Source organism: Vicugna pacos, chromosome 27 (genome assembly GCF_048564905.1).
Source record: "Vicugna pacos chromosome 27, VicPac4, whole genome shotgun sequence".
Taxonomy (NCBI): domain Eukaryota; kingdom Metazoa; phylum Chordata; class Mammalia; order Artiodactyla; family Camelidae; genus Vicugna; species Vicugna pacos.
Window position 1 is genome coordinate 13822710 of NC_133013.1, and position 142506 is coordinate 13965215.

Here is a 142506-nt window from a genome sequence, read left to right on the forward strand (position 1 = left end):
TTCGAGATCCCAGTGCAGCTCCTGTGTACAAGTCAAACAACAACATCTGGATGGGATGGGAAGCTATTTAAAGCCCAGATTATTGAAGGTTTGTTTTTTTAACCCCTCCACTAGAAGTGAGGCAGTTCTAACCCTTTGAACAAAGGCAGGAAACGGTAACCCAAACTGCTGTAAAGAGGAGAAAATGCCTTTCGACCCAACTAGGACTCCCTGGCTCGATGTGCAGGAAGAAAATGCCCTGAGAAAGGCGTTTCTGCCGTCCCTGTTGGCAGATGGCAGAAAACGCAGGAACAAAAGAAAACAGGCCGGGAATGGGACACAGGCCTGACGCTTCACAGGAACGCCCTGCGGTGGCCCTGGGTGTGGGGGGAGGTGGGTGGCAGCGCCCCGGCCTGCACCCCCCGCCCAAGTCTGGCTGGGCGGCCTCCAACGCTGGACAAAAGGGGCTGCGCAACACTCAGCCCGGACTCCCTGCCCCGCGAACGCCGCCCTTTAAGGGACCAGAGGCCCCAGGGGCTTGCAGTGGACCCCGCCCTCCACGGCCACCGCCATCTTGTTGTTTGCTCCAGGCCCTCCTGGCAGGCCACGTGGCCCATCGCTGCGGAAGCCAAGGCGCCGCCCCAACTTCCGGCCAGACCGGTTCCAGCCGGCCGCGGCCCGCAGACGCGCGGCTGCCCCCTGGCGGCCAGGCCCGGAGCTCCGGCCGCGCCCCGCCCGGCCCGGCCCTCCGCCATTCCCTGCTCCGGCCGCCGCACGTCCGCGCCCCGCCGCCCGTCCCCGGACCCCAGGGCAGGGGCGGGGCGCCCGGTGCACCCTGCCCTGGGCGCGGACATTTCCAGTGGGGTTCAACGAGGGTCACGGGCATCTTTATCCGTATGTTAAACAGCCAGCCCCGTACAGCTGCATCGAGGGGCCCTTGGCATGCGTTGCTGGGTGTTTCAGGACTGTAAGACAGGAGCCCCCGGCCTCGCTTTTCAGATGTGGTTTCTGCCTTCCGCCCGCAAACCGAATCCTGGCCACGAGCACGTGCACGGCCCGGCCGGTTTCCCGTGGGGGTTGGGGAACAACGTACAAGCTAGGGTCGCGGCCCAGGGTGCCCATTCCCTTTTGCAGTGTGGCCCCCGCCTTCCCAGCTGCCCCGAGGCCCTGTCACGCATCAGTTCTTGCGCTTTGGCCATGACAAGGCCCGTGCATGTTCTGTATCAGATTTAACCTGCGCAGCTTTGACATCAGAGTTGTTCCGTTTATTAAAATAAAAACAAGCCCAGAGAGGGTGATTTGCTCCAGGGGCAGAACTTGCACTGGAATCTGAGGCATTTAAGTTCCCACTAGGCCTCGAGGTTGTCAGATGACCCTCTGTGACCAGCAGCAGCGTCTGCAACAACAGGGAACTCCTTGGAAATGCAGATACTGCGGCCTACAGCAGACCGGCTAGGTTGAAGACTGAATGGGAGAGGGACAATCTGTGATTAACAAGCACTTGAGAGACTGTGAGGCTCCCTAAAGGTAAACACCCCTGACCTCACAGCCTTTTTAAGGGTAAGGAAAGAGAAACTGTCCTTTTGAGTTCAAACTCCAAGCCAGGCCCTAGGGTTAGGCGTTTTCCTAGTTCTGTGATGTAATCCTCCCCACTCCCTTTTACAAGGAAAGGAAACTGTACCTCAAACTTTCCGTGAGTATAAAATGTTAACATTTGTATAAAATGGTCCAAGCTTATACGTGCTATTTGCTTAGACCTTATATGCAGAAAATTTCCGTAGAAGGAGAGCAAGAAGTTGTTAATGTTGTTTTACCTCCAAGGAAAGGTGGCAGTTGTTAGGACTGAGTTGGGACGATTTTTCTTTAAGTCTTTGTAACTTGAATTTCAACCACATTGTCGATGAAAAATTAATACACGATCTGAGAAAGAAGTGGAAAATTTTATTCATGCCAACCTGAGGATTATAACCTGGGAGACACTTTAAAGAAGTTTGAGGACTGTTCCGTCTGGTACAGGTCGAAGCACAGTTATATTAGTTTCTGAGACAAAAGGGCCATTCATCAAATGACATTTTATTGACAGTTTGCAGAATTCAGATCTACCCGTACAGAGTGGGTCATGGGTCATGGGTCATGGGTCTTCATGGAGCTTTGGAAGATTAGGAAGGATAGTTATCTCCTAAGGAGTTGTGATCCTTCATGAGATTAAGAAGGAATGCTCTCTCCTAAGGAGGTCTGATTAATGCAGATGGACAACACAGACTAAAGGGGAAGGAGGCCCACATGGGCAGAGAAAAAAAAATCTGCTTAAATATTCCAGTCTTGCCATAAGATGAATTTTATTTCATCAATATGAATCTGTACCTTATTCCAAATAAAATTAAACAGGTAAAAATTGCACTTGGAACAGTATTAGAGCTAAAACTAGAATTTGAATTGAGGTCTGACTGGCTGCAGATTCCATGTGTTCTGTTGACTACACATGACAGACTTATAAACATAAAATGCTCTATAAATTTGAAGTACTGCTGTGTTATTAATAATGAAATACTTATTAGTTAGAAATTTGTTTCTGTTTTAAACCTTTGAACAATGACCAGGTCTAATTCGGGCCTTTGCATGACACATTGTGTGGTGCATGAAATTATTATTTTCATCACTAATAACAGCTATAAAATAGCCATAAAACAGACTGTAAATGTAATGCCTAGCCTCTGAGGAATATTGATATGTCATTGATTGGTAATTGCAAAGAGATCTGAGCTCTTTCAGTGGAGATGAAAAGTGCTGTCATTCCTAAGACACTGAGGAATTTTATTGTTGTATTTACATTTTAGTTTCAATTGACAATTACAATTGTAACTATAATTACATTTACATACAGTTACAGTTTAATTTTTTAAATTTTTATGTAAATCTAGATCAAAAATATATGAAAGCGTCACAGGTTGGGAGACTGATCATTTATCCCGCCCCTCTTTACGGGATATTGCAAAAAACTCAGGGCTGTGTGGCTTTGGGCATGTTACTTAAGCTTTCAGTGCTTTACTTTGCTGATTGGTTCCGAGATCTGAAAGTTACTTGTGTTATAGGCTTGTTGTGAGTATAAATTGAGTCAAACTATGTATTACACTAGGAACAGTGCTTTGCACAGAGTCAGTGTTCGATAAATCATAACTTGGAAAAAAAACAAACAAAAGAGATGTAGAAATAAAGTTTGATGATAGTTCTGTGGAGAAAGATCTCAATATTTGTTCTGTGCCTGGAACTTCAGTGTTGGAAGGGATTGTAAAGACGTGTGACTATTTAGACACTTGCTCCTAGCAGTAATATTTGGTGCCTGAAATTAAGAAATCGAGTGGTCCTGTAGTGGTCCTCTACAAGTTATGTTGTCAGCCCCCGGGCCTGCGCATTTTCCCTAAGAGGAGGCTGAAGTTTCCCCTGGACCTTGGCTGGGAGCTGCATTGACACGCTAGAGTTGGCAGGTGGGAATGATGGCACAGCTCCTCTCAGCTGCACTTCCAGTGACGTCTTGTTGGCAGCTTGAAATTGGTCACAGTGGGATTATTTATACCCCAGGGTTAGGGAAACACACACATTCAGGCCTTTTACCCTGGAGGACTGGTTGTCAAGTGTGTATCAGCACACCACAGCCTGTCACCCCACAGCAGAAGCCCCCTGCTGGGAGAAGCCCAGAGAAGGCTCCTAGCTCCTCTCGGGTCATCCAGCGTTAAGTGTGCTTGGACCCAGGAGTCCCTTAGCCTTGCAACCAGTGTGTCAACAGCCTTAGTCTCTCAATCAAACCAAACCATAAATAAAGGGTAGATCATGAGTTTTTCCTGGATGAATCAGTCCGATGTTGCATACGTATTTCTGGGGACAAGGGGGAAACTGGGCAGCCTGGGCAGCCATCTAACCCTCCTGAAGAAACTTGTTTCACAAACAAAAGGGAGCAGAATGGGGGAGGGGCACACTTGTGACTGATGGGAGGTTACAAGTGTGGCCCGTTGTATTTCTGGAGTCAGGAACTCCAAAAACTGTGTGTGTGTAGACCTCTTTAGGAATGGTGTATTACAGGGGGCTCTCTGTCTGGAAGGCTTCATCTAAAGTCAGTCAGTGAAGGAGGTAGCTGGGGGGACGGGGAGATTTTCTACAGTAGAGGAAGCCATTTGTTCATTCATTCATTCAACCGACCTATAATAAGTGCCCGTCTCAGTGGTTTTCATAGCTACTCTAGAATCACATGGGAAGCTTACAAATCTGCCTCAGTTTAATCTGATGCTGTTCAGGTGTTCGGTGGGCTGAGTGATGGCCCTCCGCAAAGACATCCTAGTTTCTGGGACCTGTGACAAAAAAAAGAAAAGGACTGTGCAGTGTGATTAAGGATCTTGAGATGGGAAGGTGATTTTGGATGATTCGGGTGAGCCCTAATTGTCGTCACATGTGTCTTCATAAGAGGGAGACAGAGGACATTCTGACCGCACAGAAGAGGAGTGTGTGATGACAGAGGCAGAGATTAGAGTGATTTGTCTCCAAGCTAGGGAACACCAAGGAGTGCTTGCAATCCCAGACACAAAAAGAAAGGCTTGGAACAGGTTTTCCTTTAGAGCCTTCAGAAGGAACATGGCCCTGCCAGCACCTTGATTTTGGACATCTAGCCTCTAGAACTACAAGAGAACACATTTCTGTTGCTTTAAGCCGCTTAGTTTGTGGTCAGGTGTCACTGCAGCTCTAGGAAACTGACACAGAGGAGGATAAGATTTGTTTCAAAGCAGCATTTTACATCTGATTCAGCCAAGATCCGTATTAGAGATGAATGTAGCTACTGATAAAGGTCACAGAGGGCAATTCCTTGACTCAGTCACTGCTGCCGTGTAAAAATCAGGACCCCATCCCCCGTAGGTCTGGGGCCCAGGAATCTATGTTTTGTGGGGTTTTTTAAAAATTTATTTTTAATTTTTTATTGAAGTGTAGTTGATTTACAATGTTCGTTTCAGGTGTACTGCAAAGCGATGCAGTTATACATACATATATATATATTTCAGATTATTTCCCAATATAGCTTATCACAAGATATTGAATATAATTCCCTGTGCTATACAGTAGGTCCTTGTTTATTTTATATATAGTAGTGCATATTTGTTAATCCCAGATTCCTAATTTATGTCTCTCCTCCCTTCCCCTTTGATAACCATAGTTTGTTTTCTATGTCCATGAGTCTATTTCTGGTTTTAAATAAAATTTGTATGTTTTTTTAGATTCCACATGTAAGTGATACCATATGATACTTGTCTTTGCCCGACTTACATCACTTAGTATGATAATCTCTAGGTCCGGCCATGTTGCTGCAAATGGCATTATTTCATTCTTTTTTATGGATGAGTAATATTCCATTGTATAAATATACCGCAACTTCCTTATCCATTCATCTGTTGATGGACATTTAGGTTGCTTCCATATCTTAGGAATCTGTATTTTGAAACAAAAAGGAAACAAACCTTCATGTGATTCTGATACATGGCTATTTGCAAGTCCATCCATCTGCTATGTCCAGGTATTGTGATAGACATTAGAGATGCAAAGAAGAACAGACACATTTCTGGTCCTCAGGCCTACGTTCTAGCAGGGAAAAGATGCAGGAATAAGATAATTTCAGTAGAGTCTGGTAAATACTAAATAATAATAAGTATTTGTCAAGCTGTTTCTTCGTGTTAAGTGCCATCTCTATATGTCATCTCTCCTGATCCACCAAACAGTTTTAGGAGAAATGTTTAATATCCTCATAGAAAAGAGAGTCTTAGAAAGCTAAGCACCTTGTTCATTTTCACCCAGCTGGTGAGTAGAGAAGAAGGATTGCTAGGGAAAATGCTGGGAGGGGCACTCCAGATGTGAGCGCCTGTGTGACCAAGGGCAAAAGCACGCCTGTGGGAGAGAGCCAGGTCCAGGTGGGAACTGCCTGTAGTTTACTGTGGCTGAACCACAGGGTGATGGAGGAGTGGGGCGAGAAATGAGGCAGGAAAGAGAAGTGGAGGCCTGCACATCCAAACCAGGGCAGGGATCCTTCTCAACTGACATGCCAGGGCCCCCCTGAGCAGCCTGGAAGGAGCCTGGGAACCTCAGAGCTTGGCCAGAGCAGTTTGGGTAAATGTGCAATTAAGTGGGACCTCTGTCTCCCTACACAGATCTCCCTGGCATTCTTGTGGCTTTCTGTGGCTTAGGGTTGGTATGCCTGCAGGAAGAGAAGTCCTTTCAGCTGTCACGCCCTTACATCCAAGAATTGTGCAAAGCTTCCAATTAGGCACCAGCAATTTTCAGCTGTTTCAAGAGGAAAAAAAAACCACAACAAATTATGTCTTGTAGCATATCTGAGAAGAAAACCCCGCCCTGTAGGGCAACCTTCCCCCCCCCCCCATGGCAGATGGGCAAAGAAAGTAAGTGTGACAGGATTAAGGACAAGACTCCACTAAACAAACAGAACTATGTACAGGTGCTTTGCATATCTTTTATTCCACAGGGCAACCCTGTTTTTTAAAAAAAAGAAATGGAAAAAATTTAAATACACAGAAATAGAAAATAATGGAATGAACCCCCATGCATCCATCATCAACTGTAATAATTCTCAACTAATGGCCAGTCTCTACTCACACCCACTCTCCCCACCAGATATTTTTATACCGCCCCAGCACTTTCTGATTTAGAAAATTTCAAGCCGACTGAAAAATCCTAAGAGTAGTATGATCAATGTCCCTATCACCTAGACTCACCAATTGTTTTTTTCCAGCTTTATTGACATATAACTGACACCTAACAGTGTATAAGTTCATAGTGTCCAAGGTGTTGATTTGATGGTCAAGGTGATTATGCTTTAACTGTCTGAAATGGGACTGGACAAGGGAAATGTCTCTCGGATGTTAAGAACCCTCCTTAGCCCCTGGCCTCCTTCCAGGTCAGATGCCTCTCCTCCCACAGCATCTGAACTGCAGGTTGTCTGTGTGGTAAGGTGTCTGGCTGTAGCACTCGGGTTTCTGGCCCCAGCTATGTCACCAGCCCCTATAGCCACTGGGGACCCTGGAAAGGAGCCATCCCCCATCTCTCAGAGTGAGTTTGGGAGAAGTGAGAGCTTCTGGGAAGGGAAGGGAACTGAGTCACAGGCTTCTTATATTATCTCCCAGTCTTTGTTCTTTTTCATGCTTTGATTCTCTTGAAACCTTCCCTTCTCTACCCCAGTCTCTGTCCAGATGAGATTCTAATGCCATCTTTAGCATATCTTTCTTCCCATGGTCAATTGCTGAATTCCAAGGCCCGAGCTGCTGGCCTTCATCCAGGTGGTTTGCTGCTTTTCCAGTCTTGATACCCTGGTGGTCTCATCCCTGCCCAGCTGACTCACATGATTCTATCTTTGAACTCTAGACTCAAAGGATCCTTTGCCTTCTGGAATTTCTACTTGGATATCTCAAAAACTTCAAAGTCAGCATGTCTAAAGGTGAACTCATGACTTTCTTTCTCTGTTACCCAACCACCATTTGAGACTCCTTCCCCCTTCAGTTTCCCTTCCATCCGCTGGCCTGTCTGAGCCAGACACTGGGGAGCCGTCTCTGGCACCCCCCCTTTCCTACACACCCCCTGTCACTGAGTTCTGGTGCTTCCCCATCTCTCAGTGTTTCCCTTCGTCTCCACACCCTACCTCGATCCAAGACAAGTCCTTCCTCTCTGTCCTCCACCGATGGTACTCTAACTGGTCTCCCAGCAACCACTCGCCCTCTCCTCCAGCCGAATCCCCAGGCTGACTCCTTACCCTGTCAAAATGCAAATCTGGCCTTGTCAAATGCAAATCCAACCCAGGCACCCAGCTTGCTCCACTCTGCGGCTTTAAAACTCTTCCATGGGCTCCTGCTGCTCTTTGGATCTAGACACAAATCCCCCTAAAGAGAGAGGCTTACGAGGCCCCGCGTGGCCTGCCTCCTGCTCGTGCCTCCGGGGTGGGCAGCTCCCATCCTGCTCCCCTACTCTCTGGACTCCAGCCACACGGCCTTGCTGTCATCCCGGTCACCAGGAGCCCCTGACAGGCCCTTCCCTCTGCCTGAGCACTGCCTTCCCACACCTCACCTGCCAACCCTGTTCTACCTGGGATCTCGGCTCTTCCATCTTTTCCTCATCCCTTTCTCAGAGACCCTTTCCCCTTCCCCAGCAGGCCTTGTGCATGGTCACAGCTCTTACTAAGGTGCGCTATTTTATTGGTATGATTCTCTGTTCATTTCCTCACCTAGACCATAAGGCCCAAAGACAGGGACTGGGTCTCCCTTCGCTGATCCTTGTATCCAACTGTGGTGCCAGCTACACAGCAGGCATTGAATAAATATTTGTTGAAGGAATGAGCGAGTAAATACTGAGTAACAGAAACAGGGCAGAGTTCTAAGGACCCACTTTAATAACCAATCACTTAGCACTGTTACTGCCGTCTAGTGGTGACTGATGTTATTACGCCGCTGGGCCCGTTCTCCAACGACTGCCCTTTACAGAGATCTGCTGCTGTTCTGGCCCAGAAGGGAATCAATACATAAATAATAGATTCTTGTTGAGTGTTTGCCTTGTTTCAGGTATTTGGAGTACGCACGCACAACACTGCCTACGTGATACCTGAGCAGAGGGCATGTAAGCTGCCTTCCCAAGGTCAAGAGCTAAGGAGGAGACTTGTAATTCAACACCAGCAGACAGCCTGTGTTTCTCCCCTGTGCCTTGCTGCTTCTGTGCGTCTGCCATTTATTATATGGCATGTATCATAGGAAAACCGGAATTGTAGTGGTTCCAGATGGCCTGGACAAAACTATCTTTATGGCAGAAAATATATTCTGTAGCTAGAGAGGCTAGTATGGGACTCCTGGAATTTCAATAACACATCCGAATTCACCGCCGGATGCTCCTTGGGGATGCTACCCTGGAGGACTGGTGAATGCTATCATTTTAAGGCCCCAGGACAATTTGATATGCGGTATTTCTGGATGGTTCACAGGTCTTTCTTGGCGTTCCTCTCCTAGGCTTTTTGACTTTGTGGCCTAGGAAGCCCTGGCCTTCAAGTCTCTATAAAGTTTCAGATCATTTATGGAGGAAATTTTTTTGCAGTCTTCATAAAGTGCATTTGAGACCTATGGTAAACATTAATTACATTCCTGACCAGCCACCTTGAATGTTTTTTGAAACAAGGTACAACATATTCTACAAAATAGTTGTTCTTCACTCTATGTTCATGACAAGTTTATGCATGTAATTTTTTTAATTTGGATTCTTTTTTATTGAAGTATAGTCAGTTTACAATGTTGGGTCAATTTCTGGTGTACAGCATAATGTTTCAGTCATACATGAACATACATATATTCCTTTTCATATTCTTTTTCATTATAGGTTACTACAAGATATTGGATATAGTTCCCTGTGCTATACAGTATAAACTTGTGGTTTATCTATTTTATATATAGTAGTTGGTATCTGCAAATCTTGAACTCCCAATTTATCCCTTCCCACCCCTTTAACCCCTGATAACCATAAATTTGTTCTCTATGTCTGTGAGTCTGTTTCTGTTTTGTAAATAAGTTCATTCCACATATAAGCAATATCATATAGTATTTTTCTTTCTCTTGCTGGCTTACTTCACTCAGAATGATGATCTCTAGGTCCATCCATGTTGCTGCAAATGGCGTTATTTCATTCTTTTTTATAAGTGACTGAGTAATATTATCACATCTTCTTTATCTAATCATCTGTTGATGGACATTTAGGTTGTTTCCATGTCTTGGCTATTGTAAATATATGCACGTAAATTTTGGGGGGGAGGTAAATTTGATACCATCTTTGATCTACTGAGTTAACTGTCTACCTACTGAGTAAATGAAAAGGAGCCAGAGTGTTAACTATAATCAGCAAGTTGGGTAGAGGAGTGAGAAGCAGGCTGTTTAAAAGACACGTGTGGTGAATTATGTTGTAGGAAAATGGTTTTAAACTTGACCTTGCATCAGAATCACCCGTGCTTGTGTCAGAATCACCCGTGCCTGTGAAAGCATAGCTGGCTGGGGCCCCACCCCCACTGTGGCGGATACAGGAGGGCCTAAGAACCTGCGTTTCTAACCAGCTCCCAGGCGAAGCTGATGTGGCCGGTCCAGAGACCACACTTTGCAAACTGCTAGAGCAGTGGATTGTACCCTAGTTTACTACAGTCCTTTTCGCTGCTTTCTGCCCTTTTCTGGGCAGGTCAAGATTCCCCAAGCTTCGCTGCTACTCTCCCTGCTTTGGAGGAGAGCAGGACAGAGGGATTCCTTTTCAGCTTCTGTCTTGATGGCTCATGTCTTGTTCAGCTGGTCTGGCAGTGGTCAGTGAACCCCGGCTCCGCAGACGCTCTGGAGGACTTCGTTAATAGATGTCTGCTGTGGCCAGGGGAGGGGTTTCGGGCTGGTGGCCACTGTAGGTCTTACAGGGTTGGCTCACGTGGCCTTTTTGGAAATGTCTGTGCCTCGCCTGTGTCGATGTGTGCATTTGAGACCCTTGGTGGAGGCTGTGGTCATTTCTTGCGAGGGTTGTGTGCCCAGCTCCTCCTGGTCAGGCCTCCTGCCTGCCTCCCAACCCCACTCCAGCCTCCACACAGAAACCAGAGCCCCCCTAACACACAGGTTGATGTGCTGCATGAAGCTTTCAGAATATTTATTTATTCTTACAGAATAAAACCTCCTCTTTCGCAAGGTACCTGATTTCTCTATGTCTGCCCCCTGCTTACCTCTTCATTGTGTTCTCTCGATGCGGCTTTTTGATGTTTCACATCCTGGACTTTCTGCCTACAATGTCCTCGTGTCATTTCTTTGCCTGTTTAATTCCTCTTTGTCTTTCTTAGCCCAAGGATAAGTCCTTAACATGACTCCCTGTGTGATTCTGGCACACGCAGGTTTATGGAATGGACAATGCATGCATGAATATATGAATAAATAAGTATGCAGAAAATGGCTTTTTTAAAATTGCAGTAAGATACACACAAAATTTATCATCTTAACTATTTTTTAGTGTACAGTTCAGTGACATTAAGTACATTCACATTGTTGTACAACCATTGCCACCATCCATCTCCAGGACGTTTTTCATCTTGCAAAACAAACCTATTAAAACACTAACTCCCCGTTCCCCGCACCCAGCCCCTCGCAGCCACCGTTCTACTTTGTCTCTAGAATTTGACTACTCTAGCTGCTTCACAGGAGTGGAATCACACAGTGTGTGTCCTTCTGTGACAGGCTCGTTTCACTTAGCGTAATGTCCTCCAAGTTCATCCCTGCTGTTGTGTGTGTCAGAATTTCCTTCCTTTTTCAGGTTGAATAATAGTCCATTGTATGTACGTAACCACATTCTATTTATCCTTTCATGTGGAGAATGGATTTTTGTACAAGGATGTAATTGGAAACTTTGTTTGAAATAGCCAAAAGAATGTCACCTGTCATATCAGTAAGCAAAGGATGTTGTGGGCATTAAGCCATCAGCAACTGCAGCCAACCCGGTAGTATACCCCGAGGGGACTCGGGATGGAGAAGGACAGGACGCTGGCCCTAGATAGTTAAGGTGCAGATCAAGGAGTCATTTCATCAAGCCCAGACTCTTGCCTCTTCCCATACGGAGAACAGCACTAAACTCATTGAGTCCTTCTTTAGTTAGCAGGAGTCTTTGATGTTTGACTACCTGTTTTTTTTGGAGGTTTTTGTTTTGTTTTGTTTTTGTTTTTAGAAAAACCCCTGTATATCTTGGCTCCTCTCTTACCTCTTTGGAACAGTCCCTCAGAGCTACTTGAGAAGCTGTACCCCACGCTTCAGTCTTCAGTAAGTCCACTGAATAAAACGTAATTCTCAGCTTGTAGGTTGTGCAACATTTTTTTGGGTAGCTAGCATAATGTAATCATTCAAATCAGGGGTCAAGGGTCTGTATGAGTCTCTGGGAGCTTGCCACTGACAAGCTGATCTTTGGCTGCCAGGACCATGCCGCTCCCACTCCCTTTGGCTGATAGACGCATAAACACTTGTTCTTTTCACTAAGACACGTGAACTTCATGAAACTAGTGTCACTTTCCAAACACAAAGAACATTTTCACCCCTGGCCCCTGGGCTGAGGGAGCGAAAGTGGAAGGAGCTTTGAGATGTGGTTATGAGTCCTGGGGGAGGCACTTTCTAGGGGAGACACTCTGGGCAGCAGAAACTTGAGATTTCTCCGGAGTAGAGTGGGGCTAAGTATCCAGGGCCGTGGGTCTCACAAAGTTCTGAAAAGTCGGAAATTTTGTTCTCGATCCTGGGTCTGCTCCCACTCCCTGCAGCGGGTGTGGAGGGGCAGAGGGTGGAGAAGGGACTGCCCATCTTGGGTTGGTGCGTGGTAGGTCTCTGGTCATCCAGCAGCTTTTGATGGCGGCAGTGCAAGTGACACCTCATCCCTGGATTCAAAAGATTTGCCGGCCTTGAGGGAAGGGTGTGTAAGCCTGACTCAATTCTCAGCCTCTCTTAACAGTTCAGTTGAAATTGCAGCTGATTTAAGCTCATTCATAGTCGTCACTGATGTAAATAACGGCAAATGTGGAGGAGCCCAGCACAAGGCCTGATGATTACCTCACAGTGAAAACCCAACCGCAGGAACATCACTGTTGCCATGACAACCCCAAGAGGAGCCTGGTTGCCCACGGTTACCTCTGTTACCAGATGTCAGTGGCGCCCAGTCTGAGCTTTGAATGAGCCTCAGGAGCACGAAGGGGGAAAGGCAATGGGAGCTGTGTGAGCGGTTTCAAGTGAAAGAGCCTCCTTGTGCCCACGGGTGTCTTTAACATCCCTTTTGTTTTTTTCACCCTGATGGGTTCATGAAGAGTCTGTCTCATTACAGGACCCTTGAGTTGTCATCTTGGATGGAGCCAGAGACTCCGAAAACGACCCCTTCGTTGAAAGGCCTTTCTTTTTTCTTTGAAAAATTCTTCGTTAAATTTTAAAAGTAAGTAATACAAATGCGTGGTTCAGGCCTCACAAAATGCAAAGAATATGCCACGAAGCTCTCCTTCCTATCCTTGCCCTCCGGTTACCCTCTTCCTAGCTTGCCCCAAAGGAATTTTTTATGTCTCTGTAAGTCACTACAAGAAATACACCTTTCCTTTTCTTTTTACAAAAAAGAACAGATAACACACACACAGGAATAACAGATCACACGGTGTTCTGCACCTTGCTTTCTTCCTTCACGTCTCTTGAAGTTATCTCATAATCAGTCTGTAAAGTGCTTTCTCAGTCTCTTTAAAGTGCAAAGGATTCCATTATCTGGATGTGCCAAATGTATTCAGCCAGCTTCTCATGACGGGCATTAAGGTTGTTCGCTGTCACAAAGAAGGTCACGAGATGAGCCTTGCATTCATGCCATTTAGCATGTGTGCCTTACGTGTAGAGTGATTTCTGGATGCGGAATTGCTAAGTACGTGCGCTTGTCATTTTAAAGTGCCATCCACAGGCACTGATCGGCGTCCCCGTCCCCCTCCCCCCCCCCCCCCCCCCCCCCGCCGCGCAGCGATTTGCGTGAGGCCATTTTCACAGCCTCACGGTGTGCTGTGTCAAATTTTGGGGTTTTTGCCAGTCTGGTCAGTGAGAAGTGGTATCTCCGTAGGGTTAAATTCTGCCTTTTTCCTGTAGGTATTTAATTTTAGTGAGCTAGCTATTCATTTGCTTTCCTTATTTTTTCTCTTGGGTCGTTGGCCTTTTTCTTAAGGGGACCTCAGAATATATTAGAGAGATTAGCCCTTTGTGATACGAGTTTCAAATTTTTTCCCCCAACTTGTCATTTGCCTTTGACCTTGACAGTTCAGGATGATGGATCAGAGAACAGGCTCGGGAGCCAGACTGTTGAGGTTCACGGTTCAGCTCTGACGGAACTCTGGCCACGGGACTTTGGAAATTTGCTTCTCTGGGCTTCACTTCCCTCATCTATAAAATGGGGATTATAGTACCCACCTCCTATGGCTTTTTTTGAGGATTAAATACTTAATATATTTGAAGTGTTCCTAACAGTGCCCTCTACAGAGCAGAGTAAATTCTATGTTTGGGACCTATTATTATTTTGCATGGTTCCTGGGTTTTGTGTCATAGTTAGAAAGGCTTTGAGAATCCTTCCCTCTGGTCTGCTTTGCACCTTCCACTGTGCTTTTCACATACTTTTATCCGGGAAGCAGCCTAGCCGTGTGGTTATGAGAGCTGGTGTTTTCAGTCAGACAAACTCGAGTTTCAGTGGCAGCTCTAGTGCTTACTAGCTAAGTGACCTTGACCAAGTCACATGACCTTCCTAAAGGAGGATTACAGTGACACCTAGTGATGAGAAGGAGGGCAGCGATCCTCAGAGCCACACAGAAGGGGCTCAGTGAATACTAGCTGAGCAAGAAACAGAGAAACCAGCTCAAAGCCCTTCAGAGATTGGTTAGTTTAGATCAGCCCTGGCCGTTTACAGAGGAGAAGATGGAGGCAGAGTGATTTGCCCAAGGGCAGAGTCAGAATGGAATCTGGAGCTTTTTTTATTTTTTAAAAAAAGCCCCCAAATTTCTCCATCCTTTTTGTAGACTGATGCTTTTTGAGGAGTGGGATTGCTAGATCATGTGTCAACTCTAATTTCAGTTTTTTAAGGAATCTTTATACTGTTTTCCATAGCAGCTGTGCTGGAGTACATTTCCACCAACAGTGTGGGAAGGGAACCGACAGCTTTTGACTTCAATCCAAAAGGCAGCACCTGGGTGGAGGAGGGAACCCTGCCACCCTCGATGCCATGTTGGCCCCAGGCTAGGAAGGGCAGTGTTCAGTGTCCTTCACAGCAGCCGTCTCTAGCAGTCACTGCACATCAAAGTCTTCTACTCCAGCTTCTGAAGTGTCATTTATTATTCTTGTTCCTAGTGGACCCATTGAAAAAGGGGGGAAAAACCCCAACACAATTGTGTGGATTAAATTGAATCAAATTGAATTTCTTTGGGCCTTGGTTCTTCCATCTCTAACATGGGAGTGATCATTCATTTGCTCACTTGTTCATTGAACAAATGTTTATAGAACTTCTGCAGGCAGACATGGAGGCAGAGACTGGGGTCATGCAGCCCCGATCAAGAAATGCCAGGGGTTGCTGTGTCCTCTCTTACAGCCTCCATAGGGAACCCACCCTGCCAACACCTTGATTTCAGATTCTAGCCTCCAGAAGTGTGAAACCATACATTCCTTTTGTTTGAAGCCACCTGGTTTGTGGCAATTTATAACTGGCGGCCCCAGGAAAATAATGCAACCCCATGTCTCTCCCTTTACCTCCAGGTACACACGATGACTTCTTTTAACCTTTTTTCATCAAACTTTCCAGTGATGAGCATGCATGACACTTACAGTGAGAGAAAACAAACTTTATTAGGAACATTGGTGAGGATGCGAAGAGCAAGACGGCTGGGGTCTGGCCAGGGTAGGGGCACGTGACCCTGTGTGGAGGACTGAGACACATGTGGCTAGCTCTCAGGGCTGAAGGCTGAAACCAGCTGTGTCAACACGATGACTGTGTATTCCAGAAAGTTCTTGCCCAGGAAGATAAAACTGTAAACCATTAAATATTTCATTGTTTGCTTTGGAAATTCCTGAAAACCAGTTTATTCAAACAAGGGATTGTACATTTGGGCACACAGCCCCATTCTCAGAACAACTGACTGCTCACCTGGGCAAAAAGTCCAGTAGCCAAAACTGTTCCTTATTAGTAAAGACTCATTCTAGGGCTCTTGCCTTGCTGTGGTCACCAGTCCTAAACTGTAACCTCGTGAACTCTGCTGTCTTAAACCAGATGGGCTCAGACACCAAAATCCACTAGGTATCTGCCCTGTTGTCTCCCTTCTGAGGCCCTCACAGGCTTGCTCCGGGTGGAGCTGCTGTCTCTGACTGCAGTTAGGTAAAAAGCCTGGTTCTGCATAATACACAGGCTATTGCAGTGCTTTTCAGGAAGTTGGCAGTCAACAGCAGGGGAAAAAAAGAAGTATAGAGCTCAGCCTCCCCTCCTTAATCCTGGAGGTGATGCTATGGTTATCCCCGTTTTACAGAGGGGGGCACTGAAGATGAGGGGAAGAATGAGGGAGAGGAAGGATGGAAAGAAAGGAATTGTGGGTATGGGCAGAGGGGAATCAGGTAAGACAACCGAGAGGAAGCAGCAGAGAGGAGGGATGGTGTGGAGAAGCCAGTGGCTCCTGCCCTCAGTCTGGGCTTCCTTTGCAGGATCTCCATCTCGGAGAGGGATGCTGACTTGGGATCTGGGCTGGCTCCTGGCTTGCAGGGTGTTTCTTGCCTCCTTCCTTCAGAATCCTCAACCACTGGACACCCAGGTTAATCTAGCTCTCAATACCCCATTAGAATTTCTAGGGAAAACCTGGGTTTGGGGTGAAGACTTACTATGATTTTTTTTTTTTTGGAGGGGCACGGTGGGTAGCAGGGGAAGAGAGGCTAGTTCTAATCTATTAAATTGATTAGTTCAACATATTTGCCTCCTTGGGTTTCAGTAAGCCTGGAGAATTCCACCCCTTAATGAGGAATTTCACCAGCTATGAATTGATATGCAAATCTATGCAAATAACATGCAACTCCTCCTGGGCCTCTGGAGATAGTTTTTTGTTTTCAATAGGATTACTCTGCTGGGCCAATTCAATTGGGTAGAAAAAGCCCTTTGCAAATGGGATTTCCATATTAATAAAAGCTGCCGTGGCTTGAGTATCTGGCACTTGATGTTTCTATTTATAAGCCTCCAGCACAGAACTGGGCAACCTCCAGACAGCACCTGGGAGTTGGAACCCGGCTCTGCCTACCAGGCCAAGGGATATGCAAGCCCTGATCTGAACAACGCTCTGCCCCTACCATTAGGCTGAGACGTTTCACCTGAAAAGCCAAGTTCAAATGTTAAAATATCAGTGCCGGTTTCTTAATTTCAACTGTAGGAAACTTGGAGTAGATGATAAGAGTTTAAAAAAAAATTTTCTTTTTCTGATGGCAAAATAATAACTATTGACAGGCAGATAAAAATGGAAGTCAAGTGTGCACATTCTGGGGTTGGGGGCCTGGGTTTGAGCTCAGGTCCACCATTTCCCAACAATGAGAAAGGGGCCAAGTGACTTATAACCTCTTCCTGTGTCTCAGTTTCCCCGTCTGTAGTCAGGAGATAGCTCGCAGGGTTGACATGAGGACGAATTGAGTCCATTCACGTAAAGACCTCGATGCCTGGTGCTTTGATATTCACGCTGTCCCGCCGATAGCCAGTGAGGATCCTTTTAAATTGTTTTTCATGTCTCTTCAAAATGACCCCATTGTTCTTAGATAGCTTCCCTGTGTTCTGCACAGCAATCCTAGACATTTCCTTCCTCAGACCTGAAGCCAGGTTTTGTTGCATGGTCTCTGGTCACCTCTGGGGCAGAGCTTGGTGGAGGCCACAGTCTGATTGGTACAGGGCTCTGTATTACTGTTCAGACTCTTTCATTGTTTCCAGAGCTTTTCAGTGGCAAAATGAAAAATAAATAACACATCTCTACTGATACTTACTCAGATTTGTCATTCCAAGGCTTTTGCATAACTTCTTAGACTTTATCCTTGAATCTGTTTTCCCTTATAATGAAAATTTTGGTTTCTGATCTCATTAATATAATTATAAAATGTATAAGCCTATAGCTACGCTGATCAAGGAAAAAAGAGATAGGGCTCAGATTACTAGAATCAGGAATGAAAGAGGACACATTACCACTGATCTTACAGAAATAAAAAGTGAATCTATAAGGGAGACCTATGAGCAATTGCATGCCAACAAGTTAGATAACTTAGATGAAATGGGCAAATTCCTAGAAAGACACACACTACTAAAATTGACTCTAGAAGAAAGAGAAGGAGGGTGGGAAGGGACTGGGATTTCGAAATGTAGAACAGATAAACAAGATTGTACTGTGTAGCACAGGGAAATATATATAGGATCTTGTGGTGGCTCACAGCGAAAGAGAATGTGACAATGAATGTATGTATGTTCATGTATAACTGAAAAATTGTGCTCTACACTGGAATTTGACACATTATAAAATGACAGTAACTCAATAAAAAAAGTTAAAAAAAAAAGAAGAAAGAGAAAATCTGAGTAGATCTGTAACAAGTGAAGGGATTGACTTAATAATCAGGAAACTTCCCACAAAGAGAAGCCTAGGTCTAGACAGCTTCACTGGTGAACTCTACCAGGTGTTTAAGGAAGAATAAACACCAATCATTGAGAGACTCTTCCAAAAAACAGAAGAGGGAAAAACATTCTCATTCTTTTCATGATTCTAAAACCGGACAAAGATATCAGAAGACAAAACTATAGACCAATATTCCTTAAGAACATAGATTCAGGGAGAAGGTACAGCCCAGTGGCAGGGTGCCTGCCTGCCTAGCATGTGCAAGGTCCTGGTTCAATCCCCAGCACCTCCAATTAAATAAATAAATAAACCTAATGAAAAGAAATAGATGCAAAAATCCTCAACACAATACTAGCAGCCTGAACCTAGCAACATATGAAAAGGATTATGCACCACAACCAAGAGGGTTTTATCCCAAGGGTGCAAGTGTGGGTCTGTACACGAATGTCAATCCGTGCAGTACTGTATGTTAGGAGGAGAAAAGGTGAGAGGCATCTGATCATCTCAACACGTGAAGAATGACAGACCAGGCAGCAGAATGAGAGCTTCTGTACGTGAATGGGGCTCATCACTGGGCCGACATGCACAACCAAGTGCCTTATTCTTTCCTGGCGTTTTGTTCCATCTCCTTAGAGCAGCGCTCCCTGGTATTTTGCCTGGGGGTGAGTTTACAGCCACTTGTCTGCAATGAGAAGGTGTCGGGGTGGAAAAAACTGGTGTCTCCAAGGTCCGCCTCTCTGGTTTTACTGTCTGGCTCTTCTTTCTCTTCTTTGAAGACACCTCTGGAAATGCTAAAGATGATGGCTTCTCCCATTTTACTTTTTGACAACTTTTTGTCTACTTTAGGTCTTCCAGACCCTTGCTGAAATCACTCATTAGCCGGTGGTCTCCAGTTTATTCTCTTTCCTGTTTTGTGTTTACATCTGTAATGAGAGAGAAATTAAATAGCCTTTGAGAACCAAAATTCCATGAGAGAAATTTGTTCTCTAAGATAATAAATGGGACTCCAGGGGTTATAGAGTTTTGGTTCTGGTAAGAAATTTTGTCAGTTTTACCCTGGAGAAGTAAAGCAGTTTGTCAGGAATCCAAATGTAACAGCTGTGTTAATCCAGGACAGGGGCCACTGTAACGACTGGCCGAGAATGAGTCCTTAGTGCTAAATCTGACTTTCCCTGAATTTTATAGACAAGGAAACTGCAGCTCAGAGAGAAGTTTCAAGGTCACACAGTGAGTTAGTCACAGACCTGGAGGGAACATCCCTGATTCCCAGTCTTTGCTGCTTCTGGTTTACTGTATAGTTAGGACTGGGAACCCTCCCTCACACGCACTGGTGTGCTGCGTGTGATCCGTCAGAGCAGGTAGGGCGCAGTAGACATTAGGATCATGGGCTCTGTGGTAGAGCAGATCCGGCTTGATCTCCAGCTGTGAAACCCTGGCCAATTTTAGGAGAATTTCTCTATTGTAATGTCTTCATGTGAAAATGAGGCAAGCTCCAGATCCCATCAGAATGGACATAATCTAATGGGATTGGTGAGTCTGGTGCCCAGCAGAGGCAGGGAAGATCCATTAGTCCAGTGCCTAGCTAACAAGGACCCTTTCTTCAAACTGTGTCTCTGGAGAGTCCAAGTATGTCTCCCCATAGGAGCAGGTTATGGGTGGGAGGCATAGCATAATCTCTCTTAGTGTTGTTTAAGTATTAAAAAAAAAAAGAATAGCTAATTCTAATGTGCATGCCCTCCCTTGCATAAGTTGAATCATTACACAAAGTCTTTTATACCACAAATTCCCTGTTTTTGAGTTCTTAATTTTGATTTTTTTCTCAGTTGGCTTTAGTATGTCTTCAAATAATTTTTTCTAAAGCAATGTGCAGGGTATGTTTTCTAATCCTCAGACATCTGAGAATAACTTTCTGTTGCCTTTACACATGAAAAACCTTTTTACTAGATTGAAAAACTTTGCTTACAACATTTCTGTGCAAAATTGAGTAGATATGACTTCATTGTCTTCTGGGACTTAACTGCTGCACGAACTTTGGGCAAGTGTGAATTTTATTCCTTTGCTAGTGACCTAGGATTTATGCTGAAGTGGTTTATTCCCCCCCCCTTGTCTTTTATATCATTTACTGGGATATATTTAGGTGTGTGTTCTAGATTTTTCTCGTTTGCCCCTCTAGATCCATTCTGCACATTCTCCACCCTGCTTTGGGCCATGAGGTTTTTACAGATTGAATAAACTGGCTCCCATGCCCCTGAGGTTCTGCTTGGTTGGGCCAATGGGAGGCACGAGGAAAAGATCAAGGGCAGGAGGTCAGGCCTTCTACAGCTCTCTCTGGTTCTGACACCTCACCCTCCTCTTTCGTCTTTAGGCTTAGGAGTGGTAATGGCGATTAATTCTTGACTGAGTCTCCATGAACCCCCTATGACTGATTATTCTGGAACTTGGTGACTACCATCAACCTTTGATTCATGTGATTTCCATTGACTAATTTCCAAGGTCATGACTATTCCTTCTGTTATGTCCAATCTGCTTTTAAGCTATTCAGTGGTTTCTGTGTGATTTTGGTTCTTCAGTTTCAGATACTGTATGTTTCAGTTCTGGAATTTCCATTTGGTTGTTTTTTAGATTTTCCAGTTCTTTGCTGATAGTTTAATTTGTTCATTTATCATGACCATATTGTCCTTTAAGTCTTTGAACATACTTATCGTATCTATTTTAAAGTTCTTGCCTACTAACTCCAACTTCTGAGTTATTTTGGAATTAGTTTCTATTGACCTATTTTTCTCTTATTTTTATTATTTATCTTATTATTATGTCTCATTTTCTTTTGTCTTCACCTACCTAATGATTTCATTGATCCTGGACCGTGTGGGAGATGCACTGTAGAGAATCTCGAATCTGTCTTCTACCTTTGAAGAATGTTGAGTTTTGTTTTAGAAGGTGGCTAAATTACTTTCCATCACCTTAATCTTGTGGAGGTTTGATTTTACGCGTTTCAGGCAGGTCTGTTTTGGTTTTACAGTTACTCCTAAAGTGAAGGTGATCTTTATTCCTAAGTGTGGCCTTGATGGAAAGCCCCTCTAACTTGGGAGGACTTGATCTACGAAACCTGTCTTCCCTGTAGTGGACACCTACTAAAATCTCAGCTCAGCCCTTCTGTATTTCCAGCCAGTTTTCCCTTGGGCTCTTTGTCGTCCTGCCCTACACATGTGCAGTTCTGGGGTCAGCCAAAGATTTGCGAGGGGTTTCTATGGAAATTGAGTTTACCTCCTCTGCGGCTTCCTCCATTTTGTAGAATTCTGAGTTCCTCCATTCAGTAACCAGTTGCTTTTGCAGCCATGAACTTCTCTTCTGACTCCACAGACCAAAAGAAACCTCCAGGCTCTGTGTGTCTCTATCTGCCTTGCCAGACAGACTAGGGAGTGAGCAAGGGCCAGATACATGGGGACCTCACCTGGTGTGACTCCCTTTTTTTCCAAATGTCAAATCCTCTTCTTTTTCTGTCTGCTTCTGGTCATTCTACAGTGCCTTCAAACAGCTGTGCTTCATAAAAGTCCAGAGTTTATAACTGTGACCATCAGGAGGCATGGTCTGTTACTATGCTGAGTTGCTATACTATTACCAAGCCACTATTATTTCCGACCTGCACTTGTGTAATATGTCTTCTTGCACCCTAGCCCCCTACGGCCTATTCTAACCCTAGGAGCCAGAGAAATCCTCTTACAATTAAGTCTGATGATACTATTTTTTCCCTTACAAGCCAACTGCTAGCAGCCCACTCCCTCGGAATGAAACCCCAGTCCCAGCAAGCGCTGAACTGCCCTCCAGTGCATCCCCCACCCTGTCTTTTCTCTCTGACTTGGTATCCCATTACTTTCCATTTTAACCAATCTGTTCTTGCCAAACTGACCCTCCTCCTACTCCTTGCACTTGCTCAGGGCCTTTTCCCTCTCTGTTCTCTCTTCCTGGACAAGGAGTCCCCCACCCTATTTCAAATTGCAAATCCCTACACCTCTGCCTACACTTACAGCCTTTTAACATCTTCCCCGTTAACTTTATCTCCATAGTGCTTACAAATGACTTTTAATTAACTGTCTCCCATAAAGGCAGGGACTTTTGTTTTTTTGGTCACATCTGTATTCCCAGGGTTTAGAACAGATGAATGCTGTGTGAATTAGAGTCTCTTTCTCCATAGAGACTCATACAGGGAAAGCTCCTTAGTACTGAAATGTGCTGTAAAAGAATTTGCCATATCATGAAACTGGCATATTGTACCTTGGGCTGTTTCTCTGCCCTCCTATCGAGGCTTCCCTTGCAGTGCTGACTTCCTGGGACGCAAACTGTAGCATTTGATAAAATGTCAGTGTGTGGAGGTGTCTGTGAACTTCGGATTATTTTTTATCAGAAATTTCCTCAGGGAAAACATGGTACCCTTTAAATTTGTTAGTATCACATAAAATATACCAGAGTTCTCCTGCTTTTGGAGTTGATAGGATAGAGATTAGAAGAAGGAGATACTGGTTTAATCATCATCTGCATAATGCATTTTATGAGCCGACGTAAATTATGCATTGTTGACCTTTAAATTAATTTAGGCTTAATGAGATGGTTTCATTATGTTTAAAGACTTAATGTAATTATTTTATTATGTTTTTTAAACATTATTTTCTGAGCTTGTTTATGCTTTGTCCCTCATCGAAGCCCAAGTGTATTGCCTTCTCTTCGAATTTTTTTTTTCCAGCTCTTTTCTGGTTTGAGGTTTGCAGAAGTCTGATCTTCTAAAGGACAGTTTTACTCAGTTACTTAATTTTCCCGGGCATTCTACAACAACTTGTGCTTTAATAGAGACATATATTTCCCAAAGAGTTAAACTTTAGGTTCAGAAAAATCGATCCTTTAAAAATGTAGTATGCAACAGGAATCTTTTATCATCCTGGGCACAAATTGAGTAATGAATCAAGAGCTCGGCTGAGGCTCAGCCGTGGGCCCTCTAGTGTCGGATCCTGAAAATGCAGATTAATTTATGAACATGACGTTGTGTCCCAGGGAGCGCCCAGGGCTCTAGCGGATGCCAGGAAATCTGAAGGCTGGCATGAGGAGGCTGAACAGGCTGGACGCTAGCCTCATCCACTGCAGCTACAGAAGCTCCACTTTTATATCATTTTCTTCATTTTTGGGACACTGCGTAGCTCTTACACGCTAAAATAGTTATTCTGGTGCTTCAAAAATAAAAATTTAAAAACAATAGTACTAGAGTGTAAGCGTATGAAATGCAAGAAGTGATGGTAATATACATGCTCATTTATATCATTGGATTTTAGGATTTGAGCAGTATTTCCTCATATAAAACATAAATGCTGGCACTAGCGCCAAGTAACTAGTTACCCCCTGGTGGAATTGAGCATGTATATATTTTCTTAAAAAAATATGCAATGGAAAACAACGTTTATACACTCCGGCTTCATACACTCAGAGTCAAACCGCCAAGCTTGGGAACTCATTTGCAAGATTGTATTTATTGTTGATAATTAGGGCGTCTTGTGGGGCCCTGGTGGAGGCATGCTGACAGCATCAAGGCTTCTGTGCTATGGCTGGTAGTGAAAGGCCCCCCTCGGTCTTCCACTGAAACAGTATTTATGCTGTTTCTCTCTTGTTTTCTGGGCAGGAGGATGGGGAGTGGATTTTATTGGGCACCGGGAGACTGACCTGGAAGGGGCCTGAGGTCCCCCTGGAGGGTAAGGGAAGATGAGGTTTATGGGAGCAAGCCTTTCTGACTTTCCTGGATAAGGATCCGGATGTCCCTGCTAGTCTTCTCTTGAGGTTCTGCTTGTCCCCTTTATTTCCAGGGACTCCAACCTAATTCTCACAGTTCAAAATTTGGGTTCTTGGTTGCTTCTTCCTTTAACTCTGTGGAATCCTGGTAACCTCTGCTGAGATCCCTGAGATCTTGTTTCCTGCCCCCGTACCCACTTTAACAGGAAAACAGAGACCTGGAGAGAGACAGCAAGAAGAAGGAAGGGGCATGGCAGTGGGGCGGTCTGCAGGGGAGTGGGGCTTCGCTGGGGCCCCTGTGGAGGATGGCTGGGTGTGTCCCTGCAGAGCTGGTGTCAGTTCTCTCGTCCTCGTGTAACGACCAGGAATAGGCGGGGTTCTCGGCTACTCAGGACTGGATGGGCAGGAGATTTTAGAAGGGTGGTAGGGCCCAGGAGGATAAAACATGCCCCCAGCCCCAGAAGGTGAAAGGAGAAAGCCTTGAAGGATCTGATGGCATTCTGTTCCGGATGTCCTCGGGGAGGTGGACAGAGAAACATGCCCCCGGTAAACAGCCTGCGAGAAGACTTCCTCCGCCTCTTAGTGTTCGCGTCTGTGTTTAACCCTTTGAGTGTGGGCTGGACCAGTGACTCCAATAAACAGCGTGTGGCAGAAAGGATGAGATGTCACTTCTGAGACAGGTGACAAAGGGGACTATGGCTTTCATTTTGCTCAAACTCCCCATCTCTCACTCTTTTTGCTCATTCGCTGTGAGGAAGTCAGCTGCCGTGCTGTGATCTGCTCCATGGAGACCCAAGGTCCTGAAGGTGCCTCTGGCTAACAGCCAGTGAGCGCGCTGGGAAGCAGATCTTCCCCAGTTGAGCCTTCAGATGAGACCGCCGCCCTGGCTGACACCTTGAATACAGACTTGTGAGAGACTTTGAGTCCGAGGATGCGGTTAAGCCATGCCCAGAAACCGAGAGAATAAATGTTTGTTGTTTCAAGCTGCTAAGTTCTGGGGGAACCTGCCTGGCAGCAGTGGATAACTAGCACTGGGCCCTTGGAGTAGGAGGGTGGGAAGTCCTTGTTTCATGTAGGTGAGTGTGATAAGGGCTGCTTTTACCTACCTTTTCTTGTGATTCTTGAGCCAGGAGTGGGTGGGGTTTGAGGGGTGCGAGGAAGAGATGAGCCAGGGCGAGGGTCCCCATGTCTTAGAATTGTGCACCACCCTCCCCCTCACAACAGAGAGCTCCCACAGCTTCCCCTAAGAGAGCCAGAATCAGCTTTGGAAGCCTATTCATGCAGAGATCAGCAAAGCCTGCTCAGGGTTGCTCAGAGAAGCCATGTCAACCAACACAAGAGCTGTGACCAAATCTAGTCGAGTAAGGAGACATCTGTCCTTTATCCCTTCTCCAAGTCCTCAACACCAAGAATCCAGATCCTAGGGAAGATGGGATGGGGAGGGTGTGAAGGAGCAGGGCTCCTGTGCACATCAAAAGGACAGGTTTTCTGTATGGAGGGACACAGCCTATCACCTGCTAAGAGTGACTTGGTGGGCAGCAGAGGAAAGGAGCTTTGTGACATCCAGTAGGGGAAAGAAAGGTGCTCGCAAGAGTCATAAGGTAGCGTTCTTTAAGGGGGCTACATGTAGATGGTGCTGATAACAAGCACTTGACTGCATCTCTGGTTTTGTGTAGTAAAGCATTAGGATCCATCATTTTCTTGAAAGTATAACTTTCCCTCTGGAACCACAGAAGGACTGTCTTACTGCAGAGGAGCTGATGTCTCCATGAGGGTGTCCAAGAGGTATGGAACAGTAGGATTCACAGAAGCCCCAGCTTTAGCGCCTCAGTGGGTGCATGAAGGGACCATTAACTGGAAGAGGGAAAATTTTCTTTACCAAATATTATACTGCTTTTTAGGAAAAATTTTCAAATCGTTCTCAGTCCCCTTAAAAAATCCACGTTCATTGTAGGGAAGCAAGGAGAAGAAAATAAAAAAAAAATCACAATCCCAATGCTTAGCAGTGTCATCAGTGAACATTTTGGTATACATTCTTCCAGTCCCTTTTCTAGGCTGTTTGTGTTATTGTTGTTGTTGTTTTTACATAAATTGAATCGTACTATAGAAACACTTTTGCCAGTATCTTTTAAAATTTGAGCATCTTTCCATGTTCCTAAGTATGCCACTGCAGCAATATTTTTGATGGTTGCGTAATATTCCCTTCAAAGATGCACCATCAGTTAGGGTATTTAATCTCCTCTTGCTGGGCATTTAAGAGGGTTCCAGTTTTTGAGACGCAGAGATGAGTATTACTTCTCTTTACTTGACGTAACCAAGTGAGCTCAACTTGAGAAAAGATGTAGGCTTGGTGGAATGAGACCAGGGAGAGACACGCAGAGCATCCAGGGGTCTGTTGAGAACTCCCTGAAGACATGTCCTGATGCACTTTCATCCCCCTCATCAGTGAGGGTCAGACCCGGGCAGGCCGTGGTTATCTCATCTGTGAGATGATAGGATTGCTCTCATGACTTCTTTGGTCATTTCCATGTTTGTGATTTTATGGCCAGATGATTGATTTTCAAGTTCTCATCCAGTGTGCCCTAATATCTCCATGTTGCTTCCTCCTCCATGAAAGGGGCACAGAAATACCTTCCTTAGGAGGTTTGGAGGATTAAATGAGACAATATACGTTGAGCATAGTCCCCAACGCTTAGTAAAGGCTCAACAAATCTCCTTTCGGGAACCCTCCTACACTGCTGGTGGGAATGCAGTTTGGTGCAGCCACTATGGAAAACAGTGTGGAGATCCCTCAAAAGACTAGGAATAGACTTACCATATGACCCAGGAATCCCACTCCTGGGCTTGTACCCAGAAGGAAATCTACTTCAGGACGACACCTGCACCCCAATGTTCATAGCAGCACTATTTACAATAGCCAAAACATGGAAACAACCTAAATGTCCATCAACAGGTGACTGGATAAAGAAGATGTGGTATATTTATACAATGGAATACTACTCAGCCATAAAAACCGACAACATAATGCCATTTGCAGCAACATGGATGCTCCTAGAGAATGTCATTCTAAGTGAAGTAAGCCAGAAAGAGAAAGAAAAATACCATATGAGATCGCTCATATGTGGAATCTAAAAAACAAAAACAAACAAACAAACAAAAACAAAGCATAAATACAGGACAGAAATAGACTCATGGACAGAGAATACAGACTTGTGGTTACCGGGGTGGGGGGCGGGGTAGAGGGTGGGAAGGGATAGACTGGGGTTTCAAAATTGTAGAATAGATAAACAAGATTACACTGTATAGCACAGGGAAATATACACAAAAGGTTACGATAAATCACAGAGAAAAAAATGTGACAATGAGTGTGTATATGTCCATGAATGACTGAAAAATTGTGCTGAACACTGGAATTTGACACAACACTGTAAAATGATTATGAATCAATAAAAAATGTAAAAAAAAAACTCAGATGAAAAAAAAAACCAAAAAACAAATCTCCTTTCTGTTATTAGGCTGAACCATATGAAAGTGCCATCTTTTGTAGGTCTCACATGATTGGATACTGGCAAATTCATGTGGTGCAAGCTAATAGTTTTTCTTCACTTGAAGTTTAAGTTTCGCAGGTTAACCTTCAGTGCCTGGGAAGGGTGCACAGAATTGGGGTAACAGCGTGAGCAAAGGTCCAGAGGGGGGCAGCATGTTGGCTGTGCTGGCAGTGTTTTCTCACACCATCTCCAGGGCCAATTTTACCCATAATCCCAGGCCCTACCTGGTGTTACTTCTGTGTGTGCCCCAGGGGCCGTGGAGGCTTGTAAGGGACCCAGGTCTCTGCTCATCCTCTCCTAGTTCAGAAGCTGGCTGTACTCCAAAGAGGACAGTAGGGGTGGCAGCCAGTGTCTCAGGCACTCAGACGTCAGTGGGTTTAGTGATCAGCAGAGGATGAGTCATTTAAAAATCTATTTTTCTCCCCTGATGGTAAAAGTTATCATGTTTTATTGTGGGGAATCTGGAAAATATCAAATAGCATAAGAAAGAAGATTAAAAAGGATGGGTTTTTCTCACTCTCTCCTCATCACCTGCTAGAGGATCCAGGGGTGGACTCGGCACAGGAGATGGTGGAGTCGCAATACGGGAGGAACCTGGGTCCCTGAATGACTGCTAGAGTGAGTCCTTTCCCCCGTGCCGTCTGCCACAGTGCCATGGAGGAGAGGTAGACCTTCACTGGGTTAAGCCACTGAAATTTTGGAGTTATTTGTGACAGCAGTTAGATGACCCTAATTCATTACCCAGCCTCTCTGAGCCTGCCTCCTTACCTGTATGGGGGCTATTAACTACGGATATGTTTGTACCCAAGAATTAAGAGAGAATTTAACACACAGTGCCGGGCATGTATCAGTGTTCAGTAGATATCAGCCATTGCTTTTAAGGGAATATGACTGCCAGTTAGAAAGGGAGGCAGGTTTGTGTCCGGGATGGTGGCAGTCCAGGAGGAGGGGGACAGTAGGATTGTCATCATCACCATCATCAAGACAGCACCACCATTTACTGGGCCCCTGCTCGGGCCAGGCTGTGACCCAGGGGGTGCTTCACTTGTGTTCATCTCAGTCCCCCGAGGCAGCTGTTGGTAACCTCAATGTTAAGATGAGGCCTCGGGGGCCCAGAGCTGCTGCTGAAGCCATCCAGTCACACAGACAGTAACACAGGCAGGCCTTACCCTCAGAGCTCTTCCGCTCTCAAAGCCTGACTTCTTCTACTGCAGGGATGACAAATATGACATGTATTTTCTTTTTTAAAGTGAGGCCTCTGTCTGCTTTCCTTCTCATTGGGGAAGTGTTGTGTTTCCCTTTGAGACTTTCTCTACTTCAAGCTGTAAGGATTTACTTTTGTCAATTAAACATAAATTGGCTTACCGCTTGGCTGCAGTAACATTTGCTGGGGTTCTGTGGCCTCTCCCTTCTATTTGAACCCTGCAGAGCTCAGAAGGGTTGGTCAGCAGAAAAAGGTCTGGATCTCCAGCACAAAGCCTGTGTCTGAGTCCTGCGGGTCTCCCTTCAACTGAAGGCCTCCTGTGAGTAGAGCGGATATTTTAAAGCCCTCTCAATGAACGCCGCTGAACGCCAAAGTGGTGCTTTTCTTTCCTCTGTGCAACTTGGCAGAAGCACCTTCTATTTCTTTATTTCTTTGTGAAACAAAGGAAGATTTGTTTGCAATTCCACAAGAATAAGAAGGGCTGAGGAAACTTCTGGGGTGCAGGTGCTTGCAATGCTGGATTACTAGATTAACCAGTGTTACTAGATGAGCCCATGATTGATTTCTCTGCACAATTTGCTTCCTCTTCCTTCCCTTTGAGGTTTCAACTTTGGCTTTAGCAACGTAACCCACCACCTAGACCTGCAGATCTACAGGTACAGATTCAGCCATAAGGGAGGGTCCCTGGACTGCATTTGCTTTTATAGGAACAAAACAATTTTACCAGCATCTGTTTAAATCGTGTCCATGTGTAAAGTGCAGAGTTGAGACACCAGGTAAAGAGGAGGGCTTACAATATCTTTTACTTACATCGCTTCTCTTCCGGCTCTGATGAACTTTAAACAGCTAGTTTCTCTGTCAAAGACAATGCTAAAGGCAAGATGAATAAAACCAACTTCTACACTTAAGATTATCCTTGAAATATTTATGATTTTGTTCCAGGGGGAAAAAAAGGCGTTGACCACTTGCTGCTAAACCAAGGGGGCAAAGCCGATATTCTTCTAGAATATTATCTGTATTATTACTATTATATTGTTAAAGGATGTTGTAGAAATTCTCCACTAAAACTTGGAAAATGATTTTCTTTAAAAATAGAAATTTTAAAAAAAATCTTTGCGACTGTTTAAAAATGAACACAAGATGGCGCCAGAGAGCCGACGTGGAGAGGGAATTGCTTCCAGGACCAGAAAGACCTGAGTGAAGAGGGGCGGCCTGGGATTGGGGGGCACTGAAACTGTTTCTGAGATGGCATCTCGGGGTGCCGTGAAGCAAGAGGAGCTAGCAGGCGCCTTAGATCACCCTCCTAGCCTCGTCTGTCTTCACGAAGTCTTTTCACAAGCTTCCCATAAACTTCAGCCCTGGTGCCCATTCTCAGAACCTGCGGGAGAGGCAGTTGGCCCGTGAGCAGGAGATGGAGGAGGAGGGAGGAGAAGGCAGGGGGCGTGGAGCTGCTTCCCAGGCTGCTCCCGAGTGAGCCTTTGCCCAGCAGCACCTCTCACGAATGCATGGCAAACGCATCTTTGCTTTCAGGTGGCCAGTAGGCTAAGAAAGAGGAAGGTTCAGGAACAGAGACAACCATACAGGTTAAAAAAAATTTTTTTTTAATTGGAGGTACTGGGGATTGAACCCAGGACCTCGTGCATGTGCTCTACCGCTGAGCTACACCCCCACCCCCAGGTCGTGTTTTTGTTTTTTGTTCTTTTAAAATAATAGCCATCCTAATGGGCTTGAAGTGGTCTCTCATCGTGGTTTAGATTTAACATTTCCTGGAGAAGCTAGTTTTTATTTGTTTTAAAGTCACAGAGTCTTTTAAAAAATTTTTTAAAATTGAAGTATAGTTGATTTACAATGTTGTGTTAGTTTCAGGTGTACAGCAAAGTGATTCAGTTATATATATATATATAAAATCTTTTTCAGATTCTTTCCATGATAGGTTATTATACGATATTTACTATCTTGTATATGTTCCCAGTGCTATGCAATAAGTCCTTGTTGTTTATCTATTTTATTTATAGTAGTGTGTATATGTTAATCCCGAAATCCTAATTTATCCCTCCACTCGCCCTTTCCCCTTTGGTAACCGTAAGTTTGTTTTCTGTGTCTGTGAGAGCATTTCTGTTTTGTTAAAAGCTCATTTGTATCTTTTTTTTAGATTCCACACAAATGCTATCTGTATGATACATGTCTTTCTCTGTCTGACTTCACTTAGTATGAGAATCTCTAGGTCCATCCATGTTGCTGCAAATGGCATTATTTCATTCATTTTTATGACTAATATTTCATTGTATAAATATGCCGTAACTTCTTTATCCAGTCATCTGTTGATGGACATTTAGGTTGCTTCCATGTCTTGACTATTGTATATAGTGCTGCTGTGAACACTGGGGTGCATGTATCTTTTCAGATTAGAGTTTTCTCCAGATATATGTCCAGGAGTGGGATTGCTGGATCATATGGTAAGCCTGTTTTTAGTTTTTAAAGGAACCTCCATACTATTCTCCATAATGGCTGCACCAAACTACATTCCCACCAACAGTAGGAGGGTTCCCTTTTCTCCACACCTTCTCCAGCATTTATTATTTGTAGATTTTTTAATGATGGCCGTTCTGAGTCGTGGGAGGTGACACCCACAGACTCTTTCTTCAGTCAAGAGCTTGTGAAGTGGAGCCTGCTGGTTGACCACGTGGGGTCCAGTGTATGACACTTGGGATCCTCAGTGCCCTCGTGTACCAGCTCCATGGTGTTGGTGAGTCACAGCTGAATAAGCTCAGTGTCTTCTCCTGACAGATGGGGCTCACAATAATTCCTTCCGCGTGGGTTGCTTGGAGGAACACACGAGATAAGGCATAAAGAGCTCTTGGCACGATTCCTGGCATGTAGTAAGTGTCCAGAGACAGCAGGGTGAATACAGAAGCCCAAAGCCTAAAGCAGTTAACCAGGGAGGCTCTTATGTTGATGTGGCCACAGAGAGACTTCCAACTCATTTCCTCAATACGTGCTTTCCCTGAAATCCTGTCCCGGTGTCAGGCATGTTTAGCCAAGAGGCGCCTGCTCTAAGCCCTGCAGTAAGTGGTTTCTAGGGTCCTTCTCAGTTCCGGAGTCCAGGACTGTCCCTGGAGGTCACTGAGCTGATTTCTCAGTCTCAGTCGGAACAGTGCCACCAGCATCTCCAGAGATCCCTGGGAACCCTTTGAGGCTCTTGGCCCACACTCAGTCTTCCAGATGATGGCACACGTGCCTGGGTTCCCACCCTGAAGGCTCAGTTAGAAACAGACCGATTAGGATGCCCGGGTGACACCTGGGGCTTCCGTCCGCCCACTCTGCTCCCTTTGCAAAAGACTCCTCCCTGGGGCAGGGAGGGTCCGCTGACTCCGGGATTATGAGCCTGTGGGCTTCATAAGGAGATAGAGTGTTATCATTACTAAAAGCATGGAGTGATGTGTGGGAGGAAATGGGCCGTCTGAAACTTCATTAAGTGTGTTTGCCTTTTGCAGTTTGAACAGAGGAAGAAGCATTTTGAAATAGAGTGCGGCAAGTTCACTGGAAGTCAGGAAGCTGGGGAGGAGAGAGGCTGGGGCGGGACACGGGACTTTTTTCTTCTAAGGAGCTGGTGATACATTTTCAGGATGATTGTTTTTGGGTCTCCTCCAGGAGGTTTCTGTTTACTGTGCAGGAACAGTCCTTACAGGAAGAGATAGTATCTGCACAGGGCAATTAGGGAGCAGCAGAAAGAGGCCAGCTCACCAAGGAGGCTCAAGCTGGGGAGGGCCAGGCCGATGCACGGGGAGCAGAGAGGCCAAGGGAAGGGCTGGCCCAGGGCACACGGACCTCCTGTGACTCCTCAGGGCCGGATCCCAGCTCCTTGAGGCGCTTAGGTTTGTGTTGGGAATGGTGGGCTTTGGGGTCAAGAACCAGTAGCAAGGAGAGTAAATGCTCACAAGAGCCCTCAAAGGGCATCCTGCGTGGTCTCCATAATGACCTCAACTTGAGACCCCATCAGGGCAGCTGGTCGCTCTGAGGTCACTCATCTCTCTTTCAGCACAAATGCCCAAAGGAAAGCCCCCAAACCCTGCATAGTGGAACTGAACCCATGTCATTTTGCGTGTAGCCATGTTGCAAAAAAAAAATGTGTTACTGCTCGGTGTTATAGCTCAGTGCTACAGCTCAGTTGTGACAGCAACCTGGATCTACACGTGAGACCAAACAGCACTCGGAAAGTTGGAGAACTCAAGTTTATTATGCCACAGGGCCCAGAAAAGTTAACAGTCCAAGCTCTGGACCTGGCTGTAGGTTTACACAGGTTTTATAGGCTGTCAGTTTACACTTTGCAACATCACATGCAAATGAGGTATAGTGAAAGTTGACTAATTAGGAACAAGCTCTGTAGAAATGAACCAATCAGGAGGAAGAGAAATAACCAATCAGGAATGAGGAAAATGGACCAATCAAGAGTGAGAGAAATAACCAATCAGGAGTGAGCTCCATGCAAATGAAGTACTACAAATGGACCAATCAGAATTTAGGGAAATGAACCAATCAGGAGTGAAGGGAATAACCAATCAGGAGTGAGCTCAGGGAACGAATAGAATTTTAGGGATAAGTAAGCCATTTCAGAGGCAAAAAGGGAGACAGAGCCTCTGGGCCAGGGAACCAGATGGTGCTGGCAGGAGAGTAGTGGCTGTACCTGGGGGTCCTGCCAGTCTTTTTATGGGGCTTCCTGCCTCAGCCAGGCATCTTGAGGAGCCTCCAGAGTGAGCTCCCCACTGGCACCTGGGGTTTGGTTTACCAGCCTAGGCAGGGTCACTGACTCTGGGGGACACAGTTACCACTTCTTGTTTCCACTCAGGAAGATAGTCAACCCCGCACTTCCCCCAGGGTTGGCTGCTCACCACTCAGCAGAGAACATTAAAAGCATCCATAAAAGCGACATCGCAGATTTTGCTGGCTGTAAACCTCAAAGATGAATTTTCCTACCACATTTTATGAGTATGGGTTTTAAAGCCTTCATAATGCAGGGCGGCCCCTTTCCAGGACCCATGAACTTCCTCCTGAGGCAATGATTTATGTTGTTAACTCATCCAGGAGGAGACCTCAGATGGTACATGATGACTTAACACGTGGAACTGACAGAGGCGATTATCTCTTTTTTTTTTCCCTGTGGGTGGCCAAGGGGAGATGTTGCCGCTTGGCCCCATAGATGGGACCCTCTGTGGGAACTAGGGTGAGGGTCCTGTGGAGGCAGGAGATGCTGTGGTCCCCAGCAGTATCCAAAGACCCCAAGGGTTAGCAAGAACAGATACCATTAAGATGTGGATTTTGAACAGGCCGCCAGGAGGGGAAGGCAGTGAGGTGAACAAAACCACTGTTGATTGTTGGAGCTGGACAAAGCCTTGGGGATTGTTTGTCCCAATTTGTTAAATTTACAGACGGGACACCAAAGCCCGATTACATTTCAGGTTTCACTCAAGGTTATCCAGTGGCCTCTTAACACTTAAAAATGATTCTTTAATTACCAAAGCAAAGTTTCTTTTGTTAAGTGGGGCAGTTAAATGAAACACAAGCCTTCATTTGTGGCCTAATAATAACCCAAAAGTTTTCTCCTGCCCTAAATTAAGAAACCTTATTAAGGAATGAAGCTTTTGTAGCAAGAAGCCACAAGGCATGGCCTGTTTTCCCCACTGCTTGGAAGGACGGCAGCGATCACGGCTCGCGGTCTAGGCAGTGAGCTGTGCTTCTCTGTGCCGGCGAGGCTCGTGAGCCAGCCCCCTAACCGAGCTAGAGTTCACCCTGCCTTTTCTGGAAGGGGTGCAGAGACCTCTTTTTCTTCCTTCCTCTAATCTGCGATGGTGAATTCAGGCCATCCTGGAACAAGGGGCAGATTTGTCAAAGCTGGGCAGGCTAAACCCCAACTCCTCTGGCAAAGTGAGTTCTCCAAGGAGCACGTACTCAGCCAGGGCGCCCAACCCCAGACAACGGGCTGCACTTGCTATGCTTCAGAAGCCTGGTTCTCCCTCCATGGACCTTGTTTTTATTCTGTCAGAGCTTCCATGACCCGAGAAAGATCTGCTCAGTCACATTCTGTTCACCTGACGTGGCCTCGAATTGGATGGCTCCCCCTGTGTCATCTCGGACGTTGGTTTTGAAACCAAGGCCTGACCTTTCCCTTGACGCACGGGCAGTGTTGTATGTTTTCCTTTCTTGATGGAAGCTGTACCAGGTCTGCACAATACACATAAAGCCTCTAGCTTGGTGCCCAGCACACAGCAGGTACCCAAGTGCTATAGTTTGGGATCCCCTGGAGGCAAAACCTGAGACACTCTGTAAGGAGTAAATGAGTCAAGCTGGGGGGGCCAGCCAGCCCACAAAGGGGTGTTATGAACCAGCTCCCACTCCTGGGCAGCTGGAGCTTGATCCTGTGGGAAATGTAGGAAGTTGTAGAGGATTATCCCATCAGAGGAGCCAGGGAGCTGGGGTATTTATACTCCAACCTGTCAGGGGTTGGTTGAGAGCTGGATGTTGATTCCTCCAATGCCTGCCAATCATCTGCAGCTTTGAGAGAGCCCCCAGCAAAGAGATAACACTGGCAGTGCCAGTCAGCCCATGGGGTATGGGCAGGTCAAGGACAGTAGCTATCTCATCATTATAATATTCTTTCCCTCTCGCTTCTCTCTTATCTTCTACCTTGGTGTTAAAGTTTGTCCTGCAAACTTCCTGCCCATTCCTAGCCACTGGCCTTCCATTGAGATTCTGCTCCAAGCCTTGTGTCTTCCTTTAATTTTCCTGGGGCACCAACACACCCTGATGACATTTGGTTTCCTTTATTTTTATTTTTTTTTGAGGGGGTAGGTAATTCGGTTTATTTACTTATTTTTAGAGGAGGTACCAGGGATTGAACCCAGGACCTAGTGCATTGTTAAGCATGCACTCTGCCACTTGAGCTATACCCTACCCCCTGGTTTCCTTTACATTTCTTGTGGAAGGGGCTGGAATGCAGAGGTGGGTTGCTGTGCATTTCCCCTGCCCACCTGGATGTAAGCCTCCCTCCTCACTGGCGCGTCTCTCCTCTGCTCGGCAGTAACGACTGTCAGGCGAGGCTTGGTCTGAAGCAGAGCCTGAGACAGGATCTGAGTGCAAATGGTTGATTTGGGGGGTTTCCCAGGAAGTGTCTGTGGAGAGTCAGAGGTGAGACAGGAAAGTGAGCCCTGAGGACAGGCTGAAGAGCCGTTATCACCTTGGCATCTGGGCGTGTCCCCCGAGCACCTCTGGGAGATGCTGCTGAGCACACACTGGTGCCCCTTCTGCCAGGGGTAGAAAGGCTAGGTTCTCTTTCCCCAGCTCCTTTCTGCATTGACTGGGGGCTGTCCCACCTTCAAGAGCAGAGTGGGCGCCTCACCAGGAGTGGAGAGCCACAAATAGTTGGGAGAGTGGCGCTCCTGTGTTCAGGCACATGGGTCCTGGGACCCTGGGTCTGTCTGCCCAGTGGCCGTGGCCCGAGGAGCCTCTACTATGGGCTCAATGCTCCCCATGCGCTGACTCTTGACGAGGGAGGGAAGAAGAGAGGAGGCCTTGCCCAGTGTCATGCAGCTTGTGCCCTGACCCATCTGGCTGCAGAGCTGGAGCTGTCTTGCTGGTGTCTGTTCCAAGGTGCCCTGCCTGACCCCTGGCTCAGTGCAGTTGGTTCTCTTGGCCTTGGCCTTGGGGACATCTCTTGTGAGCTGCTCTCCTGGGGAGCTCTGGTGCCTCTGACCTTGGCTTCAAGGGGCTGTGTGTTGGATGCCTTAGGAATACAGGGCAGGGGACACAACTAAGCTCACTTTTCCTATGAGATTGTTAAGGACAAGAGATTGAGAGGCCGGGTCAAAGGATGGAGTGGGCGGCCAGGTCACTTGATTCTCCAAGCAGTGTGCTTTCACTGGGTTGGGGTTTGGTGAAACAGGCACTCCTGTCTGCTGCTGCATGATTGTACACTGGGGGCATTGCCGTTACGGGCAACATGGTTAATACCTATCAAAACTACACATGCACATGGCTACAGACCCAGTAATTCCGCTTCTGGGAGGTGAACACACAGATCCAGTCACGTGCGTGTGAAACAGTCTGTATGTTCAGTGGTTCCCTGTTTGTGCTGGTAAAGACTGGAAATCTCAGTGACCATCAGTAGGGCACTGGCTAAAGCAGGCCATGAAATGCCACGAAGCCATGAGAAAATGAGGATGCGCATGTGTATTTGTTTGTTAAAAAAAACCCCCCAAGGGGCAGAACAGCGAGTGCCTTGTGCTATACTTTGTGTAAAGAAAGAAAATGCGTGTGTATTTGGTTACTTATGGGTGTTTCTGGTAGGAGACCCATCACTCATCCATCGCCCCTGGGAGGCTGGGGGTGGGTGGGAAGGACACTTTTTCTCTATACCCTTCATTATCTTTTGATTGTCAGATCATAGGATATAGTGGGATAAATAAATAAATAAAATATAAATATAAATAAAAAATAAATAAAATTTAAAAGTAAATGAAAAAACTGAAATTTGGTGTGTTCTTTTTGTTATATTGCATTTGACTCTGAAATCCCAGTTTCCTTATCTGTAAAATCAGGAAAATAATATTTGTTTCAAAGAGTGATGACCCTTATAGCCATTCTTTTTTCTTTTCTTTCTTTCTTTTTTTTTTTTTTTAGCACTTCTCACTGCCCTTCTGTTTAATTTTAGGAGCAGTTGCCTTGGTCTGTCCCCACGTCTTTAGGAGAAGCACTGTGAGGGCAGGACCAGGGTATTACTTGCTAATCACTCTGTCTCTGGGACTTGCATTTAGTGGGGGCTAAACAAAAAGATTTTTTTTTGGAATGAATAAATCAGGGGAAGCACTTTATTAGTCAAAACATGCTGTTTATGTCTTTGTTACTATCATTTAGAGCATCAGACTGCAGCAGGCAGCCCTGCAGAGAGGCTCAGACAATTTAGGTTCAAATCCTAACTCAGCCACTTATTAGCTGTGTGACTGTGGACAAGTTACTTAACCTCTCTGTGCTCTAGTTTCCTCATGAGCAGACTGGGAGCTGTGGAAACACCTACTACATGGGATGCTGTGAGGACACAAAGAATTCATACATCTTAAGCACTTGAAAGAGTGCCTGGCACTCTAAATGTAAGGTTATTGTCATGACTTTAATACTTTTCCTGATATAAAAATAGTCAATTCTGGAAAAATTTCTTTCAGGATTTTGGAAGACACTTTAGATGAGTAGGAATACTTTTCTGCTTGTTTCCCCTTTCAGTTCTTTTCCTGGAACATTATGGTGGCTCTTCTCTGAATGGGCTCTCTTATTTTTCCAAAGAAGACCATTTGGGAAAAAAGTCACCCTCCTTTAGAGGACAGCTGGCCTCCAGGTGACCGGGCAGGGGTTGTGTGTGGGGAGCTCCTTCTCAACACCTCAAGTCTTTGCACAGGCCCGAGTTTGTCTAAAGACCCCCCTTGGCTCCTGCCAGCCTGTCCCATGAGGCCTCGCCCTTCCCATTTCCCCCAGGTACGGCTGGGAGGGGGTCTGTTCAAGTCCCAGCATGGGTTCCGCCTCTCCTCCGTGGGCCTGGGAGTGTTCCAGGTCCGCGCGGGAGGACAGGTGTAGCAGGACCGTTTGCTTTCTGTCTGAGCTGCTGTGAATGGAAACACCTTCGCTGCAAGCTTACTGCTTATTATTGCTGAAAATTGTGGCTTGGTGGCCTTGGTGAAGACGTGCAAAGGATGTGGACAACGGGGCCTGAACTCTCAGGGCTGCTCTGCGGGGAGTGGGGCTGGGTCCACAGGCAGCTTGACTAAGCCCATCAAAGTGCACCGGGAGAGTGGCTCTGAGGGCTTTTTCTCAGCGTCTGTTCGTTCTGATGGGCTCCCTCCGGCGCTCTTAGCCCCTTGAGTTTCTGAGCATTCAGCTCCTCTCTGACAGGCCAGGGATGCTGGGGTGCCTGCTGCCCTTGCCCGCCTGCACCCTTCCATTCATGCTTGCCTTGCAACCACTGTGTTTCAGGGTGATGCTGGAAAGTCCTCTTCCCACTGGGAGGCCGGGTGCTGGTGGGAGATGGCATGTCAGTGCCAGGCATCCTCCATGGAACCGTCTGTCCTATATGCAGTGTCCCCTGGAGCGGGCGCCAGCTCCCTTTGGTTGGCTCACTGGAGCTCCCACAGGTGGCCATGACAGCCAAGTTCAGGAGACGATGCCAGACCTGCACACCAGGGCCTGGGCTCCGAGGCCCAATTAGTCTGCTTTCTTTTCAGGAATCTCAGAGACATTTGCTTCTCCTTTTGCTTCCTGATGCAGGATAACATCTTCTCACAGTAAAATGGAACCTCAGTGTTTGCCCTCCCCACCATGTTGCTCGGCCACATGGAAACAGCAGTCAAAAAAAACAAAAAAAACCAAAAAAAACAAAAAAAAAACCCCACCACTGTGTTTCAAAAACTGAAGGCAGGACAATGAGTCGGTGGTAGCCTGACGGGGAGAGAAGAAACCCAACCTCTTCAAGTCTTAGGATTTCTCTCCTTATCTGCTGGATCCTGGGGGTAGGATGGAGGAAGAGCTGGGATGGGTGACAGTGACTGTTTCCCTTTGCTGGGAAGCCCCTACGCCCCAGGGGTCATGAAAAAGAAAGACAGAAATTCCAGAGCTTAAAAAAAAAATTCCAGAGCTTGGTCTTTTAGCTTTTCAAAATAAGAGAAAGCCCAAACAAGCAAACCAGTAAGCAGACACACACTCCCCCAGGCCCCCCGCTCCACGCTCCACCTCCTAAAAGCAGAACATGTACTGAAGGCCATAGGCTGGTGGAGAGCAGCTGTGTCTGGTCTGCTGATGTGTGTGTTTGGACCACACAGTTGATTTTTGGTTTTTTTTTAAGCAATATGAGCCAATATTTAAACATTGGGGGATTTCAAATAACAGTCTGGGAAATCTGGAGTCCCTGACCACACTTGTAGTTGTAAGACTAGACAGAGCCATGAAGTTGCAAGGAGCGGGTCAGGGTCTTAGCGCCCACTCCCGGATTTCTCAGCCGGTCTCTGACCTCTTCGGCATCTGAGTTTGCTGTCTCTGGCGAAGACCTGGCCGTCAGCTGTCGATGCAGTATGTTTCTGGGTTAAGCTTTCTGGAGCCATGGGGTACTAGTAGTCTCAGGTTCTTCTCCAGATTTGTCTTACTCATCCCACTCTTGTGACTGGTTTTATTAACCCTCTTTTTGTATTCATGGGAAGCCTGGCAGGTAAGCCTGCATTTGAGACTCTCTGCTAAGACCCTGGCTTAAAGAACTTTTTACTCTTTGATTTTAGATTATGAGGCTTGATGAATTTATGAATGTTCTGATTTGAATGGTTTTGTGAAAGTGGGAAAGCGCAAGTGTGTGGATGTGTAAATGATGGCATTTTCCTCCGGTTTGTAATCGAAGTTTCAGATTTGTTCTACAGCCTTGGGCCATGTCAACTTAATAATTTTTGCAAGGAATTTTTCTGTTTCATCCAAGTTGTATCTATTGGCATAACGTTCTAACATTTCCTTATTATCCTTTTGCTGTCTGAAGGGTCTATGGTGATGTCCCGTCATTTATTATTTTTCAAATTTATTTTTTCAAATGAAAGTATAGTTGATTTACAGTGTGTTGGTTCTGGTGTACAGCATAGTGGTTCAATTATACATCTATATATATTCTTTTTAATTTTTTAAAATTTTATTATTTTTTGTAGTGGGAGGTGACTAAGTTTACTTACTTAGTTATTTTTATAGGAGGTACTGGGGATTGAAGCCATGACCTTGTGTGTGCTAAGCATGCGCTCTACCACTTGAGCTATACCCTCCTCCCTATATTCTTTTTCATTGAAGGTTATTACAAGCCATGCCATCCAGTAGGGCCTTGTTGTTTATCTATTCTGTACATAGTAGTTTGTATCAGCCAGTCCCCAAACTCCCTTTCTTACTTCTGATGACTAACTTAATGGTTCTTGATATAGCTATTTTTTGGCTTTGTCCATGTACCCTATGTCTGTCTGTACTATCTTAAATTCTCCCAATTGCCTCCTTTTTTTCTGAAGGCATCTCCTGGCCTGTATTACAGCCACCACTGCAACCAGCCAGTCAACTGCCCTGAGAGCCCTGGGCCCTCCCCTTTTCCTCTGTCATGCAGCTGGGCCAACCAGCCATATACCTGGAGTTTCTGGACTTGAATAAACAGAAATACCCTGTCGTTATGGGCTCTGGCATCTGCAAGTTCAGGGGAGGGTCACCCAGTGGGGTGAACATTGACTAATGGGAAACAGGAGATGCGAGGGAGCTGGCCAGGCCCAGGACTAGGGTGAGGTGAGTGAGGCACTGAAGGCCCAAAGTAAGGAGTCACCTGCAGCCCAGGTGTTTCACTTACCTCACCCTTTTCTCTGTCCTGGAATTGGCAGATTAAACTCCCCTCCTTCCTTGTCCCACAGCCTGCGCTCTGAGGGCCAGTTTCTCCTTGTAGTCCATCTGCATCTCCCTGTATGGAGGGCGTCCACCTGCCTGGTGACCTGGTGTGTCTCTTTGTGGCCCGTGGTGAAGCAGAGGCAGCACCCTGTAAGGCTCCCCCTCCTTCCTCCAGTCCTTCCCTTTTTCCTTGCCCTTGAGGCCCAGGAGTAGTATCCTCCAACTGAAGTGTAAACATCTCAGTCCTTGCCTCGGGCTCTGTTTCTTAGAAGATATGGGCTAACGTGGTATGAAAGTCTAAAGACAAAATGCTAGGTGAATTTGACTTTTAATTTGATTTTATCTTTTAACGAGATAGTGTCATAGGAAAAAAGATTGCTTAATTCTGATTTTTTGAGAAAAAAGTTGAGGTCATTAATTGGATGTTCACAGACTGAATTTGCTGTTTTCTTTAATCTGTATGTTGTTAAAAATTTTTTTTGACTGACCATTTAAGAATTAGGCAATTTTACATACAAATCCAGACATTTTACTTCTTTTGGGACACTGGGAGATCCAGCCACATAGGCCCACAATTGGCTCGAACTGGGCATCGGCTGCCCCCTTTAGATGGAATAGGTGCGTAGACACCAGCCGGGTGCAGTCTTAGGAATCCACAGGGAAAAATGTGCTCCTGCATGTGGCCCCTGTCTTTTGGAAGTGCCCAGCCCCTCTAGACACTGGTGTTTAACATCTCCGAGGGAAAGGGAAATTCAGCTACAAGTCTTACTAGGATAGGACTTGCTTCTCAGAAAGCTTATGTAAACTGTGGCTAATGGCGTATAGGTTGCTGAACCATCTGGTCCCATTAGAAGTGCTCTGTGATTGACAGTGGGACTCAGATCAAATAATATGGAAGACATGCCAAGATCCATCCTGCATGTGCTAGGAAGACTGTCCCTGACAAAGTGACAGTGTTCTTGAGCGCTCCTGCATCATGAGCGAGAGGAAACGATCAGCTTTGCACAGTCATGCTACCACGAAATCTGGGAATAAAGCCTCGGAGAATTAGAATATAAATATATAGGATATGTACATAGATCTATACTATAAACTGGCAACTGTATAATATCTATATTATATAGTATATACTAGCATATTACACATACTCTATAAATACTATTAAATAGAATATTATATTCATGTGTATACATATGTGATATGTATACTACTAATGCAGTCGTGTATATAGTATAACATGTATGCTATAGAATGCAATACAATGCAGTAGTGTATGTAGTATATATTGTACAGTATGGTATGTAGTGTATATAGTATAAAATGCAATAGTTATATAGTATATATAACATATGATAACAGTGCAATAGTATGTGTAGTATATACACTATATATAATAACACTGCAATAGTATATATTGCATTTATGATGTATATATCATATATACAAGACTATATATAATATAGTATTATTATACATTATGTATGTATAGTATTGTATGAATTTCATGATGCTCTTGGAGCTTGAGACACTGAGCCCCTGGCTCCTGGTTGCTGGTGCTAGGGGTGAATCACTGGCCAATAAAGGGATGCTTATTTCAGTGTTGCGGAAAAATGTGTTACCTGGATCCAGGCAAGAGATCAAGCAGCACTCAGAGAGTTGGAGAACTCAGGTTTATTATGCCACAGCCCCCACAGGAGTTAACACTCCAAGCTCTGGACGATGTCTGTACGTTTACACAGGCCTTTATAGGCTGCCAGTTTTACACTTTGCAACATCATATGCAAATAAAGTGTAACAGAAGTTGACCAACTAGGAACAAGCTTTGTAGAAATAGACCAATCAAGAGTGAGAGAAATAACCAATCAGGAGCGAGGGGAATAACCAATCAGGAGTGAGGGGAATAACCAATCAGGAGTGAGCTCAGGGAACCAATAGACTTTTAGGGGTATGTAATCCATTTCAGAGGCAAAAAGCGAGTTAGAGCCTCTGGGCCAGGGAACCGGATGGTGCTGGCAGGAGAGTAGTGGCCCTGCTTTGGGGTCCTGCCGGTCTTTTTATGGGGCTTCTCGCCTCATCAGTATGCTCTGCATCCTGTCTTTCTGTCAGTCTTCCTCACTTCCTTCCTCTTTTTGGTTTCAGTCGCTAGACCACCTCTACCTGATCTACAAGCAGCCGAGCTGAGTTGAAGAGGAACAGCATGTGGAAACGAGCAGATGGTTCTGTCACTTTTTTCTTCTCAGTGGCTGACACACCCCCTCAAAGCTGAGTGGCCCTTCAGTATTTCGGAAGCCCTCTCGTACCTCTCATCTCGTTAGACCCCTCTAACAGACCCACGCATAGGACCCAGCAGGCAGAGCCTCCACTTGAGACGGAAAGTGAGTCACAGCGAGGTCCAGTGATTCGTCCTCCACTTGATCAGCAAGGCAGCCCAAGAGCCAGGACTCAGCCCCAGGTCCTCAGTGCTTTCCCACTCAGCTCCCGCCCTGTCACCCGGGGACGTTATCTAGCTTTAATTCTTCAGCCAAGACTGATGGAATCAGTGTTTTTACACAGTATGGGATGCAGCCCAACAGTGAAACCAGTTTAATGGGCGCAACCAGTTCTTACAAATGAAATAGAACAGCATAGATAACATCAAAGTGCCTCCCATACAAAGGTAAGTACTGTTTAGTAAAACTTTAGATATACGTCTGCTGCTGTTTTGGTTTCCCAGGCTCTGGCTGTTGTTTGGTCGGGAACAGACTTACATCCGTTTAGATGTGGATTTTGGACGAGGTGAAGCCTTATCAGGTGCTTCCACCTGAGTTTCAAGGAGGTTAGATTTCAGGGGCGGATTTTTGGAATGTGTTGATCTTGGACCTCTGATAATGCAGGGTGGGAATGCACGTCGCAGGCGGTGGGACTCCAGTGTGCCTACGATACTGGACTAAAAAGATACAGTCGAGAAACAAAAACAGGAAGGCTGGGTGTCCCTGCCTAGAAAGGCTAGAACTAAAAATATTATAACCCACTAGCTACTGGCACAATGCTAACATGTGATTTTAAAGAAAGAGTAACATGTTAATACTCTGCTCTGAACATTCGACAAATAGACGCACGGACCTTGGGGCAAACAGGTGGGAGAGCCTATGCTGGGCAGAAACTCGGGGCTGGGGGGGGCAGAAGCAAATACAATTCAAGGATTAAATGTGACTCACAGCCGAGGACAAGGTCAGTCCCGAGAGGGCTGTCTCATGGCCTGGGGAGTCGTTAGGGATGGAGAAGGGGAGGGCAAGTCAGGACACAGAGACCACGAAGGAGGGGAGGGTGTTGAGGAGCTGTTCCCATCAAGGGCAGCCCAGCGGGCTTCCAGAAGGTTTCCACTGACTATCTGGACAAATGATTACAAATGTGAATGATTAAGTAGTCAATTTACATCAGGTCATTGAGAAAAACCAATAAAACGGAAGCCGATCAATCCAGAAAGGTGGTTCATAAATAATAGATACACTTTTAACATGGAGCACTCGTTCTAACTGATTGCCTGTTTGACTAACTTTTCTCGCAGATATCCAGGGGGAGAATCGCATACTCACAAATCATAGTCAAATGCTGAATATCCTTTGAAGGATATAGTAGGTTCCATCTGTGGTTGGTTTTTTTTTTTACTACATACGTCAAAGTTTTTCCTTCTGTTGGACCATGCCTCTGAAATGGCAGTGGAAGTCAATGGGAACATGGGATGATTTACAAACATTGTTTTACATAAACAATTTTCAACTGGCAATCTAAAAAAAACCATTGACAACAAAGTCAACAAAAATGGTGAAATGATGACAGATGGCTTGTGTATATGAAGAAAAAGCAACAGCAGGAGAGGAGACGTAAGATGACTTAGAACCTACAAAGAAGTAGGGGCTGGGGATGTGGAGACAGGAGCAGGCCAGGTGAGGAGGTGAGAGAGAGAGAGAGAGAGAGACTCCTGCAGACCACCTCCTCCATCCCTAGCAACCTTGACCTTCTTCTGTAACGTTGGCTTCGGAGGTGTAAATTGCATAGAAGAGTGGCCAGAGGTGTCCATGTTTGTCAGAACTTCCTACGGAGACATCCAATGGTGACTGCAAAATTTCTATATGGGGTGGGGGGCTTTGAGGTAGCAATCAAGTTGAAAGGGCTTTGTTTGGAAGCTGTGTTCACAAAGGTCTCGCTATGACTGAAAGAGTCTCAGTTGCCCGGATCAAGGAAAGATGGTGGTAGGGGTGGGTTGGTGGAGACTTGGGGTGTGTAGGAGTAAGGTATCCCCATGCCCCAGCCACTCCTTATTGATGCCAGCAGTCTGCCAACCTTCTATTTGGGGGAGATCCCTGTTATCCAGATTAGGGGTGGACAAACCCCATGGGCAGTTTGAGGGGAGGATTATGGCCACAACATAACTTCATTTTACAAAATGTTCCACCTCAATGTTCCCTTTCTCTGCTCTCCTGTTCCTTTGAGGTGTGCGCCCTCATGTCGCCAGTGTTGTCTGTCCTCCTGAATTTTCTGCCTTTTGTTTTTTTGGGGTAAAATTTCTTCTTCTTCTTTTTTTTTTTTTTAAATGGAGGTACTGGGGATTGAACCCAGGACTTCATGCATGCTAAGCATGCACTCTACCAATTAGCTATTTCCCATCCCTTTTCCTCCTGAATTTTCACCATAATCTGGACAATGGCATTGTTCTGACCCGGTCTCTTCACACAAGAACAATATTGATGGACAGAGCATGGTCTTCAGCCAGCTTCTGCCACCATCCTCGTGTCCTCAGCCACCACTCAGCCAGTGACACCGCCCCTCAGAATCCTTTGTCATGAATCAGTAGTTTGTTCTTGCCTGAGGCACTTCTGGTTTAAAAGTTCTTATCTGACTCAACTTTATTGCTGGTTGTTGAGGAAACTACTTCTCAAGGAAGTTAAGCATCTTTCTCTCCAAAACACGGCAGTTTAGGGAGGACATAACTTAATACATGAAATTATGTAAAAACACACTCTGGGACCTCATTATTCTGCACGGCATGGGATTTGATAAGAGGCGGTGAAGTGGTGTGTGTTTGCCTACCCAGCTTCCTTTCCCTCTCTTGTGGTAACAGTGCCCAGATTTCCTTGCGGAGTTCCCTTTTCCCTAGTCTATGCTGGCTTCTTGGGGCTGTCAATCAAAGTGTCCCATCCAATCCTGGAAAGGGGTGAGCACATGATCCAGGCTGGGCAGTCACTGTCCTGGGGAATCCTGAATCCTGAGTAGGAGTGACATGTGATGGGGGAAATGTTTGGGTTCCATATTTATCTCAGCAGTGGGCCCCGCACGAGCTATCAGTCAGCCCCAGCTTCCCAGACCCTTAGGGAGGGTCTGGTTTTGACCTCTCCGAGACAAGTGAATGAACTTTATATTCCATCCTGCAAGCATCCTGTACCTTTCCAACAGATGCCCACTGTGTTTAAGAGAGGTGGTTTTGCTTGCTTGCATCAAATACCCTAACGGTAGAGTGACTGTCCTAAGTAATGGACTTTTAAAAATGAAATTGTTGTTTTGGGTTGCACTTGATCATGGCATTCAACGACAAGGTGGCTGAGCACCGAGGCAGCCAGATTCATAGTCTGTGTCATGCATCCATGTCCTGAATTCTCTCAGCATTCACCATCTCTAAAGACAATGGCCCATCCAAAATTCTAAGCTCTTATTAGCTAACACAGAGCCCCTGATGCATGAAAAATGCCTACGTTAATTTTCTTAACATCTACTTTCAGCTGTCTCAGATGGAAAAGCCAGTTCCCTGCTGCACAATTCCTTTGGTTACATTCAAATTTTAGCTTTTATTTTGTTTGCTTGTACCCTTTTCTGGTCAGTTTGGTTAGGTAACTCAATCACTTACGGCTGAAAGCCTTACATTTGCTTACTCAGAAGGCTTGGAACGAGGGGAAAGAAGAATGAATCCAGGAGCAGTTTGTGACAGATATTAGACCTCTGAGCTGTGCAATTGTGACATTGTTCCTAGCAATACAAATGTGGCTGATGGTCCAGACTCTAAGCCGAACCTGCCGGCGGGGGGATTGATGGCTCGGAATGGAGTCTGGGTCTGGCAGTGTAAGGCCGATCTCCTTGCCCGTGATCCTGGATGGTTTTGTCGGTTCCTTGTTCCGGTCAGAACTCCTGATAACGGACACAGGGGCCTCTGCTCAAAATGGCACTGGATTCAAGAAGCAAGGAGCTGCAGAGGGGACTTCGGCCGGCTCCCACCCCAATGGGGAGATGCCATCAGAATCCACCTTGACTCCTCTCTCCTCTTCCTCCCTAACACACGAGGGGTCATCTAAGGGTGGGGCTGAGCTCTGGAATGCAGGGGTTCCCTGTGTATCCTGGGGGTGCCAGGCTGCAACCTCAGAGGGTTCAGACAGAAAACAGAGATAACTCAAGGTAGGTCTCCAGAGAAGGATTCTGTGTAGGTAGTGGCACGTGGGCAGGTGTGGAATTCAGGTGGGAAAAGTTATTCCACACAGAGATGAATGCCGGCTAGTTGTACTGTCTCATGTTGTTCTATCAAATTTTCTACATTCCTCACAAGGTTGTTAACATTCTGAAAGCGGAGGTCTTAGAGTGGCTTTTCTCAGGGTCCTCCAGCATGGTGATGGACATGTGGAATTTGCCAGACGAAGACGTGTACATTGGCTGGGCTTCATTCAGGTGGTGAAATGTCCTTCCCTCTGCTTACAGCTGACCTTAACTTTGACCTGTTGGGGCTGAGCTGCAGCCAGGAACATGGCTAATTGGCCACTTTTCACTCCACCAGCTCCTATAAAATGGACCAGGAGTGTCTATTTATCACAAACCCAGGTAGAATTCTGCTGCTTTTCTCCTTTAGCTGCTGAGCAGCTGTCAGGCGCCACTGACTCCGAGGCAATTGCCGGGTGAGTCATGGGCAACCTCTGAGTGATTGCCAGTGAGCCACTCACCCGAAACGTTATTTTGAATGAATCGCTCATACATTGCTTGGAAGGAACGTGGCAGTCATGGTCAGAGAGGCAGAGCGGAGGAGACAGGGAACGGTGGAGGCTGGCTTTCTGGCGGTAGCTGGGTGGGGCCTGGAGTGGAACCCTTCCCAGCTAGGTGGAAGAGCCAAACTCAGCCTGTCAGTATTTCACTTTGATGCACATCTAAGACCAAGCTGCAACCCGGAGTTCTCTGACTCCTGAGATGCGCTAGCAGGGGGTGGGCTGTTTAGTATTGATGGGTTTGATTTAGAAGAAAAGAGATGGAAACAACAGACTGCCGCCCTGATGGATTGTGGGCTGGTGGGCGGATCTGAGCCCTCCTGAAATCCCCTGCGCAGTGGATGCTGTTGGCCCTCTTGTTTGAGGGCTGGGCACTAAGGAAATGGAAATTTCTGCTGCAATGCAGGAATTCCACTTATTAGAGATTCATTTCTTAAGTACTGCCCTCTCTGGAGAGCGTCTCCTGAGGAGATGGGAGGATAAAGCTGTTACTGGTGCTTAGTACCTTACAGTAAATTAACTTATCAGACCACTTTTATTCCTTAGCAGGGCAGGGCGATGCTGGAGTCGGTGGGAACAGAGGGAAATGGACATTTATTACGTACAGACCACTGGTGAGCCAGGAATAGTGCTCACATGTCTCACTTCATCCTCACACCTGTGTGAAAGAATTCCTTTTGACCTCAGAGGTAGAGGGTTGTATTAATGACTCCTCATTGTTGGTCAGTGCAAGCCCCTTTCTTGTCTCACTTATTTTTATACGTTTTTATCTCATTCTCCAAATCCGTTTCCCAATCCTCCTAATGGCAACTAGTCTAATATGTCTGATGTATGTCCTTTGATCTGTATTGTTTTTCTTGTGTGTGTATGTGTGTGTGTGTGTGTGTGTGTATGTATTTTAAACCTACATAAATGGCATGGTAGATATCCTGTTTCATTCTATTTTTCACTCACCACTACTTTAAAAATGTTTATTATTGCCAAAATTTCAAACATTTCAGAAGTAGAACAGTATTATGAACTCCAGTGTACCCATCACGCAAAGTCAAATGTAAACTTGAGGCCAGTTTTTGCTCATCTGCACCCCAACTCCTTCCCACTGTAGATCACAGTTTACGCTAATATCCGAGCATCATATCTATTTCATCAACAGATACTTTAGTGTGAACCTCTAAAATATAATCATCATAATGCCTAATCATTATATCATATTATCCTGCCTAAAAATTAGAAATAATTACTTATATCATCAACTATTCAGTGTTCAGTTTTTCCAGGCTGTCCCATAATTTTCTCAGTTGTTTGAATCAAGATTCAAATAAGATTTATACACGGCAGTTGGTGAATATGTCTCTTGAATCTCTTTTAATTTATGGGTCTGCCCTCCAGCCCTAAGAATTTATTTATTGAAAACTAGATTGTTTATCTTCTTGGAGTTTTCCATAGTCTGGATTCTGCTAACTGTCTCCTTGTCATTTTGTTTAATATGTTCCTCTGCCCTTTATATTTCTTGTAAATTGGTAGTGAGATCTAGAAACTTGATTGGATTCAGGTTAAATTTTTTCCCAAGAAATGCCTTATAGGTGAAGTTCTGGGCTTCCATCAAGAGGCAGCTGGTGCCTGGTTGTCTCTTTATGAGAGTAGCACTGATGATAATCAATGAGTTCATTAGGGGCTTCCAAAGGATGATAATCTATCATTCCTTGTTCATTTATTAGCTGGACCATTTCTATAAGGAGGAACTTAGTCACCTTCAAATAGAGTTTGTATAGGAAAGGCAAGATTTCTGCTTGAGTCTTTCCTTTTATTTATCAGTTTTCAAAATAATGAGTTAGTTTCTCTAAAGATAAAGCAATAAGGTTTTAAAAATAAGATCATGAACTCATGGATTTAGTGGATTATTTCAGTTGTTTGCAGTTATCCATCTTGGTGCTCAAATTGTCCCATCTTTGGCAAGTGGGAGAACTCTACAATTTGGTTTCTTTTAGTCATTTTTGACACCACCTCATTAGTCTTCGATAGCTTCCTTGCTGCTGGTAGAATCAGACATTCCTGGCTCATGTTATACACTTACTGCCTCAGTCCTGGAGTCAGCAGTTTCTTCCAGGAGCCCTGGTTCTGATGAGTGGGAGGCTGTATTTAGATGCCACAGCCTGGCACTATGTTTTTGCACTTCATCCACATTGCCGTGTGCACTTGTTTCCAGTCTGCTTTTCCTCGGTGCTATGCCACATCCCACAGCGTGCATTCTCAACATGGCACATTGACAACGTTGCTCCAACAACGGAGACCAAGGTGGCGGCCGGCAGCCCAGCCATGAGCTTCCTTGAACACGCCCTCTGATGGGTCTGTGTGAGAATCCCCTTTTCTTTTAGGTCAGTATTATTATCCCTGTTATCAGTGTTATTGGGGAGGCCACTAAGCAGCTAGGAGTGAGAAGGTAGGTGGGGAAAGAGGAAAGAGGGAGGGCACAGAAAGGGGAGCTGGGGCTGAGGGCAGAGTCAGCCGCTTGGAGGCTATATTTCCCTTGTGTGTCTCTTGAATGCTCCTTCTCCTGGGGTCCTGGGTCCTCGAGGAAGGACAGGGCCGGGGCTGGATCAGTGTTCTAGCTCCTCATGGCTGCTTCCCTGCCTTTCTTCATGAATCAAAAGCTCCCGGGGCTCTGAGGCTCAGGCCATTGGACGGTCTCAAGCTCTCCAGGTGTATTTGTCATCTACACTTTGGAGCTTTGTCTGCACATCCGCTTGAGGGCTTTGGCAGGTGACTCTGAGTCTTCTTCTCCATGTCACCACTTGCCATCATCCCGGTCAACTCCATCATCTGTGTGGATGACCTGTTCTGTACCGCAGCCTCTCAATGACTTGATCTCCTTTATCCCAATACTCTTTTTTTTCCCCATTTCTGAGGCCTGTTCCCATGGCCACGCCACGAAGAGACCAGCAAGGGCAAAGGCTTGGTGGCGAGAAAGAAGGCCACTGTGGCTGCAGCCCAGAATGTGGAGCCCACAGTGCAAGATGCGGCCCCCGAGTTAGGCAGGGCCCCCTCACTCAGAACTTTGTAGGTCGTATTAGGGATTTTGGCCTCTATTCTAAGAGAAATAGAAAGCTACTGAAAGGTTTTGAATGTGGCAGAGCGGGTGGCATGGCTGGGTGATGGTGATGTGATCAAATTTGTGTATTGAAGAGATCTCCATGGTTACCATGTAGAGACTAGACTGGGACAAGAGAGACACCAGCTGGCCGGTGAGGACGCTATTGCTGTGATCCAGCGAGAGAGAAGGGTGGCTTGGAGCAGGACAGAGACAAGGTGCAGACCTGGAGGATCTCTAGGAGTAAACACCACTAGGATCTGCTGCTGGTTTGGGTACGGAAGGAGAGAGGGAGGAAGCAGCCACGGGTGAGTCCCAGGTTAGGAGCCTGTCTGACTGGATAGCAGGTGGGGCCCTTCCCTGGGCAGGGAACCTGGGGAGAGGGTGGTGATGGAGCGGAATGTTTCCGGGTTGGGGAGAATCACAAACTCTCTCTTGGACGTTTTGCATACGAGAAGCCTTCAGAATCAGCCAGTGAAGATTCGAGCTGGGAGTGGCTGCACAGGTCCAGAGCTCAGATGTCGGGCATCGTTAGTGTGTAGGTGGAAATTAAGCTGCAGTGTGGCTGAGACGGCCCAATGAGAGATGTCAGGGGAGCAGAGAGGAGGTCTGCACCCAGCCTTGGGGACACCAGTATTGAGTGGTTACATGGAGGAGAATGAATACGCGAAGGGGACAGAAGGAGACACCAGAGTTGCAGGAAAAGAAGCAGAGAGTGGGCATCTCGTTCATGGAGGCCATGGGAAGGACGAATTTCAAGAGGGGGATCTTGCTCAGCCGAGAGAGAGGTCAGGAAAGAGGAGGAATGAGAACTGTCTGCTAAATTTAGCAACATGGAGTCATGACCAAGCTTAGAAAGTGCCGTTTCAGTCAGGAGATGGGCTGGAGTGTGGTGAGGTCACGGAGGGAGTGGGAAGTGAGGGGATGGGCACTTTGGAGCCTCTGGGGAGTGCTTTCAGGGGCTAGGATGGCTCCACTGCTGTGCGAACATGTGCGTGGCTTCTGCCCTGCTTCCTGCTTCCTGCCAGGGACCATGAGGAGGACGAGGAGGAGGCCTAGAGGCCTTATTGCCGCACACCTAAGCTGCTGAACCCACCCAGCTCTGGGTATTTCTTTCTATGAGAAAAATAAAATCTTAAATGTAGTTTGCAGCTGAAGATCATTTGTACCTGACACAGCATGTCTCCTGCATGGTCTCATTTCATCCCAACCATAGCCCTTTAAGGTTGTGCTATTATTATTCCTATTTTACAGACAAGGAGACCAAAGCACAGACAGGTTAAGAAATGAGGGCAGCACAACTCAAGTGGCAGAGCTGAAATGTAAAGACAGGGTTTCTCTCTAATTCGAAAAGATACTTGCACCCAGATGTTCAGAGCTGCACTATTTACAACAGTGGAAGTAACTTAAATGTCCATCCACAGAGGACTGGATAAAGAAGATGTGGTATATGTACACAATGGAATACTACTCAGCCATAAAAAGGAATGAAATCATGCCATTTGCAGCAACATAGATGGACCTGGAGATGGTCATTCTAAGTGAAGTAAGTCAGAGAGAGAAAGAAAAATACCATATGATATCATTTATATATGAAATCTTAAAAAAGGACAGAGGGACTCAGACATAGAAAACAAACTTATGGTTGGAGGGGGAAGCGGGTAGGGAGGGTTAAATTTGGAGTTGGAGATTTGCAGATACTAACTACTATATATAAAATAGATAAACAACAAGGTCCTACTGTATAGCATAGGGAACTGCATTCAATACCTTGTGATAACCAATAATGACAAAAAATATGAAAAGGAATGTATATGTATAAATGTCACTGCTGTACACCAGAAATTAACACAACATTGTAAATCGACTGTACCTAAAAAAAGACAGTGTTTCTGGCTCAGGACTGTGTTCTTAGCTGCTGTGATGTTCTTAAGACCTATTACTGGCGATGCTGTAGTTGTCAATGCTGTTGACCATCTCAAGGTCACTGGAGACATACTGGGGAAAACCCCATCCTTCGGTGTGTGTCTCCTTTGCTCTCACACAACTACCACACTCACAATGCTTCTGACACCAGACATGTGAGTGTTTCCCCCCTCCAAGCAAGTCTCTGACACCAGCTGGTTGTCCTACATTTAACTCAGTTCTGGCACTATCTCCCAGGAGGTAGCGTCAGAGCCCACGAGGTTAAGGGCTCAGTCCCACAAGACTGCCCCCCACTTCAGATGCCAATTGCAAGTCGTAGGTCCTCAGGTTACCTGCTAAGCTGTAAATTACAGGTTCCCATGACCCCTTCCTTGTGTTTGATGCTCACAGAACTCAGGGAAACATGTTGCCGGTTTATTAAAGGCTATAATAATGGATACAGATGAACAGCCTGATTTAAAGATACCTAGGATGAGGTCTGGGCGGGTTCTGCATGCAGAACCTTCTGTCTCCGTGGGGATGGCATGTATCACCCTCCTGATGTAGGTGTGTTTACCCACCTGCAAGCTCTTCAAACCCCACGCATTTGGGATTTTTACGGTGGCATCATCGTGTAGGCATGATTGATTATGAACTCCATTTCCAACCCTTGTGCCTTCTCAAGAGACTGGGGGCTGGGCTGACAATTCCAAGCTTCTAATCATGGCTTGGTCTTTCCTCCAGGAGTCATCCGGGAGCCCACCCAGAGTCACTCCTTTAGAACAAGAGACACTCCCATCACACAGGATATTATAAGGGTTTTAGGAGCTCTGGGCCAGGAACTGGGGGCAGAGGCCAATATACGTGTGTTTTATTATCTCACAAGAGAATTAACTATACAATAAAGCTAAATCCCCTTTCACCGAGGTAGGCTTATAGTAGGTACTTGATACAGGCTTTTAAACACCTAGCAATTCTTTGTGTGCCTCATCTGGTACGTGTTTGTGGAGATGATGTAGGTGGTAAGGATACAGATAGTTGAGGTGGAAGGTAATTTCTGAAACGATAATTCTGCAATTCCACTTTGAACACGCCGTGGTGTAGCTCATATACGAAACAATCTTCCAGCTTAGGATCACGGGGGAGAAGTGCTGAGATCAGAGAATCAGAATAGTCAGTGCAGGGGGACCCGGCGTCATTTCCACAGCTGTAACCCTCCATCAGGTGCGGTGAGGAATGTGCACTCTGGGAAGGAATCAGATTTATCATCGTCCTGTTCAGTGTGGTATCACTAAGGGGGATTGCAAAATCACCCAGTTCCAAGCAGAAGAGAAAAATCCGTCCAAGTTGTGCAAATGTTATTTGAAATCCTAGCCATCAGCCATGAGTAGAATCCCTGCAGTCACATCAAAGAACAGAATAGTTTTCAAAGACAGTTTTTATTACTGAAGTTGTTGCTGCAAACATGCTTCCACCCAAACGGAGCAAAAAAACACTCAATTTTCTGAAAATCAGAGCTGTGAAATCAGCTCCCCGGAATTTATAATTACTGGTGGTGATCCACATATCAGGATTTCGACCTGCACCGTGAGGAGGGAGGACCAGCTCACCAACAAGAGCACGTACCAACAATTAGAGGAGCTACTATCTTGTCTTAATTTAATTAAAATCTATTTTGAGAAAGAAAATAGCCTGATGGTTTATACCTTTAAAAAGAAGAATTGAATAAAACTTAGAATTTATTAATGCATTTACATCACTGGTAATACTTTGAGACTTGGTCTAATACATACAGATGAAAATGTTGCAAATAATAAATAACAGGTAACTGTGTTTTTCTCCCCCAAATATTAGATTGAATAAAAAATGGACATTTACACTGTTTTTTTTTCAATCATTGCCCATTAGTTTAGAACAAATGAAATTCAATTTATTTCACATTCTGTACCACCATCACCTTGATCACTGAGAGCTTATTTTGAAAGTGTGTCCATGATGAGTTTGCTGCTACACACGTTATGAAGTTAGAGTGAAAAGTTGGGGTGATCTGTGTACCTGCTATTGCTCATCTACTCTGGTTATTCTTGGCTGATACTTTCCGTGAACAATGCTTTAGAGTTGGTAGGGGGCCGAAATCATTTCTACCAGTCTTGTAAATCATTTGTTTTGGATTCAAATACTAATTACCATCGCCCTACTTTCAATATCCTGCATGTTTTAAATGGTACAACTCCTTGCAACAGCTGAAATGGGACACCAAGGAAATGTCCTTACTAGGAGAATCAGTGAAATTACACTCTATGCTTTGAGCCCCCACTGTGTGCTAGGAACTTTGGGTTTATTATCAAGACCATCACAACCCTACAAGTAAAGTTTATCAGCTGGGGAAACAGAGTCAAGGTGAAGAAACTTGCCCAAGTTCCCACCCCTGAGAGGGGCCAGAGACATTACTAAGATCTCCCTGTGCTGGTGTGTTTAACACAGAAAGAAGCTACTGGTCGAGGTGATAAGGAAATAAATAAGAGGAGAAGGGCTGGAGAAGAAGAAATAAAACTATTTACACAGGATATGAATATCTACATTGGTAATCCAACAGGATCAACCATTAGAACTAATGAGAGGACTTGGCGAGATTTTGCTGCCTACGAGGTCACTAAAATAACATTTCCTACATCAGTCATATTCCATTAGAAATTTCAGTACAAATAAGATACCATTTACAGTATCAACCAGTATTTAGATATTGGCATGTCTAGAAATATACATGATCTTTCAGGAAAAAAAGTAAGCTTTGAGCATCAGAGGATCATCTGTGGAGATGCAGTCCATGCTCTTGATGGGATAATTTCATATTGTCAAACTTCTGTTAATTAATTTCTAACCTCAATGCAACACCAATAAAAATTCCAGTTGGATTTTTTATGAACTCAATAATCTATAAATATAAATGATTTAAACTGATATAAACTATCAAAATACAAGGGAGAACAAGGGACCACAAAAAAGTCAGCAAACTAAAAAAGAGCAAAGAATTGAAGTGGGGGTATGCCCATTAGATATTAGGACAATTTCAAAGCCTTACTGATAAAGGCAACATGGAATGGACTTATGGAAAAATGGATAGACCAATAGAGCACAGAGGAGAGCTGGGTAGGGGGACCTTGGTATGTGTGGGAACTTAATCCAAAAAAATCAATGGGAAAAGGATGGGCTGTTTAATAGCAGGTGTTGGGAAAACTGGCTCATTACACAGAGAAAAATAAAACTGGATCTCACATAACACTGCATACAAAGGTAGATTCCAGATGAATTAAATATATAAAATTTAAAGGTGAACAACAAAGTCAATAGGAGTTGATGGTGGAGAGTGTCTGTGATTTAGAGAGAAAGCCTTTTTAGACAAAACTTCCCAGTGCAAGACATAGTGGATCATATTAAAATAAAGGACATCACTATAAAGTTAATAGAAAAAAAATTTGAGAAATTCCTACACAAGACAAAGAAAATACAGGAATTTCCATAGGAAAATGGGCAAAGGATTTAAAGAAGCAATTTATAGAAGTGGAAACCCAAAGTTTACTATGAAAAGATGCTTCAAATCATTAGTAATAAGAGAAATGCAAACCAGAACAAGAATGAGTTGACAGTTTATACTTATTAGGGGCAATATGAGGCAGGTGGATTTTGCTGCCTGTCAGCAGGAATGTGGGGGACAGGGACTCATGCACTGCTGGCGCGATGCTGACCTACGCAGACTCTCTGGAGAGCAATCTGACATCTTAATCAAATTAAGGATGTGCATACCAAATTTATACATCCAAAAAAAAAAATAATCACACAGGTCCACTGGGAGGCACAGACAGAGGCGTCTATTGTGGCATTGTTCATGACAGTGGGGAGTTGGAGGGGACTGTGGTGTCCTCATGGGGCCACAGATAATACAAAGTGGTACACAAACATGGTGTTCAGTGTAGCAGCTAGAATAAACTGACAAGGTGTGAAAACAGCAACATGGATGGGTCAACTTAGATCTGAATGAAATAAAAAACGAATTGAAATCTGTAGCATAATATTTATGTAAGTAAGAGTTTTCACTTTACACAGGGTTTCCAGATTTAGCAAAACACACAACAGAAACAAAAAACCCAAACAGAGTGTCCAGTTAAAGTTGGTTTTCAGATAAAGGATGAATAATTATACTAAAAATGATTACTTGTACTGTAAGTTTTTTTTAAAACTTTTTTTATTGATTTATAATCATTTTACAATATTGTGTCAAATTGCAGTGTAGAGCACAATTGTACTGAAAGTTTTTTATTGTTTATTTGAAACTCAAACTTAACTGGATGTTCTGTATTTTATCTGGCAGTACTAAGTTTATAGGAAAAATACAGAAATCACATAAAAATTCACACAAAAGGCATTAGAATGGTTGTTTAAGTATGGCAGGTATACGTGTGCAAGTATGTGTCAGTAGGGAAAGGGATAAAAAGGGGAAAAACAAAACAAGAAGTCGTGTTGCACTAACCCAGGATGATATTACGTCTTAATTGAGGTGTGTGATTAATTCAACCCCTGTATCTGAGGTCCAGCTTAAAAAAAAGTAGTGCAAGAATCCAGTCACCATTTCTCCAGTGACAGGCGCCTATCTTTGAGGCCAGATGGAGGTGGGAGGGGCCTTGACCCAAGGAGTAGGGAGCCAGCGACTCTGGAAGGGGAAAGCTTATCAATTTAATTTCTGAGGCAAGGAAGGTCCTATAAAAGCAACCAATCAATCAATTGAAGAGCATTTAGAATTTAAAAGAGCCAGGAGGACTGGCCTTAGGAAGTGAAACTAAATAACCCCGCAGCCCAGGGACGTGTCCTCTGCTCCAGACTCCTGCCTCTAACCTTCGTTTGCCCGGAGCAGGACCTGGGAACCTGAATTTCTGACAGCGCCCCAGCTGATTCTCATCTGCAGCCAGGACACGCGTTCCAGGCCAGGAGGGAAAAGATGATAGACGGCTGATGTCAATACCCAGAATTATTTTATCATCTCTTAATGACGGATAGGTATAAGCTCTTTATTCTTACCACTCTTGGGCACCTATAAAACCAAAACCAAACTTACAAATTAGAAGCAAAAGAAGGTACGTGAACACAACACCTACACAAGTAACATTATTTTGAAGGGATTTGTGATGAGGCTGTATTAAAACTAAGTCTCTACTGCAGGCTTAGTCATGGAAAGATGTGACCCTGGATCTAGTTTTACGATCTGTTTTTGTATTTTCACTTTAAAACCACTAACACAAAGACTGTCTGTTCTCGTAAGAATGAGGTACAAATAATAATAGCAAGACTGTATTGGGCATGATGTGGCCAAAATCTGGCCAGTGAGCAATTCCCAATTGCTGATTTTAATGAGATGTTACCTGGCCAATCTGTAGATGACTCACACCGACTAAAAGCTGCAGTTAGCTTTATTAAAATCTGCCTTGAATTGGGTTTCTGTTCCTATTGTTTCTGGAATGGGAAATTAAAATACTCTAAATGTAGATTCACTACTCATTGCAAACTGTTATGTGTAGGCAGGACACACAACAGCACCTGTTTCTGCAGCTAATTGACACTAACAGCTACTTGCTGGTCACTTCAAGCCTGTATCTACTGCCCTGTGCCTCGGGAGGACCGGGTTTCCCTCCTTGGAACCTCTGTTTGTTCAAAATCTGCATATGTGCACTGCGTTTTGGCTACAAAACACAAACACGAGCACTCAGATTTGGCAGGTCACTTATAAAGGGGCGACCAGATAACGGACAATAGCCATATACTAGCAAATTGAAGATGCAAACGAAAAATTGTCACGCAGAACTGGCAGATCCCTGAGATGTCTGTGGACCCCTAGCCAGTTGGAGAAACACTGGCTAGAAAATGAAACCATCTATACCCTTCGGGAAGACACAGATAAAGTGACCCCTTTTTCATTTCCCCGGATTCCTGCGAGGATATCAAGCTGGTTAGATTCTGAAAGGCAGGGAGCAGCAGGTGCCTGGGTGAGGGCTTTGGGAGGGAGGGTTCCAGCCTGGACCAGTTAAGAGGAGAGGCAAACACCACTCCCCTCAGGAGGGCGGAGAATTCTCTAGTTCTTGCCCTGAAGACAAAGGGATTCAAGCACTTGGTGTTGACAACAGCTAGATTAGGGACAACTGTGTGGAAGGGCCCAGTACAGCAATTAAGAGTTAAAGAGCAATAACCCGGTGCCCTAAGGCAGAAGTTCTCAACCTGGTCGCCTATTAGAATCACCAGGGGAGCCCTTTAGAGGAGCTGGTGAGTGGATCCATCACTAGAGACTTGAATTAATTGGTCAGGGTTGGGCATCAGTCTTTGCAAAAGCTCCCTGGGGGATTCTAACGTGTAGCCAGGGTGGCCGAACCACTGTTTTAGGAAAAACTTTCTCTGTGGTATAATTACATTTAAGGCCACCTGTATTAATTTATTTAATGGGGGGTGGGGAAGGGAACCAACCCTTATTGGATGCACTGTGCTCACCATTTAAATAAGAAGAATAAATGATAATAGCAGGCAATAACTTATTGAAAGCTTGTCCTATGCCAGGTGTTACTTTAACCACTTTCCATCCATTTAATTTTCACAACATCCCTATGAAATGGATGTCATCTTCATTTTACAAATGAGGAAACAGGCTCAGCGAGACCAAGAAATTTGCCTTAAATCATTCAAGGACAAATACATAAAATGAAAGTAATAGCGTGCCCAAGGTCATGCAGGAAGGAGGACAGGGTTTGAACCATGGCCTTTAGCTCTTCCACTGCCCAATTAATTGCTACTTCAATGAATATATATATATTTATTGAAGTACAGTTACAATGTGTCAGTTTCTGGTGTACAGCGTAATGTCCCAGTCATGCATAGACATACATATATCTGCTTCCATGTTCTTTTTCGTTAAAGGTTATTAAAAGATTCAATGAAAGTATTTAACAAATGTTTATTAACTGTAGACCAAGGCAGATGTTGGGGGTGCAAATGTGAATGAAAAATGTCGCCTGCCATATCAGTAATCAAAGGATGTTGCAGCCATCAAGCCATCACATTGCAGCCACCCCCAATGGTGTCTCCTGAGGTAACTCAGGTTGGGAAGCACAGGATTCTGGCTCTAGGGAGCTAAGGTGCATATCAAAGAAATGACTTCAAGAAGCCCAGATTTTACATCTTCCCGTACATGGAAAAGCGCTAAATTCCTTAACTTGAGATATCTGGTTCTCTCTAATTAACTGTAGTCTTTTGCTGTTATGACTACCAGGTCTTTGTTGCAAAGATTCCTGTATATCCCGGCTTCTCCTCTACCTCGTCAGAGCAGTCCCACAGAGCAATCCGAGAGGATGTCATCCTGGGCTTAAGTCCTCAGAAATGTCTGGCGAATTAAACTAACTCTCAACTTTGAGGTTGTGCAATGTTTTATTTGACAAGGATACAGCAGTGAACAAAACTGACAAAATTCCTGACTTGATGGCTATTACGTGTGTGTGTGTTCGTGTGTGTGTGTGTGTGTGTGTGTGTGTGTTGGGAACAGGAATAAGCAAATGAACCAGTCAGCATCATTTACTTGTGGATAGCTTTGGACTCTGTTTCAAGGAAGAAGAGAAAGGATTTGGGGATGTGGCAGTGAGGAGTCAGGGAGGAGTTGGTGGGGGGACCGCCAGTTGTCTGGCTCTGCCAACTGCTATGCAGTGTCAGCAGAGACGTGGAGCCCGGGAGGTGGAGCAGACCTGGGAGGAAGAGAAGAGCCCAGTCTTGGACATGTTGCGTTGAAGGTTCCTGGGGTCAGAAGCTCTTAAGAATGGTCACGTGGCAAGTTGAGAGTCACTGAAAGCTGGGGCCATGGTTGGGGCCTCAGGGAGGGGGGGCATCATGAGAAGCGGTCTCAGGTGGAAACCCTGTGGACTGAGCTAAGGGCAGAGGAGAGGGAGACAGGTCAGAGGCAAGAGGGAAACCTGGAGAGAAGGAGGTCCCAGCCCTCTGGGGAGCAGAGTTCTGAGGCAGGAAGACTCGGCATCACCAGATGCCACTTAGAGGTCCAGGGAAGGAGCAGCTAGAGATGCTGGGGGCAAGGACAAGACGCACAAAGTTGAGGGGATGTTTTTTTGAAAGTGATGAGAAACCAGAATGGGATGCTTCTGGTGGAGGACTGAAGGATCACGTGGAGCAACGCCTTAGAGGAGATGGACGAGACAGGATCCAGAATGAAGGTGGAGGGGAAGGTCTTGAATGAAGGGCATATCCCTGGACTGGAGAAGAGCAGGGAAAGATGGGGAGAGATGCAGAGCTGTGCTTCTTGGGGAGCAGGTGACAAGTCATTCGTGAGATAGAAGGGTTTGGAGTGGGGCTGAGAGGCATCCAGAGAGAGGTAAAAGTTTGGAATTCAACCAGTGGGGGTGGGGAGAGGAGCCGTTCAGGACCACCTCAGAACTTATTTTTCTTGTGTCCCAGTCCCTCAAAAAGCTCTGCTGGGACTTCAAACATGAATTTGTGCAGATGTGAAACCTAATTCCAGCCTTCACTGAGAGGCTGATGATGCCAGTCGTGGGATCACAGTCGGACAGGCACAGAGGGGATGTCTCTGGACCTGGGGGTGACCCCCGCGTGGAACTGCAGACCCTGAAACACGCAGAGACGCTGTTGCTGGTGTGTTTTCACCAAGCAGGCTGGAGTCTGCCTCACATTTGCTGCTTATTTTACAAACAGCCATCGGGAGGGTGTACTGCCCCCTCCCTGCTCCCCCGCCTCCCCCTCTGCTTTTCTGGGAAAAGAAGTCTGCAGTCTGTTTAGTTCTGCCCAGCTGGTCTTCTCCTCTCAAAATCTACATTTTGAGAAGCAAACGAGTGGACGTGACTTTGATGCGTACAAGACGGATCACTGAACTGCAGAAGGGGCTGTGGACAGATGGTCCGCCGTCAGGTCACAGACTGGGACTCTCTCCACACATGCACCTCGGGACTTTGTGTCCTATCAAAATCCCATAAAAAGTGTCTCTGTGGGTGGCACTTTTTGCCGCAGCAGGATTGGCTGGGAGGGCTCCTTCAGCCAACATTATGTCATCACTCGTTGTTAGCGGGCTGTCCTAGGGGACACTTGAGAAACTTCGATAGAAAAATTTCTTTTTGGCAACCGTCTGCCGTTTCCATGGTTCGACAACACTAACCAGATGTAAAGGAGGCCAGCAAAGACGAGGCATGCCCCAGGGGAGAGAGGGTCCTCACACACTCATGTCCAGCCCTGGGCAGGTTAGATCACCTGCTGAAGCCCCCTTTTCCTAATCTGGGAAATGGAACAACAGAACAAACCCCAATTAACTCGTGTTGTGAGAATAAGTGTGAAAGAAACTGGCAAAGTTTTGAGTCCTTTTGTAAAGAGTAAATGACCTTGAGAGCTTTTTGGGAAGTTCTGGCAGGGCAGCACAGCTACTTGTACACCCTTGACCAAGAAGAACGGTCCTCCTCTATCGGGGAAGAGCGTCGTCTTCCACTGAGCACCCAGCTTTGGGAGGGATGCACCCGGAGTGGTGAGGGAGGAAGGGGACACCTGCCTAGCCAGCCAGATCAGCCCAACCAACCCTGGAGATCAATGGGGTGACAGATGTCGCAGCCAGATCGCCCTCACATCCTATAAAGAGTAACTGTAAAGTCCTTTGAGGGTATATTTGAGAAACAAATAATAAACAAAGCAGAACGTAAATGTAATGCTTTCAGTTTCACGTGGGTATAATAAACTATTTGCTATTCTTAGAAATCCACTAATTTTTTTTTATTGAAGTACAGTTGATTTACAATGTTGTGTTAGTTTCTGGTGTACAGCGTAGTGGTTCAGTTACACATATATATTCTTTTTTCATTATAGGTTATTACAAGATATTGAATAAAGTTCCCTGTGTTCTACAGCAGGGCCTTACTGTTTATCTAGAGATCTACTAATTTAAATAAAAAATCCTCTTACCTGATGTTGACAGAATATTTTTAAGCTGATTTTTTGAATAGATCAGAAACTCACAGGGTTTAATAGTCCAAACGTATGAAAGGGTGTAGAGTCACTGTTTTCTCCCGGACCCCGTCTCAGTGACCCAGACTCCCTCTGCATAGATAGCGTGACCAACTGGTCCTGGTTTGCTTAGGACTTTCTAGGTTAAACACTGAAAGTCCTTAGCAAACTGGTTGGTCATCCAATGTCACAGGCAACCGATATTATGAGTCTATTGTGTGTCCTCCTGGTGGTAATTTGATAAGAACAATCTTAGTATTAAAAACATCACAGATGATGAAACAAAGATGTTGAGAAAGACTAGTGCAAAATATCGGGGAAGGAGGAAGCTGTAATAACACAGAGGTGCAAATCTGATTGGGTAACAATTATTTTTAAGAATTTCCAGCTCTGGCATCACTGTGGCTCTGCAAAAGAAATCTCCCTGTCAGGCTTGGTAAAAAGACTTGTGTACACGGTAACAATCCATCACCCCATTTCCCAGAGCCGTGGTTGACCAGAGGCTCCATTATCCTCTTGTATATAATTTATTTTTGTGCAATTAAAAAAAGCATTTGTGTACTGGGGGTTTGGATTTCATAAATATGCCTATTTACCAAGTTATCTTTTAGAGTTCCCTGTGCGAATGCAACTGATTTGGGAAAGCCTGGTTTCAGAGAAAGCATAACGCTGTCCTTATCATGTGTGAACTGAGAAAGACATGGGGAGGCCTTTTCCAGGCTAAAAATAGACCTAGAACTCGGTGTATTTTAGCTTCAGGACTTTTACAAACTGTCTGGCAAACCAGCACATTATTATTTTATGAATAAGGCACCAGCGTTCCTTTTAAATGTTCTAGCTTCAGGCTACTTTACTTTCATGCAATAAAAAAAGATGAATTATTTATAAAAATAGACATGAATATCATATGATAATACTCTCATTTCTAGCAGGGAATAAAATGAGCTGCAGCTGGTGGGCTGTCAGCTCCCCGGGGAGAGCTGAGCGGGAGGGAGTTGAGGATGGGTCTGATTTCTGAGATGCAGCCCGTTCTGCTGGGAGGACGGTCAAGTCTTCCCCTCCCTCACTCATGCTCTCTCTTATCCTCCTTCCCTGCCTCCCTCTTTCTTCCTTCCTCCTTTCCCTCCTCCCCTTCTCTCTCCTTCCTTCCTTCCTCCCTCCCTTCCTCCTTCCCGCCCTCCATCCCTCCATCTCTCTCTGGCAAACTCTGGAAAGCAGAGAACAGAGACCCTTCCTAAACTCAAATGTGGGTGGAAGCTGGTTTGATGGAACTATTTTGTATACAAGTTATTTAACCTCTTGAAGCCTCAGTGTCTTCATCAGTGGCAGGAGGTGATAACTGTGTTTCCCCCCCAGGCCTGTGTTGAGGAGTCAGTGAGGTAAATCCGGAAAGTGCCTGACGCTGAGGAAACAGGTCATGTGGGCTGTTAGCAGAGCCCGCCCTCCTGGGAGCACACAGGGTGGGGTGTGCACGCGGCAGGGCAGGGCTCACAGCACTTGAGCCCGGGGAGTCTGGGTAAGGTGACCAGCTTGTCCTGGTTTGTCCAGAACCGAGCCTGGTTTATTATTTTTATTTTGAATTTGCTTTGAGAATGACTTTTAATTGGGGTAACATGGGTGTATGACATTATGTAAGTTTCACGTGCACAACATGATAGCTCTGTATACGGTGTGCCCACCCCCCCAAACTCAGTTTCCATCCTTCGCTATACAGGTGCCTGGTTTTATAAGGGAAAGTCCTGCATCCAGGGAACCCTCAGACCAGACACATTCCTGAGTTAGGCTGAGTTGAACGTGCCCTCTTGAGTCCTCCCCTCTTCTTGGCCGGAGACAGCGTTACACAGCCAGAGCTCCGGCACGCGCTTACCTGTCCTCTGACACCAACTCACCTGACACACTTACCTGCCCGGAACCAGCTCTGCGTGACTCCCTCTGCCCCGCCTGGCCACTTGGTCACTGAGCACTGTGACAGGTTGACGGTGAAGCTGGGGCATCCTCCTCCCTGCCATCCCCTCCACCCCCGAGTGGGGTTACTCCAAGCCTGCCAGCTGACCTAGGAGAAGTGGGAGGAAGTTGTGCAAGCACTTAAACATGAAAGAAATACAATTCCTGTTATTACGTAGATGGCAAAAAATATGTGCAAATGAGCCCATTTTAGAATTTGATTCGAACACGGCATTTCACTGGTATTCCGGCAGTATGTTTTATACAGTGCTGAGGCCTGTGCAAAAGAGGTTTTGAACAGGGTTCCAGAAATTTCTCCCTCTAAGCCAGCCCTGCTCTCCTAAACACACTCTGAGATTCACTGCCTGGTGGAGGCTTCAGCAGCAGAGAACAGTGATGGTGCAGTGGACGGTGTGGAGAGGGTCTCTGCTTTACTAGGAGTCAGACGGACGGAGGGTGGAGACCTGGCTTCTGGCCCCTGGTGCTGGTGTGACCTCAGACAGTCATAGGACCCCTCAGGCCCTTACCCCCAATCCTTCTGGGGTGGGGAGGCAGGGCAGACCACAGAAGGTTGCTGTCAGGACTAAAGAAACGACACGTGTGAGGTTGAGCTTGGTACACAGTGGGCACTCAGTAAATATTAGTTCCCAGTCTGAACTTCTCTAGCAATGATTGTGTCGTACTCTCAGAACCTATTACCGACTCTCCCTGACCTTTTCCTCAGGGGCCTGGAAACTTTATTTCCTAGTGATTAGATTACCAGCCAATAGGTCTTGCCTGCAAATTAGAATGGCTTTCGTTAAGGCCAGAGGCCACATGTCATATAGTTCCTCATGCCCTATGCTGTCCAGCCCTTAAAATATCTGGAGCTGCGGTAAGAAGCCTTCCAGAGGATGTGCGCTCTGCTGACATAACAGAGTTAAATGAAAAATTGACGCAGACACTGTGGGGTTGCCTCCCCCTCCAGGGTTCTGGCTGAGTTGCGTCCACTTCTTTGCCACAAGTGCCCCTCAGGAAGATGGGCGGTCACCTGCTTCTCCAAATTGGACTAGAAATAACTTCCCAAGGACTATAGAGACCCCCCCGCCCCCCAGGACAGACCTCTCTCCCACTGCTGAAGCACATGGTCCCTCTCAAGTCCGTAAACTGAGAAATGGCGGTGAGCCTCAGTTTCCTCATCTGTAGAATAGGGTTGGAAGGTTAAGAGCAATGACGCGTGTAAAATGCAAAGAATAGTGGCCGTTATTATCTGGAACTTCTTTACCCCCATTAAGTCTGTCCTTAAAAATTATTTCTACTGAAGAGTGTTGGGGGTGTGAGGTGGAACAGGAGGGGAGGGGGCCTGCTCTGAGGTTTTCAAGTCTGCCTTTCACATTTTCCTTATACGCGCTCTGAAGTCTGATCTCTGGTCCTCTTTGTAAACCTTTCCCCCAGAAGTTATATTCAAAAGAAGGTGATTTGTGAGGGGAGGGTGTAGCTCAGTGGCAGAGAGTGTACTTAGCATGCACGAGGCCCTGGGTTCAATCCCCAGTACTTCCATCCAAAAAAGAAAACTGAAAAATAAAGGAGAAGGTGATTCATGTCATTATCCGTTTTAGGCAACAACAGCGTTCAGATTAACGTATATACTGCACGTTGAAAAGATGCCCAAATTAATACGTGCTCGTTGTAGAGGCTAGAAAATTCTGGTAGGGAAAAGAAGGAAATACAAATGCCCCATGACAGCGCACTTAGGGACAGCGGCTGTTACCATGTTGGTATACTTCCTTCTAATCTTTTTTTTTCTTGGGTGTCTTTCCATTTTAAGCCAGCTGTTAGTCCCAGAGAATGGAGAATGTTCATCTTCTGAATGGTTAGGTTACTTGCCTGAGACCAATTTCCTTGGGGCTGACGTTTGTAAAACCAGCCAACAGGTGAGAGCTGTCCAGTGGTTGTTCCTGCTCCGGATTCAAAGCGGTCTAGACACAACTCACTCAGGTAACCCGTTTCGTTTCTCAGCTACTGTCCCTGGAGGTGTCCCAAGCGGGATGTTGGAAACTCTCTCCCCTGGTTATTGGTGAGCTTTAAAGGTTGGAAAAACAATTTACAGTTAAATATTTTCTCCTATTTCAGTGTTCCTTCATTGCTTGATACCTTAATAATTAACAGTTGCTGAGCAAGTACCATCTCTTAGATGCTGTGTTAAGCATGATACAAGTATTAACTCATTTAGTCCTGGACATACTCTCATGAGATAGGTTCTTTTTTTTTTTTTTTTTCCCCAGCTTTTTTACTTTTATTTTATAGTTGATTTACAATGTTATGTTAGTTTCTGGTGTACAGCATAGTGATTCAGTTATACATGTATATATATATTTTTCCATATTCTCTACATTATGGTTTATTATAGGATATTGAAGATAATTCCCTGTGCTGTACAGTTAGGACCTTGTTGTTTATTCTGTGTATAATAGTTTGTATCTGCTGATCTCAAACTCCTTGTTTATCCCTTCCCAACTTCCCCTTTGGTAACCATAAGTTTGTTTTCTATGTCTGTGAGTCTGTTTCTGGTTTGTAAATAAGTTCATCTGTATCACGTTTTATATTCCATATATAAGTGATAGCACATGATATTTGTCTTTCTCTGGCTGACTTACTTCATTTAGTATGATAATCTCTAGGTCTATCTATGTTGCTGCAAATGACATTATTACAATATTTCACTCTTTTTTATGGCTGAGTAATACATATATGTATCACATCTTCTTTATCCATTCATCAGTTGATGGACACTTAGGTTGCTTCCATGTTTTGCCTATTGTAAATAGATGAGATAGAGTCTCTTAATATCTTTATTTTATTGATGAGGAAACAGGCATAAGAGATTTAAGCAAGGTGACACAGCTAATAAATGATGTGCTGGGATTAAATTACTTCTCTTGTGTTGGCATATGAGGATTATACCAAGGATGCAAGAATAGATTATCATTCAAAAACTACTGCTTCATAACATTAATAGACTAAGAATATTATTTATTTCAATAGAGGCAAGGAAAGCATTGACAAGGTAAAGTATACATTTTTGATGAAATATCTCAGCAAATTATGAATAGAAGGCTGTTTTCTCAACCTGATAAAGGCATCAATGATGAGGCCACAGCTAATGTTTTATGCCTTAGAAATTTAAAATGGAAAAACCTTTAAAATATCTATTAATTCAATTAGAAACAAAGTCATAAATATAATAACATGTTAACCTTGACACATTGTTATGAAAACAACTGTATTTTCTCAAAAAATTAGAAGAGTGGCATTGTTTTAACATTTTTGGGTAAACCTCTTAATGTCTAAAAATAGCTGGATTCTCATATCTGCTTTAAAAAAATGTTTATTTATTTATTTTTTTTGTGGGAGGAGGTAATTAGGTTTATTTATTTATTTATTTTAATGGAGGTACTGGGGATTGAACCCAGGACCTCATGCATGCTGGCTAGGCATGCACTCTACCACTGAGCTATACCCTACCCTCCATATCTGCTTTTGCATTCAATCTGTTGCAAATGGTAGTTTTGGTTGAAAAATATGAAGAAAATCCAGCCTCGCCCAGATATGCAGCTGGAAAAGGGAGAAGCATTTTAGTAGCCTTTTGATGGTGTGGATATATTTCTTTAATTAAACAGCAAAACTTGCAAGTAGTAATTTGTTAAAGATTAGTTGCAGTGTGAAATCTGGAACTGTATCAATGAACCACTGTACTCTGTTTCATCAAAATCCATTAGTCTATCTTGCACTTTGAATGAATATTCTTACCCAAGCATGATTATGTAACATTGTGCTTTGGCCATGTGGAAAAATTGTTTTGCTGATTTACACAGATCTTCCAAATTTTGACTTATTTCATTATATAATATCAAAACCCCGCATACTTTTTTGTATCACCACCAAGCTCATCAGAAAAGTCTTGAAGTCCTGAGAAGCAGTCCAGCTCACAGCAGAAATCATCCTGATTGACAAGTTTTCTTCAAATTCAGATTTTAGCTTGAAGGTTCAAATTTTATCATTGACTACAGTACTGTCAGTTGCTATCCTTGAAGTGACAGGCTCATTCTTGTTCCTTTTTGAGAAAGTGCCTGCCAAAGACGAGGTCTGAAGTTTGTCAGGCACTCTTTTGATTAGAAATAGTATTCCATGAAAAAAGTGGCTAGTTCAGTGTGAGACTCTGAGAACTGTACATGCGCTTTTTCTCAAGACAGTTCAAAGTGCCATAGAAATGACTTATGCCTACTTTTCGTTCATTACCTCTAATAGTAGCAAAATGTTCTGTTCTCAAGGGTCAAGATTTAATAATTTCATGGCTCTACTAAAAACACTATAAAGTGAAACTGGATCTTTTTTTTTTCCTGTTATGCATAGTTGTGAAGACTACAGTTACTATGAGTAGGGTTTGTCTTGATTCATGCTAAGGCACCATTAGTTTTCATCACCATTGCTTTTGTGCCATCAGTGAAAAAGTCAAATGACATCTTACTATTATGATAGAATTAATTTTGACTTTGTAGCTTCCCTGAAAGGGTCTTAGAGACCCCAGACCACACTTTTAGGACTTCTACTCGAACTTACAGTTGATTCTGGAAGCAGACCAACCTGCTTCCAATAAACTCCCTTTTTCTGAAATCAGCCCAAGTTGGTTTCTGTTGTCTGTCACCAGTGTTCCATGTTAAAAATGTCTTTGTTTATGGTTTGGGTTAATTTAAAATGTTTAAGCAACTCTAATTTAGGGCAGTTTATAAGTTAATTCTTTGTTGTGATGATTTGCACAGCAAATAAACAGGAAAAGTGAAAGATTCTGAAGTTTCACTTAACTAAAAAAAAAAATCTAACACTTATGCTTCCTACTTTCTTGGTGTTAAGTCAATATTAAACAGTTGAGCAAGTCTACCACAGTCCATGAATTGTGGCAAAAGAAAGACAAGGATACTAATGTTTTCTTCTTTCTTCTGCATGCTTCCAGTGACTTTACTGAGCTAAGTATGATTGTCCTCATTTTAGACGTTAAAAAGACTTGGATTCTGTGGTTAGTCTGTGGTCAAGGCCACTCAGTGGTCAAACCTCTCATCCTGGCTGAGAAGCTCTAAAGCCCAGGACCTATTTACCATGGCATGAATTTCTAATGAGGACTAAAATATGATCCCGTGATGTCTGAAGTTTATGCCTTAGAGGGCAGTGCTGCAAATGCATGGACGCCAGCAGTGGTTCTTTAAGAAATTTCTTTTCTGAATTCTATCATGATAATATGATAATACTGGCTTTTTACCAATGTAACATTTTTGACATACCGTAAAGTGGCATTTTCGAGTTGGAAGAGACCTAAATCATGTGATCTCTCCAGATTTCTTACCACTAAGGCAAGCTGGACTATTCAATGTGCATTTCAAATAGTACCTCCTGGGTGATGACTTCTGATAAGCTGATTATTGTTCATCCTACTATATCAAAATGTATCACACTGTATGTGGCAGACACCTTCTTAGATGCTCCAGTAAATCCTGCTTCCTGATTTTCACACCCTTGTACCCTCCCCTTTCCCTGAGTGCAGATGAGATCTCTGACTTGCTTCTAACCAACAGAATATAGACAGCGTAGGTGTTGGCATGTCACTTCTGTGATCAGGTTTCCTAAGATAGTGACTTCTGTCATACTCAGAGAGTCTCCCTGTTGGCGTCTAGACTTGCACATACTGATGAGGACAGCTGCCATGCTGGAAAGGTCCACGTGGCAAGACATCCTTGAGCCAATAGCCAGTGGGGAACTGAGGCTCTCAGTCCAACAGCCCATGAAGAGCTGAATCTGGTCAGTGACCACTGATTGAGCTTGGAAGCAGATCTGTCCTCAGGTAAGCATTCGGATGAGCCTCCCAGCCCCAGATGATACCTTGACTGCACCTTTGTGAGAGACCCTGAAACAGAGGATGCTGCTATATGCTCAGATTCCTAAACTACAGAAATTGATATAATTTATGTGTGTTTTAAGCCACAAAGATTTGGGATAATTTGTTAGGCAGCAATAACTAACTAATACACTGTACTATCTTTATTTATCTGCCACTTTCTCTAGTAGGATCAGGAGTGAGTTGTTAAGGTCACTGAGTAGTTGTCATGTGTGTTTACCTGTTTACCTGCCACTGAAGAGCTTCCTGCCAGGATCCATCTTCATGTTGAAAAGTGGAACTTGAGGACCTCAGTGTAGTTCCTAGTGCTCCAGGAAAGCCCTCTATGCCCTCCATCAGTTCCCACCTTTGGGCCTCACACTAGAACCTCCATAATTGTCTTTGTTCACTGAAGCATAATTTAGCTTACAAACCAGAGGCAGCAAGGCAGTTGTACCCTGGGGTCTGAAACTTCAATCCGGGAGGGAGACTGTTAATTCTGTGAATGCAGAAACACACATCCTAATCCAGTTCATAAGCAGAGGCGCAAAAAATTGTCTGAAAAATTGAAGCCATGAAATAAACTCTTTTTGAGAAAAAGAAGGAAATTGAAGGTATATTGAAACATATGCACTGCACAGGGAATTGGGCAACCCACTTCATTCACTCTCGAGGCACTAGTTTCTGAAAACTGTAAAATGGAGGTTTACGCCAGGTTGCACAGTCTTTGATTCTTAGTCTGACACAATCTGGGTTGCTGTGAGCCAGCTCCCTGGGTCCTAAATCAACCATTAAAGGAGGATAACAGAGATACCTGTCTCCTAAGGGAGTCGTAGATAAATAGAAATCGATAAAAAACGCAATGTGCAGCATGGCACCTGGCCATCATTACTTCTCCAAGGGGTCCCAAGGCCTGGGGGAACTGGGGCCGCCGGGAGCGCAGCGCGGCCCGCACCCGGCCTGGTGGCCGGCCCCGCCCACGTGGGGCCCCGGCCCCGTCGAATGACTCGGTGCAACGTGTTGGTGGCGGCGGCGGCGACGGGCGGCGCGGACTCTTCCGGGCGCCGCAGCTTCCTGCCAAGCACCGCGCAGCCGCCTCGCTTCGCCGCGGGAGCCCCCGGTGCAGGCCTCGGCGCGGGTGCGGGACCCCGGGCTCCGCCGCCCGCGCCCCGCCCGGCCCCGCGCCTCCCGACCGCACCATGCGCGCCGCGCCGCCGCCTCCCGCGCGGCCCCTGCTGCTGCTGCTGCTGCTCGCGCTCCTGGCCGCGCCCGCCGCCCGCGCCAGCAGAGCCGAGTCCGCCGCCGCGCCGCAGCCCGGACCCGAGCTCCCGCCGCAGCCGCCGCCCGGCCCGGGGCCCGGGAACGCCACCTGGGCGGGATCCGGAGCGGCGGCGGGCGGCGGCGGCGGTCCCAGCAGCAGCGGCAACGCCCTGGTGACCCGCATCTCCAGCCTGCTCCGCGACCTGCCCACCCTGAAGGCGGCCGTGATCGTGGCGTGCGCCTTCATCGCCCTCCTCATCGCCTGCCTGGTGCTGCGCGTCTTCAGGTGGGTCCGCCGCCCCTTTCCAACCCCCGCGGGCCAACCTGCGCCGCCAACCTGCTGTCACCGCCCGCCCGCCGCACCTGCGCGCAGGGATGCTCCGGCCTGGCGCCTGGGTGCGCTCAGACTAGCCTGAGTCTCCTGGCCTTGCCCCGCAGGGCGGCGCTCGGCCGGTTTCCCTGCTATACACACTCTAGGAATTTTCTCGCCTTTGAACGATATAATATAAATTCCTTTTAACTCTTCGGTAATGCTTCACACTAACACTAGCGCTCCGAATTCTGACATCCTACACGGAATTTACGTTTATACCTATTTCATAGATGAGGAAGAATTTTCCAGAGAGGCAAGGGGACTTATCCAAGTGAACTCAGTGGTGGAAGTAGGATTTGAATCCAGGTCCATCTGACTTTAACCTTACCCACCTTACTACTTCTCCCTCTGAGGGCACCTGCTCCCCCTGCCTTTTTTTTTTTTCTCCTTTCGTTGGTTCTGCTACCAAAAGAAGCAGTGTCTAGCGTGTGGGGATGCCCCCGGGGAAACCTGTTGGAGGCAGCTTTGCGCCAAGGTTTGGAGCTGGGCTCCAGAATGCTTGGTGACCTTTGGTGGCCTCAGGGAATTTCTGCCTACACCCCTGTCTGAATGAACGGCTACAATGAAGATTTACAGGGTCATGAGGCATCTTGGAGAGGCTTTTGTAGGTTGCTCAAGTTCAGGGAGAAAGTGGGAAGGTAGGAAGGATGGCAGGGGTTCCTGGAGTAGTGAGATGGAAGGGCTACATCCCTGGGCAGGTAGGACATTATCACCAACACCTGGGAAATTCTGGTTTTGCAGGAAAAGAACCAAATGTGCCCTGTTACTCAGGCAGGCCGCTGGGAAATCTGGGCGTGTGTGTGTGTGTGTGTGTGTGTAAATTACTCACAGCCAGTTCCCTCCCCTTTCAAGTGTACATAGTGTGCTTGAGTGTTTGATCAGCTGTTGGAGGTTTGAGGCCAGAGGCTTGCTCTCTCCAGGGAAGCATTTGCAGAGCAGGAGCAGAAACTAGATCTGGAAAGGCAGGATGGGGAGCTGTCCCTTGAGCTTTGCTGTTGGTTGCTGTGTGACTTTGAGTCAAGGTGTTTCTTTGTGGATCTACAGGATGAAATGTCAGTGGTCCTGAGAAAATGGAGAAGGGGGACCTGTGGGCCCACATCCACCCCACCATCCCCTGTCCCGGCTCAGGCCACATTGTTCTTCACTGAGCTGGTCCCTGATGTGCAGCAGGCATTGAACTGACCTCTTTCCACCCCATCCTTCCCACCACCCTCCATCCTCCGCTACCAAACTTCCATGGCTCCTGGAAGCTGCTATCTGGATGTGGCATTCAGAACCCTTGCAAACTGGCCCGAGTGCCCCTTGTGGACATTAGCCAGCCCTTCCGAGCCTCCCCTCTGTCGCTTCCCTCCTAACACTCCACACAACTGGCGTGTGCTTTCCTGCTCCGGGGCCAGTTCCCTCCGCACACTCGCCGTGACTGCCTGCAGCCCCAGGGCCCCGCTCCCACACTCCTTCCTCTGGGTAGTTCTCCCGGACATCCGAGCCAGGCTGTTGCTTCCTCTTCTGGCCTCCCCCAGCCCCAGCCTCGTGCATCCTCTGTGCAGCTGGGCTTCCGGGTGTGATGCCCAGCGCTTACGCCCAGCAGGCAGTCCTGGAGGGTGGGGGTGTCGGGTCCCTGTGCCCGACGCCGGCCTGGCATTCAGTGGGTGCGCCGCAGTCCTCTGCTGACTTCCTGATGGTTCACTCGGAGTGAACATTGATGCCCAGAGCAGCTCTGAGCCTGGAGGTTTGAAACATTTCGCTCAAAATAGGCCACCAAGCCCACAAGGCGGTGTACTGTTTAAGAAGGTATTTGAACTATTTTGCCAGTCTGCTCCTTATTATCCAGGAGTGGGGGAGAAAAGCAAGCAGCGTGGGGCCAGATGCGAGGGTACTGAGCCGCGTGTTTGAGCAGCAGGGCCAGCGCTTGGGACTGGAAAGGATGGGTCCTTGCTGGCCTTGTGAGCCGTGTTGAGAGAAGGTTTGACTCCTTAGGAGAAGCCGGTTATGGACGTGATCTGCCGTTTTTCCCCAGCAGGGTGTTCTGATTGGGGCGAGTTTGCAGGTCAACAGCTGCCACCCTGGGTTCTGATGTGGACAGGAACTTACAGCATTTTACAGCTGGGAAGGGCCTGGGTGGTACACAGCCCCCATGTGCTCCTTTGCAGAGGAGAAGGTTGTATCCCAGGGAGTGGAGTAAGTCATCCAGTGGATTCTGTAACACTCCCAAGTCTGTGGCCAAGGTAGGGCCAGAGCCCCATCTCTGCCCTGTGGTCTGTACTGCGGCCTTTCCACAGTCCTCTGAAGGCTTCCTGAGGGCCTGCTGCCCTGGCTGGACGTTCTCCCCACCTGCTCCCTCTCCTAGCACGCAGTCACCACGTCCTGGCCGTTCTGCCCTGAGAAGTCTCCCCGAGACCATCTCACCTGTACCACCCCCCTCCCCCACGGAAGTTTCCCCACCTGCCAGCGCTTCATCCTGGCTTGCCTCCCTCCCTTGTCTCCAGAACCACAGCATCTCCTTCACAATGGCGTTCCTGCCACCAGCCTTGTCCCTGCTCCGTCCATCTTCCCTCTTCTGGTCTCATCCTCTTACTGCCCACTCAACCCTCCCAATTACAGGCTCCTTAGCTTTTCATGACCAGGGCCCTGCCTCCCTCTTGAGCCCCCATCTCGACTCTCCCCATCACCCCATCCCTGCTGGACCTGCAGGCATTCTCCAGAGGCAGCCTGTGGTGTTGGCGCTGCATGTCACTCTGACCCTCTGCCTGGCGTCCCCTCTGCCACCAAGACTATCTGACCAGCCCATTGCTGTTTGCCCGCCTGTGTTCTCTGAGAAGTCTCCCAGCCAGGCCCCGTCTCCCCTAATGCTCCCAGAGCTCACTCAAGGTTTGAAGTTTCTACTTGGAGTTAAGAGGGCCGCTGAACATGCCAGGTAGAGGGCTCCCCGAGGGCAGGGCTTGTCCTTTGTCATTTGTGTCTCTCTAACACCTACCGGGGCTCCAAGCACAGGCTGGCATCTAATGAAGATACCCTGAGCAAATAAATGTTGAGTTCCTAAGGATTTTACCTTCCTGATGCTTCTTAAAATGTCCTTGTTAACTAGACGTAGGACTGACGCTGGGGATCTGTGAGGTAGGGACCTATTTGGATAGTGGCCCTCTGTTTCCTTAACGATGGATACAGAGAAGAGAGGAAGGAAAGGGAGGAAGGATGTCGTAAGTGTTATTCCTTATTAATAACGCTTGCCCAGTTGTCTGTTTTCCCTGAAGGAGTCACTTTGCCAGACAGCAGAAAAAATGTGGATGCTAGGAAACTGTTCAAATGAGGAGCAAAGAATGTGTATAGTGGTGAAAAAAATATATATACCTTTGATAAGCAACTCCATTTCTAAGGCATACACATTTTTCACTGCGATACCTATTCTTTGCTTCTGACTTTATGCAGTAGAAGAGGAAGCAAAGATGCATGAGCAGTGAAGTCCAGAGCGGTTCTGTTTGATAGTGAAAAGGTTTAAATAACCTCACGATCCAACAATCGGGCATTGGTTAAATACATTACGGTCATCCTGATGGTGCAGTACTGTGCAGCTGGTAAAAATGATGATGGTGGTGGTGGGGTGTGCATAGCTCAGTGGTAGAGTGTGTGCTTAGCATGTATAAGGTCCCAGGTTCAATCCCTGGTACCTCCATTAAAAATTTTTTGTTGAAAAGTGATGATGTTGGTACTGATTATATGTTGTTGAGTGGAACAGGTTACAAAACAGTTATGTGTAGCGTCAACTCATTTCAATAAATTACATGTATCTCTATATATGAATGTGCAAAGCAGTTTTTTTGTGTGTGCACATGTGTGACTGTGGGTGATTCTTATTTATTTATTGGTACTTACTCATTATTCATGATGTATTTCTACATTGTCTGAATTGCCTTACAATGGACATTTTTTCAGTTTCTCTTTCCCTGTCGGTACTCTCAGGTCCTTGCTGCATCCTTAGACGTGCCTTCCCGAGGACCTGTACAAGAGCGTCTGGGGTGCACACCTACGGGTGGGATGTTTAGGTCCCAGGGGTGCTCATACTTGGCTTCCTTGAGTTCGTACCGGTTTGTCCCCTCATCGGCAGTGCCTGTGTGTTCTCAGCTCCTCCCATCGTATCTGACACTTAGCATTATCTGACTTTCTAACGTTTTCTAACCAGATGGGTATAGCTGAGTATCTCTTTGCTTGCTTTTGCTGACCTCCAGTTCCTACTGAAGTTGAGCAGCTGTCTCTTCCCAGACTTATTAATCTATCTGATGTCCCCATCTGCGGAATCATTTACAGCTTTCTCATGTATTTTAATGATTAAGGAAAACTATTTTAGGACTGCAGACAAAATTGGAAGGAGGGAAAGGCAGTTTGGAGGCAGAGTGCCCACTAGCGAGGGTACCTTCATGCATGTGTGTGTGCGCGTGTGCATGTGTGTGTGTGTGCGCCATTCTGCCCAGCTCCCAATAGGGCTGTCCCCGCTGGGGTCTGTTGCTGGACGTGTTTGTGAGAGCTGGAAGGGAACGAACACAGAAGCTGTGTTTAGGAAGTAGAAAACTGCGCGTCCTCCAGTTTTTGGATGTTGGGAAGCACCTCACGGGGTTGTATGGATTCAGGGATGACACGTGTAAGCCAGTGGCTGTTGTTCTCAGTATCTTCTGTCCCATGTGCTCTCTGAGGTCTGACTTTACCCCTTGAGATCTGTGGGGAGTCTGACTTTGCTCTCTGGTGTCTCATGAACAAGGTGAAGGCAATTCGGAAACTCCCACCTGAAACTACAGCTTTCCTTTACTCCTGGGGAGCTGTTCCCCATCCTGGCAAATCTCCCAGCCTAACTGCCCAGGCCACATTTCTCCCAGATCTCTCTTGGCTGCATGCCCAGCTGCTTCTTTCAAAAGCTGTGTAAAAGCCTCTTATCTGAAAGGAGGGTTGGTCTTGGTGCTTCCTGGGGGAGGAGGAGGAAGATGAATTCTAGGTGATCGGACATTATCATTCTTGGATCAGTGGCAAAGGTGCCCACCGCCATGTCCTGAAGACTCTGGACCCGAGGATGCTTAGTTAATTACTAAGCCATGTCTTTGAAAAGGAGCAAAAACTTCCCTGCTTATCCTGGACTCCGAGGTTTCCCATTGTCTGTGTATTCACATTTGTACTAAGAATGAAAGTTATTGAAGAGAAAATATAGAAGCTTGGTACTTTCACGGTTTGGGGCAAGTGTTCTGAAACGTTTTTTGTGATTGCTCATTAATATATCAATATTATTTTAGTCAATTGGAGCTTTGGGCAGAGCCCTGGTTAGAAAGCTGAGCCCCTTTTTTCTGACTTTGAGATTGTGGCACTTGTGTTGCCCCACGAGGTCATTTGTGATTGTTTGACCAAGGTTCTGAATTGGGGGAAAAGCTATAGAAGTGAAACACATTTATCCTCATTTTTATTTTTCAAGTGGATTTTCTTTTTTCTTTGTTTACCCGTTTTACTAAGATAAAACTGACACGCAGCCCTGTGTAAGTTTTTAACGTGGACGGTGTAATGACTGGACTTAACACATATTGTGATATGATTACCACAATAAGTGTAGTTGATATCCATCATCTCACATAGATGCCAAGCAAAAGGAAAAAAGTCATTTTTTTCCCTCATGATGAGAACTTTTGCAGTCTACTCTCTTAGCATCTTTCCTATGTATCACACAGCAGTGATACAGTCACGCTGCCCATTCCATCCCCAGGATTTACTGGTCTTATTGGAAGTTGGTACTTTCACCCAATTCCCATGGGTGTTTGATTTTATATACCACAGTGAAGAAAGAGTGTTAAATAAATCTAACCCAGCAAAAATCTAGATAAAAAAGGAGAGTAAAGAGCGTGCTCTTGATTCAGTTCTCCACCAACTTAAAAGAGAAGTCACGGCACACGGGAGGAATAGGATCCCTCAAGTGTTCTTTCCTAGGGGGTGGATTCTGCCCGCTTTGGGGTCACTTGGCAACTTCTGGAGGTGTTTTTATTTGTCATGACTTGGGATGGGGGATGCTACTGGCATCTTGTGCGTAGAGGCCAGAGATGCTGCCGGGCATCCTGCAGTGCCCAGGACAGACCCCTCAGCAAAGAATGACCCAGCCCCAGATGTCAGTAGTGCAGGTGGGAGCCTGCTGGTTGTCTGATGTGAGCAGTTACTGAACCTTTCTGGGCATCTGCTTCCCAGCACTAATTAAAGTACCAGCTTCCGAGGGCTGTTGGGATGTTTAGAATGAGATCGGGTCTCTCGAGTGCCTGTCTCCCCTTTAAGCATCCAAAAGTGTCCTCTTGTATTTTAAAAAACAATCTTGAAAACAGATGTAATTTACACCCAACTTTTCTGGGTCTTGCTTCTGCCTGTAAATAAGGCTACAGCCATATGGCCAAGATCATCAGGCAGGTGCAGCTGCTTCTGAGTCTTTAAAAAATGGAATTGGTGCGTCTTCAGCCCGCGTGAGCCTCCCTGGGCACGTAGGGCCCCATGCAGGACCCCCCACTACTGAATTCCCCCGATGCCTCATGACTGCCCTTATGAACAGACCTATGGGACCTGGGATCTGCCCCGATTCCTTCTATTAAATTGCAGAGGGAGGGAAATCCCTCTTTAATTGAACCCCGAGCCCTCTGGCTTATCTGGCTTTGCCTATAACCTCTCATGCCCACATACTCGTTGTGTCTGGGAGCTTTGCAAACACAGGCCCTTCTAGGGTGAGGTGGAGGCCACTGCGTCTTGGGGCTTTGATTCACATCTAGGGTCAGGTGGGAGTCTCCAGTGCCCAGGAGGGAAACTCTCCCAGATTTAGCAGAGAAGGCTTTGTGGGTGGTGTTTGGAATTTTAGTTTTACCACTGGTGTTTTGGTTCTAACTCTTCGCAAAGGGAAATCCTGGGGCCGTGAATTAGAACATGTTGTCATGGTTTCACTTTAAAAACCTGTACTTAATCTAAGGCGATCTGCCAGGAGCCCAGAGTTGATATTTATTTTCCTGAGGGCACAGGGAGCAGGCAGCCCTCTCTCACTGGCAGGTGAGGAGCAGAGGAGGGGGCCGTGGTGAGGAGCGTGGACGGAGTGGTCTTCCCAGTGTATGTAGTGAGACCCACTGGGAGCCCCGAGGGTGCCGTGGGGAACATGGCCAATTCTGCAGGGGAGTCGTGTATCGAAAGCAGCACTCGATAAGCCACAAAGGAGGACTTTGGCAGGAGACAGAGTGGTCAGGGAAGGCCCGGGGGGAGGAGGAGGAGGACTGGGACCTGCTGGAGTGGGAGGAGGAGTTTCTCCCAGGACCAGCTGGCCACGCAGGGTTTGCTGTGGGGAGGGTTTGTGAACACAGGCACGTGGAAATCATGATGACAACAACAATAATAATAGCAACTAATTTTTGCAAAGCCCTCACTGTGTACCCGACTCTGTGCTGAGCATTTTGTACGTGTTTGTTCATCCCCTGTGACAAGTGCACTGTCGGAATCCCATTGTACAGATGAGTCAGTCAAGGTGCAGAGTAATGACGTGCCTTGTGGCTGGTGAAGGGCAGGTGTCTGATTTCTGATCTACCATCTGCCATCCACCCCTCCCTCACCCCACGCCATTTTCTGTTGCCTCCATGGCATTTTGGAAGACAGGAGTTCCAGCCAGGGGACTTTGGGATTTGTAGTGGGTCAGAGGAGCAAAGGGAGGGTTTGAATACAGGAGTGAAATCATGACAGGGCTGCTTTAGTCATCCTGACCCCTTTTAGGTGCTTAATACGTATTTGCAGAGTGAATGGGGGGATAGTGATGTGGCTGCCTGGGGTAACGCAGTGGGCGTTGGGAGAGACCGGTGGAAGGACCAATAGGGAGGGCAGGAGGTTCGAGTGGAGGCGGAGGAGGAGGAGGAGGAGGAGGAGGAGGAGGAAAGTGTCAGGATGACTGAAGGGCCTGGAGAGGCGGGTGTGGGGAAGGGGATGGTCCGGCAGGGGAGAAGGCTTGGTGAGAGAGAGGGTGACATACAGGTGCGACTTGCTCACAGAAGCGCCAACCATGCGGCTGGACATCTTGGCTTGAGGTGGAGAGGTGGGGAGTCCTGTTGAGAAGTGACCGTCCCTGAAGTGGGGGTGGTGGTGGCAAGGACTGATGTTCCTGCCTCCCCTACCACGTGGCAGGGACAAGTAGATGCTGAAAGGGTCACTTGTGACGTGTGTCCCAAAGCACAGTGACTCCAGAACTTCCAGGCTGTGGTTGAGTCCCTCTGGGTCATCTTGTTGCTGCCCTTGAACTGGCGGAGCTGTCCCTAGAGGCTTCCTGCCTCGCTTTCAGCCTGGCTTCCCTCTCCTGACACCGCACATTACAGGTGAAGTGGGCCCAACCCTCTGCAAACACACTTGGGAGCTGGAGGAACAGGTCTGGGGGTATGTGCTGTTGCCGTATCTCACGGGGCTCCCTAAACAGGTCAACCCTGGGTTGTGCTTATTTCTGTCTTGGAGGAATGAGGGTTGGATCTGACCCTCGGGGACTGAGGGAAGGAAGGAGAAACAAGGGTGGGGAGCGGATGGAGGCATAGCCGTGTAGTGTTATGAAGAGGAACCCTGACCTGTAATGGAGCTGGTTGGGGTTGTCGGGCCGGTGTTGTGTGATCCTATGTGAAGTGTAAACCCGGAGCATGATGTGTTGGGTGCTGGGTTCCAGCTTTGGGCTCAGTCAACGATGGTTTCACTTTGTTAATCTGGAGGGGACGGTCCCCAGGAGGGGAGAGGAGCAGCTTGGTTGTATAGATAACGACCAGCACCCTCTAATCGTGGCTGAACTGCTGGTGAACAGGTGGAAGGAAGACCTCGGTTGACCGTGTGTCATTCCATCTCTCTAGGCTCATGGCTTTAGCTGAATTATTCAGTGTCACTCATGCTTGGCATCCATGACCAAATAAACCATGGCCAGGAAACAGGTTGCAGACTGAAGGCCCACGGATGTGTTTGCTTGCTTGTTTGTTTTGTTTTGTTTTGATCTGCAGTGTTTTTAACAACTGAGATAGCTGAGAACACTTTAAACTGGGAGTCTTCCCATCAAAGTCCGGATCTACTTTTCTCAACAGACAGGACTTGGGAAGCGCAGGCCTGTGCAATGAGTGGGAGTCACGGGTGGGAGCGGGGTGGCCGCCGTCCCACCTCGTCTGGGTGTGTGAGTGCCGTGTCTTCCTGACCCGAAGTCACAGCTTTGGGTGCTGTTGGTGACCAGGTTTGCTCTCATGTCCACGTCGCACCAGGCTCGCTTCCCTGGTTTCCCGTGCCTGTGGGCTCTCGGGCATTTGAGTTCTGATGTGGTGCTTCGAGTCACTGCGCTTGCCTGGGTGCTGGTCCTGGAGCAGAGGGCCCGGCCCGCTGGGGAGGGGCAGCCCCCGGGGCAGGGGGCAGGTGCCGCAGCCCGTGTCCCTGTTACCGGACATTAGGCTCTTGTCTCGCTGCAGAAAGAATTCACAAGATGAGGCACAGAGGTTAAGAAAGTAAAGTGGGGATGTATTAAGGGATGGAGAGCGGGCAGGCTCAGGTGAGCAGCGGCGCCGAGTTTCTTTGACAAGCTGGTTACATAAAGTGTGAAAATGGGTGGAATATTCATTGGGGAGGAAAGGGTTTGGGGTCATGTTTCCTGATTTTCACCCCAACTCCACCTTCCTGAAGGGAGGAGGGATTTTTGTCCTTGTTTAGTCTGGGTCAGAAGTGTCATGGCATCGGCGCATGATGGGTGCTTCTGATCTGCAAGGCTAATTTTATTGAAATGAGGGCATAATGAGCAAGAGGTTACGCTAGGGCACTGGAGATTCCTGCCTCTTCCCACCTTCCTTTGTTGGCCCCTAGGCTGCTTGTGACCTCAAAATGTGTGACCACTTATCAGCCTGGAGGGTCCTGATTTTCTTTCTTGCACAGGGACCCCTGGTGTTTACATGATGTAGGGTTTCCTGCATTTGGCCCCATGCCCCTCCTTTTTGCCCAGCGTCCCCCTTTCTCTTCTCATACCTGGTTATCTGCCTGCTCTGACATACCTGGGTGGGTCTCGAGCACCTGTATCCAGGAGGGCTTGGCCGGAGCCCTGTTCGAGCAGGGCTGCCTGAGATCTTGAAGCTCTTGCTGCGCTGGAGGAAAATGCTTTTGTCTCGTGTAACTGAGTCTCAAGTTGCTCACCTGGAGCAGAGTGAGATGCGATTCAGATTCCAATGGCACTGGGCTTGTTTAAGTTGCTTTGGAAGGAAGGTGATGAGGGGAGTGCAGGAGCCGTGCCAAGGCAGGAAAGGGAGGAGGCTGGTTCTTGGGAATTGTTCCCTGGTCACCGGCCTTGGGTTTGCCTCTGAGCCCGGGGCCAATCTCAGGTCATTGCTCCTTCTCGGGGGACACAGCGCTGTTGTCACTGCCTCTTGGGCACCTGCTTCCCTACCTGGTAGGGCTGGAAAGTGGGTTTTGTGGGTCATGTTCTTTCTCCAGCTTTGCTTGGTTTTCTAGGGAAGGCTCGAGTATGTCATGCTCTAAGGAAGAAGATGCTCCATAAAGATCAGAGGATAAAAACAGGGGAGGCCTCTGTCCTCAGAGTGGAGGCTTTGTCTGGACATAAAGCCACGGCATCTGCCTCCCAGCAGCTGCGTGATTCGGCCTCTCCCCTCCACATTCCATTTTCGTCTACTTAATTTTCTAAATGTCAAAGGTAACGTGCCCTGTGGGATGAGTGGTGTGGTTTCAGCAGAAAGCTGGTCCTTGAGCTATGTTAGTGAGCTTCAAAGAGAAAACAGCTAGAGTGGAGGGAATGCCTGAGGTGCTGGGTTTGGCTCCTGAAGTCACCAGGTGAGCAGGAGGCGACCGGCAGCCTCTGGGTGGAGCAGAGGCACCCCTGGACCTCTCCCGGAGGAGGGTCTCCTGCCCGAGAGGCAGGCCTGACACACTTGGTCCGTTTAGAATGTTATCTTATGACCTTTGAATTTTATTTATGTATTTACTTGTTTATTACTGTTTTAAAAGTAGCTTATATATTCACATGGTTTGAAATTTGAGGAGCCAGCGTGTCGTGAACAGCCGCCTTCTTACCCCTGTCCCTTGGCCACCCAGCTTCCTTCCCCAGATGCTGTCAATTTCTTGTGACTCTTTCCAGAGAGACTTTATAAGCGGAGAAACAAATGTGATATAGACACATACCTATATAAATATATCTACAAATCTTTCCCTGTTTTTCATGACAGCTTTGTAAGATATAATTCACATACCGTGCAATCTGTCCATTTGGAGTGTCCCACTCATGGTTTTTAGTGCTTTCACAGAATTGTGCGCCATCACCTCACCAAGGATAGAAGTTTCTCGTCACTCCAGAAAGACACCAGAACCCACTGTTAGCCACTGCCTACTCCCTCCCCGCCCCAGGCTCGGGTAAACCCCATGTGGGGTCAGTTTCTCCTTATCAGTCCTCCTCCCCAGAATTTTCCTGGCTGTTCTTTCTGCCCTTCTCTTCTTTGAACTTTGGAATCACCTTGTCTAGATTCCCCAGCAAAAAATCGACTGGTGTTATGTTGGATATCGTTCATCTTGTACACTGATGTAGGAGGCTTGGCCTGACTGGAGGGTGAAACTTGCCCACCCGGAGCCCGGCGTGCCCGCCTTCTGTGGGCGCAGTCTTCTCTTGGTTGCTTTTGGTGGTGGCAGGAGGTGGCTGGCAACCAGGATGACCTGTAGTTGGACTTCTAGCGGCCTGAGAGGGACCCAGTGAGTGTCCACTCCGAGGGTGTGGGGCGAGCAGGTGTCTGAGGCGGGTGTCCTGCCCTCTTGTTGGGGTGTGAAGAGCCCGGGTTCTGGAGTGAGGTGGACTCGGCTGGGAGTCCACGTGGTCCCTCAGCGCCTCCTGGCTTCTGTGTCCTTGACTCACGAAGCCTCACGGGCTGGGGCTGCCGTGAGACTGCAGTGCCTGGCACTGAGGGCTGCCCACGGTGCTGGCTGCTGTCACCGACACCCCAGTGGAGCCATGATACAGGAGGGCCACCCGTGTTTCACAGTCACGCGAAGCCTGTGAACAGAGATCACGGGAGTCTGAAGAAGGGGGAACCTGGCCTGTCTGAGGTGTCCTGGGAGGCCTGGTCGGGGAGCAGGAACGCTGTGGCCCCTTGCAGCGGTGGGGCAGGGAGAAACCGTGAGATCTGCCACTGGCACCCCAGCCGCACCTGGCAGGCAGGAGACGCGGATACAGAATTCATGTTCAGGGTGAGTGACCTGCTCCGAGGCTCACAGACAGAGAAATTGCAGGGCTGAGATCAGAATCTCATGTCTGAACGGCGGCCTATGGATCTGACCAGTGCATCCTCACACTGAACTTCTGACATCAGACTGACCCGTCCGGGTTTGTGTTGTTGTGTGTCCCTCTGCGGAGGAGGGCGGGGAGGGCAGGCCTCTCTCCAAGTGGGTCCTCTGGGCTCCACGTCCTGCTCCCCAGCCTTCGTGTCTCCCTGAGCTGTGCACCGGGGCGCACTGGGAAACCCGTTTCTGACCTGCTGCAGAGGGCCTTTGAGTAAACAAACCCTCTAGCTTTAGGATTACATTTCATAGTGAAAGAATTTTGAGCTGCTGCTCTGTCTTGTTAGCATTGTGTGTCTCGGCTCCAGTGGAAGGCTCCTTTTTCTCTTGTCGACCTTCTCCGGTCTTGCTGGGCCTTGCGAAGCACCATGTGGGCATCTACTTAAAACCATCATTTGCCATCTCTTCCTGGAAGCCGCCTGGCTTGGTGGGATCTTGTACCAGCAAAGAAAAAGTGTAGCACAGGGGCTGACTGTTGAGGGTGGGCCAGCCACATCTTTTCCCTTCCTGTCCCTGAATCTCCTCCTTGGCCGGGGGGCACTGTGACAGTTTTGGCAAGCTGCCCTCCTGCCTGCTGCCTCCATCCACCCCCTGGGTAGGCAAAGGAGCAGATCTGGAAGTAGAAATACCGGGTAAACAAACCATCTGGCTTTAGGATTGCATTTCAGGGTGAAAGAATTTTGAGCTGCAACCCCAGGCTGACCCTAAACCCGGGCTCTGTCTAAAGCCAGGTGCTGCTTCTCAAGCTGTGTCCCTGGGGCTGACCCACTGCCTCCTGGGGAGACTCAGGCGACTTCAGCCTCCGTGGCCGCATAGCCCTCGGCCTTTCCCTCAGGCCCGGGGGGCTCATGAACAGCCCTGTGGCAAGAGTCACCAGGATGTCTGTCTTCTTGGAAAACCTGTTTACAGGTAGCCCTGAGCAGACACTCTCACGACACTGTCACTGAGGCACTGAGTATATATGGTTCTTTGTTTCTAGAAGCAGAAACAGGGACGAGTCCTCGGGATTTAAATGGTTTGGCAAAATGGGAAAATTAGACTTACACGTGGAAGGTTTGTGATTAAAATTTGGGAAAATCCCAAGATGGTGTTTCTGATTACAGGGATGCCGTCGTTCCTCCGAGACCCTGTGACAGGATTCTTCCGCGCGCGCGTGTGTGTATGTGTGTGTGACAGAACACCCTGCCCAGACTGGCTTTGGTGACAGTGTTGTTGCAGTCAAGGAGGGCTGGCTTCATAGCAGATTTGGAACTGGGTCTCTCTCCCTCCAGCCTGTCCTCTACCATCTTGGCTCTATTTTCCGCTTCTAGAAGGTGGCAAGGCAACTCTCCCCTGCGTGATTTACTGCCCCTCTTTCTGCCCTCCTAGCAAAGGTCACTGGCTCCCATTAGTTACCTCCCCCACCCCAGCCACCCAGCTGTGGCCTGAAGGTTGCAATACATGGATTGACTCAGGCTTAAGTGCCTCCTGGAACTGGGGGTGTGGCCAGTGGTCAGGCCTCCTCACCCACAGGGACCAGGGTGGAGGGGGGTTCACTGAGGATATAGATGCCCAAAAGAGGCAGTAGATGGATGCTGGCCTGCTCTAGACCAACACTTGTCCCGAGGCAGTCACCATGAGAAAGGTGCCTTATGAGAAGTATGCCCATATGTAAGTATGAATTAGGAACACATGAGCTGTGTTAGGCGACATGTTCCAGGAAACTTATAATGAAAGCAAAGACTTTCTTAATGTTAAAGTCAAGTGGGAGCAGAGTCTGGTGGCAGAGCGTGGGGCTTGCAGTGGGAGTGAGTGAGGAGCTGGCACCTTGCCTCTTGGCGGGCAACGAAGTGACCCCTGGGGAGGTTCGTGCGCGGGGCAGCCTGTGGTCCTTGGCCGTGGGGATGTCAGCCTCTTTGAGCCTCAGTTTCCTCTTCGGTAACACAGAGGTAACAGCACTGCCTTATAGGGTGATTTATACGGTTTGTATGCAGTCGTACGTGTAAATTGCTTGATTGGCATCCAGGAGGAGCTCAGCTCTTGCAGACTATTACTGGTCAGAAAAGATGTGTTAGAACATCCACACGCAGAAGAGACAGCAGGACTCGGTGAGGTTATCTGGGCTTTGAGCAAGTCTGTTTTCCCCTTTTCTCACATCTCCATCCCCGAGGCAGGAAGGCCCGTTCTCTGACCCCAGGACGGTGAGGCTCAGGAATCTGAGGGTCTCCGGGAAATGCTGATCGACCCTGGTCATACATTTCCTGCTTCTGACTTGCACACAACTAGTAAAGGAAGAGCTCACCTTTTTATGTGAGAAATATGTGAGTCCCCCGCATCCCACCCCACCCGACTCCAATCATACGTTGTGGGTCTCCTCCTGCCCGCCAGCCCACGGGGCGCCGATCAACACGGCCAGTCAGCTTCTGCCACGGACGAGCCTAAGTCTCTTTCAGCTTTGCACAAGTCCTGGTTTTCCCTTATGAACACGCCTGGTAGAGAAACAGCAGAAGTTACTCCTTTTCTGTGAGGGGGGTTGTGTCTCAGAGAGCTGACTGTTTGCACTGTAATTTCTTCAGCTCACTGCGTCAGAGCTGGCGTTTGGTGCATGCATGAGGGTTCTTGCTAATTGCCTTTTGGATTAGGCAGTGTTGTGCAGAGCAGTGGAACCCACAGGGTGTGCGTGTGCGTGTGTGTGTATTATAATTGGTTCACGTGATTGTGGAGGTTGAAAAGTCCCAAGTGCTGCAGGGTGTGTGGGCAAGCTGGAGACCCAGGAGAACCAGTGGTGTAAGTTCCAGTCCCATGGCCAGCAGGCTAGAGGTCCAAGAGGAGCTAAGATTTCAGTCCGAGTTTGAAGGCAGGAGTTAAACAAAAAAAAAAAAAGAATGATGCCCCAAATCAAAAGCAGTCGGGCAGGAAGCATTCTCTTTTGCTTGTGGGAGGTCAGTCTTTCTGTTCTATTCTGGCCTTCAACTGATTGGGTGAGGCCCACCTGCACTGGAGATGACACTCTGCTTTACTCAGTCTACATTCCGTTGTTAGTCTTATCCAGAAACACTCTCACAGACACATCCAGACATAATGCTTGACCAGATGTCTGGGTACTTCATGGTCCAGTCAAGTCGACACCTAAAATTAACCATCACACCTTTGGTGGAATCTTGGAGTTTAAAATTATTTCCTGAGGTGACATGGTTGGGATGACTGGCATTAAAGCAGGTCGGCTGTGATGTTCTAGAGGCTGGGTTGTGTTCCAGCTTCTCCCACAGGTAAGTGTTCAAGGATCTTATTTTAATTTCAATCAGTTAATTTTCTCACCATGAGACTCCATAAGCAATCAGGAAGAAGGAAGGTGGTTTGATGGGTGATGAGCATCCACTCCTCTGAAGGAGGGCTGAAGTCAGTGCCTTCCAGAACCTTCTCCCAGCGTCAGCAGTCAGTCCTGCTCAAGGGCCAATGACTGAGCGAGGTTTCAAGTTCCAAGTGCAGAATGAGATTTTCCAATCAGATTTTGCATTTTCCAGGCCTCATGGTATTTGAAAAACAGTTGCAAACAATTGTGACTCTTCAGCCAGAAACCATCTGGGCGCCAGTCTCTTTGGACACCTACAAGAGCTTTCTCAAGCCCTCGGGTTCATAGGACGTCTCCTATTCTCGCATTCCAGGTGCTCATTCAAATGTGTGCTGGGGATGGGCAGCCCTGGCATTTGGCATGGTTAACAGAAGGGCGAGTCCAGCTCCTTTGCAAAGCCGGGTGCTTCATCCCAACAGCTGTGCACCGTCAGGGCAGAGAAAGTGGACTTCCTGAGAAGGGTGTGTTGTGTGCGTCTGTAGATCCAGGGCGGGACCCTACTCTTGGGGATGAGTGGCTTTCTTTGTGGCTTTATCTTGGGTTGTTGGTGGCATATGGGCTTAAACATCCCCCATCCAATATTGGAGATTGAATTGGTCAGGGATTGTAAATCATCGAGGGCAGAACATAAAGATCTATTTTATTCCTTTGTGGGGAAGTGGAGAGAAAACAAGAATCTGTTGATGGTGAGAATCTGGGGCCAGTGATGTTTATAAGGTTAGCTTATGACAGTCCTGCTCAAAGCCTGTTCCCCAAGTACTGTTGTCCCTCCACTTTGCCCCTCTTACCTCTTAACCACCTGGCTTGATGTTTGCACTGTGCTTCATTGTGTTTGAAATCCATGCAGTTTCACACCCACCCCTGTGTGTGTGTGTGTGCACACACGCATCTCTGTGTGTGTGCCTATGATAAAAGCGGGGAGGGTAAATTGATTTGTAATGAGGCTGGGGGATCACCCAGCTTTATAACTGGTTTCTCCATATAACTGGTGTCTGTCCTTTATAGCTGGTCTCCCAAAGTCTCCACCCAAAGAACCACAAGGAGCAGGTACTACAGTGGTGTAAGTTCCTTTATGCCAAAGATATGGATAAATACATATATTCTCTACGTAAATGATCTTTTCATAAATCATGTTTTTGGTAAATCATACTAGGTAAGAGAAGAGCAAGTTGCTGTTGCTAAGAAATTCTTAGAAAACTTGAAGGTGAACCTCTGTTTTCATTATTTTGCAAACTGATTGAAGAGTTTCTGTGCTCTGAGGACAGAGAGATCCCGCATGCACCTTTGATGTGGTCTCCATCCTGGTACAGCTTGCAGTCTGCAGGGAGCACGTTCAGAGCACATGGTAATTCAGTGCCCCCATTTATGATTCTTTTGGGTTTGGCTGGTTTCTCATGGACAGTTTCAAATTTTTTTTTTTAAAAGGAGGGACATTAGAGAATACAAGGTAGTTAGGGAAAAGTTCAAGATAGTGGAGAGATAAATGCAAAGAGCATCAGTAGTCATAATAGCAGTATTGTTCCTGGTGGCGTCATAAACTTTCAGCCGCGCCCTGGCAAATCCTGCATCCTCTGTGCAGAGGGTCTGATGCTGGGGACCGAAAGGCTTGCTCAGCACTTTCCTTGTGGCCCCTAGTGAGCCGCTACCGCCCAGAGGTAAAAGTGTAGTGTTGTAACTCCCTATCCTCATAAATCCTCAGGATGGAAACAATACTGGCTCATATTTACAAGTCCTTGTCATACAAGAGAGGCTGTATCACACTTAACTCCTATTTGTTGATTATTTTTACTAACGGTAATTTTGGCCAACAGTCTGCTGTGTGTAAGCTTGTTAAATGCATCATCTCATTTAATCCTCCCTCGCCTATGAGGGGCAGATACTATTTGTATCCCATTTTGTTTATGAGGAAATTGAGGCTTAGGGAGAGTACCTGACTTGCGCATGATAGCACAGGTAGAGAGTGGCTAAGCCTGGGTTCTAATCCCGCCTGATGGGCCCGTGGGGCAGTGCATACGGCCCCGGCTGTACTGCCTGTGCTTGGAGCAGTGACCCGTTGACACAGCGAGGCCGGGATGAGGGCCAGGGGGCTGGGGAACAAGGGGACGAGGTGCATCGATCATGCCTGCACACAGGCAGGGCTGGACCCCCTCCTCACTGAATGTTTTGATCTTGTACTCATGGTGGATTTTCTTTGCACTAATTTTGCCTTTTAAAAATATTGCACTTGGGTGTTACACATCTTGATTACCGGATTCTGCAGTGCTCAGGGCAGGTGTAATCATCTTTGCTTTGTGGGTGAGGACCAGGAAGATTGGTGAGGTCAGGAACCCGCCCGAAGTCCCATGGCCGGAAGTGGAGGCGCTGGGGTGTTTGCCAGATGCCCTGGGAGCCAGGCTGGGGGCAGCAGCGTGGCTCACCCCAGCGGGCATCGTCAGTTCCTCAGGAACGTGCTTCCCCTTTTCCAGGTCGGGGAAGAGGTTGAAGAAGACCCGCAAGTATGACATCATCACCACTCCGGCTGAGCGAGTGGAAATGGCCCCGCTGAACGAAGAGGATGACGAGGATGAGGACTCCACAGTATTTGACATCAAATACAGGTACGGGGCGGGACAGCGCCTTCCTCCTGGGCTCAGTGGCTTGGGAGGGTGGGGCAGCTCACCTTTGAAAAAACCGAGCAGCCAGGCATGTACTCTTGCTCTTGGGCTGCGTGTCTGACCGTGGGGCCTTCTGCTTATGGGGGGAGCTGCTCTGATCCCTTCCTGGAATGCACGATGCCCAGAAAGCCAGCAGGGAAATGCTTGCAGAGAAATGCTTGTTCTCAACTCTTTTCCAATGCGAACACTTGAGAAGTCAGCTTGATGTGAGCGAAAGGAGGGCTGAATTTCACACAACAAGCTTGTCATGCGCTGACTGTGGGGAATCTAAGCACACGCATGTGCCACTAATTGTGCACGTGAATGGAAACTTCTCTTTCAACCTTGCTTAGTTGGTAGCTGAGGGCATGGGGAGGGGGTAACTCCTTGGATGGAGTTTATTGCTGAATTCCAAAGGCACACGTGTTTCTGTCAGGTAGCTTAGAGGAAGGTCAGAATGCCTTTGTGACTTCAGGATTGTAGTTTGGCTTTTGGCCTCTTTTGGGAAGCACTACTTCGGATATGTGAGATTCTCAGCGTAAGAGGTGGGGGTGAACGTAGCTTAGAGAAGGGGGCTTGGAGGCCCAGAGAGGGGCCATTGCTTGCCCAAGGTCTCAGTTATCCACAGCAAAGGTGAGAGACAAATCCGGGCTGGACCCAATCCAGAGATTCTCCTCAAGGTTCTAAGGAGAAACAGAACCAACAGGAGACGTAACTACATACAGAAAGAGATTTATTATAAAGCTCCAAGTCTGAGAGCCTGAGAACCAAGAGAGCCGACGATGTGAGTCCCAGTGCGAGCACAGAAGACTGATGTCCCAGCTTGAGCGTGGTCTGGCCGAGAGGGCGCATTCCTCCCTAGTCCACTTTGTGTTCTCTGCAGGCCGCCAGTGCGCTGGGTGAGGCCCACCCATGCTGGGGAGGGCAATCTGCTTTACTCGGCTGACCCAGACAGTAGTTAATCTCAGCCCAACCACCCTGCCAGACACACCCGGAAGAATGTTTGACCAAATTTCTGGCCACAGTTTGACGCAAACAAGTGGACCTGTGAGATGAACATCACGCACGGCTTTTTGTTCCTGGGAGGGGAGGTCTTCTGTACCTCCCCTGACCTGTCCTTTTCTGGCACAGCATTGGGTATTCTTGGCTATAGATGAGTTGTCAGGGTCAGGAAAACAGTGTTTGGGACTTCAATTAGAACTGCATTGATTCTGTAGGTCAATTTAAAGAGAATCAGCCCCTCTATGTTGACTCTATCCATCCATGAACATGGGATGCCTTTCTGGTTTTTTTAGCTATTTAAAATTTTTTTCAATTTTATGTCTTTGAGGGGGCAGCTAGGTTTGTATGTATGTATGTACATATTTGTTTGTTTGTTTATTATTGATGGAGGTACTAGGAATTGAATCCAGGACCTCATGCATGCTAAGCATGCACTCTACCACTGAGCTATACCCTACCCACCTTTTTAAGCTATTTTTTTAAAAATGTCTTTCAAAAATTCCTCCAAAAATGTACTATATATTTTTGTTATATGTATTTGTTATATGTATATGTTATATGTATATAGGTAGAGAGCAGCCCCCTTTGAGAAGAATCAAAACACACTTTGGGATTAATAGATACACATTACTGTATATGAAATAGATAAACAAGGACTTACTGTATAGCATAGGGAACTATAGTCAGTTTCTTGTAATCAGCTGTAATGGAAAAGAATCTGAGAAAATATATAGGTATGTGTATGTATAACTGAATCGCCTTCTTTTACACTTGAAACTAACATTGTAAATCAACTATACTTCAATATAAAAAATAAGGAAAAAAAACCACTTAGTAATATGCATCCCTACTGCAAAATACTATGTGCATAAGAAAGTGATTACGCTGATTTTATTGCTAAGCCATTTTGTCCGTCTCACATTCAAGGCACAGAAATAAAATGTGAAGACAGTGATGTCCTCATTATTAGTCATGATGGAAAGGTTCTCCTGCATCCTGCAGACCTGGAGTTATTGTACAATAGGGAGCCCTTGATGGCTTAAGTGGATCAATGGACTGTTTCGATTCTGAGCCACAAAATAGAATCTTGTCCATATTTGGTGACTGAGCTAACTCCATGGGGGCTCTGAGAGACGGAGCTACTTTTGTGGTGGCCTCAGACTTGACTACATCATAAAAGACCCTAAGCAAAGAAATATAACAATCAGTCTGTCCAGAAATTCTATCTGCAGGCTCTTCCTTGAGTGTAAGGTGGAAAAGGGATCGCCTCTAGTGTACCTGGATACAAGTATCATTGTGGTCTAAAGACTTCAGGGTGGATGTCATCTCTGGTGTGATGAAGAGAAGGTACTGACGGAAACCACGGGCAGGTTAAGAAACGGCCACAGCGTGTCTCAGTTCTTCAGATAATGGAGCAGTTGCCTTTTCTAGGCTGACAGTGCTGCATTAGCATTGCTGCTGGCTATGAAACTCACCACCAAAGGCAAACAACTTAAAAATTAATTTTTTTCAATTTTATTGTGATTGAGATATAACTGACATACAGCACTGTGAAAGTTTAAGGTATACAGTGTAATGACATACATATATTGTGAAATGATCACCATTTACAAAAAAAATACCAACTAACAGTGTTAGCTGTAGTCATCATGTTGTATAGTACATCCCCAGGCCTTATTTCTCTCTTAACTGGAAGTTTGTACCTTTTGCCGCCCAATTCCCCCACCCTTTACCCGCTACGTCTGATAACTGCAAATCTGATCTCTTTTTCTATGAGTTTGGTTTTTCAGTTTTCACACGTAAGTGAGATCACACAGTATTTGTCTTTCTCAGTCTGACTTATTTTGCTTAGCATAATGCCCTCGTGGTCCATCCATGTCATTGCAAATGGCAGGATTCCCTTCTATTGTATGCTGAAGAGTATACATTGTGTATACGTGTGTGTGCAGTGTGTGTGTGTGTGTGTGTGTGTGCACGCACACGTGTACCACAATCTCTTTTTTTATTCGTCTGTTGGTGGACACCTAGGTAGTTTCCATGTCTTGGCTATTGTAAATAATGCTACTGTGTACATTGGGGTGCAGATACCTCTTCAACAGAGTCAATTTGCTTCCAAAGGCAAATGATTACTTTGAACCACTTGGTAGGTGTTAAGGTAGCAGATCACACTTTTGCTTTTTCAAAGTCTGAGTTTGCTGGCAGTCTGTTGCAGTACTCTGGAGCATTTCAGTTGGCCCCTTCACACGTGGTCATTTTTAATACAGGAATCGCTTAAGGTTCCTCAGGCACCCCTGGGCCTCTCCTCCACCCCCAATCTGGGCAGAAACTCAGGACACGACAAGTCCATTCCTGTTAATCTTTCCTCCCAGACCATCCGCTGCAATGAACCCCTGTGTCCCACAGGATCAAGCTCCATGCTTGGGTTTCTGCTTCTGGGGCGGCTGCTGACTTCTCTCTGCTGTCACTGTGGGGACAGCTTCAAACACGGGTTCTATGGCAAACTGCTGCCACACAATTCATGACCTTTATCTGGTATCTTTTTGAAAATCGAATTTTCTCACTTTTTGTTTGTAGTCTAGGAATGCAGTTGATTTAAAAAAAATTGATTTTTAAAAATCCAGCAACCTAATTAAACTCTTATGAATTCTAATAGTATAAATGTGGATTCTGTGGGGTTTTTTGCTGTAGATGTATCACTTGAGACTAATCAGAGTGCCCCTCCTCCCCCCAAGTCCTTCAACATTTCCTCTCTCTCTTTTTCTTTTCTTTTTTTTTTTTAGCCTTTTTATACTCACCCTTGGCCTCTTGGCCTCTAAGTCATTGTTAAATAGAAGAGATGAGAATAGGCATTCCGTCTTGTTTTTGCTCTTAAAGGTCATGCTTTCAATATTGACATTAAGAGGAGTGTTTAATATGGGGTTTTGTATATTCCCCCCCCCCCCCCCCAGGAAGCTGCCTTCTATTCCTAGTTTGCTAATGTCAAGGTTTATTACATGCTTTTCTAGCCCTATTGAGAATATTATACTTTTTCCTTCAATCTGCTAAGGGGGTAAAATTACATTATTATATCATTGATTTTTTTCCCCCTAATATTAAACCAACTTTGCATTCCTGGGATAAGACCAGTTTGGTCAGGGTCATGTTACTTTTTACACACATTGCTACATTCAGTTTGCTCTTTGGCTTAGAACTTTCTTGTTTCTCTTCGTGACTGAGGCTGCTGGTTTGGCGTTTTCCTATTTTGTAATATCCTTGTCAGGCTTTGGTGAAACTTTTACTGACTTCATAAAAACAAGTTGGGATGTGTTCCTCATTTTCCTTTTCTCGGAAATAGTTAGTATCAGATGAGAATGATTTGTTTCCTAAGTGTTTAGGGGAATGTGCTAAAACTGGCTGGGCCCTGGTGCTTGTTTTGTTTGAAGACTGGAGAAAGCTACTGATGCCCAGTTCTTTGAATAGTCATAGGACTATTTGGTTTTTGTCTATTTCTTCTTGGGTCAGTTTTGATGGGTTATATTCTTCTGGCATTTTGTTCCTTTCATCTAAGTTTTCAAATACATTGTCCTAAAGTTGTTCACAGCATTCTCTTATTATCATCCTTTTAATCTTTGTCATGTGTAATCATGGTCCCCTTTTCATTCTCAGTATTGATTATGTTTGCCTTTTCTCCTGTTTCTTGATCAGTCTTGCTGCAAGTTTAATTTTATTCTTCTACACCAAGAACCAGCTATTGTATTATCATTTTCAGTTTTAGTTGATTTCTGCTTCTCTCCCTCACGCATTCTTTCTCTTCTTCTGTTCTTCTGTGCGCTCTGTTCTTGCTCACTAACTTCTTCCATTACATGTTCAGCTCATTCTTTTTCAGCCATTTTAAAAATTAAAAAAAATTTTTTCTAGATTCTTTTCCATTACAAGGTATTGAATGTAGTTCCCTGTGCTATACAGTAGGACTTTGTTGTTTATCTATCTTATATAGAGTCATGTGTATCTTGTTAATCCCAAACTCCTAATCTATCCGTCTCTGCCCCTTTCCGCCCTGGGAACTGCAGTTTGTTTTCTGTGTCCGTGAGTGTCTTTCTTCAGCCTTCTTTTCTGGTGTAAGCATTTATTCTGTAAACTTACCTACTTCAGCTGCCTCCTACAGGCTTTCCTTCTCACTACGAGGCTCTGTCCTGCCTCCTTGTTTGTGGTGAAGGACTGACTTCAACTAGCTCACGTGGGAAGTCTGTGCTGTATGTGAGGATGTGAGCGGACTTGGGAGTGAGGCACTGGGCACGAGACCATGCTGGTCCTCGGGCCCAGAGACAGCTGAACATTTAGAAAGAGCGAGCGATCACTTTTCTTAGTACAGATGCCATGTATGGTATAGAAATTACAGATAAGAAAAAGGGGAAATGAAATTACCTTTGATCTCATGACTTAACAATAACCACTAGAGTGTGTGTGAGTCTGTGTGTGCAATTTTCTTTTCTTACAGAACTAGGACCATGTTGCAGAGTCTGCTTTGGAACTTTTTCCCACCTAAACAGCATATCATGAACAGCTTCTCAGGTCAATGCGTCCGAAAGAACAAACATTTTAAGGCCAGTTTTATGTTGGGTTTAGTGTTTTGGAGAACTTCTCTGCCTGCACATGATAACTTGCTCACAGGTACTCGTTTCCTGTTTAGACACAGCGCAACTACATTTTGTGGTTCCCTTGGGAAACAGGCTACATTTAAATTGGATGCAGCTGAATCATGACCTTGGATTGTTTTTTTGAGCGAGCGCAAAGAGGAAAATCACATTTTTGGCACCTGAGCAGTAAGGCAGTAACCGGCCTCGTATCACACGGGCCACTCTCCAATGACATCTCCTGACTTCGAGCCTGTGTGCGTCAGCCAGGCAGGAAGCGGGGTGGAGAGAAGGCAGGCAGGGCAAGGTCTCTGTGGACAGACAGCCCTCCTCCGCGGCTCCCACGCAACTGCGATGTTATAATGCATGAGGTTATGTTTGGGGCCAGAGGTGGGAAGGGAGAAGAGTCTTCAGGAATGAGTCTCCAGCTCTATACTTAAAAAGCCTAATTAGAAGAGAAACGATGGCTAAGTGGCAAGCAGAGAACCCTGGGGTTTTGAAATGGTTCCATATTTCAAAAGGCGTTTGCATTCCAGCTGCATGTGTTTTGAGCTTGGTTGGCCTAGCGTGCAGCTGTGGCTGATGCTTTGGGCCTCTGTACATCCCCAGTTGATCACCCGAGACTTCTGTGACACCCTCGAGGCGTTCCCCAAAGCAAGTCAAATGCTGGCTCTCCCTCCTGTTTGTCTGGTGAGCGGCGCTGGAAAGTGTGACAAGCGTGGCCCAAAGGTTAGCTGCTGGGAGACACGCCCCTCCTGCCAGCCCTGGTCCCCGCCAGGAGGGGAGGGCCCTGTTCCTCTGTGTCTGAAGTTTGAAAAAGATGTGGCCCATGGGGGATGCCGATGTGCGTTGTAGAAATGCCCGCCTCCCACCCTCTTGTGGACAGCGCTTCCGGAGGGAGTATAAGCAGAAACGGATGAGGTGTCCACCGTGCCCCCCGGGGCTGTGCCTGGCAGCTTGTCTTTGGAACAAAAGGCTTTCAGTGGCTGTTTGCAGTGAGGGATCCTTGGAGGCTGGGCTGGGAGTGAGAGAAGACACACTTGCTTTATCCTAGACTGAGTCCCCGGGTCAGGGTCCCCATGGACACCCGAGGGCAGTGACAAAGCTAAGTCCCTGCACTTAGGGCAATGGCTTCTAGAATGGTAGCCCCTGCCCACCCCGTGCTAACCCATCTCCCAGGAGGGGGAGTGAAGTTGTTAGGGTGGGGACAGCTGCAGAAACAATGGGTATCCCGAGCTTCTGGGACCCGGAAAGAATCAGAGGGGACCTGATGACCTGCAGGCTCCCCAGGAGTGCTGGAGCATCCTCCGTGGGGCGGAAGCAGCATCAGAGGCCATCCCCGAACGAGTCTGAATGACTCTGTGCCAGCCCTCTTGTTTGCAGAACACCGAGCTTCTGTGTGATATAGAAATGAGCATCTCATGAGGCATTTTTGTTTCTTTGAAAAGCAATATTGGCATTCTGGGGGCAGTTCTCAGCTAAGGTATCATGCACCTTACAACTATTTGAGTTTTATGTCTACGAGGAGGGAGCCTTTGCAAACAGGAATTTATGTGGCAGTGAAAATTCACTGGTAAGTGAATCTGACTTACTCAGTTCCCTGCCTACATGCACATGCAGTTCTTGTGCTGTGTAAGTATCAGGCAAAAAATAAAATTAAAAAAATGAGGGAAAGGAAAACAGCACAGATAATTCTAACTAGTGATGCTTTTGCAAAAGCTAGCCATGTTATTCAGTTTCTTCCTGTGTTCAGTGTCCTGGGGTGAAAGTTGCAGGATGGCTGAGGGCTCCCCTGGCATGTGGTGGGTGGTGTGGTCCTCATGCCTGTCTGTCTCGGGAACGCTCCCTCATGGGGCCCAGCCTCCTCCCTTGCCTTCTCCGTCCTTTATTCCCGGTGCTGCTGAACCGCCTTCTGAGGTGTCCTTGTCTGCTGCCCCGAGAGGTCAGCTGCCAGGATGCAGGACAGGTGCGGGACAGGTGCTCTCCTGTTGAGGGCTCTTCCTGCTGACGGACAAGCTTCTTACAGAACATGAGACAGGCACAGGGTGGGGCATGTCCCCCTTCTTCTCTGGGATGGCTGTAACCCAGCGTTGCTGTCCAGAGCAGTTGGAAATCTGAACGTAAACGTGCCTTCACTTCTCCTGGAGTTTCCAGGAAGGGTGGGGGCGGGGTCCGCCTTAACCCCCTTTCTGGTTTGTCTTAATGACGTTTGGCTGTTCTGGAGGAGGGAGAGGGCTCAGAGAGTCCTCTTGGAAATCTCTGTGTGGCACCTTCTACGTGTGCCCAGCCCAGGAGACCCTAAGTCTGTTCATTCTGGGTGCAGGACGGGTGAGCCTGGCCTTGCCCTCCAGGAGCTCGTGTGGAGCTGGGGAGACAGCCAGGAACACGGATTCTTACAAAATGACCTGGTAAACGCCACAGGGAGGAGAGAACAGGGTGCTGTGGGCGGCCAGGAGAGGCCCCTCTCCCAGGCTGGGCAGGCTTCCCAGAGGACACGAGGCTTTGGGTGGGTTTGGAAGAAGCAGAAAGTAAGCCCAGAGCGGATTAATGGGCAGGGTGACGTGAGGGAATTTGAGGAAGAAGTTAATTGCATGTTAGCAAATTGGAGCGAGCATAGGGCTAACCCAGCGAGATGCAGCTGTGCGTCCCTGTCCCCCAGGGCCCTCCACAGGGGAGAACCCCAAAGCTTCAGGGCCTCAGGGCATCAGCGGGATGAAATGAGATGAGCTGGGACTTTACAGCCAGCCTCCTCAGCCCAGTCCCCATGTTGGTTTTCCCCAGACCTTCCTGAATCAAGTCACACCAGAGAGTGTGCAGGGCAGCCAACCACGTCACTCAGACTTGAGATCCGGAGCTGGTGGCCTCCGTGGTGCTGGCCTGGGGGGTGCAAGGGGATCTGTTTCCTTTCTCCGGGAGCATTCCCTGAAGTTTACTCCCTCCAAGGAGGGAGCCTGAGGAATCCTAATGTGCTTGATGATTTGTGGTGGGCTCCCCTCCTGCTCCATTTCCGCCCGCCTGCTGTGTGTGTGCCTGTGAGCGTTCAGTCCTATAAGCACAGGGGATGTCAATGGCCGCACACGTGCACACGGGGATGGGGTGCAGGCAGGGAACCTGGCGGAGCACCCCGGGGCCGTGCCCTCGGGACACCTGGGAGACGCAGTTCCACAGAAGGGCCGCAGTGGGACGCCCGCAGACGTGACTTTTCAGCGCCCTGGTGGTACAGTTTACATCTCTGCTCCTGACGGTCTGCTCTTCCCAGGTTCAGTAGGCTCGGCTGTAGCCTGCTTCTGTTCATGTGTGTGCTGCCCTGGGGTCGCTCTTGGAAGTCGGGTCCCTTTACTCTGGTCTGATTCCTGGTTTTTTGGAAGCTTTGCTACTCCGCCCCTTGACCGTGCACTGGGATGCAGTGGAAGGCCCGGGGTGGGGTCAAGGCTACTCATGGGCATAACAGTTGAGGTCCTCAGGCTGCATCTGTAGAGTGGGGATGAGCGTCTGGGCTCAGTCAGTGGAGCTGAGCCCCCCACTCCCCAGCCCAGAGGAGGGGGCACGTGGGTGCTCTACAAGAGCCAGCTTTCACGGCGTGGCCACGGTCTTGGGGATTTATCTTTTCTTTCTCTAATCTGTTAAGTACGTGACCCTAGTGGTCAATACAAGGATCCCCATATCTATTAGTTTTTCTTTAAAAAAGTTTTTTTTTTAAGTTATTTTCACCTGTTTCTTTTAGCTTTTTTAAAAAAAATTTTATTTAATTTTTTTCTGTGGGAGAGGTAATTAGTTTTGTTTTTTTTTTAAGTGATGTGCTGGAGATTGAACTCAGGACCTCATGCATGTTAAGCACGCCCTCTACCACTGAGCCTTACCCTCCCGACACTTAGAAATGTTACCTGGAAATAATTTCAAAGTTGCAAAAACTACAATAGTATAGCACCCATATACCCTTACCCAGATTTTCCTGTTTTAATATTTTACCTCATTGCCTTATGGTAGCTCTGTGTGTGCACAGATTTTTTTTTTTTCTGAGCCATTTGAAGATAAGTTTTATTTGTCATGTCCCTTTCCTGCAAATATTTGGTTTATTTCCTAAAAATAGGACGTCCATATCTTTCAGTAAATGGTGACCTGATATTTATATTTGGGATCATGTAACATCATGGAAAGAAGGTTGTTATTTTGTAAATTCTATTAAGTCCCCACTGTTTTTCCAGATGTGATTCTACAATGTCCACGTTCAAACATTAAAAGGTGATGGTGAGCTCTCAGGTTTTCCCTCCTTTTCTAAGTCCCTTTGGATGATGCCTTGAATAGATTTAGTTTTTCAGCTTTCTTTCACTTTCAAGAATTGCACAAACACTTCTTGTACCCTCTACATTGTCCGACACCGCTCGGTGCTGAGGTTTTAAGGTGAGCAGGCTCAGACAAAGGTCTTGCCTGCAAGGAGCTCCCAGTTTGAGCAAGAGACAAAAGGAAATCAGATAATTACATAAATCAGGGGTCATAAACCATAAACCAGGGACCACCAAGAACAATTTTTATGTTTTTGACGGTTGAAAAAGAATCAAAAGAAGAATGACATTTCGTGACATGAAAAAATTAAATGCAGTTCAAACGTCAGTGTCCACAAACAAAATTTTATTGGAACACAGCCCTGCCAAGCATTTGTAGCAGCAGGGTTGAGCCATTGCCACAGAAACTTATAGGCCCTGAAAATCGAAAAATATTCAGTACCCTCTAGACTTCTGCAGGGAATGTTTGCTGAGCCCTGGTGTAAAAACACCAGTAGCGTCGCTAGGAAGGAAGGGTACAAGGAGAAAGAGGTTGTGTACTAGGGATGTGTGTGGGGTGCTAGGAAAGGATCCTGAGCTGGGAACTGGGAAAAGGGAAGGAGTTACCTGGAGGAGAGGGCATGCCTTCCAGACAGTATGTTCAAAGGTCCTGTGGTTGAGGAGGGTGGAATTTTCAAGGACTGAAAACAGCTTGTGGGGCAGGAATGGAGATGGGGGCGAGAGAGCGGGAGGTGCTGCTGGAGAGGCCGGGAGGGATGGCAGCTGCAGCGTTCCCACAGGAGAACGGACATGGTCGGGGAGGGGTCACAATGGGTGCGCGGCTCTGCCAGAGGCCACTGACTTGCTCTTTTCTTTTAGGTAAAACCTGTTCTCCAGTGTGTTGGCATCCTGTGGAAAGTTGGTCAGCTGAAGCCGGGGGCATAAAGGATCTGGAAGCTGTCCCGCCTGAGGCGTTGAAACCAAAACCAACGTTATTTATAAGACTCTGGCATAGTTGTGCGTGTGGATGTCAGCTCAGAATGCCACCGCCGGGGACGCCACTCTCCAGGCGCCCCTTTAAAATGTCACCCTTTCTCCCTCCCCGAGAGCGCTTTTGCCTTGCTAAGGGGCAAGGGGCTGAAACACTGCTGATTTAAAAAATAATGATTTTAAAGTCACTGTTGACAAAAGTAAAAGAGATCAGAAGTTATCAAGAACCTAAAAAAAAAAAAAAAGTCTTAAGAGCTTTTCAGCCATATCTTCGGGGTTTCTGACGCTCAGCTCTCCTGGGCCTATGACTTGTTAGATGTCGGGCTCCTCTGCAGTCTTTCTGGGCCTGGTGCAGGTGGTGGCTTACTTCAGAACTCAGGTGCCCCCGCTTGCCGGCTTCTGGAAGCAGGGCCTCTGCCGACTTCTCAGGACGATAGAGGCCTGCGCTGCCCGGCTCCCCAGGGGTTATTCGCTCCAGTCTCCTAGCAGTGCCTTTGGGGCCGGGGGACTCTGTTCTCTCTGGAAAGGGGTTTTGTCTTTTGTTATCTCCTCGTTTCTTGTCTGGCAGTCTGCAGGGTGTGCATATTTGTCTGTTTTTTGTCTGTTCCACCGCCTGGGGATGAAAACGCTGGCCTTTCCCCACTCTCCCCTATTTTCAGATTTTTCAGTTTCCTGAGAAGGGGCTGCCAGTGCTTTGGGGTCCCCGGTTCCCCGGGCCCACTGACCAGTTAGGCTGGTACGTCAGCCTTTAGCAGAGGAGGGGGATGCTTGGGGGCGGCCACCCTGAGCAGAGTGGTCTGCCGCCCCTCTGCTCCTGTGATTTCACTTTCTTTTGTTGACTTTTTCCGCCTTTTCTCCACCCTGTTTGCCGGGGGTGGGGTGTGGGTAGGGCTTGCTTTCCCTCTCCCCCCCACAGTGTCCTCATGGACCAGGGTGATGAGCAAACGGGACGGGCCACCGAGCAGCTGTGCGCCCTCTGAACCTTTGACTGGAACTGCGGCTCACGCTTGCCTTCCCGACCGCTGCGGCTGAACCATCTGCAGAAAGCTGGCTTCTTCTGCCTCCCGAGTAGACGCCGGCCTCCATCTGCCAGGTGCTTGCCACCGGGTCTGGCAGAGGCGGCCACTGAGAATGACCTTCCAGATGCCAGAGCTTGCGCACTATAGGCTCTAAAATAAAAGGCCTTTCTGGCGTGAACCGTGGATGCGTTGGCTTGGATGTTTTCTGAGATGGAGGCCAGCGAGGTGCCTTCTTATGATGACGGGTGTGGGCGCGAGGCTTGGAGGAGGACAGAGGTGGGACCCGGGGTGGGGAGGTACCTGGTCCCCTAGAAAAAAACTCAGGAATGAAGCGGTGCAGAGGGAGGGGGGCCATGCTGTTTCTCCAGCTACATTTGTTGGTGCATCTGATTATTTCCTGGGGGCTGCCTCTTCGTGGCAGCCCTCATTGTGTTTGGAGAGTCTGGGGGTGTCCCCCAGAAATAATCACCTGTGCCAGAAACCGCTGGCTGACTATTGCTCCCGCCCTGGCTTGGCTTAGGGGCCAAGGAGCAGGGGGAGAAGTCCAAGCTGGGATAACGAATGAGTGAGTAAATGTGGGAAAGGAAAGCCTGTTAGTTTCCATTCTAACGCGGTGTCCTCGGAAGTGATGGAGAAGCTGTAGGTGGTCTGCCCCTCTCTTCCCAGCGGGGCTGCTCCTGTTCTGGTCTTCTCTAAACCAGAGCAGCAGCTGGAGGTGCCCAGGGTGGCTCTTCCTCCCAGCAGGGCCATGGGACAGCGAGCCCCTGGGTGAAGGGGGGGCCTGTCAGGGAGGTGGGTTCCTTCACACCCCCCGGGAAGGGCTGGCTTGCTGGCTTGAGGAGGAGAGGAGGTGAGTTCTGGCCTCGGCAGGGCCCCAGTAGTTGGCTGATCTTGCACCTAGAAGCCCCCACCACACCCCCTTCTATGCACAGAAACCTGCCTTCCCCAGTGCGCCCTGTGGGACCGTCAGTACATCGGTAATTGAAGATAATCTGTAATATCAAAGCCCTTTCCTCTACAGCCCACATTTTCTATCACAAAAGTACTGATAATGTGGCGAATCTCACAGTGTGGGGGTCGGGGAGAGACTGGGGTGTCGCTGGGAAATGATGTTTTGTAAGAACTTTGGCACGTTATCCCCAAAAGGCCCCCCCCCCCCCCGGTGAACTCTTGTGTTTGCGTCCATGCCCAGCCCCCTTCAGTGGGGTTCCTTCCTACATTTGGGTACCATTTCAACGGAATCAGGGAGATGGCCCAGGGGAACAGCATCCGGGGGATGGGGTGTCCCAGTGCCCCACACTTGCCAGCGGGAGGCCAGCAGCCAGAGCCATTTCCAGAGACTGGGATGTTTGGGTTGTCATTTCCTGGAGAGAGAAGGGGAGGGGAGTAGAGGGAAAGGAAGAGGGGGGAGGGTAAGAGAAAGGAAAGGAAGAGAAAGCAGCACAAGGGAGGGAGGGAGGAAGAGAAGGGGAGGAGAGAGAACGGTAGGGGAAGAGAGGGGAAGGGAGGGGGAGGGAGGGGAGAGGGGGGGAAGGGAGGAGAGCCTTCCGCACCCACCCACCCTCCCTGCAACCCCCTTCCCAGGGCAGCATCATGAATTTGCAGGTCCCAATACTGCTGACATTTCTCACCACTGACAGCTTCCTGGGTCTTCTGAAGGTACTGGGGTTAGGTCTTGCCTGATCCAATCATATGGTTTCATCCTTTGGGGGTGAGGGGTGAGCGAGCTCTAGGGGGCCCGGGTGGTGTCTCCTCCAGCCCGCCAGCGCGGACGCAGGGCCTGCCCGCTGAGACCGGTGGGGGCAGTGCCTTCCTTGGGGAGATACTCTTGCGGGTGTTACCAGTCAGGGAATTCAAGAGCGCGCGCCGTGGACTCAGTGTGTATAGCACACAGCTTGGGAAAACAGGGTTTATTCTGCGTGACTGTTGAGAACCCAGCGGACGTGAACGTGCCAGATGGCTGTCCGCAGCGCACCTGCATTGCTGCCTGAACTCCCCGGGCCTTTGGTCCATGAGGCACCTGGTGTGGCCCTCGCCTGTAAAGGACCTTGGAATGGGCTGCGATTTCCGGCGTGGCCTCCACCGGGCTTAGCTGGCTGGTTTCTCCTGAGAGCTCCCTTTTCCTGGGGATGGGCTTTCGATGCGTCAGGGTGGCATGGGTGGGGAGCCTGGTGAGCTCCGTGCGTCTGTGGGCAAAGCAGGAGCAGCCTCTGGCTGAAACGTTTAAGTGTCCGAGCCGCGCGGGGTGCTGCGAGCAGGGGGAGTACTGCGGGTGAGTTATGGGCGGGGGCTGCGAGAAAACCCGCCGGGCAGTGGGACCAAGCGGGCGGCTGCAGACAGCCCCGCGTGCCCTTCCTGGCCTCGCTGCTCGTGAGCTGTGTGAGCTTGGCCTCACTTCCCTCATCTGTAATATGGGAGCGGACCAACTTCTTTGCTCGCTGTGAGCATTCACAGGCATCATTCAGCGGAGTGCACGCTGCATGCGCACAGGGTCACTAGGGAAGTTGCTGCCTCCACCGCTGGACACTGTCTGAGGCCCTCCTGGGTGCCAGGTGCTTTTGCCTCTGCTTTCTTAGTTGGGTCTTGGGAGAGTCCTTTAGGGTAGATGTCATTCCTGGAACTGACTGGGAATTTTCTGCCGTCATCTCCACGGCCCCGGGCTATTTCCACGGAGAACCCCATCCCCCTCCCTGGCTCCCTGTAAGAAAATAAATCTCACATTGGTCCAGCACTTCAGCGCCCTCTGAGTCCAGCCAGCAGCGTGATGGGGCTACTGACTGTCATCATTTTGTACTTGGTGGAACGGGGCCAGGAAGATCCAGTCCCTGTACAGGGTCACCTGGTTCCAAGGGACAGGTCATGGATGACGAATCTCCTCCCCTTTCCAGCACTTTCCTCTGAAGGGAGGAGGCACGGGGCTCCCCTTCTAAGACCATAGCAGCTCACTGATGGGACAGCTTAAGACGTCTGAGCTCTGGGTCATGGACATAATGTGTGAAGATCAGCTGGCACCCCCGCCTCCCCAGAGGGCTCTGCTCTAGCTGTGGCCTCCTAATGGGGAAAAGAACCTACTGGCTGAGGGGGATGTGCCCCCAGGGGTCCCTGCCCTTCCCTATCCAGATGTCCTAGAATTTTCTGCCCGAATGTGCTGGCTTCCAGGGTGTCCTGCCTATGGCCACTTGTGTGCCTACACCTCAGCTAAAGAGTGGCCAGATGTAACTGGGAGGGGTGTGTGTGTGCGGCCTGCAGTGTCTACCGGCATGTGGGAGGCCAGAAGGGGTGGCAAGAGAAGGGGGAACGGGCCGTGGGCCAGGGCCTCCACGAAAGTCCTGACCCAGGCCCACAAACATCGGGAGTGGGTCGGCTCAGCTGGAACTGACTCTGGCGTGCACTGGGGAAGACGCTGCATATGGGCTCAATTTTCGTCCTGACGTCATCAGCATCCTTGCACAACAGTAGAACCGGGGGCGGAGGGATGCGCAGACACACACCACCAAGCACCCGCTCCTGGTGTCTGCGAGGTTAGGACGGACTGTTTGCCAAACTGGGGTCTGGTTCCCGGGGAGATTTTCCCATGTTTTCTTTTCTTGTCAAAGAGATAGTAGGGACGTGCCCTGAGATCGCCACTGCTCCGAGCGCGCACTGGTTGACTTTGTAATGATTCTGTCTCTCACGCTGTTAAGGTTTTGAGACCACGATTGGGTCCACTGGGCTTGACCTCAGCTCCATTCTTCTGTGCTCTGGCCCCCCTTCCCAGCTCCCACAAGGTTTGGCGGGCTTCAGCGTGCTTTCCCCTCCCGCCTTTTCTTGGAATCGCTGTCCCTGGAAAATAATTACTGGCAATGTCCTGGAATGGAAAGTGAAGAACAACAGAGTGGTAGGAGCACCGCATAAAGTAACACGTGAAATGGAATCATCTGCTCTTCATTGGCCAGCCTCCCCCGGGGGCCCGCGCACTGCCTGGAGCATCAGTCCCTCTTTGTCCGCCGCTCCCTCCTCCCTGGCGGAGAGGCGGAGAGGTGAGGCAGGCTGGCCTGGAGACGCCTGGAAGGGCCACCTACTGGCTGAGTCCCTTTGGCCGAGACACGGAGACTCACAGCTGCCCACATGGTGGGCTGTGTGCACGTGGTAATGATGGATAAACGGCATGTCACCATATGGTACATTCACCGGGGTTCTAGGGAGCCTCCAGGCACGATATGGGGCCCCTTGGGTTACAGAGGTAGTGACTGGTGCCGGGGAGGCTGGGATCCTGGGCAGAGGGGAGAGGGGAGAAGGGAGGATGGAGTGGGGAGAGGAGGCTGCAGGGGGCCTTAGTTTACCTAGACAATCAAGCTCCTTCTCTGAGAAGACAAGATCCTCTTCTTGGAAGCAGAGTGAGTTCGGCCTCGGGGAAGCAGAGCTGGGCTGGAAGGAGTGTCGGATCTGGGCAGGGCGTCTTCTCCTCTGATGCCTCCCTCTTTCTGTTCTCATCATGGGCACTTCACAGGGGCCAGCTTTGGGGCAAAACAGGCCCACTGTCCAGAGGGATCCCACACCCCCAGCATCACTGCATTCTTCCCTGAGCAGAAGGTTAGATTGTTTCTTAGCTTCTTTGACAAGCCTTTGGGGACTTGTCAGATCACGTGTCCAAGAGCCCCCATGGTCCTCACAGGCAGAGAGGGTTCAGGAGCGCTGGGACCCCTGAGCCCTGTCCCTGAAGCGGCTGTCACGTGAGGTTTGGCTTCAGTTTTTTTGTTCTCAGATGTCTATCCAGTTGTCCCAGCACCACTGACTTGGGAGGCTGCCTCTGTCAGACACTAAGTTCTCTGATCTCAGAGTTTTATGTTGAAAGCTTTTGCATCTCTTCTCTGTGGTGTTAAATGTTAATGCTCCTCCCCGGGCCTGGGCCCTGAGCCCTGGAAAGATCCAATCCAAAGTTGGACCCCTGAAGGCTGGGTGCTGCCGAGTAGAGGGACATCAGAATTTGGAAAGGTGGGCGTGTTCCAGCTGCAGGGGCACTTGGGGGTCATGGAGTCCAGCATCTTCATTCTACACTTGAGGAAGCTTGGACTCCTGCAGTTTGTAGGAACTCCAATTGTTTCCTCCCCGGAGGCTAAGTTCCGTCTGAGCCTGAGAGTCTGTACCCAGAGCTTTAAGCAAGACCCAGCTGGAGGCGGCTGCCTTCCGCTCCCTCCAGCGCTTCCCTCTACACCTGTGCCCCACTCGGCGGGCAGGTGAGGCTGAGGGGCGTGTTGGGGGCACCCCTCACCCACGTCCAAACTGGAGAGGGTGTGCCAACTGCGCATGAGGCGGAGAGTGGATTTGGATCCATCTATAAAAAAATCTCCCAGATTCACAACATGGTGCCACTGAGGGAGACTGCCGTAAGGTGCTTCCCCAAAGCGGTAAGCTCTGGGAATCCAAAACCCTTGAATGTCACCAAGAGGGGTGGGGAACAAGGACTGTGGAGAGTGGTAAGCCAGACATGTCGGCCGTGGCTGCTGGAAGCCCCAGCAGAGCACGCCCAGCTGGGGGCAGGAGGCGGTGCAAGGGTCCGGTGGGAGGCGGCGGTGGCCGGCCCGGCAAGCCCCAAGATGAGGTCCGCTGAGACCAAGGCCACACATCCCAGGAGCCTAGAAGCATTCAGCAAGCCTGTGTTCTGAGACTCTGCATTTCCAACAAACTCCCAGGAGAGCCCACACCTTGAAGAACAAGAGTCCGAGGCTGTTTTTTTTTTCCCCCTACATCCTGCCTTCTGAATTCTAGCCATGGAGGTTTAGGCCACAGGCCTGTGATGGCCCTGGACTTGCCCCCTCTTTTGTGACGGCCCTCAGTGACCATGACGCCTCCTGGATGCTGGAGGCCAGAAGGCCAGAATGAGGCTCTCACTCGTGCCCTGGAGGAGAGCAGGGACTTGGCAGGGTGACGATGTCCTCCCCGTGCCCAGGAGAACGACCCTGCTTGGAGGAGCAGGGTTTCCAGGAAGGGGGTGAGTACCAGGAAGATGGTCGTGATGTCTGAGAAAGGACCGACTAGCCCAAGAGGAGGGGTGGTTATCAACTCACATGAATACTCACATAGTGAGCAGAAAAACTTCAAAAAGTACTACAGAGTTTCCTTTTCTCCTCAGCAACCTACAGGTAAAAAAAATTCCAATTCAGGAAGAGAGGGTCCAGCCTTTGAGGAAACCAGACCCCCCCTGCAGGGACCAGCTGGTACTGCAGGTAGGATTGTGGAAGAGAAACTCTTGGCGGTGGCATCCATCCCAGCTGAGTCCCAGTGCCCTCCAAGTGTGACAGGGGCAGGTCCCAGGCAAAACAAGCCACGGGTGGGATCACCAGTAATTGGTGTGGCATGGACAAGCCAGAGCTTGGGGCGAGGGTGGTGGGGAGAGTTAAATTAAAGAAAACGCTGCGAGATTCTAGGATTCCTGTTGCGAGAGTTTGGTTTTGGGCAAGGGAAAGATGGGATATGGGATAATTTTAGGGTTTTAGGCCAACTTTAATCACTGTCCATCCAGGGGAATGATGACCATAGAGAGGATGAATACAGCAAAGTGTTTGGAAACTAGCCAAACAGGGAGGCAAATTGTCTGAAGAAATAGGCACAGAGAAGAGAAGGTACTTCAGAACCTTCAGTGACAACATCTAAAATGTGACAAGCTCAAACTTTGCAAGTAGAGAGGATCATGAACCAAGTATAAGAGGCTGGGAAACACATGGGTGGGGTACTTTAAATGCCTCGGAGAATTTCAGACGTTTGCCCATGGGGTGTACGTGGGGGTCTAAAATGGTGTAAGAAAAAACAAAAAGGAACAAAGTAGAAGACATGGGTCGACGGCTGGCTGTGTAGATTCTAAGTTGCGTCAGAAGGGAGGACAGCAGGGTGGTGGCCCCCCACCTGACTCCCCAGAGAAGCTGGCAAGGAGGGCCCGAGGCAGGTGAGAGCTACCTGGTTCAGCCTCCCTGTGAGTGGGGCGTGAATGGTGCCGAGTAGACATTTTTGGGGGTGGTGTGTGTCTCCATCCAATGAGACATAGCTACCTCTCTCAGCGAAGGGCAAGATGGTGCACGGCCTCTGTGCACTTGAGAAGACAGAGGAGTGGGACAGCATGTTCACACACAAGAAAAGCAGTGCGAGGGTCTAGAACGTTTCCCACCTGTCTCCCCACCAATGAGCTCCTCTGGTGCATTTCCCAGCAGGCGTGCCCCCAGCCACACCTGCCTCTCTCCGGGGTCCTCTGGGCTTCCCCACCTTCCTCCTGGGCACTGACACCATCCGAGTGATCTTTGACTCGATGCCTGTCTTCCCCTGCCTCCCCAGCCATCTGCTCACCGGTCCTGGTCACCTCTCAAGACATTGTAAGTTTCCGTCCTTCCTCCCCACCCACAGCCCCTGATCCTGTCCTGTTCCTCCTGTCAGAATCCTGAAGTCCTGCAAAGCTTCCTAACTGGTCTCCCTCAGCCCCTGGGCACTCCTTGCTCTGCCAGCCTTCAGGGGGTGGGTGGGGGTTGTCTCAAACACAGTGTGACCCGGATGATCCTTTGGTCATAAGCCTTCAGTGCCTCCCCATTGCCAACAGATTAAAAGTCCAAACTCTTTAACTTAGCTTAGGAGACTCTTGGCAGCCTGCTCCCGGCTCCTCCCGCCTCCTCACCCTCCAGTTGCCTACACAGTCCTCTTGTTTGTGTCCAGCCAGTCTCCTCAATTGCTCCTGGACATGCCACAGGCCCTCCCTCTCTCCTCCGGATCCAGTTCAAGCTCCACTTTTACATGGTGTGGTCGCCCCACCAGGGCCGTGGCGATATTTATTCTCCGAGGTTGAGATTCAAGAGCAAGGGTGCTCAGAGGTGGTCTCTCTTTGCCTGCTTTCTTTGAAGGCCTGAGGGCTCATGACCACAGGGTCACCTTGGCCTCTTGGTTTCTGCCTTCTGTATATCTGCTCTCTGTGTTTACTGGGTCACTCTGGGTGTAAGATGCCATCAAAATTCAATCACATAAAATACTCGGGGGCAGTGTTTCGACTTTCTGGAGGAAGTGGGGATGTCTGGGGAGAGCTAATCATGTGTACAGCAGACACATGTGCACACACTTTCACAAGGGGGTCCTGCTCCTAAGCGTTCTTTCTGCCTCCTTCCCTTGGCCCCAGGTCAGCGTCCAGCCTCATACTCTCTTTGCCCGCCGTCTCTTGCCTCTACGTACTTCTCCCATCCCTCCCTGCCAACCAGGATAAAAAAAAAAATCCCCAACCCCCCTGCCTGTTGCTTGCGGATGGTTCACTCTCTTCTCCCAGCCTCGGAATGGTCCACCTCAGGCTCTCGGGACCTATCTCCTGCTGTGAGCACTGATCACACTCTCCCGCCCTGCCCTGCCCCAAGCAAATAGCAACTCTTTATCTCAGAAGGTGCCGGTTATTCAACCCCCCCCAGGTACTTGTTTATGTAACTTCAAGGTCATCAGAGCACTCACTCACCGGTCCGGCCTTCCCCAGGATGCTCCAGCTTCTAGGCAGGCAAGGACTGTTAATTCTTCTTGTGCTAAGTGTGGGGTTTGCTCTTGGGCGGAGGGGCAGTGATAACTTTTGATAGTGACAATGATGGTAGTATGAAGACTTGCCGGTAAGGGATGACCAGAGTGTTTTTAGGGTGAAAAATAGAGTCGATGAGCACTTCACTATCAAAGTACTCTAAGAGCACCCGATGATCCAGGCACCTGGAAAGTCTTGTACAAAAGGGGGAGACAAAAGAAGAGGAAAATGAAGCGAGCTATGGGGGAGGGCTTCCCAGTATTCGTAAAGGAAGGGAGAGTCCCTCGTGGCGGCAAAGGTGGGGGTGAAGCCCCACAGCTGGCTGTCCCGAGTCTCCGGGCTTCGTAGGAAATGCTGCAATTTCATTCATTCACTCAGCCGTGCCCTACTCTGTGCCAGACACTGTTCTAGGAACTGGGAACACCCTAGTGGACCAAACAGACTTAAGTTTGAGCTTCCTTGGAATTTATACGAAGCAACAGACAGACGTCAAGCAAATAAAAAATCCCGCCATCCTGCTGAGAGTTCTAAGGGATGACAGAGCACAGGCGGGGGTCAGCCCTGAATTGAACTGGAAGGGACAAAGGGACAAGAGGAGACCTGGGCTGAATGAGGGAGGACCAGGAGTGTGGCTCAGGAGAATGCCCATGAAGTGAGAGGTGACCTGAGATCATCATAGGGGCTACTTTCCTAGCAAAGTGCCTGAAGCTGATGTCCCAGCGTCAGATACCCTGTCTGGGGCAGGGCTCCTCGAATCCTAAGAAAGCCTCATGGCCCCTTGCAAAGAAAAATGTGGGAGGAGAGGGTGATGGGTTTTGATGGTTCTAATCTGGATTTTTAAGTTTCACTTAGCAAGAAGAGGCCTCCAGCAATAATACAGTTGATTTTTGCAGAGAAGCTACATCTGGGTCCAGGTTCATCCCAGAAAAGGGCACAGTGAAGGCTTGCTGCAGCGTGGGGCGGGGTCAGGTGTGGGTCTGCACCGCGGCTCAGACATTTCAGGATCCTTGCGAGGTGACTCCCATGAGTCTTTTTGGGAAGGGGGAGCTGCCAGGAGTTCCTGGCGAAGAAGGACTTACAGGAATGACTTTTTTCTTTGTAGGAATAGTTTGAGGTCTAGGGTGGTGTTATCTTCTTCCAGAGATGGCTTTCCCTCTGCTTCTGACACATGCCTGCAGGCAGTACCGGACGGGGACCGCATAATCCAAGTTCACAGCTGGAGGTCCCCTGAATCAACCTCATGACATGGGACTGAGATGTAGGTCCAGGGAGGGCTGGCTCAGTTCTGGGTCACCTTTACTCCCAGGCCGTAGCCCTCCAGGGTCAGCGTAAATGAGGTAGGGAAGAGCTCGCTAGGGTCCCCAACTTTGATGGGTACTGGATGGTGACTTTTGTCTACAAGCCCATTGGATGCACAGCTGAGTTTCTAAGCAGATTTATCTGGGTCTCAAGGCAAAAGCAGCTTTGAGAGCTGGGTTTACTGTTCTGGATTCTTCATGACTCTGCCCAGTAATTCCCCATTATCTTGTTATCTCTTTGATGCTATTAAGAAGATTGTTCATTTTTATAATATTCTACCTTTTTTTTTTTAACTGTCTTCAGAGGATAGTTTCAATGGCCCAGTGGGCTGTTTCCAGCAGCGGATGTCTTGGTTAATTCCCTTGATAGCTTCTTGCCATGGGGCTTCTTAGGTTCAGAGATGCCCACCCTGGGAAAACAGAGCTGGAGGTGGGGAAGGGGTGGGGGAGGCAGGCTGGGCCTTGGGGCGGTGCACCTGGGCCTTTGGGGAAAGGAAGAACTCAGAGGGCCAGTCTCAAGTCAGAAACCCGCCCGCCTTCCCAGGGGAACGTCCAGAACTGGCATCTTCATTCACTGGCTGTTGGGTTCACACTTGTCTCAGGGGCTCGGGAACAGGAAGAGCCGAGAAGGAGACAAGAGAAGTCAGGAGCACTGGAGGGGCCTGCAGACCTCAGAGGGTCGGAGAGGAGGGATCAAATTGCCTGAAGAGATAAGGAGCCCACATATTCCTAGGGGACCCCCACCTAAGCGTTTAAGTGGGGTATTCCGTTTTTCTATTTCTGAACTTAGGCGATGTTATAAAAAGAGAGGCCCGAGTGGAAATCATTATTTTTTCTTATTTTTGAGGGAGGTAGTTAATTACATTTATTTATTTTATTGGAGGGACTGGGGGTCGAACCCAGGACCTTGGGCATGCTGAACAGAGCTACCCTCCCCTTCAAGTGGAAATCAAATTGCATTTCCACTTTTTCAAATTCAGTCCAATTATTTCCCATATTTCTCTATATAATGTATTTTATTTATCTATTTATCTATCTATATACCTATTTATTTAGTTATCTATCTCTTGGTGTTGCTGTGGCCAGCTGTGGCCTGCTTCTGCTGTGTTTCATGGGCACCTGTGCCCACGACCTTATTTGGAACAGGATACACTGTATTTGGTCTCTCTTGTTACCCGTATCTCTTAAGGAGGAAGAGTGAGGCAATGAGGATGCTGAGTCCAGAGTATCTGGAGGACGGCTGGGCGCCCAGGGGGCGGGAGGCGAGCGCGGGGAGACCCGCGGGGACAAAAGCCAAGTACAGGAATTTTTTCTGTTTTGAGTCAAATGCTGCACACTCTGCAACGTAAGTCAGCCCCACCAACCCTTACACTTCCTGCAAATTTGCCGAGCCCGCTGCAGGCTCGGTTTGGTTGAAGCTGAGGTTCCTGCCATCCCTTAGCCCTGCAGCGTTGCTGAGGGCGTGGATGGCTTTCCCGACGAATGTACTGTCCAGTTTATCTGATGATCCTCCTGTCCTGGGGACCTTTACTTGGCTTTCACGTTTTCGCCGTTACAACTACACTTTGAAAAACATCCTTTTATGAGCATTTTATGATTGCCTTCTCTTGTTATTTCTAAGGAAAGTTTCCTGAAAGTAGGATCTCAGGGCAAAAGGTTTTGGTGTATAAATCCATTGCTTTTGTTTCTCCACCGAGTTTCTACCAGCTGACACTCCAAGAAGCTGCAGATGGTAGCGTGGTTCTCAGGCCCCTGCTCCTGCTAATGTGCCTTGTCCAGATTCTATACTTCCTAACCCTGTGGGCAACTCCAGGTGTGTCCTGGAGACAGCCCAGGAGAGGAGAGGAGTCAGGATTGGTGGAGGGGCCTGTAGACCTCAGAGGATCAGAGAGGAGGGTGCAGGGACCAGGGAGGTATGCCTGCCGCCCATGCCGATGCTCCCTGGGACAGTCTTTCTCTCTTTTTTTCTTAATGATTACCTTGGCCTTTGAGTTTATCATTTTTGGGTACAAAGGAAAACCAGGCTTCTGAGCTTGCAAAGCCAGGGTGGAGGCCTTTCTGGTAACTACCTATGGCAGCTCGGCTGGCATGGACCCTCCCCTTAACTTCATAATCACACAGGTCTCCATCCATCTATCCATTCATTCATTCATTCATTTCACAAATATTTACTGAGCACCTACTATATGTCAAGCCCTATTTTGAGCAATGGGGACACACCAGCTTACAAAACAGACCTCAAAAAACCCTGCCTGTCTAGATGTCACATCCTCAGAAATGTTTTCCTGGTGGAGGATGTGTTGGGGATCTTTTCATCTCTTCAGCCCTGGGACCAGGATTTCCCTTGCCGTGTGCCACAGAATCCCTCTCTCTCCGCAGGATTACTTGTTCCTGAACTAGGATGGTTCCCCTCAAGACTTGTATTTGCTGGCAGCTCAGGGTTCATGGAGTTTCTTTAGCTTCTATCACTGGCCTCGGGGAGCTGAGCAGGCCTCCTGTCAAGTTTACACCTGCAGGGTGCGGCAAACTGCAGGGAAACTAGAGCTCCTCGCTGGCACCAGCCGGCTTGCTTGGGGGCGGGACGGGGGAGGTAGGAATTCGGGGCTGGAGGCTGGCCAGATGGAGGCGGCCTACTGCCGGGGGCGGGGGCCCGGATGTCAGCTCTGAGAACTACAGCAGAAGTTCCTTCGGCTGGACGTGGGGACCTGCGGTAGTGCCGTCGCTGGGGTTTAGAAGTCTGTCCTCAGAATCCATGGCGATTGAGAAAAGACTTAATCCAGTTGTACTGTCTTCTGGATATGTTCGTGTACATTCTCGTTCTGTTACGTGGATTAAGAAATGGGGTGTACAACGTATTTGTGTGATTGTGGTTTAGCACTTCTCAAAATCTGTTAAGTGACTGAGCTCCGCCAAGACGTGCCTGTCACCAGCAGGGCTGCCGTGGGGGACGGCGGAGGGGGCCCGCCCTCCTGCCCGTCCTGGGAGGGGGCCGCCACGTCCTCTGCAGCCCGAGGGACCCACGATCACCACTGCTCCAGGCCTCGGGTCAACAGAAGGCCAAAGCACCCCTGTGTGTCTCCTGCCGCTTTCAGGAAGGGGCTGCTCACTGTGCCCCCACCTCAGACTTCTGCTTGCGTGAGCAAATGTGAAACACAGCCCCTTCACCCTTTCTGCCGGACAAGCCAGTCCCACCAGACATTTCTCAGTCTCTTCTAGGTTCTGTGCAGACGTGGCTCGCTGAGCCATAGACAGTCCTTACAAACGTCACCAGTGGCCTCCCCCTCCTCCCGCCCCATTACTCCTCTTCCTCTCCCAGGCCTGTCCTGTGAGGAGGGGAAGTTCTCCTCTGTCAGTCTAAGCTTTGACTTTCAAACCCCCAGTGGCACTCAGTGAGGGGAAGGGCTGTCCATTCGCTGAGCCACCCCTTCCCTCAGGAGGTAACGGAGGTGATGATGAGAACTGTAGGGGGTGGGGAAGGGGAAGACAGCCAGGATGCTCACACGAGAATGTCTTTCCCAGGATGCAATACACCTGTGCCTAGTCACCTGCTAAGTCTGGCCGGGAGCCTGTTGCCAGGCAGTCTCTCTGAATTGACAAGGAGACACAGCTCTGCAGAGGGCTGGGCTGGGGCTCCATCCCCACCCCCTCAGGAGTAAGGAGGAGCCTCAGGTCTGGTGACCCTCCTGTGTCCCAGAGTTAGGGGCAGATAAGTAAGGTGAAGGTGGTTTCGTGTCTGCCTTGAGGCAAGATGTCCTCTTCTAGACAAGGGGGCAGTTGGTGTGTTGTCACCATTGATGAATAAAGCAATTGGGGAGGCTTCCCCTCTCCCTGCCCCAGGTGTGGGCATATTATGGGATATTTTAATGGGGCCTGGGGAGAGGATGTCTAGCAGGTTTCCGTGGTGTACAACGTGCCGAGACACGCTTCATGTGTGTTTTAAACTGTGAGCCCCAGAAGCCTCCAAGATGTGCCTGTCACCAGCAGGGCTGCCGTGGGGGATGGCAGAGGGGGCCCGCCCTCCTGCCCGTCCTGGGAGGGGGCCACCATGTCCTCTGCAGCCCGAGGGACATCTCAGCAGGGACATCTCAGCGGCTGACCGAGGGAAAGCATCTGTCTCCAGCCCCGGGGACCCCCTTGCACTCCCACTGGTCACGAACGGGGCTCGGGCGACCACATCTTCATCTTAAGACACACTCTTTCTCCTCCAAAAGAGAATTCTAAGGGTGGAGGGAAAGCACCATTCCTCCTTCCAGAACTTCTTGGTTTTTCTCTTTTATGCTCCACGTTGGCACCTCATCAGTCCTCTCCGGGGGCCAGAGAAGGAGCTTGGCAGGCAGGAATGGGTTGGGTTGCTGTATTTGATTGCTTTTTTCTGAGCTTGATAAAGGGTATCATGGTTTCTAGGTCACTTTGCAATAGAGGAGAACAAATCTGACTCCTTGTTAGATATGTTCCTTTTGGCTTTGATCGCCATCTCTGCACTCACGTAAAGATAACAAGTTGCGGAATAGAGAACATTTGTTGGAGGTTTTGCAGAAGCACCGTGACCTGGCCCACGTGGACAGCTACAGGAACAAAGAATTCCTACTCCAAGAAGTTTGCGACAACCAACCACACCCCCTCCTCTCTCTCTTTTTTTTTTTTTGTATAAAAGGAGCCTGTATTCTGTCTGGAGGAGGATGGTTCTCCAAGACATTAGTCTGCCGTCCTCTCGGTCTGCCAGCTTTCTGAATAAAGTCGCTATTCCTTGCCCCAACACCTCGTCTCCCGACTTATCAGCCTGTTGTGCAGCGAGCAGAACAAGTTTGGACTCGGTAACAACTTGAAACATACATAAGGCTCTCTGGTAACCACAATGTCAAGACCAGCGTGAGGCTGGGCGGTGTGGACACCTGCTCTGATCCCTGCACCTCCCTCCCCAACCCCCAAGCTCTGCCGACTCCTGTTAAAGGCTTCAGTCAGAATCAAACAAGATGTGCCCCGAGCCGGGAAGCAGCTAGGTCAGGCGGGAAGCAAAGGGCGGAGTCCTAGGATAAACTCTTGATAATTATCTATCATATGGCAGCCGCACTGGGGCAGGGGCTGGCTGCCGCCTCCGTTCTGTGTCCAGTTCCCTTTCCAGGAGCTGGTCTCCCTGACTCTCAGGTGCTGTTCACGAAACTGGAAAACAATCCTCAGTGTTTCCAAATCTGCCTTCAAATTCAAATGGAGATACAGCAAGCCAAGGCTGACTCCTCCAAAATGTGTCAGAGAATGTTTATGAATGTGTAACCCTTCATTTAAATCACCACCGAGTTGCCTCTTTACCTGCGTTGTCAACACCCATGTATGTTTGTAAGTAATCGGGTCTCCAGTCACTTAGTGGACGGGATAAAGGAAAGCTTAGGGCTTTGAGCTTGTGTTAGGGTAGGCCAAACTGCTATAACAAATAGACCCAAAATATAACAGCTCAAACACAATAGACGTTTATTTCTTTCTCACATAACAGTCCAGAGCAGGTGCTCCACATTGCTGGACCGGGGGGAGGAAGTTCTGCTGTATGGATTTCCCTGAGGGACCCAGGCTGATCAGTGTCTTCCAATTTGCCATCATTGTCAGCATCATTCCAGGCATGTGACGTGGGAAAACATGGAGGAGGACACCTGGGGGGTTTCACGGGCTACCTGGAAGTGGTACACACCCCTCCTGATCACTTTGGGAAGAACACAGGCGCATGGCCACACCTAAGGTCGTGCCTGGAACACGGGGTGGCGGCTGGGCAGCCCTACAAGTAGCAACCTTGGAAATGGGGGATGCATTTGGGTGGGAGAAGAGAGATTTATAGATTTTGGATTTGGAAAAGATCTCAGTTGTCTCCTTGTCCAGTGGCCAGCCCAGTACAAGCAGTAATCTTGCTGCTGGGAGTGCTCTATGCCCCCATGACTTATCTGAGATGACTTTCTCATCTAGGGTCCTGAGGACCCCTGAGCACCGGTCTATGGGAAGAAAACAGGAAGGGTCTCTTCCTTCACATTCTTTGTGGTCCTGGGAGACAGAGGTTGTGCCCTCCCTGTGCCTTAGTTATCCTAGGGCTCCTGGAAACGTGCTATGTCACTGATGCTGTCACAGGGTCCCTGGAAACCGTGGTCACTTGAACTGTAACTGCTGCTGCTGGATGGCTGTGGTTGCTGCTTCTAGAAGGGTGATTTGTGTGTGTGTGTGTGTGTGATTCTGGAGAAAAGGCAACATCAACCCCCAGATGACTAGAAGGCTTCCTTGCCTTGCATCCTGATGCCTACCCTGTGGGAAGTCTTTTTCCTTAGCTTGGCTGATCTTACTTCCTCACGTTCCCTCTCCCCATACCCCCCTCCCTGCTAGCCTGTTAACTTTCTTACCCGAACCCTTCAGTTCTGGCCTCGTGTGGCTTCAGCTGTGCTTGGACTGGCATATTCCTCCCACTGCCCTTGAGATCGTGCTCCACTCCCTGTGCAGGGCATCCTAGTCATCCTGCCCAACTCTCACTCCCCAGACTCCTCTCTTGGCCTCTTGCAGGCACTTATACATTGTTTGGATGGCTGTGTATGTTTTTCCAATGTTAGCTGTGTCTTCCGAGCTTCCGTTGTAAGCTCCTTGAGTGTTTGGAATTTGTCCTTTGTTGCCTCCTCGGGCTTGAGTGTGGTGGAGTGAGCATTCTGTAAATGCTTGTGGATGATGGTGGTCTATAAGAACGTGGGAGAGTCTGCAGTGACTCCAGCTGGGGATGTAAGTATATTCAACTCTTGGATGGCAGGTATTGATAAAATCCCTCTACTGGGCCCATTCCGGGGAGATCCGACAAGAAGAGAGGACAAAAACAAGGGCTCCCGTCTTCACTCAGTGAGCTCAGACCCTAGTGTGCAGCACACTGGGGCTTGGGCTGCCCCGGCCATGCCGGGGTGCTGGCCATCTGAGGATGCTACTGGAAACACTCAGCTCCATGGATAGGGCGACAGCTTCCCAGAGAAGGGGAGGCGAGGCAAAGCAAGGATGGAGAGAGTGGGCCGCAGCCAGAGAGCAGGGCTGGTGGCCGCTTCAGCCCCCTTCTCTGCTTCCTTCCCCCGGGACCTTTCTGACGATGCTTCTTGCCCTGAGAAAACAGAGGGTAGAGCAGGGAGGGGCAGTCATTTATAACTTGTGTACGAAGTAAGAGGGTGTCAGGTCAACTTGGTCTCACCTTCTTCAAGCTGGAATTTAAAGGCATCCCAGGTGACCCTCAATTCCAGTTGTGGAGAAAGTGGGTGGCAAGCTCAGCTCTGTTGGCGACTCAGGATCTGGGAGCCCAGGGTTCCCTGAGTGATTCATGGGGGAAATGGTGTTTCTCCAGCAGTGGGGAGGGGGGAGGTTCTGCTGTGCCAACTGGCCTGCGACATGGATGTGGGTCATACCTCCAAGCAGGGTCCCTTGGAAATTCCCTCTTCTCCCAGGATCCTTCCCACAGGCACTGGCCCTTCACCCCCTACCCAGGGGCCCTGAGACTTTGCCTCCTCAACCTAAAAAGTGACAGAAAGTATGCAGGGGTGGATGCTGGAGAAACATGAGGTTCTGGAAGGACATCCATAGAATAGGCTCTCTGCTGAGACCACTCATCTTGCACCTTTCCTGTGGTCCATTTACCAGAAGCGAAGTTTCAAGTATCTGATTCCCCTTCCCGGGGTGCTCTTCCAGCGCCGCAGGTGTTTACTGCGACCCGCCGCGGAGAAACAGGGAGAGAGGGGAGTCCCATCACCAAGCCCGTCTAATTCTGGTCGTTTCTACCACCTAAGACGAGGCCGCCAGAATGAGGCAAGGGGTAACACCCATCTCCTAGGGCAGCCCTTCTTAAAGTGTCAGCTGCCACCCAATAGTGAGTTGTGAAATAATTTAGTAGGTCGTGGACAATGCTGGAATAACAACAGAAAACATCAGAGTGCTCTGCACCTAGTAGGGTAAGTATTATTGTGTGAAACTTATGTTTCATTTTTAAGTGCATCAATGGGTGTGATGGGATGGATGTGTCTACGTAAGATATATTTCTTACTGTTGTCCTGATTAAAAAAAAAATCTGAAAAACTCTCCCAGAGTGTCTTGGTCAATCCTGATTAATCCTGGAGTTATGCAGTCCGAGAGTGAATGCAGAATGGTGGTGGAGGTAGGGAGGGGTGAGAGGTCCCAAAGAAAGGGGTGAGCCCTTTTATCTGCTGCCTGGAATAAATGTGGAACATTTGCTCTGCTCCTGGAGGGTCTAAGGTCCTTTCTGGGCCTGGGGGTCACCTTGAGCCTTGTGCCCCCATCACTGCTTGGAGCAGGCCCTGCCAAGGGTACCTGGGTAGGAGGGGCTGCCCTTTGGGAATTTAATCAAAAGGGATTCAGCAGTTGGCTGTGAAAGTGTAAACGGCACGTCCAAAACTTTTCTTCTGAGATGCACAGACTGGAAGAAGAGAGCCCTGCTACGGCTTGGAAGGAAGGAAAGAGATGAGGTTAGGCTGCCAAGCTCCTGCCTCCCCACTCCCACCACTCCCTCCCTGTTGAGCACCACCCCCCACCCCCCACCCCCACAGAGGGAGGGAGATTGGAAAAGACAGGCTTTGGGAGTATCTGGGACCCCCCTTCCTGGTAGGTCAGACCCACGGTGGCCCAGGAAGACCCTACGAAGGGGTTGGGGGCTGGAGATCTCTTCCAGAACAGGAGCTCATGGTTTCTAAGAGTGACAGGTGTGGCTTGCTACAAGATACAGGAGTAAAAAAAAAAAGGCAGAAAAGAGAGGGCAGAGGTGGGTCCTCAGGGGGCCTAAGAGTCAAAAAGGGAAATGAGAGCAGATCAACCAGTAAGGGAGATTTTCTTGGCACAGGCATTCCAGCAGGGACCAGGGCTTTGCTATTAGTTTCCCAAACTGAGGCAACTTTTGAAGATCGTTTGTCATAATTCGCCCAAGCCACAGGCTAAAACGTGGCTGAGAAACATGGCCTGAGGTCATTTCCAGAAATACATTCTTCCTTCCAGTCTTCAGCATCAGGGCCGGGAACTTCTTTTCTCTTCCCGTTTTCCTTCTTTTTCATTTGCTCATCTTTGAGCTAGAAGAGGCCTCTGTTTACAAGAAGATGGGGAGAGCGGAAAAGTCCTCAGCCCCCTTCCTCTCAAAAGCCTCCTGCGTCTCAGCGAGGAGACCTCACTGGATGGGGGTGGGGGGGAGGGGGTCGGGGATGGGTCTCTGCTCCTTGTCCATCTGAGGGACAGCTAGGGGTGCTTGTACCAGAAAGAGCTCTCCGAGAGATGAACACTCCAGGGGGGCACCTATGCCGGCTCTGTTTATCATGACCTCCCTCCCACCTTCTGAATATTTCTCAGGGTCACCGCACACCCCAGAATGTAACGACCGGCCCGCATCCCTAAACGTGTGGGCGTTCAGAGTCACGTTCTTGGAATGTGTGACCACCGTGCAATCTCACCAGCTAAACCTTCCCCACGCGTCCCCTCTTGGGACTGAAGCACAGAGCAAGCAGAAGAGAAGAGATAATCCCAAGAAACAGCTTCCTCAAGGGGAGCTCAGACTCGCAGGACTGGAAGGAGGGACTGGTGCTGTGACCCTGTTTCCATTCGCCCCAGGGCTGCCCAAGCCCTCTTCCAGGTGGGTGTCAGCGGGTCAGGACGGAGCCCCACGACCAGTTAGACTTAAACTACTTCTGGCTGCTGAGACGTGTAGGTGCTTCCGAGGAAAGGTAGGGAGGCAGCAGCGTTTGGCGACAGGCAATGCCGACACACGCCCAGGGCTTTCCCTTGGCTCCTTCGTGGAGCACTTGAATACTCTTTGCTGGTCTGACCTGGACCTCTCACTTAGCAGCTCCTATCACTTTTTCACAGGCCCTCGTTCCCATCGGCGGTTCCCATGTGCATGACGTTTCCCTCCCTGTGGCCATGGCCACACCGTTGTCTCAAAGTCACCCTCTCCATCCAGCCCGGACAGGAGCCCTCATGCCTTCCTCCGTCCAGCACAGCGGTTTCCGGACATTCCACCAGGCTCCAGGTCTCCCGAACCTTCTTGTTGGGCTTACGTTGGATCTGTTTTTTTTTTTTTTTTTAATGCTACATCTTCTTGTTATGAAATAATTTCTACTTTTGGTAGAAAACATGAAGAGGGCAGAAAAGCATAAAGGGAAAACGTTATTTGCAAAATTCCATCCTCGGAGATAGTCCTGCACATCTGGGTGGGTTTGCTGCATTTTTTTCCACGTAGGCATCTATTTGTACGTGATGGTTTGTAAGATCGATGTCCTGCTGTGAGTGGAGCTTCTCACTCAACTCGGCTCAGATGATAACACAAGTATCTTCCCGGTGGGGACTCTTCCCAAACCCAGTATTTACTGACCACACAATATTCTTCAGTGAGGGAGTGTCATAATTCAGTTGTCCATAAGTTTCCCAAAAGTGCTCATTTCCACTCCCAGCAGCAGTGTATGAAAGTGCCTGCGTCACTTCATGAGGAAGTTTGGTGTCTGAGATGCACACACCTGGTTGGATCTGGGGAGGAGGATGCCCTTGAGGGGGAAGGGGTGGAGGGAAAAGAGGAGGCAGGAGCGCCTTCAGGCTGCAGGTCTTTGAAAGTAAGAGAAGAAAGCATTGGGTAGCAGAATCTTGACTGCTGCCTGATTTTAAGAACGTTCTGAGCAGGGATGAGAAGTCCCCAACTCAAGTTTCTAGAAGGTGGACTTCTGAGGGACAGGCAGGAAGGGGCTGGTAAGAGGAGCCTCCTCACCCTCCAGCCCTGGTTAAGGGGCCTCTGTGGTCACCAGGGGACGGAGCTTTATGATGCTGACCCCAGAGTGGAAATGAGGTGGTTCTTCTTATTTTTTCAGACTTACACCATCTACCACTCTGGACACTATCAGCACTGTTCATGAGTAAGTGGGTCAAGGGATTTTCTGTTAAGATTAACAATATTTTTCTAGAAGAACAGCCCATGGGAAAGTATTCTCTTTTCCAGCTCTAAACAGAGAAAGCTCATTGCTTGCTAAAAAAAAAAAAAAAAATCTTACAATTTAGGTTTTGAGAGTTAACTCTTTAGAGGAATAAACAGAATAAATAAAAAATCACCAAAGGGTGACCACATTCTCCGAGTAGACAGAATGGACCACACATATAGAAGGAATGTAAGTGTAGCAGGCTTTTTTTTTTTTTTAATTGGGAGAAGCCAATCTTTCCCTTTAAAATCCACTTGAGCATCCCTCTTAATTATGCAGAAACACTGAGAGCAAGCACTCCTTTCTCAAGGGTTTTGGCTGTTACAGAACTACTGTGGCTCGCTGTGCCTGAATGCAGAGCTAATTAGGTGACGAGATGGATTATTTGCATAGGAGCTAGGGTCTTCTGGGAAAGACTCCAGTCCTGAACTCCTGATGTGCAAAGCCCTGAGCTTGTGCGGGAGGGGTGGGAGGGCGTGGAGAACCCTAGAGTGAACTTAACATCAAGGAAGTGGGGCCATCTTCCCTTTAAGAAGTCTGCTGCCTGCCCTGGAACCAAACAGCAAGGGCGTCCACACTGCGGGACTAGCCTAAGTCCCGGGAGCTGCACAGGGTCGGCGTTCAGCAGCGACACCATGTGGCAGTGAGGCTCAACAGCACAAGAGAACTGGGCAGGCTCCACTCCTCTTCCCGGTGACGTTTGTAAAAGCCAACACAGTCAAGTCCTCTTGTAGGCTCCCCATCAGCCAGAGAAGGGCAGACCAGAGTGGCACTTGTTGAATCAAATCCTGGAAGCCAAACTTTCTGGCCTGCTCCTCTCTGGTCAAACAAGGTGCTTTTCAAGGAGTCTCCCTAGAGAAAGGGTGTTGAGCCCCAGGAACCATTCAGACCCGAAAGCCTGCTTCTTGTGGGAGTCAACAGAGTGAGCAACCTGCAAGGAGAGCCCTTTTAGCTCATGTTTTGGAAGGAAGTTAGGAAGAGGCCATCATCAGATGACTAGTCAAGAGGCAACATTGTCTAATTCAGCAGGGAACGAGGGAACTGAAGCTTCCTGGAGCCCCTTCTCCACTTTAACCCTCACTTTTCTCAGCTCTCCCCCAGCATCTCCCTCCCAGCCCTGAGAGCTGTAAACACAAACTTGGGTGATTATTTGATTAATGTCTTGTCTCTGTCTCCCTCCAAGATTCCCGGTTTCCTGAAAGCAGGGATCCTGTCTGTCCACTCATCACTTTATCATCAGGAAGGCTGAAGTGTCCACATTAAGATCTGAACGTCAGTCTCTGGGCACAGGGAGGGGAGGTGGGGTCCGGGGGCTGTCAGAGGCCACTTCATTTCCAGTCGGGGATGCTGCTTATTCGGGAGGCATGTGCTCAAGGGCAGTATCCAAGCTCTCTGCAGAAAAAGCCTCCCTACCCCCCTCATCCTGGCCAGCACACATCTATGCTGGTTTCAGCCTGCGGTACTTCTAGGTTTTCCTTGTCAAGACTGACCCAGGAAGGTGGATGGAGAGGAAGGAAGGCGGGGGTCTCCCAGCCCTGGGAGAGTGAGGGCAGGTGGGGGATCAGCCGTCATGGCTTCAAAATGTCATGGGTTTGACATCAGGTTGAGAGAAAAGCTGGCTGAAGAAGAGGAGGGCAAGAAAAAAGCAGAAACTGGCACCTTCTTCGGAGGTCCTGGGGTGAGGGCTGGCACCAATGGGTGGACAGTGTCTGGCACCAATGGGTGGACAGTGTCTGCCACCAGCTGTCAGGACTCCCCTTCCCCCAGTTTTCCCAGGGCTGAGAACATCTGGGGAATTGCCGCTCAGACCAGGCTGCCCCCTCGTCTGGATCTGGGGCTCCCAAGTGCCCCTGCCCATTATGGGATGAGACCAGGGTACCAATCCCCTGAACTCGGTTCTGGAAAAGGAAGCAGCAGTGTACATTGGCCAAATTTACAAAAGTGTCTTAGTATCAAAAAAGATCCCAACCACCTGTAAACCAAAAAACAAAGAAAGTGCCAAAGCATACAGTGAGAGCAAAATGGGTCTCGGTGGTATTAGGTCCAGGGGGAGGAGCATCACTGCCTTCTCCCCACCGCTGGATTCAAGTACCCATTATCCCATGCTAACGTGGGAGGCAGGGCTCTGATCCACCAGTACAGGTGGCATAATTTAGATTGTTGCTTGTTTGCCTGTTTCTGTTGCCAAGCAGGTGTGAGTGCGAGGAGGCAGGGTCTATCATTGGATCATTCTGCGTCCCCTGGGCAGGGACCCTGTACCCACAGGAAGCACTGAATCAATGCTTCAGGAATGAAAGTACTTTCAAAATGGGAGCCTTTCTGGCGCCTTCTATTCAGGCAAATGTTGGGCAGCTGATCACTGTCTGGTCACCGGCATGTCGTGTTGACTCCTACTTGTGTCCTTGACATGTAGGAGGCAGGAAGAATTGAGTTGGGGTGGAGAAGAAAGAGCCCACGGGGTTTTGGATAATGATAGATCACTCGTGCTGGAGGGTCACGTCCAGTCCTCCGAGTCCAAAGACCTCATTTTATGGCTGAGGCTGCTGTGGTCCGGGGGGCTCCGTCCACGTCCTTTGCTTGAGGCCAGCCTTTCCGAGCACTTCTCCATCTGACAGAGCTCGGATGGGTGGTCCCTGTGATTGGCCGGTCACAGCCTGTGACGGCTTCCACGGCTCAGGCTGCTACCTCGCATGCAGTGGGGCCAAAGAGGGTTTGAGCTGCGGGCCCCAAGGAAAAGGGACTGGAGACCCAGTGTCAGCAGGGTCAGCTGTCTTTGGTAGCACAGAGGAAGAGAGACAGGAGTACTCACTCCATGACATAGTTCCCTCCAAAGAACAAGCCCTGGACTGGAGAAAAAGCCCCCAGAGGTGGGGCCGGACTTCTCTCCTACCTGCTCCCGCTCCTGCTGACTGTCGCACAGTCTACTCCCCATCTAGCGGGTACCAGGGACTGGGAGGCTGGAAGAGGCACCCTAACCGCAGATGCTCTTCCAGAAGCCAAGGCCTAGGGCCCTGGGATGCTCTGGCAGTCCCCAAAAGGAGAGGAGGGTGGGGGCCTCCCATAGCCATTGAGTGTGAATGTGGGGAGGAAATGGCCAAATGTGGGCATCAAGAGAAGTGGCACTGAGGCCTGGTCTAAGGTAGACTTGGCTCTGGGCCATGAGAGGAACAGGAGTAGATAGTTGACTGGACCGTGGGGAGAGAGGATTGGCCTTGTTTCTGGGCATTAACGGTCCTCTGCAGTGGCCACGTCTGTCCGGGCAAAGTGCTTAAGAAGAAAGGCCTGACTGATAAGACGTGGGACTGGTGGGGCTTCTGCCCGCTCCACTAGGGCAACAGAAACAGAAGTGTCACAGCTTTTCCCCAAGAACAGCTGAGGGGGCCAGGGGCGCTCCAGGCAGCACACCAGCAGCCCTCTGTCACTGCCAGGCCCTGCTGTGCCCACGGCGTGGCCCCACCTCTGCCTGCGCTGCCTGCTGGGCGGGCAGCTGGCTGCAAAATCCATCAGGTGAGAAAGGCCGGTATTGCTCGAGAGAGAGTGACGCCCAGGTCCAAGGAAAATGTTCTTTAAGGCCCGAAGAGATGGGGGTGGTGAGGGAAAATGAGAGTGGAAATTTTGGAAAAAGGTATCTCCCTCGTGCTGCTGGTGGGTTTTCTATGATACTGCATCAAGGTTGTAGTGTTTCCACAGAGCCCCAGTGCCCAGTACCCCCCGGCAGAAAAACTCTTTGGACTGTGCTCTCAAATGGTGGCCCATCCCCTGTTGCGTAATGGCTCCCAGTTCTCCCAAACCGGATGGCTGGATGTCACTTTTGACGCCCAACACAGTCAGATAACAAATGACGTCCATGCCCACTCCCCAACCTTTCCTTCCACCACGACGCCCAGCCACTCAGGCGTACCCCCGTCTCCAGACGACGCCGGAGCCCAGCTGCCTGACATGGGACTTCTGTGCAGGCTCCTTGTTGGTGTCCCCACCTCCAGGCTCAACCCTTCCAGTCCTTTCCATGTACCACTGACAAGCGATTCTTCCCCCGGCACCGCTGACCACCCATTTCTTCCTGGCTCGCAACTCCTTCAGTAGCTTCCTGCCACCCGCAGACTGACGTCCCGACTCTCCCTCAGGGTGAGAGACCAGACCCTGCGGGGCTCACCGCCACGCTTGTCACTCACTCTTCTTCTGCAGGCACCTTCCATCCTTGCCTAGACGTGTCCTCAGTTGTTCCTGAGCGCTCCACATCCCCGTCTCCTCTCCCCATCAACAGCCTTGAATTTCACTTAGATCCTAGCTTGAACTCCCCTACCCCGCCCCTCCGTAGCTGCCCAGCACTCTTTAGGAATCTTACAGACTGGTTAGGTTTCTCCCTCTGCCTTGTCTGGTGGCCCATGTGTGTCTGTCTTTCTCTCCAAAGACACTGTAAATTCCTCGAGGGCATGGATCGTATTTTGTGTTTCTCTGAAGCCTCAGCTTTGAATAAACAGCCCAAAGACTGCTGACCTGCCCTGCCGGCTGGTGGGTAAGGGGGCCGGTGTTTAAGATGCTCCCATGACCCCCCTAGGGCCGGGCCTAGGGAACTTGCAACTTCTCATGGGAGAGACGCAGCCGTCAACTCAACAGGACTGTCAAGTCTGGCCTGGAAGCAAACTGGGCTGGGGTGAAATGAGCCGAGAGAAATGGAGAGAGTTCAGAAGAGTCTAGGGGTGGCTCCTTGTGCTCTTGAGGGAAAAGAGGACGCTCTCTGTGCCCATCAACAGGAAATACTAACACTGCCCCAGCCCCAGAGTGGCCGGAGTGGGAGTTGCTCTCATCAGGCCAGGCGCCCGCCGCATGCACCCTGGCCCTGGCACGCTGAGGGGCACGCCTCAAAATCAGTCTGGCTTCTAATCAGCGGAGAAGCTGCTGGGGCTGCAAGTCGGGTCATGAACATGACAAGGACCGTTTCAGGGGAGCGAACATCTCAAACAGCCACCTCCGTTACCCAGCAAGGGATGGAGAAAAGAACGTGCGTGCAGCTGTGGGCCAGCAGCGGAAGAGTTTTTGACTGGGGTGGCCCAGGCCCCTTACCCGCCCCCACTCTGCCCACCTGGGGTGGGGGTGGGGACGCCCTGGCCATGGTGGAGGGGCCGGAAGACTGCAGATTTCTTCCATCAAAGACAAGACACTGTCATGCGATTCCCAGGGTCTCAACCTCTAAGCTGGAACCGAACATCATTTCAGGTGTCCCTGAGCCCCAGTCATTCAGGATGTGACAGCCTAACTTCAGCTGGATTCTCATGGTCAGGGACGGTCTCTGTTATGGAAAGGGTGTTCTGGGTGGAGAAAGAAAGATGGGGTTCTTCATCGGCCAAGGGGAAGGTGGGCAGGGCCTGGTGCTTGTGCCTGCGTGGGCTGCAGTGCCAACCGGCCGTTGTCCTGGGGATGGGCCAGCTCCCGTCCCCCAGCACCCCCAAACACCCACCCAGAAGCAGGATCATCTGACTGTCCCCTCCTCCACTGGAGCCCACTCCTCCCTGCTCGTTCCCCTCCCACCAGAGCCGCGGGCACCCCGGGCTCAGACGCCGCTCACCCCACAGTCTTGTAAACAATGAGAACAGAGAAGAGGAGGGTGGGGAGGCTCAGGGAAGGCAGCCACGGAGAGGGGTGCAGCCCTGACCATGCCCAGCCCGGCCCCTGTGGGACTTTGCTGGGAGCACAGCCGCCCCAGGGGGACGTGGCTGGTGTGGAGAGGTGTTCTGGGATCTGTTCCGATTTGGAGATTTCCTCAGTGTCCCTTGAGAATAAAAGGCTGCTTGCCAGGGTACAAGGCTGAGTTAGACGCACCTCCTCTCACACAGCAGTGTTTTTCATTCTGCCGGTTGCAGACCATTAATGGGTTGTGAAATCAACTTAGTGGTCTACAGCCAGCACTTTAAAACAACAGGTTAAAACCAAAAGCCTCAGTGTATCGCCTACAGAAAGGGTGAGTGTTTTTTTATTTTTTATTATTCTCAATGTATATATATATATCCGTCATACCTTTACCTCTATTGTATCTAAATATCTGTACTGGGTGGTGGTGAAAAACTGATTTCTTAGTGTGGTTTTGGTGGGGGTGGGGTCAAAACAAATTGAAAACCATTGGTCTAGACTGGAACGTCACCTCTGGGACCAGCTGGCCCTGGAGCAGCGCAGAGAGAGACCAAGCCCGAAGCTTGGGGCCACTTTCGGCCTCATGGACCCGGAAGCCTGGGTTTGGGTGATCACCCCGAGGAGCCCCATCTTTCCTTGGTGGGATGACAGGCCGGGAGGCCCTGGATGAGAAGGACTGTGATGAGAGGCCTCCTTTGGAGGACTCTTAATTGCATCTCTGCTTGTTTAAATGCTGCCCCTCTTCATTGCTTTGGGCTCGCGTTAGCTTCTGAGATGTACCCACTGGGAAGAGAGCCCAGGGGAACTTGGAAGCCCGGGAGGTTGGGGAGGCAGAATAGGAAACTGGGCATTTGACAGGAAGTGTCACTGGCCTTCTGGGACATGCTATTTGAACTTAGGGGCCAGGCAGGGACAAGTACTCTCACCTTGTTCAAGTACTTTGCTAAAAGCATGAAATCCAAGATCCGCTGGAGTAGTTGGTGGAGGTGCCGGGGATGGGGGTCTTCATCCTGGCCGATCAGATTCAGAAGGCCCCCGTGGAGGTGATTTGAGAAAGCACAAGGGTCTGGGGAGGAGAGGGGCAGGCCCTGGCGGATTCCTCACTCAAAGCCACCATTTCGCTAGCAGCAAGGCGCAGTAAAGAAAGAGAAAAGAGTGAAGGACTTTGATAATTCATGGCGGGGATGTGTCACAAATTACTGAGGGTTACAGCGTAGCGTCGAGAATGACGGGAGGGAGGAAGGAAGAACATAAATGTGTGCGTGTGTGTGCACACGATACTTCTGCCTGGTTCCTAGTGGCGGGTGTATTCGGCTGGGAGGATGCAAGGTGTGAAGTGTCCCTGAATCCCGGTGGTGGGGACGTTACATGAAGGGACAGCACGTTCCACCAAGGAGAATCATGATACAATATCTAGCACACTGCCTTAAATATATACTACGTGTTTAATTTAGTTAGAACAATTCCACCAAAGATTTCAGCACTTGTGCGTGTTAGTCACGGTGGAAGCCAAGAAAGGCGTTGGTGCCCGGGATGTGGGCGGCACGCAGAAATAGCTGAAGGTGGGATTCCAGCATTCGATGAAAGCACCAGGTTTTGAAGCTTGGATAACCTGTACACTGTTCTTTGCTTCTATCGAAACCCCTTCACTTCCCCGCATTTCCCTGCCCCCGCCCCTTGTTCCCTCACGCACCCCTGACCCCCTTTCCAGGGCTACCATGTCTCCCCGGCTCTCAGTTCACCATGAAGAGGGCAGAAAAATCAGCTGGACAAAGAGAAGGGATGGATTCATGTATCAAGTCTGGTCTAGACTCCTTCCCAGGCCTGCTTCTCAACTGACTGGAAGTCCCCTTTACTCCCATTTGGGAACAACCAGAAAGGCCCCAGAGTGACTGGGCTTCCTCACTGAGCAGAGGCCACGTGGGAGGCGTTGACCCCGTTACCTCCGCGTCGGCTCTCACTGTGCCCAGGTTGAGGGGTGGATGCAGGAGGAAGGAGGCCAGGAGCTCTGCCCTCCGCAAGGCTCTAATCTTGTCGGGAAAAGCATGGAAACAGAAACATGGAAGAGAAGCAGGGACGGCTGGGGCGAGACCAGGGGTCTGAACGTCCGGAGGAGAGGCTCACTGCTGTCATTGCTTTAACGTGGGGCGTGTGTTTTGCGGATTAAACGTCTTTCCTTTGAGACATTTGGGAGCATCCTTCTGGGTGCTTCAGCTTTGGCCACGAGGATGGGAGTTAACGAAACTATTTTTTAACAGGTAAAGATTCCTGAGAGTACTGGTATTAGGTGGCTGGAGAAATAAACAACTCACTCAGAAACCACCTTGGCAACCGATTAAAAATTTTGTGAGACCGGCATGCCTGCCACCCCTCACTCTGACAGCAGGTGGGAAGCTCTGGAGGACTCAGCCAGGATTCCTGATCAATGGTTTGCCTCTGTGGTTCCCAAATTCTCCACCGAGGTGCCCCAGGGCAATGCCAGCAAACTCCCAAGGGCGCCACTGAATATTCAGCAATTTTCAAATTGAACACAGTGACATCTGCCAGGCTCCACGCTATTAAGTTGTTTGGAACTAACTGCCTATTAATGGAACTGTCAGGTATTTCTTCTAGCCTAGGGGCACTGCAAAGCATTACTGGGGCAGTAAGGGCACCTTGAACCCAGAACGTTCGGCAACCTATTGTGGGTTTGGTGTAGCGGCAGCTGCGGGCTGTCCGCCGGGCAAGCGGCCGTGTGTCTGCTCCCAGACATCTCTTCTCCATATTCCCCACCAGCCTTGGCCCTGGCCATGCCTTTGAACTTGCCCTTGTTACTTGCTTTCTGTAAGGTAGTTGCAACTTTGGCATGAGCTTGATCTTGATCTTGATTCACAGCCCCGCCTTCTTGAGTTCAGCCCCTGAGGCAGCCAGGACTCCCCGCCTTCGGGGCTAAGAAAGAAACAGTAAGCTCAGTGGCTGTGGTCAGTGCCATGAGTTTGCATCCTTAAGGCGGACCATTCGCCCAACATGGACACACGCAATTGCAGAATCTGCCTGTATACCATTTGATACTGATACTCAAGCGGCCTCCTTCCAGACCTAGTCAGGCTCCTCCCTGCAGGCCCCCCCAGCCACTGCAGGACCTCCAGTCACCCCCTCTCTCCTCCCATCTGCTTTTCCCTGCAGGCCCAGAAGTGTTCTGCCCTGCTGGGTGCCCCTCCCCAGACTGCTTCCCCGCCAGGACTTCACCGGACCATTGGCTTCAACTACCATCGGAATTTTCTCTCGCTAAAATTCTTAGCAGTTGGTGGCCTGGTTCTACAGTTGGGTGGATTATCAGACCTCAGAGACGAGGCCCAGACCTTTGTGTGGGGGATCCAGCAGCTAGCACAGTGGAAATGCCCTGGGAACGTGTGATGAATCCATTCAGTAACTTAATTCCCAGCACGTTTCTAGGCTGCTCGCCGTTCCAAGCAGGCCCTCCCTGCCTTAGCTGAAGAAAAACTTGATGTGGGAGCCTTGGTGGCTGGGGCACTCCGGCCCCCTCGTGTGGCCTCTCTCCTGCCCCCTGGGCCATGCCCGTGTTTGGCCATGGTCTAGTGTCTTTCCAGGAGGGCGATGGATGCATGCGGCCCACGGAGACAGGGCAGGGCTGCATGGAGAAGTGTGCTGGATTTTGTCATCTTTTCCCTTTCTCACAGATACTGGGAGAGGGGACTGGATGTCCCCAAGGTGGTGACCACGCCTCGCCACCCTCCTTCTAGGGACCCTGCCTCCCCAGGGTGCTGTGCTGTTGTCACCAAGTGTGTGCGAGGGCTGGGGGACAGGGGCAGGAAGTACCTGACACTCCTGGACTCCAGTGTTGCCCCCCACACTGTGTCTGCACCGAGAGGGCATTTTGGAGGTGGAGAGAGGCCTTGGTCTTTTCCGTATTTTGAGTACCTTGTACATTTAAAAAGAAAAAGAAAAAGGCCAAAAATTGATGCCCAAAACTGTAGCTGGTATATTGGATTTCAATGCTTAATACATGCCTTTGAACACTCTTACAAATACAATGGCTGGGTAGACCCGCATTTGAAGAGAAGTTTCACTGCCCGTGGTTTGAGGCCATTTTTGAATGAGGTTCAGCACACATGCCCTTCTGGCGCTCGGCTCCCCTTAACTCACTGTGGGAGGTTCGGGTGCCTTGGTGGGGTTGGGGGAGTCTCCTGCTGAAGGGCTCAGGGCCTGATCTCCCAGTGGACCAAGGCCTTCAGATCAACTCTGTGCCCCTGGGCAGGATAGTGGGGTCCTCAAGCTGGTGTGGTCTGGCCCGGGGTCAGGGGAGAGTCTCCTCACTGGGATGGGATGAACAGCAAAGGGACATGCCCGAAGTGGTACCTGGGACTTGGCACCCCTCCATCACTGGGATACCTGGGCCGTCGGTTACAACATGGGCAAAGGAACCTCCACAGGTGGCTTCCACTCAGGTCTGAGATGCTCTCAGACCAAAACCTAGCTCCACGGCTGGGGCCAGCTTTCTGCTGGTATCCTCCAATGACCGGTAGCAGCCGTTCGTTCACCTGACGGTGTGCCTGTGTCGGCCGGGCGTCATGCCGAGAGCCAGAGACTCAGTGATGCTTCACAGTGGCTGTCCTGGGGCTCTACCAGTTGACTTGGGAGGAAAGCACTGGCATGTGAGTCATGTTTCCATGACGAGGTGACAGAGCAGGGCCACCTACCCAGGGCCTGAGTTCCTGAGCAGTTTCTAGAGCAAAGGGAGCCTGAGCTGAATCCTGATGAAGAAAGGATTCAGCCAGGCCAGGGAGAGAATCCAAGGGAGGGGGGGCCCTGGCTTGGGCAAAGGCACAGAGGTGTGCCAGAGCCAGGGTGGAGACATTAAGAGAACTAGTATCCAGGAATCCAGTGGAAGGTGGGTAAGGAGAGGGCTAAGCAGAGGAGTGATGTTGTCCCAAAGAGACTAGTGAGCAGTGGGGCCTCGAAGGGTCAGATGGGCCTTTTGGGTGGAATTCTTGGGCTCTGGTCTGCAGAGAACAGACCTACATGGGGCAAAGAGGCCACTGTAGAGGAGATGAAGACTTAAGTGGGGGGGACGGAACGAGGATGAGGGCTTGAGGGCGGGGGTGGGTGATGCCATTGGAAGGGATAGACACAGGTGGATGCCACCAACTAAGAAAGGAACAGAGTTGGGAGGTGGGGGTGATGATGACAAGGGCTTTTGTGGCCTCAGGGGAAATGGTAGTGGAGTTGCTCCTTTCTGGCCGGGCTGTTGGACATCAACTTCCATAATAAGAGTTGAAGAAAGGTGCAGCCCGGGAAGGGTGAGGGGGAGATGTGGGGGAGCAGAGATCCAAGGGAACAGAGGTGTTAAGGACAGGTTGGGGGGTGGTGGATAGAAGAGCTTGATGGAGAATCCAGAGAGCCAGGCAGGTGGGCTGTTCCCTTGTGCCCACTCCTTATCCTCTCCCGCCAGCCTGTGAAGGGATTCTTCAAGGGCAGGGACCTGTGCTTTCAGGCTTGCTCTCTCCTTACACAATAGCTGCTAAATTCATGTTTGTTAAACCCACTGAACACAAATAGAGCACAGAGTGGGGCTGGAAACAGCCAGTGGGTTTGGCAATGGAGGGGGCGGGGCATTTGCCAGACCCTTTCGGGGAAGATGTGGGCGTGGAAGCTGGGCGCCGTGGTGACAAAGGGATGGAGGGACGGCTGATGGCTCCTCATGGCTGGAGCATTTTTTAAAAATTAAAAGTAAAAATGACCTTTATTGCTTCCTCGCCACCCCTCCGCCCATCAAAAACAAAACAAAACAAAACAAAAACAAAAACAAAAAACTACCATTGCATGCTCCTTGTAGGAGCGCTAGGAAATAACTATAAGTAAGAAGGAAATAAAAATCACCTGTAATCCCATCCAATTAGAAAGATACATTGCAACCGTTGGCACGCTTCACTTCTTGACTTTTTGTTTTTTGCTTTCATTTTTTAGCAGAAACGGTATCCTGCAGAACATTCTTAGATTGCAACTTTTTCTCCATCTGAGCTACTATTATTCAAAACAGTCTTTAAGATTTTGTCTACCGATCTCACATGTACTACCGGTTCAAAATGCCACAGGTACAAAAGAGCATTCAGTGAAAAGTCGCCTTTAATGGCCTGCCTTGAGGCCACTCAGTTCTCCTCTCTGGCGGCAAAGGACATTACCTTACAACCCCCAGCTTGGTGGCAAGGTAGTGCCCCCCAAGCAGATGTGTCCCTAAATGTACTGAAATGGCTTCCTGTCTAGGATATTTAGGTGCTGTTTAATTTTGTTTTGTTATTATACATGGGGCTATGGTGGAAATCCTGCTAGCAAAGTCTTTAAGTGCGTTCTTTATGTTTTAGAATAAGTTTCTAGAAGTGGGAATTCTGGCTTAGAAGGTAGAACCAATTTTTAAAAAAAGCTTTTCAAAACCAGATTTTTACCTCCAAGGAAACAGATATCTATCAATACGGTCACAGCAAAGCATGTTCCTATCCGCCCCCTCCCCCCCTCCCTGGCCCCACTTCCAATCACAGCAGCTTAGTGGGGGAAAGATGCTCGTGGGTGCCTCCAACCCACACTGTGGGTCACATTTTGGGAGAGAGAAATGGCACCCTGGGGACAGTGGAGGGCCCCGATGTTGAGAGGGCAGGTCTGAGGGCCTGGGAAGGGACGACCTGGCAGAGGGGCAGAGATGAAGCCTTGGGGGCAGGGGGTCCAGGTGTCTGCCTTGTTGACCAAAGCTGAGCCCAGAGAGGGCCCTTCTTCATTTTCAGAAACCCCCAGGGAAGAAGGGAGGGCTCCAGGCGGTGAGAAGCACGAGGGCCTCAAAGAAGGGGAACCCGGAGGCCAGGTCCAGGGACAACCACCAGTACATGCACTGGGTTTTTGTTTGCTTTTCCGCTTTTAAGAGGCAACCCTGTGGGTTCTTCACTGACAGCTTCCGGATGTGACGAGAGGGGTTCCAGGAGCTGCACAGAGCAGGGGATGGATGCTCTTAGGTGAACGAAACCCACCTCTCCCTTGGGGTGAGAGCGCGCATCCAGGTGCTTCAGAGACATGGCTGCAGGGTTTCTGACTGGGGAAGGGAGGCTAAGGACTGCTTACAATACCTGCTTAGCTGAGAGGGGAGGCTGAGGAACCCCAAGGAAGTCTGCTGTTCTTCCTTTGTAAGCCCTAGGCCTTGCAAAGTTGGAATTGGAGGGTAAACTTGGATGCTGGGGTAGGCAGAATTCCCTCAGCATTCACCTGCCCTTTGGGGCTCCGTCAAAATTCCTCCTTCTACCATGCTGCATCCAAAGTGAACTGCTTCTCTTTGGCTTTTTTGCATTCTGTAGATATTAGACTATTCTATAGGCTGTTTTATAGAATTTTTTCCCTAAAAAAAAAAAAGAACCCCTAAACAAACAAACAAAAAAAACCAAATCAAAAACAAAAAAAGAGAAACAAGATAATTTGGTTCACAGTATGCAGTAGTTACTTGCCTTTGGATTAGTGTTGCCAGAGGTCACCCTGCCGTGCTTCCAATCTGACTCCGAGTTTGGGAGGCCAAATCTAACCCCTGTCCCCGGGAGCACCTTCAAGGAGTATAAACTTCCCTGAAATTCACATCCCGGAGAGATGGTCTGAGAGAGCACCGGGCGTCCCCACCCCTGGGAATTCGGAGTCACATCTCGCTGCTGCAGGTGGCTGTTCTCTGGTTATTCATCCTTATTGATTATTCTTTTCAAATATTGTTTTTGTTTTTGTTTTTGTTTTTTTCCCCTGAGGTCACACTTTGGTCTCTGGCATCATTTCCAGAGCCAGCCAGACTCTTTATTGGTCTTTGCATTTAGTTTCCTAGGGCCGCTGTAACAAATTAACACAAACTGAGCAGCTTAAAACAACGGAAATGGATTGTCTCACGGTTCTGGAGGGTCAGAAGTCAGGCATCAAGGTGCCAGCAGGCTTGATTCTCACCAGAGGCTTGGGGAGAATCCATCTCCTGTCTCTCTCCCGGCTTCTGGTGATGGCCAGCCATCCTTGGCATGTAGATGTGTCTCTCCAGTCTCTACCTCCGTCTTCGCAAGGCGTTCTCCTCTCTGTATGCATCTTTGTCTATCCTCTCCCCTTCTTATAAGGACACCAGTCATTGGATTTAGGGCCCACCCTAATCTGGTATGACCTAACTACATTTGCAAAGACCCTATTTCCAAATAAGGCCACATTTTGAGATTCTGAGTGGACATGAGTTTTGGGGGAACACTGTTTAACCCACTGCATTCTCTCTGCCTTCAGACACTTCCATCCACCAATCCATCCCGTATCCCTTGTCAGAGACATCTTTTCTCGAACCTTGCTTTGCAGAAGCACCCTTGCTCTAGAACCCTTTGAGGATCTCCCCCTGCCAACAGAATAAAGTCCTATCTCTTTAGCTCAGCTTTAGAAAACTCCCCCAGGGACCTTTTCAGATTCCATTGCTCCAGTTCTCCTGCTGTCGCCGTGCAACACTGACAACTTCCAGGTGTGACGGGAGGGGTTCCAGGAGCTTATGTTCAAAAGGTTCTCTCTCTGTTGTTGAACATGCTGCAAGTGTTCTCGTCTCCTGCCGGGTCCTCTGCCCCTTGCCTAGACGCGCTCCTTCTCAGACACCTATGTCACAGCATAACTTTCCTCTCTCATAAGGACAATTCCAGTCAGCCAAGGGTGCAGGGCTCACCTCTGCTCAAACTGACTTCCCACTCCTCACCTCTTCCCAGTCCACAGGGATGCTGTCCACTGCTGGAGTCTATTTTTGACCCAGGGATGAGCCTGGGTCTTACACTTCTTTGGGTCTATACTTCTAGACTGAGAATGGTGGATTGAATCATGTGGCTTCACGGTACATGATGGCGGATCCTGTTGCTGGTGTGAGCATGCACGCGGGATTGGTTTAGACCTGAAGTGATCAGGGCTGTCATGTTTCAGTGCATTAACTAGATCATGCCACGCCTTCTGCCCTGAGATGTCTAATGCAGGCAAAGAGCCTCCTGCTGAGATGAAATGAGGGGAAAGGGGAGAATGGTTGCTATCTTGAGAGTCAAGAGCAGTCGTCTATCAAAGAAAGAGAGAGCTGGCAGAAAAGCTGCAGGGGAAGCGAATATTCAAAGCTGGATGCTGAGGGGCAGTGGGCTGCGGGAAAGTTGTAATGATCCCCAGGGGGATGCTCTGCCCCCATTCTCCCTGACGGACAATGGGTGAGAGAGATGTTAGCAGGGGTGGGGACCGGGAGGAAGGGAGATAAAAGAGAAGACCTTCAGTGCAATGAATGGTATAGACACCAACATCTTTCAGTCTCAGCTTTAACAGATGCTCTGACAAGTTGGACGTAATGAAGTTTTAATCCCAAAGATTGTCATTAGTGTCTTTTGCTAGCCCCTTATAAGTGGCAGTGATTGGCAGCTGGCTCTTGAAACCTCCCCCAAAGTTTTGCATCTCCATGGGGACACATGAGGAACAAGTTTCATCTGGAACCAGGTTTCCTCTAAGCTTTCTTGCCTCTTGCACTCTGTCCTTTCCATCCGATTATGCCTCAGTGACATCAAAGTCCCATAGGCATTGCCCTTGTGGATCAAGAAGTAGTCCACGCAAGAGAGATGAGTAGAGGCAGAAAGAATTGGGATGAGACTGCTGGGCGGATGCTTGAGGTGTGTGCTCCGGGCTGAGCCCATTGACATGCAGCATTTTGGATAAACCAGGACAAATCTCCAACATCAAAATCTTTGAAACCACTGGGGCCCTTTCCTGCCGCGTCTTGGTAATATTCCTTCATGGTGTGGGTTTAGAAACTCACGCTCCGGAATCAGCCGACAAAGAATGCCTGCCTCTCAGACTGTTTATGGACAGCTTGTAATGGTAACTCTGATTCTTGGCGAATTAACTCATAACCCTGCCTGCATGGTCTCACCTGGCTGGGTTCAGAGAAGATCTATTTGATTGTAAAAACAGGCAACTCTTGATGCCATTAAAAAAAAATTGTGGCTTCTTGGACATTCCGTCTCAAAAGTTTGCCAGTTTTGCTCTGATAAATTGCCAGCTTGGATGTTTCGGCAGTCAGTATTCGACATAAGAAGGGGGCTTTAGTTAAATTCCCTTTGTAAATCTCCAACACCACACACTTGTTTGCAGGTCCTGACAGCAGTTCTACTCAGGTACAAACAAACCAAAAACCAACCACACAAAAGGGAACAACTGAAGTTTGAGTGAGTTCTATCCATCTACCTAAAGAATATACACAAGTTTGAAAGGTTTTGAGAATCAGGAAGGGGAGAGGAGACCGAAGGAAAAGGACCGATTGTCCAGAATTCTGTGTTTTAACCAGTGATTTTTTTCTCTACTGCTCCCTATTACTAGAACTTTCCATCCACTTCTGAGAAAAGAGAAGTACAAAGAACATTTGGCACAAACTAAAACATATAAAGATCTTTCAGTGGTGCAGTGTCTCGGCCGTGACGCAAAATTATTCATTAGATTAAAAAAAATGCACATGCCTGTGTCAGAGGTGTCCGATTAATACCGTTCTCCTTGCCATTGGCTGTTTCCATTGAAGGAGGCTGGGTTAGTCCAACTCCAGTCTGTCTTCCGAAGCATCAAGGATTCTAGGTAGTTGCTTCTGTGTTTCTTCTTCCAACTAGACAGTGAATTACTTGGGGGAAAGGATGATGTCCATCTGGCTTTGCACCTGCAGGAACCAGCTCAGTAACCGGCACATAAGGACAGGCTGATACTTTTTGTTTGTTTGTTTTGTTTTTGAGTGACAGCCGTTTAAAAACAGCAAGACCCTCTGTAAATGTAGGACATTAGACTCCTTTCCTGCAGAGCGTATCAATATTTGATACGAGGTTGCACCAGATTGGGATTCCGACTCCCAGCGGCGCTGGTACCTGGGACTCTGTGACTTAGAGACAGAGGGGGCGGAGCTCTGGGGAGAAGGCAGAGCTGTGGGAAACTGGGGTGGATGCCAGGTGTGGAGGGTGAATTGATTTTTCATTGCTGCTGTAACAAACTACAAGAAGCTGAGTGGGTTAAAACCACACAAATTTATTATCTTACTGTTCTGGGAGAATGTTCAAAATGGATCCCACTGGGCTAAAATCAAGGTGTTGGGAAGAATGTGTTCCTTCAGGAGGCTCTAGAAGAGTGTTCTTGCCTTTTCCCCTTTCTTGAGACCACCCTTATCCTTTGGCTCATGGGCCCTTCAAAGCCAGCATCTTCAAATCCCTCCCTGACTCTGGCATTGACCCTTCAGCCTCCGTATTTCACTTACAAAGGCCCCTGAGATGGCACTGGGCTCACCCGGCTCATTCGGGATAACCTCTCCATCTCAAGGTCACCTAAACTAGCAGACTGGATTCATCCGCAACCGCAATCCCCCCTTGCCACGTAACATAGTGTATTCACAGGTTTGGGGGAAAAGGACGTGGACTCCTTTGTGGGTGAGCCATTATTCTGTCGACCACAGAGGAGAGCCTGCTGTCTTCATTCTACACTTGAGGAAATCTGGGCTCAGAGTTTCTGTGAATTCAACTCTTTTCTCCACGGGAGGGTAAATCCCCTTTGAGGCCAGACCGTCTGCACCCAGAGCCCTAAGCAAGACTCAGCAGGAGGCCACTGGCTTCTTCTTGCTCCGGTTCTTCCTTCTACATTTGTGCCCCCCGGCTTTCCCCCGCCACTGGGGGATGGAATTGCTGATGACAGGCCGACATGGCGCAGGAGTTTGGCGGCGGGGTCGGTGGCTGTGGCCTCGGTTGTGATGGTGGGGGAGGATGGAGAGTGTGGGGCAGAGGGCCCTTCCGAGGAGACCCAGCGTCAAGGAAGAATGGGAGGGTGGTGCTCGTCAGCCTTCCGTTGTGGAAATGAGCTCTGGATGGGGAGTGATGACCTAGGGTGCTCGCTGGGCAGTGAGGGTGGTGGTGGTGTTGGGCCGCCACAGCGGTGCTAAAAAAGCCTGCCGACTCCGGGGAGGAGAGAGGCCTGACATGCTCTGTCGACACTCGCAGCCACAGACAAGAGGGCCGAGCGCCTGCAAGTTTGGAAGCACAGCAGCCGCGGCCCGTGGGGAGACTTCCTCTTGCCAGGTTCCCCGCGGGCTGCGACCCAGGCTCCCAGAGGTGATCCCCTCCAGGGCGCGGGCTGGAGGCGCAGGTCTTAAGGGAAGGGTAGACTGAGTGGATAGAGGCCACTGCGTGGGGTCAGAGAATGGATTTGATTCCCAAGAACCTTATTGTTTTGCCAGAAGCATGAGCTCTCAGAAGTGCATTTGCCAGCTGCCCAGCTGGGGACACTGACTGGGGCCCCCAGGAGATGGAATCCTGGAATTTCTCCCCTAGAAGTTTCTCGAAGTGGAGCCAGAGGGTGGGCCCCAGCTGGCTGGTTCACAAATGACAGTGATGTTGCTGCCCCGGCGGCCGTGTGGGTTTCGCAGTCTGGAAACCCTGTTGGACCAGGGCCGGCTGCTGGCAAAAGAGGGCTTCAGCTTCGGGGGGCGTCCTCTGGGGAGATCTGCTGATTCTGGCATCAGAGCCCACGTTGGAGGGGGCAGGTGGGCTAAGAGGCACAGTAGCCGGTCTCCCTGTCAAGGTCAAGGCCAGAGGAGATGACAGGAGGACTTACTCACATGAGACTTTTCCCTGAAAGAGCAAACCGTGATCTGAGGGGGGCCAGCAGAGAAGGCTGGGCTTCATTCCTAAAGGCCCCTCCTTCCACACCCCTGGGTTCAGAGTTGTGGCCGGCCCCCTACCCGGATCTCTGTACCCGCAGCCCGAGACCAACGGGAGCCTGGCCTCTGGCCCAGGACACAAGGGCCCAGGACCTTGCTGGGAAAGTGCATTCCTTGCAACTCTGAGATGATGTTGTTGTCTAGACAAATACGGGAAATGCCGAGGAATCGGCTGGGATGACTTGAGGAAGGCGGCCTCGGTCCCTGGGGAGCTGATGAGACCCCGTGGGGTGGCTGGGGCCACAGCACTTGCCTGGGTCCGACCTGGGGAAGTCGCCTCCTTGTAGTACTACAGAGTTCCCTCCATCTCCAGCAACAGGCAGGAGCCTCTCCCCGCCGCCCCTGGCTAGGGGAGGATGGTGCAGGGCAGAGCAAGGCCTCTCCCACCCAGAGGGAGCCCGGGCCCTGTGGCGGGGGCCCTGGGAGGACTGGGATCACCATGAGTGAGCGTCCTTTCTGTTGAAAGTTCCAGTGGTCCCCAAGAGACAGCTTGAGGCCTGGCAAGGATGCTTGCAGGAAACTGAGTGTGGATGAAATTGCTGATGACAGGCTGACATGGCCCAGGAGTTTGGGGGTGGGGTCGGTGGCTGTGGCCTCGGTTGTGAT

The 142506-nt window shown here is 48.5% G+C and overlaps 1 protein-coding gene and 3 long non-coding RNA genes across 5 annotated transcripts; 3 read left to right on the top strand and 1 right to left on the bottom strand.

Moving 5' to 3' along the window:
* Positions 1–884: 884 nt before the first annotated feature.
* Positions 885–60545, top strand: LOC140689704 (uncharacterized). Of its 2 annotated transcripts, none has more exons than XR_012064752.1 (6): positions 885–1539; positions 43247–43763; positions 48652–48794; positions 51312–51501; positions 52618–52739; positions 60405–60545. It is a non-coding gene; the product is annotated as an uncharacterized lncRNA (long non-coding RNA). The 2 variants fall into 2 exon arrangements; XR_012064751.1 differs by having other exon boundaries at positions 885–1506.
* LOC140689703 (uncharacterized) lies at positions 12682–15607 on the top strand. Its single transcript, XR_012064750.1, has 2 exons — positions 12682–12969; positions 15300–15607. It is a non-coding gene; the product is annotated as an uncharacterized lncRNA (long non-coding RNA).
* An 11468-nt stretch (positions 60546–72013) lies between the features above and the next one.
* On the top strand, positions 72014–102960 carry FAM174B (family with sequence similarity 174 member B). The gene is made up of 3 exons (XM_072950724.1): positions 72014–72531; positions 90724–90855; positions 101648–102960. Exons 1-3 carry the CDS (start codon positions 72185–72187, stop codon positions 101649–101651), a joined length of 483 nt encoding a protein of 160 aa, XP_072806825.1. The 5' UTR covers positions 72014–72184; the 3' UTR covers positions 101652–102960.
* A 1712-nt stretch (positions 102961–104672) lies between these two features.
* LOC140689831 (uncharacterized) lies at positions 104673–108328 on the bottom strand. Its single transcript, XR_012064968.1, has 2 exons — positions 107100–108328; positions 104673–106624 (listed from the first exon to the last, which is right to left on the bottom strand). It is a non-coding gene; the product is annotated as an uncharacterized lncRNA (long non-coding RNA).
* Positions 108329–142506: the final 34178 nt, after the last annotated feature.

Bases quoted from the DNA above. Each gene is read 5' to 3' on its own strand.
- FAM174B (XM_072950724.1), top strand. From the start codon at position 72,185: ATGCGCGCCGCGCCGCCGCCTCCCGCGCGGCCCCTGCTGCTGCTGCTG. The intron at 72,532-90,723 runs GTGGGTCCGCCG...CCCCTTTTCCAG, and splicing joins CTGGTGCTGCGCGTCTTCAG to GTCGGGGAAGAGGTTGAAGA.